This window comes from Thermobia domestica, chromosome 9 (assembly GCF_964235325.1).
Source record: "Thermobia domestica chromosome 9, izTheDome1.hap1.1, whole genome shotgun sequence".
NCBI lineage: Eukaryota > Metazoa > Arthropoda > Insecta > Zygentoma > Lepismatidae > Thermobia > Thermobia domestica.
Window position 1 is genome coordinate 94255618 of NC_137462.1, and position 122948 is coordinate 94378565.

Consider the following 122948-nt stretch of genomic DNA (forward strand, 5'->3'; position numbering starts at 1 on the left):
ATCAGACGTGCAGATGCTCGGTTGCTTTTTGGCTTTACCGATTTAATAGGATGAAGATTCATATGGGCAGATCCTCTATTTATAACATCCTTGATAATTTTCTTATTGCTTATTAATTATTATCTACAGAGAAAATGTTAATTAAATTAAAGAATGCACATTCTCGCAGTAATTAAATTTTAAAAGGTTCAGCTTTTTCCCGTTAGATGACTATTCAAAAAAATGCAACTGAAGAAAGCAGGCTCTCGTTCGTCTTCCGTGACCGGGTAACCTCAGGCCTTCATCTACCCCTTGATTCTTCAGCCCCGCCCCGCTATCAGCAAAGAAACAAGGTTTAATAATTCATATCGTCCAGTCTGTTTCCGAATTTGCTCGTGTAAATGTTGTGGATGGAGAGCTCACTGAAGAGAGCTAATATTGTTTTATTTCGGGATAGAATGCCATCGGAAAGAGACAGACAACCCAGACATAGGAAAGATAAATTGTCGAATAATTTCAGATTATGAACAGAAAGGAAGAAAAGAAGACTACCGACAGGATTGAAAAAAATCAGGAGCGGAAAAGACTTATTATTATTATTATTATTATTATTATTATTATTATTATTATCCTTTTGGAGAAAGTAACAACAACATTGATCTGAGGTAAATAATCCACAAGAGTTACACTGCTGGGCTTAATTCCCCCTAAGGTTTTTCGTTCAGGTAGAACAAAATCCCCCTAAAGAAAATTTGCATAGGACAAATCCCCTCTAAAGAAAATTATTCTGCGACTTAATCCCTCTAACAGCATTTGGTTATAGAAAAAGTCAGACACACTACATTTATTACATATAATTACAGCCGCAAAATGCTTTCCAGCAAGGCTTACTTTTTTTATATTGGAGCGAATAACCCTAGTATTAAAGAATATTTCATCATGTTCAAAAAGACATCCACAGAAAGAATGAATTAATTTTCTGTAATACATTTCTAAAGGTTTGCTAATGTGTTACGATTTTATAGATCATTTTTGATAATTTTAGGTCATAAAAATCAGAACCCTGGTTATAAAATCGATGATCAGAAATAGAAATTGTTTTAAATAATTCATTTCTGGTTGAGATAGACCTATTTATCAGTTCAGAAATTAAGACATCAAAAACTTATAATGTATTTCGACTTTCCGCAATGTTTTCTCACCGGGGTGATTTGATCCGCGGAGTGGTAACTTTGGCCGCATAAGTAATTTTGACCCGCTAATTCTCGAACCAAAAAGAAAGTAAATAAAAAAATTGACTCCATTGAAATTGAAGGACAGAAATAAAGAAAAATATAGTTTGAATGTAACAGTCATATAAGTTCATATGTAATAATCTAAGCTGAAGCTGTTCCTTGCTAAGAATCAAAGTCGTGGCGGTTTAAAAACACTTGAACTTAATAGATGTTTTAATTCATACTAATGACAAAATGCTGTCAATAATAATAACGTATACTTCTCACTTCTACTCGTGTTATTGCATTTTAAATTATCTTCAGGAAGTCGTAAATACCCTTCCCAAAACTTTTATTTTTTTAAATCTAGATTGCGGATCGGACTTTGAAAAAATATCAAACAAATAATATAATAATAATTATTATTAAACCTATATATACAGGGTGAGCACAGAAATAGTCCCAGGTTTCAAATTAGTGTAAATTTAATATGCGAAGGAATATTTTGCTGAAATTTTGAACAGTGATACATAAACTCAAAAAGTTTTTGTAGCAATAATTGAAATCACAAACACTCGATGCGCGCGAAACCTGTAACGCGGGAAATATCAAGGCGGTAATCTAGCTCCAACCACACATTGTGAAGCATATCCGGTGTGATGAAGTTAACAGCATCACTGATGCGTTCTTGGAGATCGTTCAGAGTTGCGGGTAGTGGAGGTGCGTACACTTTATCCTTTACAAATCCCCACAGAAAGAAGTCCCAAAGTGAGGTCAGGTGATCTTGGAGGCCATTTGCAAAGAACTTGATCATTGACTCCAGAGCGCCCTATCCATCGGTTTGGGAGGTTCTCGTTTAGAAACCTGCGTACAGCACGATGCCAGTGTGGCGGCGCTCAATCTTGTTGTAGAACGTAGTCGTCTATCTCTGTATTACTAAATTGCGGAATCAACCAGTTACGTAGGAATGCTAAGTAACTTTCATCTGTAATTGTTTGTTCCTGAAAGAAGAACGGAACGTGCACCCGAAGCTCTGATACTGCGCAAAAACATTGATTTTCGGTGAGTCACGTTCCACATTTACAGTTGCATGAGGATTCTGGGTTCCCCATATCCTTACATTGTGTCTATTCACCTTTCCACTTAAGTGAAATGTCGCCTCATCGCTGAAAATGATCTTCGTCAGAAAGTTTTCGTCTTGTTTTTGCAAATTGTAAAACGCACCAGGTTCGTTGCTGTGGAATGAACGCCATTTTCGATGTTACTTCCCTCTAGCTGCCGTGGTCAGAACTATTATTCTGAAAAGATAGATGGGAAAATACTTAGAGTTTACTGAGCTCTGTACAAAATTTCATGTAAATATTCAATTAAATGTTAATTATATGGCACTTTAAAATCAGGTACTGTTTCTGTGCTCACCCTGCATATATGAGAAAGAGTTACACTTACTTTGGTTCATAAACCATACATTTATTGGGGCAATCCATACGAAGTGGTCCAGAGCAAGTTGTTCGACCATCTACGAAAATTATAAAATTTTGAGTGTGATGAACCTGGTGTTTGAGAAAGTCAATAACACTATTCACTAGGGATGGTATCGAGACGAGATTTAGTAAGTCTCGGTCTCGTCTCAGTTGATAAGTTGTGGTCTCGATCTCGTTTCGAGTCAAAAATCACCGCCTCAGTCAACAGATGCTTGTCTCAATCTCGAGGGCCAAGTCTTGGTCTCGTCTCGAAAGTAACAAAATAAATAGTGTGAAACTAAAATTGTGAAAATATTGTTATCGTACAGTCTGTCGTTTCAGCTTCTTACTTCTTGCCTTCATTCTTGACTAGTGTTAGAATTATGGTATGGTGCATCTCTTCGTAGCTAATTTGCTAGCGCTACCTATACAATTAAACTCTATTAAATTACCTTCAGTACGGTGCAGTAGTTTATTTCCTTCCCTTGAAGCAAAATTGTTCAATATCTCCAAAGGGATAACGCAACACATAGCAGCACGAATGTATTTAATCGTACCGAAACTGAAATTTTACAATTTCTCATTTATTATCCAATATATTCTGCTTTGACTATTATTTTTAAAACATAACATTTATTATCTTTAAAAAAAGTAGGGCGAATTATTCCTACAATATATTTGTTTCAAATTGTTCAAATGCTTTATTACGTTTCACATCTCCGTGTGTAGTTGACACTTTATAACACGAACTTCCTGAACCTTGTGGTGGGAGCTACTGCACTCATCTTTGCTATGTGTGGTCTCGGGTTGGATCACCAAAAAAGTTAGAATCAAATTCCGATGTTTCGCATAGTTCGCGTCTCACTTTAAGTACATTCTGTTTCTTACACATTTTCATAAGGTCGTAATACATTACATAAGCATATATCCAGTGCAGTAACATTGATTAAGCTTATTCCTGAGCTCTAAGCGGTGCATGTTATCTTGTAAGAAACTTATAAGAGACATTTGTGTTGTACGTGCCATGCGAAAAAATGATCAAAAATTTTTTTTCCTGAGGGGATTGAGCCCATAGCCACCCCCTAAATACGCTATTGTACCTCAGTCAACCGTTTCCATATTATCTAACACAGCAACAGAACAAATTTTGAGTAAAAGGCAATTTTAATAGCTATCAATATCAATATTCGAGACGAGACAAAGACTTTTGAGACTGACATAAGTCTCGTCTCATTCTCGTCTTGATTTATAGAGGTCTATCTCGCTCTCGGTAATAAAAAGTCAGTCTCGGTCTCGTGTCGGTATTTAAAAGTCCGTCTCGGTCTCGATACGATCCCTACTATTCACGTTGCCGTATGTACAAGCGTGTACAAAAACTACAGTGGCTCAGTACGTACGAATCAGATGAACACCAAACAAAAACGAATGTTTAGAGGAGAGACTGAGGTACCCGAAGAATATATACTCTTGCTTCGAAATAAATATGCAGGATTGCATACCAATACATGAAGTCATCAGAGAAGGTACAGAAAATTACACTTTTAAAGGGGCTGTATAGTGGAACAGCTAAGTTCATAAGTTTTATACTGGATACTATTGCATATGAAGAGTCTGCAGAAATATCCACAGTTATGATATTACTGGCATCCTAGATTTATAGGGGTCCGAAAGTTGGAGTTTGTGATTTTGATGCCATTTTTAGGACGCAATATCTCAGTAAGGCAAAGTGCTAAATATTACTGCTTAGACCACAAAGTAAGTCTGTATATGAATAAACTATTACAAAGAAAAACCATGACTGATATTACATGGAGAAACAAGTGAGGTTATGGTAAAAACGCGAAGAAAGCACGTGCGTGACGATGATCGTGACTCGGAAAATTTCATGGTTCTGATATTTTTCATGCTAGATCTCAAAAACTACGCATGGTTCAGCAATTAGGCCCGCATTCGTTTGCGTTCAGTAGTGAAAAAAAGTGGTGTGGTGTTTGTTCCATCTTTCTAGCTTCATGGTCATTGCAACATCTACATGAGAGAGGGGGTTAGCTCCCCCTTGCACCCACGACACCCATCGCCTAACTGGACCACGGTATTAAGGCACTCAATGTATCAGCAAAGTGTCATTGAAATAAAATCAATAAAGATCTCGATCGATTCTTTATAGTGTACGACCATATTGAAAACCATCATTCATATTCGTCCGCTGAAGAGGAAGTACTTCAGATATATCTACAGGATAGGCTTGGATCTTGTACTCTAGCTCAAGAATCAAAAGCAGTGTAATACACTAATTTATGAAAATTTAAAAGGAAAATTAATTCCGTTAAGCAGTTCCAAGGTAACTTCCTACAAAGGGGCGCAAAAACTTTTTTTTGGTTCAGCAGCGTCCTGAGAACCAATTGGCTCCTATTATATTAGAAAGTTAAGCGCCATATGGCAGCTTGCACCGAATTCATCATATCCTAGAACCAACTAATTACAGAAAACGTTACTTTTCAATTTATCACTTACATAATCATGCCTGAAATACTGTAACATCTAATTTTTCTCAGAGTCCCGTGGCATCCATAATGTGAAGGAATTACAAATATTAACACTGGAGTTAGCTTATCACATTTTTTTAGAGTGCCTGTGATATATAAGTAGAATTATTGATTGAAATGACTCGAGCCTAGCATCTCCTTACAGTTTAGTATAAATTTTTTGATCGCAAATGTAGACTGCACCATTTACAACTTTAACAATGTTAAATACGTGTTCATCTTTGCTTTTCACTTCCTTTATTACGGATTATGAATTACTTTTCTGTTTTCTTTTTGACGAATTAGAATTTTAAGAGGCCTAATCACTGCGAAATTTAAATACGGCTAAATTTACAGTAATTATATGATATGTTCAAATTGATAGAAAATAATAGAAATGTGGAACATGAGCGCGCTTCACAATATTATTTTGCATGAGGTACCGTCATCACGAGTCACCTAATATCTTTCTGTTTGGAACCATTTAGAAACACGAAAATAAAAGCCGGTTTTCTAAATGGCTGGAAATCGAAAACGCATAAGTGACTCGTGATAACGGTATCTCATGTAAAAAATATTCTTTAGCGAGATCTTGTTTCACGTTTCGATTATTTTTTTATCCATTTGAAGATATCACGTAATTACTGTAAAATTAGGGCAATTTTAATTTTGTTGTGATGGGGCCCCTTTATGTTCGATTCTATACATTAAATCTTTAAAAATGCCTCTTACATCATGATAGTTAAATTTTCTTATATATACGTAATTTTAATATGTTATAATCAAGTTTAATTTCAACCATTGGGGCATTTACTTAGAGGTAAAGAAGAAATAAGTTAAAGCACACAATAAAATAATTCAGTTTATTTCATGGAAAACGACAAAAGTAATTCCCCCCATATACACCATTGGTATAGAAAGTAACGTTTAAAACGAGAATATTTTTAATTCCCATTTTAGCCCTAGATCGTTAATATATAATAACTTTAGATCAGAGATCGATAAGCTATGATATTAAATGTACTAACTAATAATTACTGACCATAATTATTCCTTTTTCCCTTTTTATTATAAGGATCATGCCTAGATACACTTGTTTATTCTTCTGTCCATACATACATTATATTATCAACAATTTCTTCCATGACAACCTATTAATTACCTCTTTTCTCTTTTAAATGTATATATGTTCAGTTATTGCGCCTCTGATCATGTCGACAAAAACTGGTACAGATTGATAATACCGTTACAATAATAATATATCGTTGTATAAAATGTCGTCCAGAACGGGAATTCCGTAACAGTATTACAGTGAAGGAAAGAACCTGGATGGAATATTTTTGAACATTCACCTTCTGAATAGCCCTCGTATTAAATTATTATTACATTAATATAAATATTTTTCTTCTCTTTTCCTTCTCCATATATATATATATATATTAATTCATTCATAATATTTTATTTTATTACTAATCACATATCAGAAAATCGTCGATTCATTAAAAAAAATTGTTTATGGGTCTATTCAAAATTATAACTAACTGATGACTTACGCAGAGTTACTAGTTAATTGTTCCTTTTTACGTTGAGCGATAACATCCATATACAAATTATATTATTTACAATTAAGATCGTCATCATATCAAATGTCAACAAGATCAGAAGGTAATAATTACATTTAGAAACTTCAATTTAAGATCAATGTAATGGATTTCAATTTAACACAATCAGATCTCCTTTGAACACGTAATATAAAATAAAGACAAACATAACACTCAAAGTTAGTACAAAGATAAAATAAATTAACAACACAAAATATTTAAAACAACAGGTATATCATACTCATATCATAACATGTTGCACACATATGAAGTTCAAATGAAGCATTCATAACAAACTCGTAACATCCAAAAGGATAGATTAAGAATTGCTATCCAAGCTTAGTTTAGTTAACACATCAGGGTTGACCAAAGTTTTAACTAGCATTAGCCATTTGTTTCTCGTGATTTCTGAAGGTTGCCATACTTTCCGTTCATCAATATTGCGAAATCGTGTAGATTTGCCTGTTTTAGTGTCAATCAATTCAAACACTAGGATTAAATTCCTTAATACATAGGTAAGGGCCAGCATAGACGTCACAAAACTTATAAATTCGCTTTACGTTAGCGTTGCTTTGCAGATGGAGCTTCAGAAATACCATATCACCAATTTTGATCTGATATTTATTTTCCTGTTCTTGCTCTACCTTTTCATTACGTCGCTGAAAATTTTGAGATCGACGAGTTCGAACCATACTTATAAAATGTGAGGGTTCCAAATCCTCTGAGTCCCTTAATTTTATATCAAATTGATGTTCAATAGGGTACAATGTATTAGTTACATTATGTATATTGGCCGGAGCCACAAGCATACCAAAATGACGATGAACGTTCTCCACCATATCATCATACGCAGCAGCAGCTACAGGAGGAGTCAGCAATTCTGCTTTGAAAGCCATAGTACAAACAAGCTCATCATGAAAAGAAAACCTATTCAATACTGAATAGTGGGAAATACACGCTCTTCCAATTGGAAGCCAGTCTGGAGGAGCGAAATTTACTGCTTCTGCAAAGTTGAATCCCTTATTAAAATCACAATAGTACGCTCTTGGTAAAGTTATGACAAATTCTCCTGCTTTTTAATCAGTTCTATACACTGGAATTCCTGATTCCATAAAAATATTTGGATGCAGATCTGCGTCATATTTCACGATAACATTTTCTTCAATTCAAGACACTATTCTCCAAAACTCGTTTTCAACAAGTGACTTGGGCACGAGATTAATAGGCATGTTGAAATAGTTGCATTTAAATTGATCGGCCATTTCCCCAAACTCATGTAATGTGTCTTCCTTCTTTGCTTGATCAAACCTGGATGTCTCAATATATTTGTCCATCTCTCGTACTACGCATTTCGGATACAATCAATTACCTTTCGGAACTTCATCAAGTAGTGGGAGCAAACAGAAAGTATGGTAACTATCATCACAACTATCACACAACAGCATTAATGCTTTTCCATCTCCACGTCCATAATTGAGACACATGTATTCATCTTCAGAATCATATACACATCTGTGCGGTTTATTTTTACCGTCAGTTGTTTTTGTTTCTGTGTGCTCGTAACTTTTAGGTTCAGTTTTAGCAATTATTTTCCGTTTTTCGCCAGGATGTTCCAATATACAAGTATCAATGTCTCGCGTCATATCATTTGTTGTTTTAATGGTAACCTCATCAGCTAATACTTGCAAATTATCTTTCAAATTGTGTTCCAAGCGATCAAAATTTTCTTGTATACCTTGTACTTTATCTGCAAGAGATTTATGTTGCGTCAGTATCTGTCCTAGCTTTTCATCGTTCGAGTTTTGTTGTTGATCGAATTTAGCAGTTAGTATTTCTAGCTTTTCATCGTTCAATTTTTGTTATTGATGGAATTTAGCAGTTAGTATTTCATCGTTCAATTTTCGTTGTTGATCAAATTTAACAGTTAGTAGTTATAATTATAACAGTTATAATTATAATTATAACGACTAATTATATCAACAAGACTAGAATGGGAACATTCGGACACGGTTTCGATATTTTTGGACATGGTTTCATCTAAAGTACTTGGTACCTCCTTAATCTTCGAATTCTGCATATTGCTAATTCTTTGGATTTTCTTACCACTTCTGAAAATGGTGAAACTCATAAAAGATATATATGTATATACATATACCTCGTTCTTACTTTCATTCAGAACTTAAGGGCTTGAGGTCCCGGGTTTCGGCAGCAGATAAAACCATAATATTTTAATTCCCGTTTTAGCCCTAGATCGTTAATATATAATAACTTTAGATCAGAGATCGATAAGCTATGATATTAAATGTACTAACTAATAATTACTGAGCATAATTATTCCTTTTTGCTTTTTTATTATAAGGATCGTGCCTAGATACACTTGTTTATTCTTCTGTTCATACATACATTATATTATCAACAACAATTTCTTCCATGACAACCTATTATTTACCTCTTTTCTCTTTTAAATGTATATATGTTCAGTTGTTGGCCTCTGATCATGTCGACAAAAATAGGTACAAATTTATAATACCGTTATAATAATAATATATCGTTGTATGTTGCGTACATATTCAACACTTTTGATATTGTGAATAGCTTTAACTACACAGTACTATGTTTAATTCTTTTAATGTTTCGTAAAGTAATGCGTAACACATTGTCACAAGTCCAGTTAAAAATATCCACATTATGAATTAGATGTTTTAAAATAATGTAGTTGTTCAAAATGTTTTATGGGCTATCATTATAACTAGAATTTAAATATATACTACTTTATTTCCTGGGAAGTGATAAGAGCAAATGAAAGTCAAGGCTTTTTCCATAATTATTTGGTATTACCTTCTTAGTACTTGATTCTGGAGTAAAAATATTTTCTCTTTCATATTATAATGAGAGATTATTTTGTAAACCATATTAGCAATAAAACTATACAATAGGAAAACTTCAACTATTAATAAAGCGTTTTTAGTGTTTCTTAGTAGTTATTATCATTTTTAAATTGAGTGCGAATTTGTTTTCAGAATGTAGTAATTATATGTGAAATTAATATACTGTATAAATACTGCCTATAAAAACATAAGATTAAAATTTTAGAATGGAACTAATTCTCGTAAGATTTTTAACAATAATTATAATGTACCCATCCATTAATTTTTCTTTATAGCAGTCAAAAGTATAAAATTCATACAGTATGTCATTCTAGTTATACCAAAGTAATATGACAATAAATATTTTTAGATTATTGTTGAAATCATAGTTAATAATTTTGCAACGGTAAATAACTGTTAAATTTTTTCAGAATATATATTTAGAGAGAATCAATGTTCAAACTCTGTCATTACAGACTTTAGTTAATGAATAACTTATTTATATATTTACTTTATCCGCTTGTCTATCCGGTTACATAAAATCTCAACAACCACGTGATACATCACCATCACTTTTGACCAAGTTGAAACCACGTTCGTTGATGGTGATCCATGCCACGACAGTGGAGAAACAAACCATTTTAAATATTAACGTTGCTAATACACTTCACATTAAGTCTTTTTCCCTCTTACTTACCAGTATCTCTTAGAGTAGTTACTTAAGCTTCAGTTTCACTAGTTGGGGCCCTGGGTTCAATTTCTGTTGAGTTAATTAAGTAACTTTTTATCATTTGCAATATTGATACTTTCGATGTGTGATGATGAATAACATGGAGAGTATTCAATTTCTGTAGGTCTTAGAGTTGAGACTATTTTCATTACTTCATGCGTTATAAAAAGGAGAAATACCAACAACACGTCTACAAAATGACATCAGCCGTATGAACCTTGGTTCACACTGGGAACGTAACATGTTTAGCAAGCAATTCATTAATACACAAGGCACATAATTAGTATAGTCAAATTATATATGTCTGATCAGGAACAAAAATTGTTTCGTAGCCATTGTGGAATTGTTCCTAATTGTATGTTTCTTCTCTAACCACTACCACTGTTAGAAATAATAATAATAATAATAATAATAATAATAATAATAATAATAATAATAATAATGTTTTAATCATTTCTTCATATCCAATACCTTCCATATATCCTTTCAACCACAGTAATCACCTCCACTTTACTTATCAGTCTCGCGAAATACACAACAATGATAGAATCATAATGTAATATCTAAACTTTCCGGTAGTTTTTCCTAGGATGTTAGACACTGAACGACGACATATGTTTAAAAAATCGTTCTTCAAAGGCACGCTATAAAATTTAACATTTTGTAGAGTGAGCTCTAAAGATGATTTAAAACAAAGAACAAGAACAAGAAAGTAGAATTATTTCCAATACTTACAAATCTATTTTAAATAAACTTGACTATAAACTCTGTAATAGAAAGAAAGAACGCTGAAGTCTTAATTGAGAAATTCTACAAAACGAATGTTCGGCCTTCATTTCTCGTGCAACTGGTACTCCAACGCTTCTATAGCTTGATACAAGAAATAAAGATCCAAAACAAAGATAATGTTCAAGGTTCAACTAGACGCTTGGTGATCTGTCTACTCACATGGAAGCAGGTTAAAATCGGGAAACCAACTACAGTAAATTTTAAATTTGAAAAAGAATTAAACTTATTGCATATACAATTCTAAAGGGTAAACGCTGTCTACCTTGTCTCCTCTAAAGCCTTGCTACTGAACAGATGTATGTATCCACTTTCTTTTTATTTATTTTATCTATAAAATTGAAACTGCTTTGTATAACTTCAGTCACTGGGGGAGAGAACTCATACATTCCTTACACTTTCATTTATCTTACATTTCATTGCAATTGTTCCACCTAGGTACTATGATATGGCTAGATATAACTTGGGTACTGTTTACAAGAATCCCTGGTTCTCTGTGTAAGCAACTCGTGCCAGCGTCATCCGCTTCCTTACGAGGCTATTCCCCAAAGCCACTTTATCGCACGGTCAAACTGGTGAAGCGTCGGACTAGGCTATATGTTTTAATTCTTAGGTAAGTCTACCGTTATTGGCTGCCAAGTTCTCGGGATCCAAATGTGTTGGTAGTTGTAGAAAAGAGTGAGTTACTTATTAGCAGCAAGCAAATTTTTTATAAATACAGCGAAAGGTATCTATAAAAAAAATTGTAGACACATTTATCGAATGGTACACACACATGTATCGTAAGTGGAATAAATTTAATTAAACAGCACACCGCACATCTTTAGACTTGAGACGCAAGGGAAAAGTCTTCGTTTGATTCTTGAAATACGGAGTACTATACCTGTATTTCACAATATCAGTTTTATTGCAAATTACAAGAAAGATTACACCATCTTCAATTCGTATATTGATATACAGTGTTAGCAACTGGTGTTCTAAAAATGCATGATCATGAAACACCTGTATCATGAACAGTCAGCTGAATCTCAAAGCTAAAACTGTGACAACATTGAACTCTTAATCTATATGAATTAGTGGAAGGCATAACTGCGATTCAACTCTGTTGAACGAGCTTACTCCGCACTCTTGTATTGGGACTATGCCCACTGAAAGTTATGTCTACTTTCACAGTTGAAGTTATTATGCATGAGTCCCAGATTAACACCTGTAGCAGAGAAATCCGAGTGGTAACTTGTTGGAGTCATGTATACTCTCACTCGATAGAGTCTGGTTATCAGTTACAAGAGAATCACAATCCTACCTTCCGATTGACGTTGAAGAATCAAGTCTGCAATGCAAAGACTAAGCTCAAAAGTGTCTCTGGAGTCGGTTTTTATTCTCCTGGACCTTGATGTAAATTGTTATATCTGCATGTTACCTTATTCAGCAGTATGTATACTTACAAGAGGCAGCGAAGTAGCAACAATCCGAGGTGTTTTCTTCGTACTATTCCCGTAGGGACTGACAACTAATGGTCAATTTCCTTCCTATTTATACCGTTTTGCATTCGTTATTGAGAATAATGAAAGGGATAAGGGAAGTCGTCACCTCTGGAGGTAGAGAGGAAGCTGGAGAGAGTTATCGATTTTCTTCTTCATTTTTCTCTCGTTAAACTTGTTAAACTACCGCTGCACTGTCCGCGTAGTCACGAGACCCTCAACAAAGGCCTGGCATATCTTCCGCCCTGCTGCTGCGACGTTTGACCCCAGTTTGAACTCGTACAGGATACACCCCCTTATGACGCTCTGTGGAGGTCCCATATTCACTCTGTCCTTACACAAGTTCACGGCGTAACTGAACTGCCACAACGAGGTAGTATGTTGGATATACCCACATCAACAACTGACCTTCGTCTTAACTCCATTTGCATTCAACTCACGGTGTGAGGGCCAATTGAACACAGACCTCCACAAAAAGCGACAAAACTTTCTTTGTTACCTTTATAAATATATTTAAATTGCGGCAATAAAGAGCTACAACGAAATCTCCAATTTTTTGACTACTCTTCGTACGATAAATGCTCGAGAAGGCGTATGCTTTGTACTATCTAGTTTCAACCTTTAAGGTTTCTGTGATAACATGGACCGGAATTTATGGTGTTCACTTATTAATATAATTGCTCTCAAATGACAAATTATATTGACGTTTTAGGTAACCAGTTACATCTTTTGATTCATTTATTATTTCATATGTTCAACATAGCCTTAAAGATGGCAATTCTACAATACATATATCCAAACATGCTGATGTTATGTTGAAGAAACATGACCGATGAACTTCAACACATTCGATGCACTTGGCACACTCAACCCCTTCATTAAGATTTCTTCCTAATAATCGAGTACGCAACTAAATGCTGCCCTGCATGAAGCCCTGTCCACATTTCTCTCGGTAACTAAAATGTGATATATGTGCAGAAAAGATCAAATACTATTGTGGAGTTTGTATCTGTTGTGAAAAGTTTAAAAACATTTGACTGTAATGATACGTAGTAGATCTGCAAAAGCTAGAGAAAAGGTGGAAGTCATTGTGTACCGGCAACATTTGTAATTTTTGAAGACATTCAGTCAATTTGTATGGTTTTGGTCTTGTTTGTAGAACGATATAGTAATGTGAGGCGTTTAATGGAAAATAGACAAAAAAAAAAAAAAAAAAAAAGTTGGATTTTGATTCTTAAACACATATAGCTTTTATAGACTGTAAAACTATATTAATATGTTAAGTTTCATTATGTTAAGATGTGTTCATTAATTTAGGAACTACATGTATATGTGTTTATGTAGAATGTAAACAAAATTAATTGAAGAACACGTTTCTTGAAAATTAATATATATCTTGTTCATGTAATCCTTGCTATACTATAGAATATTAACTTCACAAAAGAAAAAGATCTGAATAAAGCAAGTTTTAAATAAAAAAAATTTATTAAAATAATTATTATTTTTATTTTTAATTAAAACTTGCCTTTTCGCAGGCATTTGTTTCTTTTGTGATGAAAATTTATATGAAAATATTTTCGCACATGAAGTTATTTGCATGCAGGTCAAAATTAAAATTATTACATGTATTAACATTATATACGGTATTTATTATTCATGTTCGGATTTACTCTTTTTTTTGTTATGACAATCATAACCATCTAATTTTAAATCATAACATCGTAAAAACACTTTACATATAAAAAATAATTTATAAATTTAGTACTATGTGACTAAACAATTCCTAACATTAATGTGATTTAGGAGTGAAATATTTGTTATCTTCTAGAAGAACTTCATTTTATGTTTTTAAGGTACGGTTTTTAAGTTGCATGCCCATAGTCTGTTTATGTTTAATATAAGAAAGTTTATTATCTTACGCTATACATGCACTATATGTATAAAATTTTCTTCTAAGCTATTTTAAAATATAATAATTTATTTTTGAATCAATACATTTTTACATTGTTTTTGCTTATAGAAATAGTAATCATTGGATCTCAAGCACAATTTAACAACCTTAATTTTTATTGCATTAGTGGCATTGTATACAATCTTTTTACGTCCCACGGTTATGCTGGGTAGGCTAAAAGAGACGGTGATAATGAGAAATGAGTGAAATGTGGAATGAATTGGGAAGAAACGGGAAGACCAACGAGAAACCCCTCCCACACGATGTTTGTCCACCACAAGGTTCTTTTGGCGCGAGCTAGTATCGAACCACGGACCCAATGACCAAAGTTAAACGTTCTACCACTTTTTTTTTCTTAAAAGTTAACTGATTCATCGAGTGTGCCTCATTAACTTGTTTATCTATTTATTACTAGTTTTCAACACTTTTACTCTCTTTTTACTCATTTAACTTGCTTTTCTAGTAACTTAGAATGACAGGGACACGAGCACAGAGACATTGAGGACAGTTAAAATTCCAAAGGCCCTCCCATCGGGAATCGAAACCGGGACTCTGTACAACAAAGGCGCACGTGCTAGCCACTTGACCAGCAGGGAGGACTCACTGAGCCATCCAGCCCCTGTTTACAATCTTTCTTTGGGGTAATGTACACTCATGTCCAAAATGATTGTCGCATATTTACAACTGTCTTCGTGGAAGAATATAGTTTGCTAATGATTTTGCAGGGTACTTTTCATACTGATACTATGTGTATAATCGGGAAATGTATAGGTATATTTGTGATAAGTTTCATGGAAAAAGAATTATAAATACAGTACAAAAATTAGAATGAGAAAACAAAATATTGGTAAATGAACAAGAAAGTATTATTTTCGTTTTATTGTTCTTATTTACTGCTCTTTTGACATGAAATTTGTCACATACATATATTTGCCGATTATACACATACTAACATTATAAGAAATACCGGGCGAATTCGTTATCTAATTATATTCCTACAACAACATATGTATAGACATGGGACAATAATTTTGGACATGAGTGAACATACTCATCAAGTAGGTATTCACGATTCTCACGTTGATTAACACTGATTATTTCTTAAAATACTAAATAATAATTTTAATTTATTTTGTGAAATCAAAATATTTAACTGGCCTAATTTATTACTTGAATTATTAAATTTGTCTATTGCACATATTTATACCCTTGAATCAATTCGGAACTCAAAATTGTTGATACGTAATTCTAGTAAAAAAAAAAATGCGTTTTTCGTTTACAGTTACTGAAGCCATCAAGTTTAGATTTGGGGATTAAAAGATACTGTCGGTAGTACTTTGTCTAGTATCATATTGTAGAATAATAAAATCATTTGGGGTTCCTTGAGCATATAAATTGGGTTCCTTGGCAGGTTATATATATAATCTGCTTGAGCATATAAATTTCGTATAGCACTACTGTAATATTTAATGGTTTTCGATTCTTACTTGACGGACTGACTATTGGGAGTTCGATGAGGACGTCAACAACAAGCCTGTTTGTTCACACCACGATAAGACCAGTGACCGTCAAATTTTCTTGATCAAAAATACAAATAAAGCTCCTAAAATGAGAAGTAGTTCATGTATAAATTCGTCAAAACAGTATACTAAACTACTACGGAAAAAGTATAAAAATGGAAATAGGTACCTGAAAAACCTAACACATCAAATAACAAAACATAAAATATATGATAAGAAAAGAAAACAATAATTCTAACATGGAAGGTGAAAAATAACAATAAAAAAGTAAACCACAGAGCACGTTAACTGTTGGGAATCTAGAATCATTAATTTCCTTCACAACCTGGTATAGATTTTAAGGAATTCCTGAATATTTTTTGAGGTCTCAATATTCTGGACGTCCTATAAAGATATGTCGGATACTCTGTGGGACGATTGAGTCTTCATAATAGAGACGAATAATACTAACCAACAAGTAGGAATGAGCGAATGAGACTGTGGTATTTTTGGCATCAATGCGTTGATGAGTAAGACAAATTGAAGATAACATTGAAAAAGAAGGAGGAACGCTACACAAATAGTTTATTCATGTTAAAATTAGAATAAATTTCACAGGCTTATATATATATATATATATATATATATATATATATATATATATATATATATATATATATATATATATATATATATATATATATTACGTTTGAAACCGATGTACAGTATTTAAGGAATTGTTTTAGAAGTTATTTTTAAATAAGATTTACACTATTTTGTGGGTAATTATGGGTAGGTGTTTAAGCCTAAGTAAATAAGAAAGTATGCCAATTATTTGATACAGATGGTAAACAAGAAGTCAGTAAACAGTAAAGTCACAAGTTTAAGAACAGAGATGTACTAAGTACTTTCAGGCCGCACCACAAGTGTAAGGTCAGCAAACCATAAATAATGGGTACTCACCTCAGCTTTTGAGACCAATAACAGTTAAGTACGTGACATAATGGAAGAAGTACTCAATTACTGCGAGAGTCAATTCACCATGATTAGATTGTAGAATCATTAAAAAGAATAACGATGCGTTCCACGAGAGCTGGCTAGATCTCTGAAAGCGTTATAAGTTATGGTGCATATTTCTGTGTTGCTTGTCAGGAGAAATATTTAGTTTTTAGGAAGAGTTCTCGTATCTGAAACTGATTATGTACGACACTTCACTGCGGCGCAATCATCGATTTAAACCACACGAATTCACTTCCAAACAATCAAAATAACCGTCGTATGAACAGAACTTCAAACCCCATCTTTGACAGCATATTATAGGTATTGAGTACCATAAAATGATGCCAGTCAGCTGGTCACTGCAACTCGATTAGCAGTTAGTGAGAAAAAAAAAAAACAGTGGAGCTTTTGAATCTAAGGTCAGAGATGTTATTCTATGTTATAGCAACGTGAAACAATATTTTTCTAAGACAACCTGTAACACTGCTATCTTATTTGTTTGGGAATATCTAATACTTTCCCACATTCCCGAAAGAAAGTGTCCTGAAATGACCACATGCTCTTTTCGTTAGATCTGCATAACATGGATTCCAAACCCGACTACGTGACCTACCAACTGGACTTCTTTGGTTCACACTCCTATGAACTCTAGCATCGTGGAAGCCATAGTCTTCCAGAGCTTTTAATGAAAAATAGATGCTGTTAACGGGTAATTTTACTGACTTTCTAGGAACAACTAAACTTATGGTATCGCCTTTATGCCCAAAGGGAGAAAACCCAACAGAATACTCGGTACCAAATATTTTAAAGAAGAATTAACTGGAATGAAATCGAGAACTTAAAAGATACTTAAACATACAGATTTTTAATTGCATTTATTTTAAACGTAGGGAACTTACTAATTACTGGTGTGTCATTAATGTGAACTACTATACTACTTTAGGTGAACATAAGATAAATTATAGTCATTATTATCAACATACCGGTAGTTTTTTTTAAAAGTCATTTGTACACCTATACCTTCTATAGTTTTAAAGTGACCTTCTAAAGAGCAATATTCCATTGATTGTCGATCAGGATCTAATCATTATGATGAAAAGAATGACCTAGATGCAAGACAATATCGTAAAACAGATCTAATTTGTAATTTCTAAAAGGAATACAAAATAAATCAGAAAAGAGTAAAAAGGAAATAAAGATACGCGATTATTCTAAATTTAATTTTACATTGCATAGAAACGATTTCTTTTCGCGTCTCATGCAATTAGCTTTCAATCATTCAACATTAGCCGGAAGCAAACATGTAGATAGAGCAGAATAGAAAAAGCAAACACACAACGAAACTGCAGACATAGGATGGAAACACACTGAAGAGAACGTTCTCATCACAAGCAATTGATTTGCTGAGATAGGGACGCCAGATCCTTCGAACAACGCCGAGCGAACTTACAAATAGAAGCAAGGATTTGTAACATTAAGCTTTCTACCTCGGTATTTCAAACTCGCAACACCTCTGTGCGCGAGCTACTCCGATTTGTGTTATTTTGTTATCCAAGTATATATGAATCTGAAGAGGAAAATACCTAAAATGAGAAAAGGACTATCATAGACTTTTAGGGTATTTCAGATCCTTAGAAGACACCCTCATGGTCCGCCCAAACGAGGGAACATCACCGAAAACTTCGCCCATAAAGGAAAGAAGGAAGAGATGATTGCCTAGCTGTCTACGATGCTGGAGCCCAGACTCATAATTGGTCGTCGCCCAGAGCTAATCTCCAATCAATTTAGATGCTTGATGGACTAAAAACCTTCCCACCTCAGTTTTCGGACTAGTGTCACTTAACAACATTCAAGAACTGTGTATTAGTGATGTGCTAGTGTGAGTGTTCATACAGACTACTACGAACTGGAATGGTTGGAACCAAAGCCGTAAGTAGTATTCATTTATTGGCAGATCCGAGTCAATTGCAGTTTCTATACATACATTCTCCATCCTGCTCTCGTATCTGAATGTTTCCTTTTAGGCTGTGTTGTTTCCAATCTAACACCAACCCAAAATTTTGTCGGGAAATTAAATTTCAAATTAGATTCGTTTTAAGAAACAAAGGTACTCGCATTAAAGCCTCACACATTGCCTTTACTGTGAATGAATATTTCCTTTCTACTCGCTCTTTTCCTCCTCGAAAACTGTGTACCTTCATTCACCCCAAAATGCTATGCAAAATATGAATGCAGCAGAAGAGGATGTTTCTGCAAATCGGGCTAATTTCGGCTAAATGATGTACACATACTAGAAAGAGAATGTGAAAGGCAGATAAGTAAAAATGTAAAAAAAAAAAAATGTCTTATTATAATGGAAATATTGTTGGAAAATATTTCTTTATTATTTGTCTTTCTTTATATGCGTAGGCTTATTAGTTTGTTAGAAAGCCTTATACACAATCGAGTGATCGGCTTTGTTCAAGAAATGATTTGAATACTACAGGGTGGCCGGGAAATAAGGACGATTTTGAATTTCGCACCATTTTGTCATATGACGGTTGGCAGCCGTGGTTTTACCATGCTTTTTATCCTCTATCCTTCCGATTAGTAGCCTGCGTGGTGAGCTTTGTTGATTGGTGTTTATTTCGGCATGGAGCGTTTGACAACAAAGCAACGCATCCAAGTGATTAAAAGTTATTACAAAAACAAGGAAAGGCCTACGGCAACCGTTCGAGATTTGCGTGTGACCCTTGGACGCAATGTTGCTCCTACTGAATCATCAGTTCGGACGTTAGTCCTGAAGTTTGAGACCACGGGGTCAGTGTTAAATGATAAGCAAACTGGAAGACCGCGTTCTGTTCGAACAATATAAAACATTGCTTTCGGGCGTGACAGTGTGACCGTAAATCCCATGAAATCAGTTCGCCGACGAGCTCAACAATTGAATTTATAACCAAGTTCACTGCATGAAATCTTGTCGAAAGATCTGAGAATGCAAGCATACAAGATTCAACTTACACAAGAGTTGAAGCCTACAGATCATGGAAAGAGACATCGATTTGCTCAATGTGTATTGGCTCGACAAGCGGAGTACGAGAACTTCACGACAAGAATAATTTTCTCAGATGAGGCACACTTCCATCTCAGTGGGTACGTCAATAAGCAGAACTGCAGAATTTGGGGTACAGAAAATCCGCAAGTGACTGTGGAAGAACAGATGTATCCTCAACGCACGACTGTGTGGCGTGGGTTCTGGGCAGGAGTGATTGGCTTGTACTTTTTTGAAGACGATGAGGGAGCTGGCGTCACTGTGAACGGCGACCGTTACAGACACATGCTTTCAGATTGATTTTTCCCAGTTTTGGATGAAATGGAAATTGAAAATGACGATTTTTGGTTTCAGCAAGATCGTGCGACCTGTCACACATCCCGTGAAACAATTGGTCTGCTGAACGAATAGTTTCCTCAAAAATTATCTCTTTGCGATGAAATCAGGAATGGCATGCCAGATCATGCGATTTTTCCATTTTGCGAATTTTTTTTTGTGTGTGTGGATATTTCTGAAATCTAAAGTGTACGTGAGCAAACCACAGACAAATGCAACAACTGAAGGATGAAATTAAGAGTGTTATTAACGGCATCACACCAGATGTTAATGCGTCATCGCAAATTTCAATGAACGCATTGCTCATTGCCGTGCAGCCTTGGGTGGTCATGCGGGATACAATTTTTCATACATAAATGCAAGAAAATTACCTAATGTGTATGTATACATAAATGGGAGAAGTTACTCATGTGTTTATAATTTTTCAATATATTTTATATTAGTTTTATAGCACTTTAATATTCGTCCCTATTTCTCGGACACCCTCTACATACATTTCTTTCTAAACCGACATTATTTTATTTTTCCTATAGGAATATAGAGTTTTGATAAGAATTGTTAATGGAATATCTGTTAATGGAACATCTTATAAGAGATTTTACAGTTACTAGTGAAACCAAATGCCTGGTACAAGTACATTAAATGTTCATTTTTCAATACTTCCCAAGATAATTGGCCAATTGTAATAAGACTAAATTGTATAGCTTTTTTTTTAAAAAAAATCTTCGCAAATCAACTTGTTTTAGAAGGCAATATTCTTGTAGTCGTATACAGGAAATTTTAATGTTTTAGCTCTAATTGAAAATCACAATTGGGTTTAAAAAGATCCGGTTTTGTTTGATTTAATTCCTTCTACAGAGATTCCCAAACAAATGCTGGTGCCAAGTTTGTTTTAAACAATACTCTATATATAATTATACAAAAAAACAATTATAATTAATGACTATTTCCAGCATCATTATCAAAAGCTCACGTAAGAGTTTATTCCTATTTTTCTAATTTCTGCCAATATGTGTTATTTAATTTCAGTTGCTAGTTTAATGAAACTGAAAATTTTTTAACGCACTTTTTTCCATAGTGTGTGGATAAGATGAAGTATTAAAATTATATAGTCTAGAGTTTCAAGCTGATTACTACTTCGGGGGATACAGTTTTGATATGAGATGCCACAAAGTTTGCTAGTGTAAAGATGGTTTTGTTTACGATAAGGATACCGACAAATGTATTCCGAGATTTCAATGTAAAGTTACATTACATATTTGATCAAAATTATTTCACTTAAACTTTCACAAACATTTTGGAAAGACATTTACTGCAAAAAAGGAATCTCTCAAGTAATCTGTTTAAATACTAATGAATATCATTTCAGTACACATCTTAGTCAGTAGTTCTGTAACAGTATTGGGACCTGCTTTGATTCGATCCCCAGGCCATCGTCTACACAAGCCCTTGTCGTTTTATCCCGATCAGTAGAGGACAGTAACTATCTGTTTATGGATGTCAGTCCATCATTGGAGGAAGCAAATCAATTTATTTTCTTGTGTACAAACAAACTGCATTAAATGTCAGAAACACATTTTCTTCTACTACTGCTTGGCTTAACTTTTCTATCATCCTAAACCCTCTTAGCTAATCACCTGGCATCGATAGCTATGACCAGAACCAGGAAGAACTATAACTACAAAGCGTATGGCCGCGTTATAAAAACTTAGGTCAACGAGATCACATATCGGCCAGGGCTAGTGCTGACTTTTCATTCGTATCTTAGATAGGAACCAGAAATAGATCCTCCCATCGATACCAGAAATTTGGAGCTCATTTACTTTGGCGGAAATCTGCTAGCCAGAACTGTAATATGAATTCCAGGCTACTACTGGGACTTAACTAATTTCCATATAATTTGTCAGAGCATTCCTTGACTCACGCATAGTCTAACCTATTTGTTTATTTATTTATGTATTTTAGTTTCTGGAACGTTTGTATCGAAGTGCTTGATTTTATGTAACTAACTTACTATGTAACATCCCTACTTTTAAGTTAAGAGTGAATGGATATTTCTTGTTACAGTAAATAAATACTTCTCAATCTCTGTAACATGCCTACCTACTTACCTACGATAACATACTCTTACAGTGAGTTGTAATTTGAATCTGATCCCAGTATCCAGTACTAAAATATAGAATCAAATATTAATTCTTAGTATTGGAAGTATTTTATTACTATCTTCGGTGTTTCAAATTTTACTTTTACATCACAGTTGTAGTTCTTACTGTGGGAGAATTTGTATTCAAATCTCTCTTACCAAACACATACATTAACCGCACCTCACTAGAAGGGTAAACCTTAGAAACTATTTCATTACATATATCTGGTAATTTGATTTAGTTGTTGCTTTTTTAAATTAAAATGCCTATGTTTCTGGTCACCGAAGGGAAGTATCCGATAGTTTCAGTTTTTCTCACATGATTAACTCACACATGCGATTGCATTTTGAAAATATTTTATCGTTTAATATTGTTATGACTAACATACTAAAATGGTTTCTTAGCTACATTTGAAGCTTAAATAAACAAATACATATATGTGCAGTATCCATGGACAAAAAGAGGTAATGATTTGCTAAACGTAACCAGTTACAAAGCATATTTAAGACACCTTCTTGATATCAAAAATATAAATTTTTGTGAATTTTTTTCTTCTATAGATTGTCTTGAAATAAATATCTCGTTCATTTAGACGTATTAATATTTTTTTATTATTATTATTACGTTCATAAACTACAATGTAAAAGTGTTAACATTCTTAAAAAATACAGACTAGTATATCATAAAGGTAGTCTTTAATCTACGCGTATCAAAATATTAAGTTTTATAGTTCATTTTAAAATCAAGTTTACTAAAAAATACTTTTATTATTCTTTCCTCGCAGGCACCGAGATCACAGAAAAGTAATTGTTTAAAATTTCTTAGCAAAATAAACAAAAACAATTAATCACATATACATATTGCAGAGAGTAAATGCATTAAATATGTTGGTTTAATGATAGATCGCCTTTACATTTCTCTAAATCATTGTTAAGGAATTTCTAGTTTAATGTTCCATAATTATGGTCCGAAATGAAGGGAAGCAATAATTATAATAATGCATGAAATATTGGAATAAAGTTGGAGGCAACTGCTCAATCCCAAAGAAAACCATGCACATGGTGGTTATATACAATAAAAAACACTTGACACGAACTGAAATCGAACGAGAAACGCCAGCGCCACTGAGCCACCACGGTGCCTTCTTTACCTCTCTCCAACACTAGAATAATTGAAGATAAATAAATTTCGATTGTATAGACAAAATATTCCAATTAGTGTAGATTCATCATTTGGTCTAAAACCAAATAATTCGGTTGCAACGTTGAAACGTATCTGCGCAAAACATATTAACACATTTTATGTATTTCAAACTACGTATTTTCCGTAATTCTTTATTGGTTTTTATTGGAAATGAGTGTTCTTTTTAATGTAATGTCGTATAATTACCAGAAAAAATAGAGAATGATCTCGTCCACGATTTTTCTGTTAATAAGTTCAGGAGTGGATAATCATACGAGGGGCATACTGAAAGTCCTGAGCAACATGTTTTCACAACCGTAATCTGAAGTTCTAAGTGAAACCAAGTATATCATCTCAATCTACATATCTTTCTTTTTTCTTTCCAGATATTGACGCTATTTAATGCTATGATGTGATCAAGGCAGGATTTCTGAAATGGCAGGCAGCGATGTTTCGTTTTGACAGCGTGTTGTGATTGAATTTCTTGTTAAAGAGGACCAATCTTCTTCTAAAAATTTATTGCAGACTGCACCATACCTATGGAGATGTGTGCATGGGTGTCAGCAGTGTTACGAGGTGGGTGAAACATTTTAAGGATCGAAACAAGGATATCGAAGATGAGCCTCACAGCGGGCGCCCTCGAACTGCCTCCACGGAACTCATATTAGGGGTTAATGAGCTGATTAGAGGAGCTAGGTGTATCACTGTGAGTGAAATCGCTGCAAAACTTGGTGTTGGACAGTGCGATGCAAGACATGATTCATAGCTTAGGTTATCGGAAGGTTTATGCCCGTTGTCTCTCGCGTCCATAACCGAGGACCATAAACGTCAGAGATTTATCATTGTCCAAACCCTTCTTCAGAGATTTCGACATGAAGGTGATGACATTTTGACGAGTATTATGACTGGAGATGAAAGCTGGTTCCATCATTATGAGCCTGAAACAAAACGACAGAGTATGGAATGGTACTGTCCCATGCCGTACCACCAGTGGACCACCGATGGGCAACAACGACATCCGCATTGACCACACTTCGGTTTTGAAAACTATATCACTAACAGCCCACCAGTGGCAGAGATGCAACGAAACGCCAGTAAACCACAAAATTACTACCCCTAAATATGTAAAATCGCCTATATGAGTAATTTGTTTACATTAAGGTGAGTCTAAAAAACACTTCAAAAAATATAAAAAATGTACTCCGGGGTGGGCGCAAAACACCAACCTTATGATTACTAAGCTGAGGTTCTTCAGACTTTTTTATTATTTATTTTTTTATTTTTATTTTTTATTTATATTTTTACCGACTCGGCCACAGAGACGATAAATAAAATATCAATTGTAGGAGGATAAATCATTGAGTATTTTAGAATTGGCTGATCAGATTGCTCCTTTAACCGTTCGGGATCGATGATAACCGTTTGGGATCAGATAAAATGTGTGCTCCACGTAATTTTATAACAAAATACGTGCGTCTATTTACTGTATTTCATAGTTCTCCCATATTCACTTTCTAATGATCGGCGAGAGTTGCCATCTAAATTCATATAATTACACGCACTCATCTCAAGATTTTTCACTTCATAATGTAGAGGCAGGGGTATTTTGACCTCACTTTAGGAACAATTTGTCGAAAAATTAATATATAATAATAACGGAATGCACATGACTGGTGGTAGTTCGTGATGGTCCTTTAGCCATTCTCCGCGACGAATCGAAGAAGCGCGGACTAAAATGAAGTTCTCGCTGCTACGCGGTGGTATCTTCAACATCCCGACTCTAGATATCTCATTCGACTTGACGAAACTCTGCCGCCAGTGACACACTAGCAGCAATCCTTTGACGCGTCGCTATACCGACGATCGACATTTATCGGCAAGTGGGCCACTAGGTGTTGGTGACGTTTACGGCATGCGGTACTTGAATGCGCTACCGAAGAAGAAAGCGAAGACTGCAATCGGTAGAGAAAGTTATGGGGAGCGTCTTCTGGGATACACAAGGTTGCATTCTGGTTGACTATCATGAGCCTGGAAAAAACATAAATTCTGCCTGCTACATGCAGACACTTTTGAAGCTCCGTCGTGCCTTGCGTGATAAACGTCCTGGAAAGATCATCGTTCAACAGGAAAATGCGCGTTCCCATACTGCACGTGCCACTATGGGGCAAATCAGGAGATTAGGGTGGAAAACACGTCCGCATCCTCCCTACAATCCGGACGTGGCAACCTCCGACTACCATCTTTTCGGTTTTGTGAAGGAACATATGCGAGGCCATCGCTACGAGACACTGGTGTGTGTTCGCAAAGCAGTGCGTCAGTGTCAACAGACAGCTAGAACGGAATTCTATCGCAAGGGTATTTTCAAACTTGCATAACGATGAGGAAGATGTGTTAAGAAAAAAAGATACATGTGTAAAAGTGAAAGAAAGGTCTGTAGATTGATATGATATATTTGCTTTTCACTTACAAATAAAGTTTACGGTTGTGAAAGAATATTGCTCACAACTATAAGTATGCCCGCCGTAATTAATTGAAGTTTGTTTGACATAGGAAAAGCGCAATTTATAATACGGTATGGAATCTGTATTCAAATTAGTCCGGTGGGCTTTGGTAATATAATATGTTGAGTGATCATAACTCATTTTGCTGGATACTGTACCATATATATATAACGAATATACAAGGTGTTTCAAAACAACACTGACAACGTTTGGGAGTTGATTCCTGACACCAAGATAAGACAAAAAGTATAGACCAACCTGGGTGCACAAATGCTTCCTTTCGGAGTTATACGCTGCCGAAAACGTGAAAAAAGGAACTTTAAAGGTCAATGGCTCCAAAACTATGGGGCCTAACTTAGTAGGGTCAAAATTTTACAAAGGAACTAATATGTGGTCTATCCAAAAATACATGCTTCAGAATCCCGCAGTACTTCCGCAATAATTTTTATAGAGGTAGTTAGTGAGTACTTCAGATTATATGCCCGTAACCAAACTGCCTGTAAAAAATTGTTGCCTGAGTACCTTAGGATTCTGAAACATGTATTTTTGGATAGAGCAAATATTAGTTCGTAAGAAAAGTCTTGAGTCGACTACGGTAGATAGGATAGTTTTGGAGGATCATTTTTTCATGGTTTCGGCAGCTTATAACTCTGAAAGGAAGCATTTGTTCACCCAGGTTGGTCTATACTTTACGTCTTATTTTGGTGTCAGGAATCACCTCCCAAACGTTGTCGTTTTGAAACACCCTGTATATAATTATATATATATATATATATATATATATATATATATATATATATATATATATATATATATAACTAATGAAAGTAGATCAGTTTTTTGTTTCGGGTTTCATGAATATTTGTGAAGAATGTACTAAATAATTTAATTAATAAGCACTACTTAGGATATCATAATTCAGGGCATGTTGGAGCTCCCATATATTCATAATCAATGTTCGCCGCAAAATGAGTAAAATGAGTACATGCTGATCTAGATAATTAAAAACCAGAATAGGATAAAGGAAATTTCATCGGAGAAAATTTGCAAGTTACAACACATAAACGAATATTTTAGAAACGTGTTCTCATCCCAATACAAGTTATAGACACTAGTTGTTAACATAATAAATTATTCTGCTAAATTCCCATTAAAAAGTGGGCAAAAGTATCAAACATATAGCAACGTAAGAATGTTGACTAAGATAACAGTTTCGTTTAAATAGTGCTTTCGTTGAAATACAGCTGATTGAAACATCGCTTTCAGAAATAATATTAGAAATAATCCGTTAGTTATAGATCCATTTTCTAGCCATTGGAAAACAAACATTTTTTTACAAGAAATTAATATGTAAAGTGTAGTGTAGCAAAATGCATATGTACTTCCAAGGTGTGAGGTCAATTTTTTGTTAAATACCGTCTATAATATGTACCATAACATTATTTTTTATGTTTAAATACTTATACAATTACGAGAGTATGTACTTTCCCATATATTCCGTTGATAGACCTAAGCAAGAACTTCTCAACCTAATAGTCAATACGTATATTAGTGTGATATGTTGTGGAAGTTATATTAGAAGTAATTAATAAATATGCATGTCTCAATTTATTTTATAAGTTACTCCAGGCATTACTCGCATATTTCCTACAAGTTACATTTCCGTTTGGAATATTTGCTTTTAAAAAGTGGCTTAGTGATTAAATATATTTAAAAATAACTTTATACGCTACATTAATTATAACGATCTTTGCTGTCGTGTATATATTTTTTTAAAAGTGTACGTACCAAGTTCTTTTATTCTTTAGTCTCTACCTATTAACACTATCCAGAATCGCAATATTTATAAGATGAAAATGAGTATCTCCAACTTTGACATATTCCTTGCTGTTTTATTCGTGTTACTTCTCAATTTTTCGTCATTAGCGCAGTTAGATAATTGGTGTCTTCCTGGTCTTTACTTTGATCCTATGACAGGGACGTGTGTTCCAGAAATAGCTAATTGGAATAGCGGTAACCCAGGTAATAAAGATAACCTAAAGTTCAAGTAAATTTTATAAATTTAAATAGTGAATAGTTTGAACTTCCTGCCTGTTCACCGACTTTATTTTTTTTTTACAATTATAGCGTATTTATACAATTATAGTGCGATGTATGGAATGTATATCTGTAAAAGTTTAAAAAATAAGTAGAATAATTTGACGAGAAAGATCTAAGTTTATGACGTAAGGTGTGAGAGGTATGTGAGAAGTTAAGGTTCATTGTAAAATTTTAATATGTTTTGTTAAGTTCTTGTTTAGAAGCAAAAGTTGTATTGTTCAGCACTCATGGTGGACAAGATACAGCTGAAAATTGTGCAATCACAAGTAGATCGTTCATAGGTGTGCAGTATTTCTAACTTGCAAAAAATATAGTTAACTGCAGCATATACATTCTGAATACTTTCGACACTCACATTTGGAGCACGTTAGACAGATGCTTCCCCCCTTTTTGTTGTGATTTTTAATAACCATATATCAAAAATACTACATTAGTATTAACACATAGAAAATAAAATGTCTGCATGCTTTTTCCATTGTATGAGATGCTCCTGGAATTTGGACAAAATATCAGTAGCCATAGAGGCCGTTAAGAATGCAATGCTACTTTCTACTGCTTCAAGAGCTTTTCAGGTTCCTCGGATACATTAAGTGATAGGTTATTCAAAGTTAACTGCAAGAAAAATTTTGTTGAACATGCAACATTTACTGAAGAAGACAAACACGCACTAGAAGAAAAGTTAATTATATTAGAGGGGTATGGATTCATCCAAGAAAATGAGATGTGATACTGTAAAGCGAAAGACAATAGTGCCAAACTGCAAAGAAATATAAAAAAATCCAAAGGTAGTGACACACAAAAGAATATACAGATATAAAAATGTTGCAAAACACAGTAACAAAAATGGGAAAACTCAAAAAGAAAACTATTGTGCTATCTGTCGAGGTTAGTTTACGGGAAAAACAATTCACTGATTTAGTTCAATGTACATTTTCAGCGGTTTAATGAGGGCTGTGTTCTTCATGAGGACGATCCCTTTTTCTTTGTGTGCCAACAATGTGAAATCTCAGACAAATATGAGTACAATGTTTGCTCTTACATGTATATGAAGCTAACACTATATTTTAATCTATAACCAAACGTTTGATAACATACTTTTGATAACACTAATATTTTAAACTACAATCATACTTTTGATATTACTGTTGCGTAACCTTACAACATTTGTTGCATTTCGATGTTCGTAATGCTACAGGGTCTTCAGTTTGCAACTATAACAAGAGTGGTGTTGTAAGTTTTTATTTTATATGTAGATTTGAAACCCGTGTCATGTTAGACCAACCACCAACACGAAAACAACCGGAACATATCTCAAAATAATGGGCTATTTATGGGCTAATTAGTTGTTCTAATCCTAATTTTTGCGCTCATACCGTTTAGCGGGAAATCAGAATGAAAATGGGCGAGTCTAGCTTGATGTCAAGCTAGAACTCACGATACGGTTACAATGGTCCGATCGAAAAAAATCAAACGCCAGAAATATGGGCTAATTAGTTGCTTTAATTCCAATTTTTAGGCTCATACCATTTAGCGGGAAATCGGAATGGAAATCTGCAAGTCTAGCTTGACGTCAGGCTAGAACCCCTAATACGGTTACAATGGTCTGATCGAAAATATTCAAACGCCAGTATTATGGACTATTTATGGGCTAATTAGTTGTCTTAATCCGAATTTTTGGGCTCCAGTTGTTTAGCGGGAAATCGGAATGAAAATCTGCAAGTCTAGCTTGACGTCAGGCTAGAAACCCTAATACGGTTACAATGGTCCGATCGAAAATATTCAAAAGCCAGTATAAGGGCTATTTATGGGCTAATTAGTTGTCTTAATCCCAATTTTTGGGCTCCTGTTGTTTAGCGGGAAATCGGAATCAAAATTGGCGAGTCTAGCTTGACGTCAAGCTAGAAGCCGTAATACGGTTACAATGGTCCGATCGAAAATATTCAAACGCCAGAATTATGGGCTATTTATGGGCTAATTAGTTGTTTAAATCCCAATTTTTAGGCTCCTGTTGTTTAGCGGGAAATCGAAATCAAAATTGGCGAGTCTAGCTTGACATCAAGCTAGAACCCCTAATACGGTTACAATGGTCCGATCGAAAATATTCAAACGCCAGAATTATGGGCTATTTATGGGCTAATTAGAACTATCTTCTTTGTATCTGATTACGTAATTCTCAACTTCTATTGTGGCAATGAAAAGCTACAATAAAATTCGAAGAACCTTTGCTTCTTGTATATTCTCTTCACTAGTTTGATAAAAGAAGTATACAAAATAATTATAAAACATCCATTCAACATATATTAGAAAAATTATCAACGTTATATAGAAAATTTATAAAGGTTCTTATCATATTCAGCATTTGTGTGACATTTGGCTGTTATAAAGCTTACATTTTGTCTTTTATAACTTGTTTTTATCTCCTTTTTAATACATGTATTGTATAATTTTTGTACATACAAAAGAGCTTTGATTGTGCATATTTTCATTATTTGGAGGTGTGAACTGAAAACTTAGTATCTATTGTATTAAGAAGTAATTTGCATAGAAATGCATAGAAGTAGATCAGTAAATAATGTATATCAATAAATAATTGCATATAATATATAACGAGATAAATGGAATTAGAGCAACTAATTAGCACACAATTCTGGCGTTTGAACTTTTTCAGTTGGACCTGTGTAACCGTAAGGGGGTTCTAGCTTGACGTTAAGCTAGACTCGCCCATTTTAATATCAATTTCACGCTAAACAGTATGAGCCGAAAAATTTGAATTAGAGCAACTAATTAGCCCATAATTCTGGCGTTTTTTCGATCTGACCACTGTAACCATATGGGGAGTTCTAGCTTGACGTCAAGCGAAACTCGCCCATTTCGATAACAATTTCCCGCTAAACAGTATGAGCCGAAAAATATGAATTAGAGCAACTAATTAGCCCATAATTCTGGCGTTTGATTTTTTTCGATCCAACCATTGTAACCGCATGAGGTTTCCTACCTTGGCATCAAGCTAGGCTCGCCCATTTTTATACCAATTTCCCGCTAAACAGTAGGAGCCATAAAATATGAATTAGAACAACTAATAAGCCCATAATTCTGGCGTTTGATTTTTCGAACCAAACATTGTAACCGCATGGGGCTTTCTAGCTTGACGTCAAGTTAGACTCGCCCATTTTTATACCAGTTTCCCGCTAACCAGTAGGAGCCGAAAAATATGAATTGGAGCAAGTAACTAATCCATAATTCTGGCGTTTGATTTTTCGATCTGACCATTGTAACCACATGGGGTTTCCTAGCTTGGCATCAAGCTAGGCTCACCCATTTTGATTCTGATTTCCCGTTAAACAGTAGCAGTCCAAAAATTGGATTAGAGCAACTAATAAGCCCATAAATAGGTCATAAATCTGGCGTTTTAATTTTTTCGATGGGACCATTGAAACCATGTGGTGGGTTCTAGATTGATATCAAACTAGACTCGCCCATTTTGATTCCGATTTCCCGCTAATCAGCAGGAGCCGAAAAATTGGAATTAGAACTGCTAATTAGCCCATGAATAGCCCACAATTTTGGCGTTTGAAGTTTTTCGATCCGACCATTGTAACTACATTTGGTTTCTTAGCTTGACATCAAGCTAGATTCTCCAATTTTGATTCCGATTTCCCGCTAAACAGTAGCAGTCCAAGCATTGGATTAGAGCAACTAATAACCCCATAAATAGCCCATAATTCTGGCATTTGAATTTTCCGATGGGACCATTGAAACCATATAAGATTTTTTTAGCTTTATATCAAGCTAGACTCGCACATTTTGATTTCGATTTCCCGCTAAACATTAGGAACCCAAAATTTGGGATTAAAGCATCAAATTAGCCCACAAATGGTCCACAATTCTGGCGTTACAATTTTTTCGATCGGGTTATTGTAAGCCCATGGGGGTTCTAGCTTAACCTCAAGCTAGACTCGCCCATTTTGATTTCGATTTCCCGCTAATCAGTAGGAGCCGAAAAATTTGGATTAGAACCACTAATTAGCCCATATTTATCCCATAATTCTGGTGATTGAATTTTTTCGATCGGACCATTGTGACCATATGGGTGTTCTAACTTGACGTTAAGCTCAACTTGCCTATTTTGATTCTGATTTCCCGCTAAACGTTGGAGCTTAAAGATTGTGATTACAGCATATAATTAGCCCATAAATAGTCCACAATTCTGGCGTTACAATATTTTCGATCGGGCCACTGTATGGGGGGTTCTAGCTAAACCTCAAGCTAGACATGCCCATTTTGATTTCGATTTCCCGCTAAACAGTAGGAGCCCAAAAATTGGGATTAAAGCAACTAGTTAACCCACAAATAGACCTTAATTCTGGCATTTGAATTTTTTTGATCGGACCATTGTAAGTGTATGGGTTTTGTTAGCTTGACATCAAGCTATTCTTGCCCATTTTGATTCCAAATTCCCGCTAAACAGTATGTTCCGAGAAATGGGGATTAGAACAACTAATTAGCCCATAAATAACCCATTAATTTGAGATATGTTCCGGTTGTTTTAATGTTTGTGGTTCGTCTAACATGACACGTGTAGATTTGAAATATGTAATAACATGATTTAGTACCATTTGAAAAAAATAATACGACTCTATGTTGGGTTCTTAATACTGTGCTACTAATCTGATGGAGTGACGAACGACTTTTCCATGTAAACATTTGTATCGAACAAAATTGCAGTGATTGTGGCCTATAGTTTAAAAGTGAAAAGCTCATTTCAATATAAATAGTTCACCTTGTACGTATATGTATGTGTGTGTGTCTGTTTTTAATATAACAGTTTCACAAGTTACATAATTGGTTAATTATAAATGTTAATTGTAATCATACCTTAAAAGTTGTTCATGTTATCTATCAATTTGTTGCTCGTAGGTCCCGTAAATTTCCAAGGTCCTGTATGTGGAGAAAACGAAGTATTTAATCACCATGGTATTTGTGAAGGAACCTGTGTACTTGCAGTTAATACGGATTGTAAAGACCAACTTCCTCCAAAATGTATCTGTAAAGATGGATTTACACGTCTTAAACTAACAGCTGGTCCCCATAATGCTGAAAATGTAGGACCTTGTATTCCCACATCAGAATGCGCTATACGTCAAGGTGAGTTTGTTTAAATTTACTATAACCGAAAGAGTAGACTACTCTCTAAATGTAAGTATTATAAATATGACCCTTTATACCAGAAATACAGGGTGTCCTAAAAGTAATAGTAAAAAATGAAACCACAGATTCCTGGCACCAAATGAAGAAAAAATGTTTATATGGCCTATACTTCGGAAATGGACAGAGGCTGAGCTAGAGAGTTTCAAACGTGGGGGAAAGGAACTTTCTACCTACCAGCGGAATAATGATATGAGCTAGGAAGGAGATTTATAAATACATAAGTATCATCTTGAGTTGACATGTTAAACGCATGTTATATAACTGCTCCAGAGATTCTCTGTACGTCCTTTAGAGATTCACCGAACGTCTGTACGGCAGGGGTATTGAAACAGTGCAGTAAAAATAGAAACCATACAGAAAAATGTTGTTATGCGTGGCACGATGGCACGCACATGTAGAAGGGGAGTCAAAGCATAGACCACTTAGCATGGTTTTATAATATCAAATGGCAATGGAAAGTGGTATACCAGAAAGAAACTTGCAAAGAGAAGGTAGAAATAAGAACAAGTGTAACTAGTTGTGTAATGTATGAAATAACAGGCAGAATACACAACGATGTAGTTTATTTATATCGTAGTATCTTACACAGAGTTGCATTACAAACTACTAGGTCATACATGCTAATAATAAAGGTAACTACAGATGTTCAAAGTGTTGTCCTCCCACGTGTATGCAACGTGCTAATCGTGAGATTCAAATGCATGCCGTCAATCCCAGTGTGATCCGTAACTGTTCACACGCATCTTCAATGCGGTATTATAAGTCGGCAAGTTCTTTTCCTCTCTACATTCGAAGCTGTCTAGTTCCGCCCCTGTCCACTTCCGGACTACAGATCATATAACTTTTTTTATTATTGTGGTGCCAGGAATCTATGGTTTTATTTTTTACCATTACTTTTGAGACAACTTATATATTATGGACAGCTCCTCAATAGCCAATACTGTGGGACTGCGGTGGTACCCCATAGGCGCCGAAAAATGGAATTAGAGCAACTAATTAGCCCATAATTGCGGCGTTTGAACTTTTTCAATCGGACCAGTGTAACCGTATGTGGGTTCTAGCTTGACGTTAAGCAAGACTCGCTCATTTTGATTCTGATTTCCCACTAAAGAGTAGGAGCCCAAAAATTGTGATAAGAACATGTACTTAACCCATAAATAGTCCCCAATTCTGGCGTTTGAATTTATTCGATCGATCCATTGTAAGTCCATGGGTGGTTCTAGCTTAATCTCAAGCTAGACTCGCCCATTTTGATTTCGATTTCCCGGTAAACAGTAAGAGCCCAAACATTGGGATTAGATCAACTAATTATCCCATAAATAGCCCATAATTCTGACGTTTCGATTCTTTCGAACTGACCATTGCTAACAAAAACCGACGTTATAGAAACTAATTAGCACACAAGTAACCCATAGTTATGACATTTGAATTCTTTCGATCGGTGTATTATAGCCCTAGGTTTATAGCTAAAAGTTAAGCATAAACCCACAATTTAAAAAAGAGTTGAGTTGATTTCAGTTTAGCGTCCCTTTCAGCAGCGAGGCTATATGAGACGTGGACCTACTGATTAACGTGGAATCCGAACCACATAATTTAAAAAAGAATTCTTGCTAAACGGCAACAGCCAAAAAATCCTAATTAGAGCACATATTAGCTCATAAATTGCCCATAATTCTGGCTTTTGAATTTTTTCGATCACACCATTGTAACCGCATGAATGGTTCTACCTTGAACTCAAGCCAGACTCGCCCATTTTGATACCAATTTCCCGCTAAACAGTAGGAGCCGAAAAATTTGACTTAGAGCACTAATTAGCCCATAAGTCTGGCGTTCGATTTTTTTCGATCCTACCATTGTAAGCGCATGGGGTTTCCTAGCTTGACATCAAGCTAGACTCGCTCACTTTGATTCCGATTTCCCGCTATACACTAGCAGTCCAAAAATTGGATTAGAGCAACTAATAAGCCCATAAATAAACCATAATTCTGGTATTTGAATATTTTCGATCGGACCATTGTAACTGTATGGGGGTTCTAAATTGACGTTAAGCTGAACTCGCCCATTTTGATTCTGATATCCCGCTAAGCAGTAGGAGCCCAAAAATTAGGATTAAAACAACTAATTAACCCACTAACAGACTTTAATTCTGGCATTTGATTTTTTTTGATCGGACCATTGTAAGTGTATGGGTTTTGTTAGCTTGACATCAAGCTATTCTCGCCCATTTTCATTCCAAATTCCCGCTAAACAGTATGTTCCGAGAAATGGGGATTAGAACAACTAACTAGCTCATAAATAACCAATTATTTTGAGATATGTTCCAGTCGTTTTAATGTTTGTGGTTCGTCTAACTTGACACGTGTAGATTTGAAATATGTAATAACATGATTTAGTACCATTTGAAAAAAATAATACGACTCTATGTTGGGCTCTTAATACTGTGCTACTAATCTGATAGAGTGACGAACGACTTTTCCATGTAAACATTTGTATCGAACAAAATTGCAGTGATTGTGGCCTATAGTTTAAAAGTGAAAAGCTCATTTCAATATAAATAGTTCACCTTGTACGTATATGTATGTGTGTGTGTCTGTTTTTAATATAACAGTTTCACAAGTTACATAATTGGTTAATTATAAATGTTAATTGTAATCATACCTTAAAAGTTGTTCATGTTATCTATCAATTTGTTGCTCGTAGGTCCCGTAGATTTCCAAGGTTCTGTATGTGGAGAAAACGAAGTATTTAATCACCATGGTATTTGTGAAGGAACCTGTGTACTTGCAGTTAATACGGATTGTAAAGACCAACTTCCTCCAAAATGTATCTGTAAGGATGGATTTACACGTCTTAAACTAACAGATGGTCCCCGTAATGCTGAAAATGTAGGACCTTGCATTCCCACATCAGAATGCGCTATACGTCAAAGTGAGTTTGTTTAAATTTACTATAACCGAAAGAGTAGACTACTCTCTAAATTTGAAAGTATTATAAATATGACCCTTTATACCAGAAATACAGGGTGTCCTAAAAGTAATAGTAAAAAATGAAACCACAGATTCCTGGCACCAAATGAAGAAAAAAATGTTTATATGGCCTATACTCCGGAAATGGACAGGGGCTGAGCTAGAGAGCTTCAAACGTGGGGGAAAGGAACTTTCTACCTACCAGCGGAATAATGATAGGAGCTAGGAAGGAGATTCATAAATACATAAATATCATCTTGAGTTGACATGTTAAACGCATGTTATATAACTACTCCAGAGATTCTCAGTACGTCCTTTAGAAATTAACCGAATGTCTGTACGGCAGGGGTATTGAAACGGTGCAGTAAAAATAGAAACCATACAGAAAAATGTTGTTATGCGTGGCACGATGGCACGCACAAGTAGAAGGGGAGTCAAAGCATAGACCACTTAGCATGGTTTTATAATATCAAATGGCAATGGAAAGTGGTATACCAGAAAGAAACTTGCAAAGAGAAGGTAGAAATAAGAACAAGTGTAACTAGTTGTGTAATGTATGAAATAACAGGCAGAATACACAACGATGTAGTTTATTTATATCGTAGTATCTTACACAGAGTTGCATTACAAACTACTAGGTCATACATGCTAATAATAAAGGTAACTACAGATGTTCAAAGTGTTGTCCTCCCACGTGTATGCAACGTGCTAATCGTGAGATTCAAATGCATGCCGTCAATCCCAGTGTGATCCGTAACTGTTCACACGCATCTTCAATGCGGTATTATAAGTCGGCAAGTTCTTTTCCTCTCTACATTCGAAGCTGTCTAGTTCCGCCCCTGTCCACTTCCGGACTACAGATCATATAACTTTTTTTATTATTGTGGTGCCAGGAATCTATGGTTTTATTTTTTACCATTACTTTTGAGACAACTTTTATATTATGGACAGCTCCTCAATAGCCAATACTGTGGGACTGCGGTGGTACCCCATAGGCGCCGAAAAATGGAATTAGAGCAACTAATTAGCCCATAATTGCGGCGTTTGAACTTTTTCAATCGGACCAGTGTAACCGTATGTGGGTTCTAGCTTGACGTTAAGCAAGACTCGCTCATTTTGATTCTGATTTCCCACTAAAGAGTAGGAGCCCAAAAATTGTGATAAGAACATGTACTTAACCCATAAATAGTCCCCAATTCTGGCGTTTGAATTTATTCGATCGATCCATTGTAAGTCCATGGGTGGTTCTAGCTTAATCTCAAGCTAGACTCGCCCATTTTGATTTCGATTTCCCGGTAAACAGTAAGAGCCCAAACATTGGGATTAGATCAACTAATTATCCCATAAATAGCCCATAATTCTGACGTTTCGATTCTTTCGAACTGACCATTGCTAACAAAAGCCGACGTTATGGAATCTAATTGGCACAGAATTAACCCATAGTTATGACATTTGAATTCTTTCGATCGGTGTATTATAGCCCTAGGTTTATAGCTAGAAGTTAAGCATAAACCCACAATTTGAAAAAGAATTCTTGCTAAACGACAACAGCCAAAAAATCCTAATTAGAGCACATATCAGCTCATAAATTGACCATAACTCTGGCTTTTGAATTTTTTCGATCACACCATTGTAACCGCATGAATGGTTCTACCTTGAACTCAAGCCAGACTCGCCCTTTTTGATACCAATTTCCCGCTAAACAGTAGGAGCCGAAAAATATGAATTAAAACAACTAATTAGCCCATAATTCTGGCGTTTGATCTTTTCGATCACATCATTGTAACCGAATGGGGTTTTCTAGCTTGACATCAAGCCAGACTCGCGCATTTTTATACCAATTTCCTGCTAAATAGTACTAGCCGAAAAATTTGACTTGGAGCAACTAATTAGCCAATAAGTCTGGTGCTCGATTTTTTTTCGATCCTACCATTCTAAGCGCATGGGGTTTCCTAGCTTGACATCAAGCTAGACTCGCCCACTTTGATTCCGATTTCCTGCTAAACAGTAGCAGTCCAAAAATTGGATTAGAGCAACTAATAAGCCCATAAAGAGACCATAATTCTGGTATTTGAATTTTTTCGATCAGACCGTTGTAACCGTATGGGGGTTCTAAATTGACGTTAAGCTGAACTCGCCCATTTTGATTCTGATTTCCCGCTAAGCAGTAGAAGCCCAAAAATTGGGATTAAAACAAATAATTAACCCACAAATAGACCTTAATTCTGGTATTTGATTTTTTTCGATCGGACCAATATAACTGTATGTTTTTCTTTAGCTTGACATCAAGCTATTCTCGCCCATTTTCATTCCAATTTTCCGCTAAGCAGTAGGATCCCAGAAATGGGGATTAGAACAACTAATTAGCCCATAAATAACCCATTATTTTGAGATATGTTCCGGTCGTTTTAATGTTTGTGGTTCGTCTAACTTGACACGTGTAGATTTGAAATATGTAATAACATGATTTAGTACCATTTGAAGAAAATAATACGACTCTATGTTGGGCTCTTAATACTGTGCTACTAATCTGATAGAGTGACGAACGACTTTTCCATGTAAACATTTGTATCGAACAAAATTGCAGTGATTGTGGCCTATAGTTTAAAAGTGAAAAGATCATTTAAATATAAATAGTTCACCTTGTACGTATATGTATGTGTGTGTGTCTGTTTTTAATATAACAGTTTCACAAGTTACATAATTGGTTAATTATAAATGTTAATTGTAATCATACCTTAAAAGTTGTTCATGTTATCTATCAATTTGTTGCTCGTAGGTCCCGTAGATTTCCAAGGTCCTGTATGTGGAGAAAACGAAGTATTTAATCACCATGGTATTTGTGAAGGAACCTGTGTACTTGCAGTTAATACGGATTGTAAAGACCAACTTCCTCCAAAATGTATCTGTAAGGATGGATTTACACGTCTTAAACTAACAGATGGTCCCCGTAATGCTGAAAATGTAGGACCTTGTATTCCCACATCAGAATGCGCTATACGCCAAGGTGAGTTTGTTTAAATTTACTATAACCGAAAGAGTAGACTACTCTCTAAATTTGTAAGTATTATAAATTTGACCCTTTATACCAGAATAACAGGGTGTCCCAAAAGTAATGGTAAAAAATGAAACCACAGATTCTTGGCACCGACTCAGGAAACAAATGTCTATATGACCTATACTCCGGAAATGGACAGGAGCGGAGCTAGAGAGCTTCAAATGTGGGGGAAAGGAGCTTCACACCTACCAGCGGAATAATGATAGGAGCTAAGAAGGAGATTCATAAATACATAAATATCATCTTGAATTGACATGCTAAACGTATATTACCTAACTGCTCCAGAGATTCTCTGTACGTCCTTTAGAGATTCATCGAATGTCTGTACGGCAGAAGTATTGAAACGGTGCAGCAAAAATGGAAATCATAAAGAAAAAAGTTCTTATCCATGGCACGATTACACGCATATGTAGAATGAGAGTCAAAGCATAGACCACTTAGCATGGTTGCATATTATCAGAGGGCAATGGAAAGTGAGATACCAGAAAGAAACTTGCAAAGAGAAGGTAGAAATAAGAACAAGTGTAACTAGTTGTGTAATGTATGAAATAACAGGCAGAATACACAATGATGTAGTTTATTTGTAACGTAGTATCTTACACAGAGTTGTATTACAAACTACTAGGTCATACGTGCTAATAATAAAGGTAACTACAGATGTTCAAAGTGTTGTCCTCCCACGTGTATGCAATGTGCTAATCGTGAGATTCAAATGCATTTCGGCACTCCCAGTGTGTTCCGTAACTGTTCACACGCATCTTCAATGCGGTATTGTAAGTCGGCAAGTACTTTTGCCCTCCACATTGGAAGATGTCTACCTCCGCTCCTGTCCACTTCCGGGCTACAGGTCATATAACTTTTTTTATTGTGTGGTGCCAGGAGTCTATGGTTTTATTTTTTACCATTACTTTTGGGACACCTTGTATATTATGGGCAGGTCCTCAATAGCCAATACTGTTGGACTGCGGTGGCTGAGTGGCAAAGCGTTCACCTGTGGTGCGTGGGGTCCCGGGTTGAAAACCTGCTCCCGTCAAGTGAACTTTGTGTTGGACAAACACCGTGTACATGGGTTTCTTCGGTGTTCTCCCGTTTCCTCCCACCTTCTTCTTTCCTCCATGCTATTCATTTCTTATCTTCACCGTCTCCTTTAGCTTAGCTGGTATAACTGTGGGACGTAAAAGATTTCGTTTCATTTTTTTTCAATGGGTAATACTGTTTACATAATGAACTATGTTGCATATGTCATTTCAGAAATAAGGTAAAATATTAGGAATTCAAGAAAGGGTATATTGATTTGTTGCCCTCATATGTTGTGATTGGGCTAATATTTTATTTTTGTTATACTATAAAGGTAACCAAGAAAGTTCTGTCGCTTTTTGTGGAGTTGGCCCTAACACCGTAAGTTGAATGCGAATGGAGATAAGGCGAAGGTAAGCTGTTGCTGTGCGTATATCCAACATACTACCTGGTTGTGGCAGTTACACTGTGAACTTGCGTAAGGACAGAGTGAACATAGGATCTCCATAGAGCATCATAAGAGGGTGTATGCTGTATGAGTTACCGCGGTCAAACGCCGCAGCAGCGGAGCGGAAGATATGCCAGGCCTTTGCTGAGGATGTAGTGACTACGCGGACAGTGCAGCGGTGGTTTAATAAGTTTAAGGATGGTGAAGAAATACTCGAAGACGCACCACGTGCCCCAAGAACAACACATGTATAAAATGAAGATCGTCAGACAGCAGGCGAACAGTGACCAGAAATGTGAGGAACTGGGACTATAATTCAGTGTGAGTGAAGAAACCATTCGGCAGCTCCTCTATCAACTTGTGAAGCAGTACAAGTTGGGTCGAATGAGTCCCACATGATTTGACTCCGGGCCAGTAGGCATTGTGTGTTTCTTTGCTGTATCACCTGAGGAAGGAGCCATTTCTGTATAGTGTGTTGACATTTGATGAGAAGTGGGTCCTGTACGAAGCTACACGAAGCCGTCATCATTGGTTAGCATACCATTAACCGATTCGAAAACAGCCGAAACCGACACTGCACCAACAGCAAACAAGGTCCTCCTATGTGTTTGGTGGACTGCTCGCGGCATTGAGCATCGAGAACTGATACCATCTGGTCAGAACATCAATACAACTGTGAACTGTTAGCAGTTTAGCCGTGTTCAAGAAAAACTCATAACTCTGGAGCCAGCACTTTTGAATCGCAAAGGGGACCCCCTGTTGCTGCGCAACGCTAAGTCCCATCTGGCTAGGATGACCCGGGACACCATTTTACGCCTTGGATGGGGAACACTATTGCATCCGCCATACTCCTCGGACATTGTACCGTCCGATTATCACCCGTTCCATTCCTTGGACGATCACCTTAGAGTACGCCGTTCAAATCCCTAGTAGAGGTACAAAATGCACTTGAGACCTTCGCTTCACGATCCACCAAGTTCTACCGCGATGGAATCCATGGCCTTCCAGAACGTTGGCAGAAGGTCTAGTCGTCGATGCTGATGAGGACTATCTTTGATGTTCCAGGTATGTCTTAGGCGACATATCGATGTTTGAAGGTGGTGGGCGGAAAAGCGACATAACTTTCTTGGTTATCTTTATTAATGTAATCATTCCACGGAATTAGTATTCATTTCCAAAAATAAGCACGTCTCCTGTAATATCTTGCCTACAGTATGCTATAGCATATGGGTTTTTGTAACATATTTCGAAATCACTGATTACATATCTGAACTTATAAACTTTTAAAGGTTATACGAAAATATAGACATCAATAACAAAAATACATCTAATTAATAAATCGGAAATAATTGGAGAAGAGGAGTGTACTGTAGAAATTTTCAATAAGCAGAGATAAGATAATTTTACACACTACCAAATATGAAAAAGTCCATCAGTTATTGAAGGAATCACGAAACACAATATAGTTAGAGAAAGGGCGCAATTCAAGTTCGATTCCATGTGGTAGGTCATGTGGTTCGGATTCCTCTTTAAACTGTAGATCAACATCTCATACAGCCTAGCTGCTTATAGTTGAGCTAAGGTCAAATCAAACGAAAACAGACTGATATACAGATCAAATAATACAAGGTGTAGTGAAGATAAAACACCTAAAAGTGTAAACTCTGGCTCCAAATAGAGAAGAGTGGAGGACTGCTTCAAAGCCATCGAAAGATTGATTACCCGAGAAGAAGATACACTCACATACTATTTTGAAGTACTTGGAAACCAATATATAAATATTCATTATATGTGACTTCTAAACTATGCTAAGCATAAGTATTGGAAGTCATATAAAACGGCACGTCCGTCTGTCAATTGTTCTCAGAGCAAGAACGGTAAGATATATCGAGAAGCGTTTTCTTGAATTGATTCAGTGCCCAAAGAATAGCTTTCATCTGAACCTATAACCAAACCGGAGAGCTCCCTCGTGGGTAAGCGGTTAGCGTACGTGCCTTTGGCGTTTGAGACCGGCGGGAGCTCATGTAGTTCGGATTCCACGTTAGTCAGTAGGTCCACGTATCACATAGCCTCGCTGCTGAAAGGGACGCTAATCTAAAATCAACTCAACTCAACCAAACCGGAAGTGGAAGGAATTAGTAAGTTCCTCTTTCAATGTTAATCATCACAGAACAAACATGGTAGCAGATAGCGAGAAACGATTTGTTTGAATCGATTTAAGATCTGAAAGAAAGTTTCATTTTCATCTGCATCTTCCTACTAAACACACAACTTACTACTAATTCTGGATTGATTATTCAATTCCAGGGGGAAGAAATGGCATAACATAGAGAGAAACAGTTTTCTGCAATCGATTAATCATTCGAAGAAAGTCTTCCATTTCTGATTTTATTCTTCTAGTTCTAGTGCAACAGGAAGTTGTATACATCTATTGCCACTTTCGAATTGAATATGAATCCTGCAATACGTGCGCGGACTACTAGATATTGTAGCCAAGTGTTTTTGTTTTCCTTGCCACAAAGTAGTTCAAGGGGTGTCTGTGCACCTTTCTATCAACTATCATTCTGTGCATTTAGTGTGTGGTCGAACGTAAAAGCGAAAGGAGCTCATTGTTATTCTGCTTGAAAGTTTCATGGGCTACATCTGTAGCCCGCGCGACTATTGCTGTCATAAGTGTCCCAACACGTCGAAAGTTTTTTCATCATACTTTGAATGCTAATCAGATAGTCAATGAGTTTGCAAAATGCCAGTTATGACGAGGAATGTTTTCTAGATGACCATAGTGATGGTGAAGAACATTTGGAGACCGAAGAAGTGCATTTTTCCGACACAGAAATAGTTTGTGCAAATTGAGATGTGATTGAGAATTCCAAACAACAGGGATCATTGACACCTATTGATGATAGTTGTAGTAAATAAAGTTGTGAAGTAAATTATTATATAGGAAATGACAATTCCACCTGGTGAAAAGACCCTCCTACTCATATTAATCGCACTCGTGCTCATAATATTGTGCTTCATTTTTCAGAACCTACAGGTGAGGCTAGGTCTGCGTTGTTGCAACTTGCATGTCTAGAAATACATTTAGATGTAAACAGTTTGAGATTTATAGTTCGTTGTGCCAATATTTACATTGACAATGTTAGAAAGAGATTTGTACGTGACTATGATGCAAACCTTACAGACGAGGCTGAAATACGTGCCTTTATTGGCATCCTTCAGATGAGTGGTCAATACTTGAAGGAAAGTGTGCATTGACCACTCATTATTTGTGTGCAGAACATGATTAGAGTGATATGAATAGGAAAACAGAAAAATAAAAATACATGAATGTAAATAGCATATGTATAATTATGCAAAATTGTAATCAAACTTCGATAGAAAGAAATCATAAAAAAAATATTTCGCTGAAACAGTACATGTTTTGTGAATAATACGTTTATTTGTAATATTTTTTCGTCCAATTTTTCTAAAATTATTTTTTTTTGAGAATTCTGACATATATGTTTACGATAAAGGAAAGTTTAAAATACGACTGATTGGTACATTTATTGCTAAATAAAAATAACTTTTACATTCTTATTCGTGTATTACTTTTGAAAAATGAATGCTGTTGGTCTTCTTTGTATATAAATTTGTTTCAAAATAATCATATTTATCAAATTGTGTATAAAAGCCTTAAACAGTTTATAAATACAAATCTATACGTAAAAGATAGAAATATTAACAAAGCTAGGCAATATAATAAAATAAAAACCAATGGGCTACAGTGGTAGCCCGCGAGACTATCCACGACACCAAAATCCCCGCTCTCATTGCAGGGTTAATCTTCATAAAGCTAGAATGGTAGGAGACAGAAAGAAATGGCTGTTTGATATAACTTTAGTTTTAGTTTCCCAAGAATGAGTTCTATTTCTGACCATAATCCTGTATTACAAATGCAACTCATGTATGCTCATTGTGCAATTAAAAATGTGCCACTGCATGAGAAATTTATTGACATTCACATATGATTATTGAGTTGAGTTGGTTTTGAGTTTAATGTCCCTTTCAGCAGTGAGGCTATAGGAGACAAAATCTACTAATTAACGCGGAATCCGAACCACATGAATATATGATTATTATCTGTAGAACAGAATACTGATATTTAACTGGGTTTATATACAAATTTCATGTAATGTAATAGTTTAAACAGAAAAATGTATACACAACTTCATGTCATCTGATGCCATCACTTTATAATATTATTTGCTATTATTTTGAGCATGTAAATAATTGTTTATAGAGTTTAACTATTAGTAAAACCACTAGCTACTACTTCATGTGCTATTATTAGATTAAATTGTATTTTGGAATTATATCATTCTATCCACAGCATGCCCAGATCCTAATATGGTATACAGCTATTGTGGATCAAGATGCAGAATGTCGTGTGTAGCACACTTTAATCCTGTACTGTGTGGATCTGAATGCGAACAAGGATGTTTTTGCAAGCAAGGATTTCGCGGGGAAAATGATGGCGATAGAGGAATATGTGTGCCTGACTTCATGTGCAAAGGTAGGCATCAGTATTTTGATATTGTACCTGACTGGACGAGTTGTTGTTCTTTCGTTCCCCGAAAGATTAGAGTAATTTTATACCTCACAAGTAATGCACGATGTAAATCTTCTATGTACATTTCGTTTATTTCAAATTTTGAGAGAGATTTTAGTAACGTATTATTTCGAATCTTTCAAGATCGAAGTATTTATATTTTTCCAGTTTGAGATTCCACATTTTGAGCTTCACGTCTATGCACTTTGAGTTGAATTGATTTTGACTTCAACGTCCCTTTCAGCAGCGAGGCTATAAGAGACGGGACGTACTGATTAACGTGGAATCTGAACCACATGAGCTCCCGCCGGGAATCGAACCCGGATATCGCAAGCCAAACGCACTTATGCTAACCATTTATCCACGAAGAAGCTCCTCTATGCATTTTTAATGTAATATTAAACTCAAAACTTGTTTAAACACCCTTCAAAGATTTGTAGGTTTAAGTAACAATCTGAGCTTGCTTATATTAATAAGATTATTTTGTAATTTTGTTGAAACACGAGCGGAGTTTGTATTTTCGAGTGATTCTGGTCAGATAACTACAAAATGTATTTGATGTCTATGAGAAGATACGAAACAAAATGCATTTGAATATATATTTTAGTTATTACTTTAGCAGTATTTGAAGTTCTTTATATAATGATGTAGCCGTACTTAATTTACTAACACTGTTAAGTGATATTTGATCGGGATATTAATTCTTTAGATTTCACAATAACTCTTAAAAGAAAAATATTCATGCTCTAATTACGCTACTGATTCTACACTATTTATTTCCCATAGTATGCGATACTCATCCTTATCATTGGCGGCGATAAGGGGGCAAGAGGGGGCAGTTGCCCCACCCACTTTTTTGAAGTGACGCCCTAATTTATATAATTTCATTTAGAAATGTAAACAGGGTGTCCATACAATTTGGAGAGAAGATCTCTGACTTTACCCTGACATTCCATGACGAAAGTTCCAGATTTCCCTGACCCCCGAATAACTTAAAAATATAGAAAAAAGAAAGAAACCCCAGCCTCCACACTCCCCATAGTTGGCCTTGTTCTATTCCACTTCTGTTTCTTTCTTTTTTAATTTTCTTTCCAAAGGAATGCAAATTTACAAACATGTGCATTAGGCCGATATTAATTAGGCCTACATATTACACAAAATGTAAAGTTACAAATGAAAGTGTGCAGTATACAGAGTACTTAAGATATGAAAAAAATAAACATTATATGCTTACACATTATAATACCAGTTACACAGTATTTTAATATTGCCTATAGTAATAAACAGTTCATACATGATTTTACTGATTATTAAAAGAACACACACACACATTATGTAACACATATTTTTGCTGGTGCAGTTGTTAAATGCAACAAATTTAGAAATTTGTTTTCATACTTTCTCGCATAGTTTTCTTCTCGCATAGTTGATCTGAATATCCTTGTCTTCGCAGGTTAATTTTCTTTTCTTCCTCCAGCTCCTTTATTTGTTGCTGAATCTTCCGTTTCTCTCTCCTCTTCTCGTCTCCAGCATTTATTTCTCTTTTTTTTTCCAAATACACCTGATATTGTCTCATTGAACTTCTCACTGAATTTATCATACTTCTTGTAATTATTAATCCTGATGATCCACTTATTTTCATCACAGAATCATATATGATCTGTTGAGCCACCAGAGATTCTTCTTGTAAGTTGTCAACAATGAGAATTTTATTTATTGTGAAACCACTTTCAAAAAATGCGTTTCCGTGAAAGAAGATAAAACATATTTCATAACTGGCCATAAGTCAACGAAGTTCTTCCCATTTCCTAAGACTAAGTGAAAAACTCATCAAGTCCAATACCATCTCTATCATTGGCTATGAATTCATTCGAGTGTGCCTTAAATTCTTCAGTTTAAACTTTCACTGTGAGCTGGAGATACTATTTCTTCGCGTTCTCAGCCACTTGTCCAGATATCCTCTTGGAATTCTTCTAGAACAGCGTCTACCCTTTTGAGCAAATATGCCAGGATGCAGTTAGATGTGGTTTTCGCAGAAAATTGGTTTCAACGACTATATCAGAGAAATCATCATTGAGAACACCACATTTTGCATCCAGTAACAGCAAAGAAATCAACCTTATTTCATAAATTCAGAATTGAACAATGGACCTAAATCAATTTTCCCCTGACTTTGACCTGACCAATCTGCCATTTCCTAGACTTTACCTGATACATTTTTACTTCCCTGACCTTTCCCTGACTTTCACTTATTTTCCAGAATGTGGACACTCTGATAAAGGTTTTGTATGTATTACTGTTTCATAGAAAAAAAAAAATGGTGCCATATGATATTTGCCGTTGCGTGAGTACGTATTGGTTATTTGTCTTCCGATGGAGTTAAGAAAGCTACAGAAATTGCGTTTTAATTGCAATTCAAAGCAATTAATATTGCAATTGCATATTTCTTTAAATGTCATAGCATATGCCTATAGTACTTACTATATTTCATTTTCTAAGACTAAAAACATTCATTTAATGGCATGTGTTGAATTAAAAGTATAAATTGTTCATTAATTCCCAGTTTCAATATAACTTGTGCAAAACAAGCGTCATTATTCATTACTATGATTAATATTATCAGTTCTATTTATTTGTTTTGCAAATTTATTAAATAATCTGATCACACAACTTTCCAGACAGAATTTTAAGATGTTCATAAGCAAGAACTCAAATCTCTTCTTATACTTTCGTTGTTTAAGAGTATAAAGGGCTAGTACCTACCTGTATTGATCTTATGAATTTACTTAATAAAATAGAAATACGATATACGGCATTTTAAGTGAAAAAAGATAGTACCCTATTAGTTATACAACCTTTCATCAAACAGTGTTAGAAACAACCAGGAAATATAACATTGATATACAATTGTTCAGATCATGTCTTGCCCCCCCCACTTCTAACGTCTAACCGCCGCCACTGATCCTTATGACTTAATATTTCACTATTTGTTAGCCTACACAAGGTAAAAATTAGCTAAATTAAATATTTAAATTTATATTATTACGAAAAACATTTTAGTATAGTTGTATACATAAATTGAAAACCTTTTTCATTTAACATTTCATTATTATCATATTTTAGCAGACTATCTTTGATTATTGTGTTGTTGTATATGGCCCACTTCTCACAAAACGCAATGGTATTCTGATTGAAATGGTACAAAATTCATACATCCTCTTCTGTTAAAATGTACGAAACTTCGATCATATTTTGCTTATTCTGAACAACAATAGCATGCAGACAATGACCTAAAGGCGACATTTGCATTATTAGACTAGGAATGTTAGCTCAAAAAATGGCTGAACCGGGAACAAATTGCAATACTATTTCTGTTAACGGGTTCTTATGAAAAAAAAAGTATCTGAAGAAAACGATTGCGAAATGTCTACCACTCTCCAAGGTGGGGTAAGGTCGTTATGGAGAACTTTCAAACATGGCCGCCACGCGCTACTACTATTCGCAAAGTTTCACTTATGCGCGTCCTGTGCCCCTCCTAATTAACAAGAACAATGAGTAATACATTTTTGTAATGCTTATAGAATGTAGATTCCAACAATGTAACGTTATTTCTAATTTTGCCCGCCGACTAGAAGACTGAGGAGAAATAAAAAAAAAAAACTCGATTCCTTCAGAAAATACTTCATTTCTGGCCACGCTGTGAGTACAGCAGCGCAACTAAAAATTCATTAGTACATATTTTTCATATTTGTGTGTAAGATGTACAACACACTGAGATCTAGGCCGAAGAAGGTGCCCCAATACGGGATACCCTTTATAGGCTGTATCATCGATTTCAATGTAGGAAATAGAAAATTATATGAGAACATCCTGCGACCTACGACCATCCTAACTACTACAGTGTCATAATGTACAACGTTGTAAAGCTTGTAGAACGCAGATTGCAGCGATGTGACATTGTTTCCGATTTTGCGCACCAACTAGAAGAAGATGATTTTTTTTTAAAATCACAAAAAAATCGATTTTCCGAAAATATTTCATCTCTGGCAACAATGTGTGTTCAGCGGCACAACAAAAATTCGTTATTACATACCTTACAATTTGTATGTAAGAAGTACATCAGCCACTGAGATCTAGACCGAGGAAGGTGTCTCGATATGGGATACCTATTATGGGCTGTATCACCAATTTTATGATGAAATAGACCATTATATAAGAACGTATTGCGACCGCGACCATCCTAACTATCACAGTGTCATGACGTACATCATTGTAAAGCTTATAGAACGCACATTTCAACTATGTAGGATTGATTCCTATTTGACCTACCGGATAGAAGGAGAAGAAGAAAGTTAAAAAATTACAAAGAAGTTATTTATTTATCGATTTATTTATTGAAAAATTATAATTGCTATATACGCATGCTGTATCACGGATTTTACTGGAGGAAATATACCATTATATGAGAAAACCATGCAATGTAATTGTTGTCCTCATTTGTTCCAACTGGAAAATTGACTAATAGAAGTGCAATATAGGCATTAACAACCTAATAAATCAAGGTAGAAAAAGCACTGAACCGCAAAGGTATTGTAATGTATAATTTAGTGTTGACTTTATAATGAACAAAATACCTGAGAGAAACGGTATTGAGAAGTCTACCAATCTCCGAGAGTGCATAGGTCAACTATGGTGAATTTGCCAATATGGGCGCCACATTTCCTAATACTTGATATCATTATATTTTGAAGATTATTCAATATTTGGAACCTATTTCTTCGCATCAATTGAAAGCGAACTCTTAAAGAAGTTTTTAAAAATATTTTTATTACAACAATGTTTTCCATGGTATACACTTCACTTTCATATCCAGTACAGTATTCAATAGTTTTCATGTGTTAGAGCTTATTTACATTAAAATGAATATATGCTACACAACTTAACCTATATACATTATGTTGAATATAAGAATTACATATACGAGTATAATGTGTATACAACTATGTTAAGTTCCGCGACATGCTACTGTAAATGAACTAAGTAACGTTTAACACTAATAAATTTGAATTTTCAAAGTTAATTAACATATTTGGGAATGTGTTTTAAGCAGCTATAGCTGATAAATATTTTCGCTTATGATATCACTTTTATCTCAGTCATCAGCTGTCATCTTCTTCCTCAGAATTACAACAACTTGTACCTCTACAATGAGTACAAGCATTAGTACATATCATTCCTTGCCTTCTGCATATGCAATGTAGAGTAGCTCATTGTGTTATGCTGCATCCGCATTTCACAAATTTTAATTAATAATTGGGAGCTGGTGATTGAGCCACCTTCACTGGTGTCAGATGTCGTTACGCAATTCCCATCCCCAGCTACATTTCATTACACATTCACTGTTGAACCTGATGACATACTCGTCGACTATTAAATGTACATGCATCTATTGAGGGAGGCAGTCCTTCCTGTTTCACCTGAACTGTTGGTTTGGTCGCCCTTAATGTGAACTTTCGAAGCCACATTTCGTTTAGTGTATCTCCTGAATTTCTAACATAAAGAAGTACCATACTTTCGTGACCAGCAATGTTAACTTCTTTCGATTTCCCAGCTGTCTTGAAATCAGCAGCATGTTTCATAAACATCTCATTCGTCTTTAACTTTTTGATAGAGTCACCTTTCCCTAGGCCGTATGGCTTTGATGTTGTATCATGTCGTCATTGAGCCTGAACTACTATTTCAACACCTGTTACTCTGTACTCAAACAACTGTTTTTGATTTGAAAGAAATGTTTTCTTACGAGCTCTGCACGTACCCTCTTCATTATTTGATAGAAACGGGTATGTGAGAGATTCTGGAAAGTCTCAACTTGCTAAATTCATACGTGAGCAAGTAAAAATCGAAGTGAGTTTGCCTGAAGATGTCCAGTATATAATTCATGATGGGTCATGATCGTCATGGAAGGTGTTCCATTAGAGCGCAAATATCCTACAGCCATTATACGTGATGCCACTGATCTTTTGGTCCTGCTAATACATCGCTTCAGTAATTAGGGTCATGATATTATTACTCTGCCCGGAGACAAAGCGAACTGCCAAAACAAAGACTGTCTATGACATTAAGAAAATTAAGCAAAAACTAGATGAAGAAGTTTGCCCTCACATTGTTTTCACGCATGCTATATTAGGGTGCAATCCAACATCAAAACCGTACGGCCTAGGTTCTACGGTGACTCTATCACATGTGACTCTTATCAAAATATTAAAGACGAATGAGATGTTTACGAAACATGCTACTGATTTCAAGACAGCTGAGAAATCTAAAGAAGAAATTAACATTGCTGGTCACGAAACTATGGTCTTTTTTTGTTAGAAATTCAGGAAATATACTAAACGAACTGTGGCTTCGAATGTTCACATCAAAGGCGACAAAATCAAAAGATCAGGAGAAACACGAAGGACTGCCTCTCTCAATAGATGCATGTAAATTTCATAGTCAACGAGTGAAACATCAGGTTCAACAGCGGATGTGTAATGAAATGTAGCTGGAGATGGGAATTGCGTAACGAACATCTGACACCAGTGTAGATGGCTCAATCACCAGCATCCAATTATTTATTAAAATTTTTTGAAATGCAGATGCTGCATAACACAATGTGCTACCCTACATTGCATATGCAGAACGCGAGGAATTATATGTACAAATGCTTGTACTCATTGTAGAGGTACAAGTTGTTGTAATTCTGAGGAAGAAGATGACAGCTGATGACTGAGATAAAAGTGATATTATAAGCGAAAATATGTATCAGCTAAAGCTGCTTAAAACACATTCCCAAATATGTTAATTAACTTTGAAAATTCAAATTTATTAGTGTTAAACGTTACTTAGTTCATTTACAGTAGCATGTCGCGGAACTTAACATAGTTGTATACACATCATACTCGTATATGTAATTCTTATATTCAACATAATGCATATAGGTTAAGTTGTGTAGCATATATTCATTTTAATGTAAGTAAGCTCTAAAACATGGAAACTATTGAACACTGTACTGGATATAAAACTGTAGTTTGTACCATGTAAAAGAATATTATAATAAAAATAAAAAAAAGAACTTGTTTAAGAGTTCGCTTTCAATTGATATAAAGAATTAGATTCCAAACATTGAAGAATTGCCAACGTATAAAGATATCAAATATTAAGAAACTTGGCGCCCATATTGGCAAATTCACCATAGTGGATCTATGCATTCTCGGGGAGTGGTAGACTTTTCAACACCGTTTTTCTAAGGTATTTTTTGATTATAAAGTCAACACTAAATTATACATTACAATACCTTCGTTGGGGGCCGCGGTGGCTCAGTGGTAGAGCGTTCACCTCTGGTGCTAGGGGTCTCGGGTTCAAACCCTGCTCCCGCCAAGTGAACTTTGTGGTGGACAAACACGGTGTGCGTGGGTTTTCTCGGGGTTCTCCCGTTTCCTCCCACTTTCTTCATTCCACCATTTCATTCATTTACTCATTATTCATTTCATTCCACCATTTACTCATTATCACCGTCTCCTTTAGCCTAACCGGCATAACCGTGGGACGTAAAACTCAAAATTTCATTTCATTTTTTTACAATACCTTCACAGTTCAGTGTTTTTCTCTACCTAAATTTGTTAGGTTAAGGCCCATACTCCACCTCTATTGTCAATTTTTCAATTGGAACTAATGAGAACAACTATTACATTGCATGGTGTTCTCAATCAATGGAATAATTCCTCCAGTAAAATTCATGATACAGCATGCGTATATAGCAATTACAATTTTTCAACAATAAATAAATCTATAAATAAACAACTTCTTTGTAATTTTTCAACTTTTTTCTTCTTCTTCTATCCAATAGGTCAAATAGGGACCTGTTCTACATAGTTGTAATCTGCGTTCTATAAGCTTTACAATGATGTACGTCATGACATTTTAGTAGTGAGGATGGTCGTAGATCACAGGATGTTCTCATATAATGGTCTATTTCCTCCATTGAAATCGGTGATACAGCCTATAAAGATATCTTATATTGAGACAGCTTCTTTGGCCTAGGCCTCAGTGGCTGCTGTACATCATACACACAAATATGTAAGGTATGTAATAATGAATTTTTAGTTGCGCTGCTATATTCACAGTGTTGCCAGAGATGAAGTGGTTTCTGAAAGAGTCGAGTTTTTTGCGATATTTTAAGTTTCTTCTTCTTCTTCTTCTTATAGTTGGTGGGCAAAATGGGAAACAATGTTACATTGTCAGAATCTACATTCTATAAGATTTAGAAAAATGTATTACGCATTGCTCTATGTTAATTAGGAGATGTACAGGAGGCGCATAAATGAAACTTTGGGAATAGTAGTAGCTAGTGGTGGCCATGGTTGAAATTTCTCCATAGTGGGTACAAAATACTTTACCTAGGTAGACTATAATTCAATGAACTCTGAAATACAAAGTAACAAAATATCCCATAGCCTATAAGATTCAGTCTACAGAGCAACTGTTACTTAAAGAATAGACATACACTATTTCGAGAATCGAGACAAGACGAGGAATGTTTACGATACTTTTCGTCTAGTCTCGAATTTCATTTCCAAAGCGAGACGATTTACTTGAGTTAGCCTTGTCCCGTCTCAAATGTAAAATCTTAATTCTCATGTTATTTACTTTGTTGTAGAAACGAAATGAGAAAACCCTCTTCTCGTTGCCAACATTACGCAAAACCGAAATAATGTTGCCAAATGTCACCTTTCTGCTTATAGTGGTATAACCTGAGCGATAATTAGCTCCTAGCTTGATCTTCTACGAAATAATTACAATTATTAGTAGTTAATTATCAGTACTATTATTATTCCGGAAGTTTTGATAGCTTACGTATTGAAACATCCGAGTATTCAAATATCTGAAGATAATAAAAGATGTGTCACACCACCAAAATTTCTGAAGTAAGAAAGAAAAATACTTCCTAGATGAAAATTCGATCAAAAAAAAAAAAAAAAACATATTATTCATCGAGCGCATTGATCAGTGAACCACGATCAGTATGCGGTAAATGATTCGTCTTTAGTGTGGTTACCTTAAGTTTTTTGCCTCCGCTTGCAAAATTGTATTTTACTTTTCTTCATTTCAGAACGTCTTTCGTATTTCTTTTCTTATGGAACAAGTCAATTATCTTCGGCATAGTTTATATTAACAACTTGAGTTGTTCTTAAACCTTTGGTTTAGAAGTTCGTTTCTTCTCCACACCAAACTACAGTTATGACAGATTTAATTCTCATCCTCTGCATTTGTTTCAAAGCAGTCGTCATTACCTGATCAATGATTTTTGTCCGCCACGATACATGCAATAAGAAATGACGAATCTCTTTGCACGAATTCGAGTCCACGTCATCATTGTATCCTCGTCGCCAAAAGTGCCTTTACATCGCCGTGACGGGTATGTGACGGCGCAGTACACCAAGGAAGGGATGGTTGCATAAGAAATTGTGATTAATTTTGAAGAGTTTTTATTTTGACTAGGGAAATAACGTAGGTATAGGGAGTAAAGACACAGATTTGAACCGTCAGTACACTGCCATCTCTGAAAAGATTCGTATTCTCAGTTTTTCAATTTATTGTCTTATATGTTAAATTAATAACTGCTAACAATTGCTACTAGCGCTTTTTACTCTTCAGAAATTTCCTACGACATGTTCGCAGGACACTTTTCTAAGTCCTAAATTTGTGCGTGAATTATTTCATTCGCTTCACTGACCTTATTTGAGAATGGAATCTAATTACACTGAGCGTGAATATATTTCGCTGTTGTCAAGCAAGGGCCGTAATAAACATAAATAAGGTTCTTATTATTAAATAAAACACAGAAGTATTTATTGTGTGTATAGCACAATATAATACAGTAACTAAGCAACATGATAATCACTAACACCAGCAGAATTTTTTCCAACGGGAGGGGGGGGGCAAAAGGCCCATATAGAGTTTTTCGATTTATTGCCCTATATATATTGTTTAAATTCATAACATTTATAATTGGTAGCATATATCTTCTTACTTTTTAAAATCGTCGCTGTAGCCTATTAGTCAGAACATTCATCTCCAGACACGATGTAGAGGGAAGAGAAACAAAGAGATATGACCAGTAGCGTAACTAATTTTAATGCGCCAGGGATCGATTAATAATCAATTTACTCATACCCGCCGCCTGCCCCAGGAATTTCAGCTGCTGCGTTATATATATGGTTCTATGTCAAAAGGGCCAGACAAAATGGCGAGGAAAGGGCTCAAGGCAAAACAGGCCCACGTCAAAAGGGCCCTGCGTCAAATGGACCCGTGTCAAAAGGGTCCTGCGACAAAAAAGGCCCGAGTCACAAGGGACCTGGTCGAAAGATCTCCGCAACAAAAGTGAACGAGTCAAAACGGCCCCGCGTCAAATGGATCCGGCTCAAAAGGGTCCTGCGAGAAAAAGACCCGCGTCAAATGGATCCGGCTCAAAAGGGTCCTGCGACAAAAAAGACCCGAGTCAAAAGGGTCCTGCGTCAAACTTTCCCGAGTAAAAACGGCCCCGCGTGAAAAGAGCCCAGGTCAAAAGGTATCCGGTCAAAAGAACCCGGGTAAATGGCCACCCGCGACTAAAGGCCCCGACTAAAAACGGCCCCGGGTCATGAGATCTTCACGACAAAAGGGCCCGAGTCCAAACTGCCCCGCGTCAAAAGGAGCCGGGTCAAAAGGGCCCGCGACAAAATGGCCCTGGTTCAAAAGAGGCCCGGTCAAGAGGGCCCGCTCAAAACGGCCCCGAGTAATAACGGCTCCGCGTCAAAAAGGCATGGGTCAAAATGTCTCCGCGACAAAAGGCACGAGTCAAAACAACCCCTGGTCAAAATGATCCGGCTCAAAAGGTCTCGAGTTTAAAGGGCACTGCGTCAAAAGAGCCCGGGTCAAATGGACCCCGCCTCAAAAGGTCCCGTTTCAAAACAATCCAAGGTGAAAAAGGCCTTGGTCCAATGTTCTCCGCGACAAAATAACCAGATTCAAAAGGGCCCCGTGTTAAGAGGGGTAGAGTCAAAAAGGCCCTACGTCAAATGGACCGTACCAAAAGGGCTACGCTACAAAAAGGCCCGAGTCAAAAAGGCTCGGGTCAGAAGGTCCCGCGACAAAAAGACCCGAGTCGAAACGGCCCTGCGTCAAACGGGCCCGAGTAAAAACGGCTCTGCGTGAAAAGAGCTCTGGTCAAAAGGGCCCGGGTAAAAGGACTCCACGACAAAAGTGCCTGAGTCTAAACGGCCCGGGGTTAAAAGATCTCGACGACCAAAGGGCTCGAGTCTAAAGGGCCCGAATGAAAGGGTCTTCGCGAAAAAAGGGACCCCGTTTAAACGGCCCCATCAAAAGGGCCCGGGTCAAAAGGACTCTAGTTAAAAGGGCCCTGCGTCAAAAGATCCCGAGTCAAAAGGACCCCGACTCAAAAGGGCCTTATGTCAAATGGACCCATATCAAAACGGGCCCCGCTACAAGAAGGCCTTAGCCAAAAGGTCCGGGTCAAAAGTCTCCGCAACAAAAGTGTCCGAGTCAAACCGGCCCTGCGTCAAAGGGTCCCGGGTGAAAAGGGTCCTGCGAGAGAAAAGACAAGAGTCAAAAGGGCCCTGCGTCAAACGGGCCCGAGTAGAAACGGCCCCGAGTTACAAGAGCGCAGGTCAAAAGGGCTCGGGTAAAAGGGCCTCGTGACAAAAGGCCCTGAGTAGAAACGGCCCCGCGTCAAAATTGCCGGGTCAAAAGGGCTCGAGTTAAAAGGGCCCTGCGTCAAAAGAGCCAGGGTCAAAAGGGCCCTGCCTCAAAAGGGCCTGAGTCAAAACGGCCCAGCGTGGAAAAGGTCCGGACGAAAGGGCCCCGCGACAAAAAGACACGAGTCAAAAGGGCCCAGCGTCAAAATTGCCCGGTAAATACGATCCACGTGTAAAAAGCCTGAGATGAAAGCAACACTGGAAATCAGGCATGCACAAGGGGAAAGTATCCCCTTAGTAAGTTAAAGTGTTTGTGCAAAAGAAGGAAAAATATCTGTAGTTATTAGTAACAAATAGGAAATTTGAATGGTGAAATTAGTTTTGTTTGGCTGTTGATTGTTCTGCAACAATCGCTATTGCTTAAGTCGTTCTCCATTAAAGTTTGTTTGCACTTCCGACTGTCTGAGTTTGTATTCTTGATACATATCCTAATCAAACTCTATCTATTATTGACTTTCCCCTTAGTTCTAAAATTTCATTTCCACCCCTGGATCAAAGTATAGAATGAAAAATATTCTGTGGAAAAGATTAGTATAATGTTGCTGTGAGAAGACATATGTGAATCTGTATACAGGTCATTGGGACAGAACAATAATAACGACATGCGTAGACGCACTGATTTGGAGTGGATGTTTCCTTCTGAGTACTCATATCTTTATAGGGAATATATACTTGACACAGCGTACCATTTAAATCTGCGCAGTACGTGAATTCCGCCATATTGCATATCACACAATATTGTTTTAAATGTAAAAGGTTATGATTTTACTCTTCAACCTAGGCTTGAATATTCTCCCAAATGAGAATATGAACTCATTTTTTACACATCATCTGTTTGGGACAGGGAATGCTATGTTTGACATATGTATCTAATAGAAAAAATGTATTGTGACAGAGCAGTAACAAAGAGACGCATGAACGGAGTAAACGAAAATGTTACAATTTGGCATTGGTGTAGAAACAGCGTTAAATGATTTAGTGTACATCATGCCAGCCATCTTGAATTCCGTATATTGTATACCACACAGTGGGTGATATCAATAAAACGGAGAAGTTACTCATTATTCCCTAATTTGTAGTAGTTACTCGCATTGGTATCAATAAAAAGAGAACTGAGCACTACTCGTCTCGGCTGACCTCGAAGAACCCCAGCCCTTCTAGAGAAACCACACCTCTATTCTCGAGCCGAGTAACTATTTCACGTTTGATATCAATAAAAATCAAAGACTCCTCTGTGATGCTAGTAACTTCTCCAAATTTGTGGAGCAAGCTAAATAGGTGACTCCGTGGGAAATATGGCAGAGAATATGATTGTTTTACTACGTAGAAAAACTTATAAACTGCATAGAAACGTTAGAAATGGAGATTACAAAAAGCATTATAAGTTTATGAAAGAAAATGTAGAGTGGTTAGCACATTTTTTAAGGAGAATGAACCAAAATTCGGGGTGGTGCACTACGTAATGATGAAAAGATGCGGGTTTTCTTCAAGGGCGCCGATCCTGTGGGGACCAGGGGGCCCGGGCCCCCAAAGCTCATGTGGGTCCCCCTATTGTATTTATGAATATACAATATTTGGCATAATTAGAGTGCAATTTGTCTTAAAATCCTGATATATATACCTTCTGCATCTGAATGCCCCCTCCCCCCAAATTTACAGAGAAATCGGTGCCCTTGGTTTTCTTGCGTTACGTGAGTGATCCGGGATTCCAGGTCGGAATGTCAGGGGATTCTGGTGTGGCTCAAAGTACTGTGTCTATGACTACCTGAAAATGGATTGTTTCCGGAAGTGTGCGTAATATGCAAACAGCAAAGGCAGAGTAGCAAGAACAATATACATTTCCTGGTGCTATCGGAGCACTTGACTATACACAAGTGGCATTAAAGAAACCTAGTATTTTGGAGAGTAATACGTTAATAGGAAGAGCTATTTCGTGGCTAAGCGGTTAGCGTACATGCCTTTGGCATAGGAGACCCGCGTTCGATTCCCGGGAGGAGCTCATGTGGTTCGGATTCCACGTTAATCAGTGGGTTCCGTCTCATATAGGCACGCTACTGAAAAGGACGTTAAACTAATAATCAACTCAACTCAACGTTGATAGAAAGGGTGTATACATGAGAATGTATTTGTTTATGTCAAGGCGAAAGGGGACAAGTATGGTGTGGAAAACGCAATCAGATGGACGTGCTTTATGACGTGAAAACAAAGGAGTCAAGTATCTGATTTCGTTCTTAAAGCCAAACAATCTACAAAGACCTTGGACAACACGTGATATGTGCTTGTCGTGTTAATCTTGATATTGCTGTATTCGAATCAACATCCATCACCTCAAATAGGTTCATTCCCATGGTTTCAGTATTACTTTCTTCTATCCCGTTTTTTATTTTTTCTTCTTTTTTATTTTTGTTTTATTCTCGCTCGAATATTAAAGATTCTCTTTTGAATTTGTATCTCAGTCGTAGATGTATTTGGTATTTCGTTGCATTTCACTGTAATTACCTTCAAAGTTTCGGCTTTTCTTCGTTTACTTTCTGGTAGCTGTGACTTTGAATGTACCATTGGAAACTATTTTATAATACAAATGCACTTTGACTGAATCTGTTGTTGCTACCTGCCCGTTCCATGGCGTTTAGGATACTACGCCATAGGTTAAAAACAACGAAATTACCGCGCGACGGATGGGAGAAATGAGTAATCACTTCTTTTATTGATACGACTCACTACTACTCGCAGAAGAAACGCGAGTGAACGTTCATAAATCTGGAGCAGTCTAGACCTGAGTAGTGGCTAGTTTTATTGATACGAAATTGAGGGAGGAGATTACTCCAGCTGTAGTTACTCCGATTCACGAGCAGGACTTCTCAGGAGTAGTTACTTATTTTTATTGATATCACCCAGTATTTCGAAATAGATAGAGGTAGATGCGTGTCACATAAATTGATGCTAGAATCTTCCTACAAATTACCTTCATTGTCCGTTTCAAAAGCATCGGAGTCTACATTACTTATTATTTCCGTAATCCTTCGGGCGCGAAAATACGCCACTATCATAACCACGAGTTGTCCCGGTGTTATTCATACCCAAAGGTTAACTAAAAAGACGAAGTGAATCCTAACTAATTACAAGAAGGGTGTTCAAACAGCCATACACACTTCCACTGGCTAATAGAAAAAGGAGAACAAAAATAGCTACATGTTTTTTTTTCCTTCTCAGTACTCATATCTTTATAGGGAATATATTCTTGACAAACATATAATTTAAATCTACGCAGTACGTGACCCGTACCCACGAAGGTGACAAATATTCGTGAAAAGTAAACAGAAGGGAGTAGTTTTATGTTGCTGTTGTTTCCTTCCGTCGCAGGAACTGACCTTGGTAGGTGCGAGGCAACCAAGACCAAAGTTGTCTCCCTGACTGAACGCCTTGTAACAAGAGAGCAACTATAGTTGTCCATGGGTCTCACGTCTCATAGTTCTAAGTATTTGCAGCTATACAGCGAGCTGTGTGCGTTCTGTGCCACTCTATGTACCCCAGCTGTGGCTGTTTGCGAAAATATTGTTTGATTTTCATTGGGGTAAGGCAAGACAATCTCAAGAGAAGCCCTTCACCGTAGCGAGTGACGTCACACAAAGTAGTGATAGGCAGGCGCACAATGTGCTGGGTGGAGACACCTAACTCAACACAAGAGTTTTTTTAAAGAAACAAGCCGTTTTACAGACATTTTTGTAAATCATGATATATATACAGGATGTTTCAAAACAACACCGACAACGTTTGGAAGGTGATTCCTGACACCAAGATAAGACAAAAAGTATAGACCAACCTAGATGCACAAATGCTTCCTTTCGGAGTTATAGGCTGTCGAAAACATGAAAAAATGAACTTTAATGGTCCATAGCCCCAAACCTATGGGACCTAGTCGGGTCAAGACTTCACTTAGGAACTAGCGTGTACTCTATCCAAAAATACATGTTTCAGAATCCTAAGTTAAGTCTTGACCCGACTACGGTAGGTCCCATAGTTTTGGACCTTTACATTTCATTTTTTTCGCGTTTTCGGCAGTCTATAACTCAAAGGAAGCATTTGTGCACAGAGGTTGGTCTATATTTTTGTCTTATCTTAGTGTCAGGAATCAGCTCCCGAACGTTCTCGGTGTTGTTTTGAAACACCATGTATATAGTAATTTTGAATGATACGCACTAAGTGCTAAGAAGATATATATATATATATATATATATATATATATATATATATATATATATATATATATATATATATATATATATATAACTTAAATCCTATCACATTAAAATTGTTATTGTCCGCAGAATAATGGTAATAGAAAACATACGTATTATATAAAAAAATTCTAAAAAATTACATTTCTGACAAAAATTTCAAGAGGATAATAGGTTAGTAGGATTTATAACTACGGGTTCTTCTAAAATCTTTGCATCATGCTAGATCGCATAGAGAATTTTTCGTTTAAATAAAACATATCTGATTAGAAAGAGATTATACTTCAAAGATAAATATTTAAATTCAGTTTAACGTTTAAATACTTGATGAATCAAGCAAATGGAAACAAGTGGCATGAAAGGTAACAGAAATTTAGTATTTGGAGAAGCAAAAAAGTAATGTGCAGGATACAGAAATTTCTAGCGTCGTCTCGGAAACGAGACGAGAAATGTATGTTCTAATAAGAGTTAAGACAAGAAGTGTATGCCCAAGTTAGAGACGAGACGAGAAACGACAATTCTTGTCTCATTTTTGAGACAAGATATTTATCAAGTCTCATGAGCTACAATTCACTGAAGTCTTAGATACCAGTGTTTTAGTATTACATCATTCATAGTAAAAGATCATAATTTATAACAGTGGTTGTACGAACACAATGAAGAGTAAAATGAAATCTTTCAGTTTTACGTCCCACGCTTATGCCGGTTAGGCTAGAGGAGACGATGATGATGAGAAATGAGTGAAATGCTAGAATGAAGAAAGGTAGGAAACGGGAGAATCCCGAGAAAACCCAAGAGCCTGGACAATGAAGAGTAATTATCAACATTTTAAGATACGCAAGTTATTACATAATATACTTCAATAATAAATATCATTTAAATATTGATATATTACACTCTTAGTGGAACTCTCGTAACTCGGAAGCATTCTCATAATTTCTAGATAAAATTAAGAAGAAAGCCAAGGCATACATTTATAAAACGAGAAGAGAAATAACTCTTCGAGAATCAAAACGAGACGAGAATCCAACACTTAATTTAAGAGACGACAGGAGAAAACTTTATTTCTCGTCTCGTCTCGTGCGGAACAGTACACAAACGTTCAAATCAAGTCTTCCGTGTCACTAAGGAGGAAGAAGATTGATGGCTCAGTAGTACAGCCTTTAAATTTGATGTGAGGACCATAATTCAGTCCCAAATATAGTATGTTCCTCACGAGAAAGACGAGAAATAAGATTTTCTCGTCTCGTCAATTTTTATAGAATTCTGGTCTCGTCTCGATTTTCGAAGACAATTATTTCTCTTTTGTCTCGATAATCTAAAAAGTTTTTCCCCTCTCCTCTTGTCTCGTAAAGTAGTTTCTGGTCTCGATTCAGAAGAAATACTCTGCTAATTTTTATGTCGCTTGATAGCAATTGAAGAGAGTACTACAAATCTGTTTTGAGATCAGCCCTATGTAATTGGGAGAGAGACGAAACCAAATCAAACAAAACGTGAATTTTAGCTTTCTTCTTGAGAACCGAGATATATGAGACGTAGATGGTAGATCTACAGTTTAAAGTGGAACTCGAACTCGAGCTCTCATACAGAAAAGGCTCATGCGCTAGTCGTTAGAGCAACAGTTAGGGCTACGATAACAACATCTCTGATCTCTAATTAACGCGGACTTTAGTAAGATTGTGGTTTAAGTCAATAAAAATTACATGATGTAACCAACACTTTTAACAATTAGCGCGAACAGCGCCAAATCATCATAATGGATTTGAGTGTAGAACTGAAAAGAAAGAGAGAAAAAAAAAACATTCTCATTGGAATACTTTGACAGAATCCACATATTTGGATGTTCGTAATTATTACATAATGTGGAATTATATATAGAAAGTTGTCACATTATAATCACACTTTTTTTGTCTTTACACTGTGGAGTATGCAACGGAAGTTTTGGGATTTAACTTCTCGTAAGATATTATGTAAAAATAAATATGTATTATGTTAGGATATATATTCAAAACTCACACTTTGTATTTCATTATTGAACTTACTGTAATATGAACTTCTAACTTTATTATATACAGTATGTTACCTGTCTTTCTTTCCCGTTACACAAGATTCATTCGCGATGTCCTTCCACTTTTCATGCCCTAACACGTTTGTGATACCCCCAATGAAATGAAATGAAATCTTTGAGTTTTACGTCCCACGGTTATGCCGGTTAGGCTAAAGGAGACTGTGGTGATGAATAATGAATGAAATGGTGGAATGAAGAAAGTGGAAGGAAACGGGAGAACCCCCGAGAAAACCCACGCACACGGTGTTTGTCCACCACAAAGTTCACTTGGCGGGGTCTGGGATCGAACCCGGACACCAAGCACCAGAGGTGAACGCTCTACCACTGAGCCACCACGGCCCCCTCGTGATATATATACTACTGCGTTATATTCAGCTGCTGCGTGATATATATATATATATACAAACAGTATACAAAGTTATTTTTATTAAGAAATCTAAGTTTTTACTTATCTTTTTCCTAAGTTATCACTACATACTTAACTCGTAACTACTATCGTGGGGTCAAATTTGGCCTAGCACATTTCTAGCTGTGGACAAAATATATATATTTTGTTTCACTGAGATTCCAGTCGTCTATTCTCAGTTGACCTTGCTAGGGGGCCGCGGTGGATCAGTCGTAGAGCGTTCACCTCTGGTGCATGGGGTCCTGGGTTCGATCCGAGCCCACGCAAAGTGAACCTTGTGCTGGATAAGCACCGTGTGCATGGGTTTTCTCGGTGTCCTCCCATTTCTTTCCACTTTCTTCATTTCACCATTTCATTTATTGCTCATAATCACTGTCTCCTTTATCCTAGCCGGCATAATCGTGGGACGTAAAACTTAATGGAGGCAATTTTCAGTTGATCTTGAGATCTCGTAGCGACTAGGTGTTCGTGTCCATGCGCTTTGTTGTTTCGATGTTTTCGGACCTCTGGGGTCGAAATTTTCTCCAGGATAGTACTTGCGCTATCTGTTTTCTGCATTTCATTTTTTCTGTGGTATTCTTGGGGAGTGTTACGGAGGTATGTGCAGAACTCCGAACTAGCAGATCGTGCAGAAGGTGGTTTCTTGCAATTTTCTACAGAATATTGGACGTTGCATGCTTAAATATTCTTGTTTTTTACCGGGAGTCACTGGGGGTGGGGATTGCGAGACATGTAAAAAAATAATGGAAAATTACCGATATTAGTGTCAAATCCATAGTTTTCGCTGTCGCTGAGATGAATGGTGATACTTCCACAGGCGTTGACTTCCAAATACAGCCCCCATCGGCTGCGGACCAGAGGCGTTGTTTTTTCAAAATTGGAACCATATGATCATAGGGGCTTTTACCGGGATATGTAAAAAGTAGTAGAAAATGGCAGATGTTAGTGTCACATTCATAGTTTTCGCGGTATTGGTTGGGGGCCAGAGATTTGTTTCACTACTCGAACCAAGGGGGTCTGAGGGGGCGTTCACCGGGACATGTAAAAGTAGCAGTAAATGACCAATATTTGTGTCGAATCCATATTTATCGGGGTTGCTCAGATGTATAGTGGCACCGCCGATAGTGTTTACGTTCAAATTCAGCCCCCATCGGTCTTCCCAATGAAAACACATGTACGTTGTTGGATACACAAAATATGTCCAATTTTAGAAATGTTTCTTAATTCTTCTCCCGTTGTTCAGTTTGTTTACATTGATATTTTATCTGATCCGTGCGAAGAACGGGCATAACAGCTAGTACGAAATGGTAAAGTGCTTTTTATGAACCAAATTACAATGAATTCAATTATATAGATAATTATTATAATTATAATACATAATTATTTCCTTGTTGAATTATAGATACTTTTCAGTGGAAAAACGAATAAAATTTGGAAGTCCCAAATCAACGTAAAGAAGACCAACATAAAGGAAAAATGTATAACATTTTCCATATAATTAAGCTTACAAACTTAAAATTTCCATGTAATTAAGCTAAATTTCCATTTTTGTGTCGCTTTGTGCGCCTATTTCCTCGTTTTCTGCGTCACCGGAAATGGCTCAATGTTATCCTACAAATATGGCGGAACAAGTTAATGCTGTTCCGTCAGGAACGATTTCGAGGTCATTTCCTTCACATCGTCTTGTGCGTGTTTTCTACCGTTTTGTAAGCCTATGTCCATATTTTGTAAATCAATGGTAGTGTGTCAAAATGGGCATTCAATGTGGGAAGAAAAATGACCCACTCTCCCACCAAGATCGAATTTCGAGGTCGCTTTTTTCGCATTGTTTAGTGCATGTATTTACCGTTTCTGAGCATATTTTCACGTTTTGTGCGCCAACGAAAGTGGGTCAAAGACGACCTACAAATATGGCAGAAAAAGACATATTCATTCCACTTTCAAGGTCCATTTTGACCCACTTGCACTGATGCACAAAGCGACACAAATCATGCATAAAAATGTGAAGGAAACGACCATGACATTCGATGGTAACGGAACAGCATTAAGTTATTCCGCTATACTTGTAGACCAATTTGACCCATTTTCGTTGTCGCACTAAAGTGGAAACGGGAGCACAAAACGGTACAAAGCAGGCACTATACGATGCGAAAGAAACGACCTCCAAATTCGATAGTGGCGTAACAATGGCTCTATTTCCTCACACCTTGATGGACCATTTTGACGCATTTCTGGTGATGCTCAAAACGTAGAAGTAGGCGAACAGAACGGTACAGAATACACATTAAACGATGTGAAGGGAACGTCCTCCAAATTCGTTTGTAGCGGAACAACATTAACTTATTTCATTATATTCGTAGGTCCATTTTGATCTACTTCCCGCGACGCACAAAACGTACAAAACAGGCACTAAAAGATGCGAAAGAACCAACCCCGAAATTCGATAGTGGCGAAACAATGAGCCATTTAACTCCCACTTTAAAGGCCCGTTTAACTCACCTCGGGTGATGCACAAGACGAGAAATAGGCCCATAAAGCTTTCAAAAAAGGCACTAAACGATGCGAAAGTAACGATCTAGAAATTCTATAGTGTCGGAACAGTGGGTCATTTTTGTCACACTTTGGAGGCCCATTTTGACACACTTCTGGTGACGCGCAAAACGTGGAAATAAGGGCACAAAACGGCACGAAACATTCACTAGTCGATGTGAAAGGAAGGACCACGAAATTCGGTAGTGGCGGAGCAGTTGGTCATTTTATCCCACCTTCGAGGCCCATTTTGACCGTCTTCCAGTGACGCACAAAACGTCGAAATAGGCGCACAAAAGGGTACGCGATGTGAAATTAACCACCTCGAAATTCGATAGTGGCGGAACTCTTGATCATTTTCGTCCCATCTTGGAAGCCCATTTTGACCCACTTCCCATGATGCACAAAACGTGGAAGTAGACGCACAAAACGGCACAAAACGATGTGAAGGAAACGAACTCGAAATTCATTGGTGGCAGAACAGCAATAACTTGTTCCGCCATATTTGTAGACCCATTTTTTCCCACTTCCGGTGATGCACAAAATGTGGGAATAAGCGCATAAAGCGACACAAAACTCGCACTAAAGATGCAAAACAAAGTAGTACCTCGAAATTCGTTGGTCGCGGAACAAGTTAATGACGCGGTGAGCACCAATATAGACCTAAGTATATACTGTAGTTCTTACCAGGGGGCGCGGTGGCTCAGCGTTCACCTCCGGTGCTTGAGGTCCCTGGTTCGATCCCATCTCGCGCCATGTGGACTTTGTGGAGGACAAACACCGTGCTCGCGGGTTTTCTCGGGGTTCTCCCCTTTCCTACCACTTTCTTCATTGCATTATTTCATTCATTTCCCACCGTCACCGTCTCCTTTAGCCTAACCGGCATGACCATGGGACGTAAAACTAAAGATTTCATTTAATTTTTTTGTAGTTCTTACCATCAAGGCTGAGAACTGCACGGTCAATTTTTTAGCCAAAGTAGAAGCCCAACCGGGATAGTGATGTCAACCGGCTCGGCTCGGTTCAACTGAGCGTACAGCTTGAGCTGGCTTGGTTGGGATGACCCATCGACTGGGCTCAATTGAGCCAATGGCTTGAACCGGCTCTGTAGAAACGAGTCATCGACTCGGCTCGGTTGAAACGAGTCCATAGGCTGGGTTCGAGTCAGCTTAAATGAGCTGATGGTTCGAACAGGCTCGGTTGGGGTAAGCAATCAGCTCGGTTCGGTTCGGCTTGTGTGAGCCATCGGCTCGAGCTGGCTCGGTTGGATGATCTGTTGGCTCGGCTCACTTCTCGATTCGGCTCGATAAGTGAATGAGCTGTGAGCGAGCCGCTTGAGTCGTTGACAACTATAAACCCGGGTCGAGCAATTTTGAACATTTTTGACTGGAGTCCTATAACTTTTAACAATTTTCGGCTCGAGTCCGAATACTTGCTCCTCCTGAACTCAAACCTAGAACCTTGTGACCGATGTCCTTGCCTCCTGAAGATTTCTTGACGACCGAGATCGACAGTCAACTAATTTTTAGTATTGAGATAAAAGCCGCCTATATTCCATGTTTATACAGGTACACGGTGTTATAATAATAATGAGTTATAGTAGTACTAGTAGTATCATTGATAGTTATATTGTCTATGTAGGATACTTGAAGATAGTAGTACTTGGAACTACACAAAGGATTTAGCTCGAATTGGCTCGACTCGACTGGAAACTCGATCCGAATTCGAGTCAAGTTGGGGGAAATGTTTCGAGCCGAGTTCTCGAGTCGAGCTCAAAGATGTCTGCTTCGAGTCAAGTCGAGTTTTAAAGAAAACTGATCGCTCGTGCCCATTCCTATTGTATGCATGACGGGCATATAGAGTTCTTTCGAGGGGGATAGAACCATAAACATAATATATTTTAAAAAATTCTTAGTTTCACGGCTTTCTTTCCAGGGGGGCGAAGGGATGGTAGTTATCCAGCATTTCTTATAAGTACCTTATTTGAAATATGTAAAACAGAACAAGTGGACAACACAATATACACACATCTTCTTATCTTCAGTTTTAATTGCTGAGTTCAATTGCAATTAACAATTACAATTAACAAAACACGTTTCAATTGTCAATTGCAATTAACAATTAAATGTTTCAATTGCACCCTTTGCAATTGGCAATTAACAATTAAAAAGTTTCAATTGCCTGGTGACCATTTAACAATTAACAATTGACGAAAATTTAATTGCAAATTTTATGATTGAATTCAATTGCAATTGAAATTAATTGTCAATTACAAATTGAAATCATTAGCAATTGAAATCAATTGCAATTAATTTTCAGAGCAATTACTTTAAATTGATTGATCAATTGCAATTGATTTCAATTGATTTTGCCCAACACTGGTCTGTGATTCCTTTTCCTGATTGGGGGCGCGGTGGCTCAGTGGTAGAGCGTTCACCTCCGGTGCTTGGGATCCCTGGTTCGATTCCAGCTCGCGCCGTGTGGACTTTGTGGTGGACAAACACCGTGCTCGTAGGTTTTCTCGGGATTCTCCCGTTTCCTCCCACTTTCTTCATTCCACCATTTTCTCTCATTTCTCATTATCACCGTCTCCTTTAGCCTAACCGGCATAAACGTGGGACGTAAAACTCAAAGATTTCATTTCATTTTTTAAAGATTTCATTTCCTTTTTTTCCTTTTCCTGATCGCACCAAATATTAGGCGTCACTTGGCAACGTCGCATAGCAGATACGTAGACTACAACTTTCGTGCCACAACATGTACTGTGGTTGTCCTTATTCATCAAAGTAAAGCCCGGCATGTAAGTCTTGCAGGCCGAGTATACCTTTTTAATGTTTTTATATACAGTTGTCTTTGGTTCCTTCCAAAACTATTTTCCTTGCCAACGATATATCTCAGTATCATACGGAAACACACAGTGCAATTGTTGTGGCATACTCACTCCCTAAGGGTGTCACGCGACAGTGTACTTATCAAAATGCGACGGTGGCCTTGGTCTTGAAAACATTCAACTTCAGAGCTGCTCGCTGTTCTACATAGCGTATGCCAAACCAAGGCGCTTTAACTTATTAATTTAAAGCGCTCTGGCGAAACACTGCTCATAGTTGGAGTCCCTTTCCAGCACAGTAAAAGAGCGCAAGGACGAAAAAAATGAAAAGAAAAGAAAAAAGAAAGAAAGAATACGGAGAACTGTTCCTTATGCAAAGAGCGTTTGAAAACATTTCAAAAGGTACGCTATGACTATTATCAGTTAATTGTCAAGAACCGATATCGGGGACAGATCCAGGAATTTTTGAGCGGGAGGGGCGCAGGTCTGAAAAACAAATTTGAGACATTTTTCTATATGTGGTTCGCTAACCAAAAATGTGAGCTGGAGTGCTTTCTAATACGTATTTATTGCCCTTCTGGAGGCAGCATTGAGGAAAGCCATGTTGTTCAACACGAGAGAATCCAGGATTACCGTAAAAAAATAAAACTTTTTTTATTACTATCTATTTATCATTGCATTATTTTATTTTATTATTATCATTATTTTTCTTAAATTAGATTATGTAGAGTAAACTATTTTTAATTTAATTTCCTATTAACATAATTCATATTAACTCATCACTAATATCGTTATTTTTATACTGCATAAGTACTATCGTGGGGTCAGATTTAACCCCATTATTTGTTTTGAAATTAAACTATGTTAAAACGTATTACCATTAGCAGTTGATTGTGGACCTTTTACTAGTCCTATACTTTAATGGATTTAACTAGTTTTGGGGACAAAAAATATTTTCAAAATATTTTTTGACTAATTGTCTTTTAGTAATAGATTATTACAAAGCGAAACAACATACTTAAATGAAATAAAGTTTTTTGTTATCCGAAAATAAAGTATGAAAATAAACTTATTTTCATATAAGGAAAGCATTCAATTATTAGTGCTGAGAAAATGTAACTTGTCATTTAAAAAAACTGACAATTGATGCTTTTTTGTTTCATCAGTTGCTTGGCTATAGGCCCGTACCCACATGGGGACTAGGGGGCCGGGCTCCTCTAAAGTTTTGCTGTCCCCCTAAAATATTCACGGTAGGCTTGCAAATGAACTACTATAATATAGTGATGAACTATAATATGGTTGGATCACCCCCCTAACTTCTACCGCCCCCCTCATATTTTTGGGCTGGCTACGGGCCTGCTTGGCTACCTATCAATACACACAATGTTTAGTCTTAAGGGACCGTCCACATATTACATAACGCTATTTTTGACCAATTTTTACCCCCTCCCTTCCCCTTGTCACACTTCGTAACGCAAGGCTGAACCCCTCCCCCGTTCGTTACATAACACCTTTGTATTTTTGTTTTTCACCAATCTTGCTTATTTTGGTAGTTATTATAATAAAACACTATTTTTAATGGGAGAACTTTTATTACAAAATGCTTTTATTCTGAATATATTTGTAGTGTTTTTCGCCAATAAATCAAATACCGGTACGTATTAGAAAATGGTAGGATGGTAATCATATTTTAACCCCATAAGATTGCTTAATTAACAGTCCTAATTCTTCAAAACTGCATACTGTCGTTTTCCCAAGGAGATCACACCTATCCTTTTCGGTCAGATGATGACCATGAGGAAATACTGACAAGGAAGATGAAGGTGGAACAGGATCTAAAGAACTAACATTGACCTCTTTTTCAGGGATCCAGGATGCTTCGTGCATTTGAAGTTCGCCAGTGTCGACGGTGCAAAGTTCTCTTCCTCGTCGACCACAGATTCGAAGTGGCTGTGAATGTGGAGGAGGAGGGACATCTCGTTTGTGAACAAGCTTTCGAGCATCTTTTTTGGACTTCGGACTTAAGTTTACCTCTTTTCATATTCTTCTTGTCCTAAATCAGTGCGAGAATGCGAATAAACTCAATTTCTTCAGAAATATTCAAATTCAAAAATTTAAAAAAAAAATAGTACGAATTAGGTTTTTAATATCTTATTTTGATCTACAAATCCTGGATCGTTCCATCGCGGAAAATATAATTTCACGAAAAATAATTGCTTGTTTCCTATACAAAACCCCTCATAAGAATAGAGTGAGTAATGATTCAAATCAAAGGTTTCAGATAACATTCTTAAAAATAGCAATACGAGTGGGAACATGAGGGCATTTTGAGGCGGTGGTTACAATCACTAACAACTAACTCCGAAAAAGCATGTTCCCTAAATCCAATGCTGCGATAGCCACAAAACGGAGTTTTATTGTATTGTAATACATGCAGGTTTCGCCACCATTTATGCTGGTGTCTAGTGCGTCTTCGAATCTCTTCTGTATGATTCCATGGTGTTTGGGGTCGCTGAGATGAACAGTAACACTTTCGATGCCGTTTAAATTAAAATTTAGCCATGCAACTTGGGGAAGGGGGGATGTATATAAAAATGATCAAAAATGACCGATATTTGTGTCGAATCCATAGTTTGGGGAGTCAGTAAGTTGACGGTGACAGTTTTGGTTCTATTTATATCCAAAATGAAACGTATTCTCCCCGTATGAAGACGAGTATTCCAGCTAATTTATAAAAAAAGAAAAGACTGAATAAAATTATTTGTTTAAAAGATTGCATATAAATCTGAGAATAAAAATAAAAATTACAGCAGAAAAAAGGGTAACGTAACAAAGACCTAAATCCCCTCCTTCCCCCTTGTCAGGCTTCGTAACGCAAGGCCGAACCCACTTCCCCTTTGCCGCGTTACGTAATATGTGGACGACCCCTAAATGTGTCTTAATCACATATGCGTCAGATACAGAACAAATAAAGACATTTTAGTTGTTCTACTGACAGTCAGTACATATAGTGCTTTTTCTTGAATGACCCTTGTGCACATTTCGGTTGCACACAGAATAAATCCAAGGACGTTTTTTTTTGTCATCAATTCGAGGACAAATAGCACATCTCCTCCTTTTAGCTGGAGAATCTGTCTGTGGACGGTCTTCATTGATGTCCCCACCAGTTAGTCGTAACAATGACTGCCGAAGCCTACGAGAAAGTGTCCCGCATTCGCCCCTTAATTTTAGGTGATCTGAATGAGAGTCATCCGAATATTCCTCATGAAGTCTCGCCTCTGAAGCCTTCTTGGTTCTTTGGAAAGATCCCCGATAAATATGGATTCGACACAAATATTGGTCATTTACTGCTACTTTTACATGTCCCGGTGAACGCCCCCTCAGACCCCCTTGGTTCGAGTAGTGAAACAAATCTCTGGCCCCCAACCAATACCGCGAAAACTATGAATGTGACACTAACATCTGCCATTTTCTACTACTTTTTACATATCCCGGTAAAAGCCCCTATGATCATATGGTTCCAATTTTGAAAAAACAACGCCTCTGGTCCGCAGCCGATGGGGGCTGTATTTGGAAGTCAACGCCTGTGGAAGTATCACCATTCATCTCAGCGACAGCGAAAACTATGGATTTGACACTAATATCGGTAATTTTCCATTATTTTTTTACATGTCTCGCAATCCCCACCCCCAGTGACTCCCGGCCCGCATACAATGGTGGCTAAATTTGAAAAAAAATCGCTAATGAAGGTATCACCATTGATCTCAGCGACCGCGAAAACTACGGATTTGACATCGGTCATTGTGGATTATTTTTACTTGTATCGTGATCCCCTTTATAATGCCCCCGTTCCTTAGCTGATGGGGGCTAAATGTGAAAGTAAACGCGGTTTTAAGTTTCACCATTGAGCCCAGCGACCCCGAAAACTATGGATTTGACATAAACTATTTGGATTTGATTTCGGTCATTTTCGATTATTTTTAGATGTCTCAGAATTCCCGCCTCTGGTGACCCAAGGCCCGCATACAACGGTGGATGAATTTGACTCATCGCTAATGGTAGTGTCACCATTGATATCAGCAACCGCGAAAACTATGGATTTGACACTAATATCGGTCATTTTGGATTACTTTTACGTTTCGGTATCCCCCCTCCCGTTGACTCACGGCCCGCAGCTGAATAGGGAGAATTTGGAAGTTAATCGGAGTTTCACCATTGATCTCAGCGACCGCGAAAACTATGAAATCGACACTGATATCGGTCATTTTCTAGTACTTTTACATGTCCCGGTAGACGTTCCCCTGAGACTCCCTGGTTCGAATTTTGTCAGAAACGCCTTGCCTTGGTGTGGGACCTGGACCAAGGTATCTTTGATCAAAATTTGGTAACTGTCGGCCGTCAACTTGTCTGGTCCCCAGGCCGGTCCCGGTAAACGTCCCCCTGAGATCCCCTAGTTCGAAATTAGAATAAAAGCTCTTCGTCTTGATCTGGGGCCTTAGACCAAGCTACCCGTGACCAAATTTTGAAAAGTTTCGGTCCACTCGTCTGGTTCCTTTTGACGTGGATACTTTTTCACTCGGACCTATTTTACGTGGAGCACATTCGACTCGAACCCTATTGACGCGGGGCCATTTTGACTCCGGCCCTTTTGACCAGGGCTTCTTTGACGTGGGCTTTCTTGTCACCGAGTACGGGTTCTTTTGACCAGGAACCATTTTAATTTGGACCCTTTTGACTCAGGTCCTTTGGTCGCCGAGCCCTTTTGACACGAGCCCTTTAGACGCGGGGCCGTTTTTGACTCGGGCAGTTTTGTCGTGGGGCACTTTTGACTCGGGCATTTCGGTCCTCGCCCTTTTGTCCGTACTCTTCTGACATAGAATATTCAGCAGCTGAAATGCGTGGGGGAATGGGGAAGGTATGAGTAAATAGATGATCAACGATACAGAGCGCAGTAAAATTTGTTACGCAACTGGTCATATCTCTCTCCTTCTCGTGATTTGCACTCCTGATCTCAGGCTTTTGTGCCGTGGAATTGTATTTACCGGGACTTTTGTTGCTGGGACTTTTTGACAGGGACCTTTTTGACGCAGGACTTCTTTGATTCGGCCTCTTTTAACGCGGGGCCTTTTTGACTCTGGGCTTTTTGTCGCGGGGCCCTTTTGACACGGAACCGTCTTAAGCCGTGCCCTTTTGAGGTGTCATTTTTTACCCGGGCATTTTTGAGATAGGGCCTTTTTGTCGCGTCGAACTTTTGATTCGAGCACTTTTGAAATTGGGTCTCTTTTGACTCGAACCCTTTTGTCGCCGGTCCCTTTTTACTCTGGCATTTCTGTCTTCGCCCTTTTGTCCGTGCCCTTCGACAGAGCTATATATATTCACCAGCTAAAATGTGGGGGGCAGGGATGAGTAAATAGATGATGAACAATCAGGCGCGGAATTGTATTTACCGGGCCCTTTTGACGCGGGGCTCTTTTGACTCGGCTCCTCTTAACGATGGGCCTTTTAACTTGGGACTTTTTTACGCAGGGCCGTTTTGACCAGTGCCCTTTTAAGGAGGGGTCCTTTTTGACCTGGGCTTTTTTACATAGGGCCCTTTTGACCTGTGCTTTTTCGAGGCGGGGTCCTCTTTGACTCGGGTTTTTGACATATGTCCCTTTTGACTCGGGCTCTCTTCCTGCGACGATCTTTTGACCCGTTCCCTTTTGACGAGGGAAACCTTTTGACGAGTTTCGACTCGGCACTTTTGTTGCGGGGTCTTTCTGACGGGCCATTTTGACTTCATCCTTTCTATCCTCACCCTTTTGTCGGGCCCTTTTGACATGGAATCATATATATATATATATATATATATATATATATATATATATATATATATATATATATATATATATAGCGCAGCAGCTGAAATGCGCGGGACAGGGACGGGTATGAGTAAATCGATGATCCAGGGCGCAGTAAAATTACTTACGCCACTTTTCATATCTCCTTCCTTCTCTCTACATTATATCTGGAGATGAATGTTCTGACTAATAGGCTACAGTGGCGATTTTAAAAAGTAAGAGGATATTCGCTATCAATGATAAATCTTATGACTTTTAATATATATATAGGGCAATAAATCGAAAAACTCTATATCGGTCTTTTACCTCCCCCCTTCCCGTTGGAAAAAATCCTGCAGGCGTTAGAGATTATCATGTTGCTTAATTACTTTATTATATTGTGCTATACATAGAATAAATACTGTTGTGTTTTATTTAATAATAAGAATCTTATTTACATTTATTGCGGCCCTTGCTTGACGACAGCGAAACATATTCACGTTCAAGTTAATCAGTTTCCATTCTCAAATGAGAACAGTGAGGCGAATCAAGTAATTCACTAACTCATTTAGGACTTAGAAAAGTGTCCTGGGAAAATGCCACAGTAAATTCCTGAAGAGTGAAAAGCGCTAGTAGCAGTTGTTAGCAGTTATTAACTTCACATATAGGACAATAAATTGAAAAACTGAAAATACGAATCTTTTCAGAGATGACAGTTCGCTGATGCTTCAAATGTATGCCTTTTCTCCCTATACTACGTTATTTCCCTAGTCAAAAGAAAAACTCTTCAAAATCAATCACAATTTCTTATGCAACCATCCCTTTCTCGGAGTACTGCGGTGTCACATACCCGTCACGGCGATGTAAAGGCACTTTTGACGACGAGGATACTTTAGAATAAAATCACTGATGGCTTGTGTTATATTCTCGTCATTCATGGAGTTAAATTTGGTAAAAACCCGAAAGTCTCGTGAAAATTTTCGGACTGAACTGTTCTTCGCTGTAGCTCTGAAGTGAGTTTAACTATGATCGGGAAGAACGTTTCCACACGAAATTTGTCATTCTAATAACATCGCTTATTCTGTGCCACTTTTGTCAAATTGTTCCTTTTTACAGATTTTTCTTTTCATTTCATCAGTGTACTTCACTCTCTGATTTCTCAGATGTTTCCATTTTGACAAACATTTCTCTAAGAGAAGAAACGTGACTGATCAAAGACTCGCAGAACAAGGTCGTCTTCCCAGGTGTACGATAATTTATTAGCCAAAGTCTTTCGGCGAAATAGGAAGACACGATATGCATATATTATCCACACACACATCTATCTATCTATCTATCTATCTATCTATCTATCTATCTATCTATCTATCTATCTATCTATCTATCTATCTATCTATCTATCTATCTATCTATCTATCTATACGTATATTATCCATTATGAATTATTACAACCTATTTTGTATATTAAATGATACCAACCACTATTTAGTTTAGTAAGATATCTATTTCGCTCAAAGGGAGCCCCACTTGTATATAATATAATTTCTAATTCCTATAATACTTTGTATGTTATGATCTAGGTACTTTTCACAGTATAAGGATGTATCTCTTCACCGTGATTCCTATACAGTTATGTTTGTTCATTCCAGAATGCAAGCCGTATGGGTTTGAGGAACCAAGATTCTTTGGTAATCCTAACGAAACTTGTGCAAGAGACAACCTACCACATTTAGTCCATGATCATCCGCAGTGCTTCTGTACTCGTGGACTAGTGAGAAATCCAAGCCTTAATGGTAGGTGCGTACCAGTTACAGAATGCAACTACGGTGAGTCTTATTCCAATTCTCAAAATCTTTACATTAGATTTTAACATATTACAAATGTTGCTATACATTGTAGAAGCGATCAAATTTTTATTTATTGAGGTTATTAAATATTTTTTTTACCTATTCTACTTTGCTTTATAAACTAGAAGAAATTTTTATAAAATTTGTGAGGAAACACGTGTTCTGAACGTTTTGAATAGGGGACAGTTCACTCCCTCATTATTGACTTTCCCATAGTGGCGGATATCGTGTAGGAAGGTTCCACAGAACATTTACATCATATTCTATCAAAATCATATACATTTTATGAAAGCTATAGTGGAAAGTTTTTCATAAATAGTGAGGCGAGTGGCGGTTGCACAATCAAACAAGTATTTTAAGTTTCTTTAGGAAATAAGTGTCTAAATACTTAAAATGAGTACATTTGGATCCATACTAAAGATGATCAACTCTTCTACATATTTACCTTGTCCGTTTGATCCTTCGTTCAGAAGACAAAAATATCTCAAGAATTACTTGATCAAACATGGTCAAATTTGGACAGGGTATACAGGGCCAAACGTTAGGAACAGATATCGTTTCTTGAGTGGATATTTAACCCCCCATAGCACGCGTGGTCAATTGTAATATCAAGACACGCGCACGAAATCTCACTCCGCAATATTTATTTATAGGCCTATATCTTAATTTTAATGTGTATTTTGTTTTGAAGCGATATTAAACTGTTTCATATTTTCTTTGCAACGTTTTTGACAATTGTGCATGTATATTTTACAGCACAAACTCTTTTAACATTTCTAAGAAAACTAAAATTTTTGTAATCGTGGAGTGTGACTCCAGGGAGCGTGCGACGGCGGGTTAAATAGAAAGTAATAGAAAATAACCATTTCCGTTTTTAACGTTTATTGCAGTTGTCTAGGAGGTAACGGCCCCCCCAAAAGGGAAGCCCACATGTAGATAGATACCTATTTCTGCAATAGTGTCCTACTTTCTCTGTTGCCCAGTTGGCAGTTTTCTCTTTTGAATGTGTTGAAGGGTGAATTACCTTTTATTCTTAATGGTACGTATGTATCATGACATACTATTATTAGAATCACAGTGGTGCTATTCTGAAAACATAGCTTTCTATTTTTATTATTAATTCGTTCGACCAATATACCCGAAATATAAAAATAGCGGGAAAATCTTTATTATCTATATATTAATAGCGATGTCAGTGATCAAAAAAAACTTTGACCCAAAGTGACTAGGTTTGTAATTCTTACACTATTGAACCATTAGACTGATCTTGACCACATTTTTGACGTAGAGGTAGATCTGGCCTCAGAGTGCTTTTAGCTATTCACTTTGTCGAAACAACGTAGGAGATGGGAGGAGAGGGAGAAATACAAAAACCAATAAATATAAAAGTAGAAGTGACCATGTTCGTGAGTTAATAACTCTTGAACCACCCGGTCGATCTCAAGTTTTCAACATAGATGAAGTTCGAACCTGGGAAGCTTTTTATTATTTCATTTTGATGGTAAAACTTAGGGGAGAGAAGGGGAGGAGGGTAAATATAGTGGAAACCAGGGCATTCACGAACACTGAAGTAATGTCGAACACCCAAGTTTAAGCCCAAGGAAGCTTGCTAGAAAACAGACGACTTTGTTGCATGCTAGCGGAAAGACTTGGAAAAGTGTAACATAAATTTGATAACAGTCAGTTGAGCGGATTGCCAGGAAGAAGACGTTTTGTTGTTTTTGTCGATTCACTTATAACGTTGATTCAACAATCTGGGTAGCGTTAATTGGCTTTTATCTTATCTATATTGTTACAGATAAGGCTATACATTCCCCTATACTTGAGGATTAGTTCTTTGTAATCTTATTAGCCTGTATGCAGTCAACAATTTTATTTCAAATGTTTCAACTGTTCCTTTTTACGTGATTTTAAACCGTTAACTCAATGCAATGGTGAAGCTATAAAATTTTCTGGCATCAAAATTAATATCTTTAAAACAGTAAACAGTAAAAATTAAACATAATTGTGCTACTATATACACCGACAATTGTAAAAACGAAGTGTAACACATAACACTGTTCAACAAGAAATCGTTTATCTTAATCTTTTTATATTTACCGAATGATTTTGACGTGCTAATTACGAATCTGGTATTAGTTTTCCTCAAATGTCGATTGTTTGGAAGGGATTTTACAAAATCGTCTTTGTTCAAGAACGCCATTTAAGAAGAAGAATGTCAGCCTTTACTTCCGCTGTCCATAGATGACAACACGGAACAAACTCTTGTGGATTAATTAGCAAGTTCCGTTTCGAAACATATGCGTTCTATGATTACAAATTTTGAATACAGCATTTATTTTGAATGAAAATAACTGTATAGAAAAATATAATTTCTTATTTTTCCCGTTACTTTTGCAAAAAATATTAACTTTTACTTAAGTAAAGTAAGTAAATTTCTATATGACTCCACTTGGATAGCCAGTTCATACAGTATTGAGTAACTGTAGTGATATTAGTGGCATTTGATTTAATTTCACTAGGTGTTGTGTGGAAAATAAAATGTCTACAAGTATGCGTTGTGAAATGTCAGCATACTCATTTTGTTATATTTGTGGATATTACATAAACCCCAAACAGCTTAAACATAAGATTGTGCTTGGAACAAAATTCTGTATTTCATATGAAGCTTACTTTCGAGTGCCCGTAAGTGATCAAGACAAACATTGTGCTCCGCATGTGTGTTCCGGTAGTTGCCGCTCTACATTAGAAGGTTGGTTACGGGGAACCAGAAAGTGTATGCCATTTGCTATTCCTTGAATTTGGAGAAAATCTACTAATCACCATAATGACTGCTACTTCTGATCAGTTGACGTGACACACTATAAAAACAGAAAGAATAGGAGAAAAATAGAATACCCCAGTTTACCTTCATGCATTGCTCCAGTTCCACACAGTAACGAACTTCCTGTACCCTAACCACCAGAGATATTGTCATCGGAAGGAGAGCCAGAGGAATCTGCCGATCTTGATATTAGTTTTTCGCATGAAACCACAAAAGAACCACATTTGCTTAATCAGCAGGAATTTGATTACTTGATAGGAAATTTAGATCTTTCCAAATCAAAGGCAGAACTTATTGCTTCACGTTTAAATGAGTGGTATTTTCTCCTTCCAGCATGTCAAATATCAAAATATAGGAAAAAGCATAAGACTTTTTCACAATTCTTCAAAATGGAAGGAAGTTTGTGTTATTCTCATGACGTTAGTGGTCTATTTGAAGCTATCGGTTTCCCACATCAACCAGGGGAGTAGCGTCTTTTCATAGACAGTTCATCTAGAAGTTTGAAGGCAGTTCTGCACAATTGAAATGTGGATTCTCTGTACCAGTTGCACACTCAGTTCACAAGAAGGAAGACTGCTAAAACGTGAAATTATTGTTGGAAAAGATTGAGTACCAAAAGTATAATTGGTATATTTGTGGAGATTTTAAGATGATCGGTTTTCTTCTAGATTTGTAGAAAGGCTATATTAAATATTCGTCTTTTCTTTGCCTTTGGGATAGCAGAGCTACTGACCGTCATTATACACTCAAGGTGTGGCCAGAAAGGAAACATTTACTTCCTGGCACTCACAATGTCATACATGTACCTTTAGTCGAAAGAGAAAAAATCTTATTGCCACCACTCCACATAAAAATAGGACTTGTAAAACAGTTTGTTAGAGCTTTAGATCCACATTCTGCAGCTCTTTCTTAAATAAGACAAATGTTTCCACAGTTAACCTACGCGAAAATCACAGCGGCGTATTTATTGACCCTCAGATACGTGTGATGCTTTAGTCCGAAAAAATTCAGAATAGAATGACTCGAAGGGAAAGAAGTGCTTGGGAAGCTTTTAGAGCAGTAGTGCAACGTTTTCTTGGTAAAAATAGGAGTGAAAATTATAGAGAGTTAATAGATTCTTTGATTGACCTATATCGCAATTTAGGTTGTAGAATGTTGTTGAAATTGCATTTTTTGTTTTCCCATCTTGATTTTTTCCGTCCAAATTTAGCAAATGTGAGTGAAGAACATGGTGAACGCTTTCATCAAGAAAATGAACAAATTGAAAGAAGATACCAAGGGCGCTGGGAAACCGCGATCATGGTAGATTACATTTGGACATCAATTTCTGATGACAAATCAACTTCGCACAAGCGAAAAAGCAAGCATACTCATTTTTAAAATGTTCTGTATTATGTGCTTGTAGTGAAAGTGGATATATTTTTGCTGTTTTTTTATTTTGTGCGCTGTGTTCATACTCCATAGTGATAAGTTAATTCTGCATAATTTCTTCAGTGAAGCATATTGTAAGATAGCAATTAGCTCTAAATTTCTCGATAAAAATTGAAACCGGGCCAAAACTGCTGCTTATATAGACTAGCCATTTAATATTCACTTCTACGTACGAAAAGTGTTAGAAGTGTTATATATTTTAGTTGAAAATAGAGGTTAGGAACTATTATATTACACGGAAATGGAAAATGATTTTTTCATTTTTCTTTGTCAAGTTCCAGTTGTTTTCATAGCCAAACATTTTGTGTCGTCTCGTGAATACCAATTTAAAACTTACAGAATCAATTTCTGATCAAAAAATATCTGATGTAATTTGACTAACTGTACAAACAGGGTTAGCAATTCCAGAAATAAAAAAATACTTAATTTTGAGGAAAAATTAAGAAGTTTCTTAAAATTTGTTGAATAAATGTTCTTTCGCATGTAATGTTGCAAATAAAGTTACACAGTTTAAAAGCCTGTTCCTTTGCTTAAAAAGCAAGGCATAACTGGTTGCGTTAGGGCAAATGGTTTCTTAGTTATTACACTTTAACGAAAAATGGAGGAAAAGTTCGACAAATTACCCGATTTCTAAGGGTTAAAGACAAATGTTAAAGCGATTTTTGACATTTCGGAAAAACTAATGTTATGCACGTTATTAGTACGACCCAAGGATATTTAAAAAAGAAATGAAATCAGATAAACATGAAGTTAGTCAAAATTTGTTACCCAGTGTAATGAATTATAATTGTTTCAGTCCTCTATACTGAAACGTGACTGGAATTCTGACTTTTCCAGTAACGGAATGAATGTCGGGAAGGTACATTAAGAGTAAACCAATGAGATCTAATAAGATTAATATTCGTTCCAACTAAAATGCATTTTCTAACTTTACACTGCTCATATGGCATACGGCCAAGTTTTATACTGACATGCATCTATCGATAAGATTTGAAATAATACTCAAACTCTTTTTAGAAAATAGCATGGCAAACTTAAGGAAAAGGTAGAGCAAAGGTGATGAATTTCTAGGGGCGAGCTTATACAGCCTGGTGTTCGAATACTGCTTGGCAAAAAAGGTACTTTACCTTAATCTGATGAAAACAATCCATGATTGCGTATCTAGCCAACGCGAGAGAATTACGGAGAAGCTCCTTTGTCAACAATCCAACCACTTCTTCCTTGAGACTCCTCTGTCCGATGGTTTTGTTCCAGTTCCGTTTTTCCGGGTCCCTCCTTCCTGTCATGTGGTCTTCCAAATATGGTCAAGGCGTCTCTCTAGACGCCACCCACGTCAACCTCATCATTTCGACGTCACTCCGAAGTTCGTTGTCCAGGCCGACCTCATCAGAGGCGATGTCCTCCAAGCCCAGACTCATCAGGATCGAACCCGGCAAAAACTTGAAGACAAAGCGGAAGGCAGGAATCTCTGACTCTAGGTGTAAATACAGAAAACACAAACCTCAGGAGAACGTTTTCCTCAATGCTGACTGCGGAAGCTAGACACGGAAAACAAGATTCAGCGTCTCGTTTGTTTGTCAATCGGCTGCATAAGCGGAAGAGGAAGAGGTAAGGGACTTCTAGGACATTTGCCTTTCATGCTGGGTTTAATAACACAGAAAAGAAAAGTAATACAAAATGCTCTTCGAGCCTTTAGACTACATAAATCAAAAATTAAAAAAAAAATAATAATGTTTTCTTCTGTAATGAATCCTCCGGGGATCGAACCAAGAGACCGGATCCTCAACATTCCCCCCTTCCAGAAAAAGGTGCAGAGCCATCATAGAAAAGACTTTTTCCAATGAATGGGTCGAACCTTGGAACCTGAAAAGGACTAAGAAAATGATTTAAAAAGGGAAACAAACTCAATTTCTCTTAAAAGGGGAAAGAAAAACAAAAACAAAGGCAATGATTGCTGAAGAATGAATCCGGCGACTTGACTTCCTCGTTTGTGTGCAGGTGGCAGCAAGTAATTAGCAAGATAAGACGCAAGCAAGCCTGTTCTGCCCCTCGTGACGAGAATGTGAAGCATGTTGGCGTTGAGCGCATCGTTGAAGGTCACAATATGCCACGCTACTAACCTAATTTCGTGGCAAAGAAGAAAAAGAAAAAGAAAAAAAAAGACGTAAGTAACTTGCATTTAGCACATAAAATATGTAATTGAATTAGTAAACTGCTATTGCAATAATGTAGATTTGTGAATCTTACAGTTATAAGAGTATGATAGTGCATATAAAGACAAAAAATAAGTGAAATGAACAAAATATAAGCTAAAAATTTCATAGCGTCAGTGCATGCGTAATTCGAGTCACATAAAACTATAACACTAAAAATGAAATATAAATAAAATAAAAGTGAATTAAAATACGTAAAATAACATATAATATATATGTGGTAAAAATGAACTAAATTACTATAGCAAGGGAATCACACAAATCCATAAAATAATGCAAGTACGTTCAGAAGGTAGGCGTGTCTATAATGGTACGGGATGCAAGGAAGAAAAATAACAAAGTTTTTCGCTCTTAAAAGGAATATAAGGTATAAATTTTGTAAAAGGAATAAGGTGCTGGAATGTTTGGATAAAAGGCGAGATAGGAATAGAAAAAGAAAAGAAAAAAAAGGGGGAAAATATGAAAGGAAAATTGACCCTTGCACTTACGAATACAGAAGTGGGAGTAGGAGTCGCTCCCCATTGTTCAAGGTTTAATTGATGTCAGTAGGTTATAACAAAATTTGAAGTCCAAATAATTAAAAAAAAAATCTCTAAAGGGAAGAATAAATAAAACACAATTCATAAACGAGTAGCTAAGCTAACCAAAAGAGATAGCAGATGTTGGAGGGAAAACGCGTTGGGAGAAGAGTTTCTCAAACTGCGCTCTGGAAAAAGAAAGTCACAAGATTATTTAGATCTGTGACGTCCGAAGAAGCCTAAAAATAGGCATACTAGCTTAAGGCGGCCAGAACTCGCCACTTGCTGAGAGCTTAGATTGAGAAACGATAGGCCCAAAACCAAAACTGATACTACCTAAAACGCGGCCTAACGTCGGAAATGTAGAGAGATCGGCTGAAGTTGACGATTATCAGTTGAGCTTGAGAGAAGATACAGAGATGCGTGAACTAACAGAAATCGAAGTAACAAGCGTCAAAGTTGAAATTATAAAAATCTACTAAGTAGCAGTGTCCAAGCTTTACTCTGGGTGAAGAACGTAGTAATCCACAAAGCAAATGAACGGGTTCGGAATAACGTGAAGTAAGAATAAACACAGTACGGATGAAATTTTCAAACAAGATATATATATATATATATATTTACTATAACTTCCACCGAAAATATAGGTAATATGAATAAATGTATAACTAACGAGTACTACATAATTAGTATATAACGTATAGAAAAAATTCCAATATCCGATATATGTAGAACATAGTTCATAAGCACAGGCATGTGTGCAAATTTTTCTAGTAAATATCGTACACATTGAGAATAACGTTAAGTAATTCTTTATAATTCTTTCTTCACAGGTGCTAAAATTATCGTCGAGACGGAACTACATGGCCTTAATTCCTTTACATGTCCCAATTTACAATGCATGTTGCATGAATATCTAACAATATGTTCAGAGCTCAAATAAATTGCTACTTAATGCATGTGTCTGTACACAATGCTAACTTGTAATCTCACTAACTGTACGAAGAAGTTAAATCGTCAAATCAAATAAATTAATTCGCAAATAGAATTAATTCGCAAGAAATACTCTTAACAAAAGTAGTCATGAATAAGTAACATAATATCTTACTAATTGGACAAAAGTCCCACGGATTATTGTTGCTCTACTTCGAGTAGCAGTACTAATAATGTTACTTCTTAACTCACAATGTCTTTCTTCTGCAACTAACAACAAAGGCCATCGTCGAAAAGTTTCAAAAACTGGAGTGCGCAGAAAACGAAGAAAGAAGCACATCTGAGCGGTACCATGTGCGCACTGGAATTTAAGGTAAATGCTTCATAGCTTGAATTGAAATCCTCTTCTATAACTCCATAAATAACTAAGAGAAGACTTAAAAAGTAGTGCATGTACATTATAATTATTAAATCAAAATACTATAATATATATGTATATGTATAGGTCTAATGGTATAATAAATAAACAAAAGGCTCACTGAGCACACACAATCATTGAACACAAAGGCGAAACAAAAAAACCTTAGTTTAAAAGTAGGGCACGTAATCGTTAAGGTATGAGACAGGATTCGAAGTAGATACTGCAGGTCGTTGGCTATCAGAAGTTACAGGCGGCGGTAAGGGTAGACTATTACTGCGTTGGGCTTTAATTTTACGTTTAAGGACAGAACGACGTTTATATAGTTTAAAAAGTATAAATAAGATTAACAGCAGTAGAAGAATTTCGATAGCATGTACCAAAATCCACAGCACATCCTGGTCTAAGGCAAAGGACTCTGCATTAGCCTTGCGAATGCACAAAGCACACAAGAAAAAATCATGCCTGTATAGTAGATAGCCAATCGCTAAAGTTAAAATAATGTTCCAGCATATTAGAAATATTGGCACAAAGTTTTGTCTATAATAGATAGGCGTATAAGGCTTAATGGGCGTGACAGTATATGACGACAAATTTAAATGAGGTACAGTATATCTCCAGTCAAGATTAATTAGTTTGGAATTATTAAAAATCTCGTGTGACTTAAATTTTTGATTTAAATGAACAAAATTATTGGCTGTCAAAAAGGCAGGAAATAAATGTACTACTGTAGGCGATGAAATCTGATTGTGAAAACAAGGGAATATCGGTTTAGCGAATAAATGCTCAGAAACTTTTAGTGTAATATCACACGGTAATGAAATAAGTAATGACCCAAATTTACTTTTGCTAGAGACGTCCAAAAGTGAGGTATTTGTGGCAGACACTAATTGTAACGTAGGGGGAGGGTGGGTCAAAACAAAAGTATGGGGCTGCAATTCCAAAAGTTGGCTATGCACATTATCGTGACAAACATATGAACAAGACGACACAATATCGTGGACCGTAGAACCAAAAAAACCTTTATATAAGCATCTAGCCAATTGAGACGAAACGGTAATGTGAGACGGGATTTTACACAAGTTCGAGACTTGTAAGTTACAGGAGAGCAAATCAGAGCCAACAATAGGAAATGCAAACAGCTGGGATTGAAAAATAACATAGCTGGGAGATATACTGATCGAACAAGTCTGATTATGATAGCCAAAAGGAATGGCCTTAACAGAATACAATTTAAATAAAGCGTCCTTCTCTCTCAATGGTACTTTTACATGTGCAAAAATATATGAATCAAAAATATCGCATGACAGCAATTTTAATGTGTAATAAACATCAACGTTAGATATCGGAATAGCCAATAACATATTCTTAAGGTTTACTGATTCTTCTAAAATACGTAATTGATCCTCCAATACTTTGTAAGGGATAAGAACCGGGTCTAGCTTACCCACTCTACAACTCTGCAGGGACGTCTGATATTTTTGAATTTCCACTAATTTTAAAATGTGCATCGAAAGTTGGTAAATTTCTCCGAGTAATGAGAAAATTTCTAGTTGACTCCTATCAGCCAAATTTTGTACTGAATTTGCTAAAACTTTCGTCTGATCCAATAATGTTTTTGAGAAGGTCTCCATTTTCTGAAAGTTTTTCCCAATCTGAGATTGAAACTCGGTCAGGGTTACAGATGCATTGTGAATAAAAATAGAATTATGAAGTAATTGTTCACGAAGTTGAACAACGAGTGACTGAATTTTGTCTTGTTTTTGTTGGTATGCAGATAACTGACTATGGGTAGCTAGTCCGCAGCACCAGCTGAATAGGGTTCCAATTCCATTAAAAATGGAACGGGTATTTCGAGAGTGGACGTTGGTTCTATAAGGTTCGTTAACCGTTAAAAGATTATTGGCTAAGTGTGTATGTAACGCATCCAAACTGGAAGCTAAACTGCATGTCTGAACAGAATAAGAGTTACTGCCATTACAATGTAAAGAGTTAAACAACGAAGAAGCCTGAATAGGTCTAGGAAACTGAAAACTCACATTGAACAGCAGAGGAACCGCATGCTGATACAAAATGTGTCCATGGAGTTCGTTAAAATAAAATCCGCTAGATATAGATACATCTAGGGAAGATGATACAACTGAAATTAATAGGAGAACCTGCAGCGTCTGGAACAAATTAAAATAAAAAAATAACATAGACCAAATGCACAATAATAAAATAAGTCACGTATAACATACCATAGTATGTACAACAATTAAGTGATGTATATAATTATCATATATCTGTATTCGAATATATATATAGTATTACTATTAGAAAAAAAACACTGTATTAATACCATAAGTACATTGAAAAAACATATGTACAACCATCTTAAGATAATGAACGACTTAAACTTTACTAAATAATAAGTTCGCCTTGTACTGGCAACAGATATCTCTATATCTCACTTAAACCAGTAAATTGCTTTATATGTCAAGTCAGAGGAAATATTATCATTTCGAAGTACTAGTCAAGTAAAGTTATCGTCTATTCTTGGAAGAAAACAGTCTAAATCGGTAACATTCAACATGTTGAAAAATAGGTTTCAAAAATCGACTATATCGGTAAGATTGCATGCATGCGTATATGTCATAAAATAGTACTTAAAAATTGTCACATTCAGGATTCCTCAGGAAGGTAGCTAATCTTCCTTACAGAAAATAAAATTCATAGTTAAATATAGGTCAAATCAGTAGGTTTATCATTAAAAAAAATGCACGTGCTAAATAATTATAACTTAAATATATAGAGATAAGATGGAATGTATCTCTCAGGGGAGAAAAAAAAAAGGTCAAAATCATAATAATCTTTTCTTTCTTTGCAGGTAAGAATGGAGAAAGAAAAAAAAATCCAACATCGAGCGCACAACGTCGCAAGCAAAGTAGCCACACTGAAGTTTTACGTAACTATAGCTAAAATATTTCGAAATATGGTTTCTTAGAGAAAGAAAGAAAAAAAAAAACAAATTTCTCTCAGGAATCATAGAAATCCAAAATACTAACATAGAATAAGAGATTTTTTTTTTTGTTCTAACCACACCTTACACTATTTAGGGAAGTATAAGGGAACGTACTCATCATAAATTTGCTTGTTTTCCTTATCAAAAAGACAAAAGATAATTTTTTCGAAGTCGGACAAATTTGTCTCAAGCATATTACGGACAGTTGATAATGCTATCTTTGCTGCTTGCAGTTTGTCAAAACCGAACGCTCCAGTGCCTAAACAGCAGAAGGCGAGCGTTCGACAATTGTTGTCAATAGCCTGTTTCATGCAGTTTGAGTAACACTGCCTCAAAATGCGTTTGTTATTGTCTCTAGGAGCACAAGTAAATAATACATTCGCTGCAGGAAGATTGAAACCAGGCGACATTTTTACTTGTCCTGGTCGAAGTGAACCAAGCTTTTTACATACCTCAAGGAGTTGTTCTCCGGCGGCTCTATGGATTGCTCCATCAACACCAGATCCAGGCGTTAGGGTTTCATTGGCAGCATTAACCACCGCATCGCATTTAAGTTTGGCTATATCTCCATAAAAAATGCTAACTTTCTTGTTAATGTCTTCATTGATATTATAAAGTGGTTTTCTAGTAGGCTTTGGGAATTGCAAAGACGAAACCGTAGGTAATTCCTCCGCGTCAGTAACGTGTATATACTCGATCGGCTCCTTTAAAGTCGACACAAGAGTAAGATGTTCAATGTCTTCTATTTGATTGCTATTGTGAAGATCTTCCTGACGAATACAAGCAACATCAACAGACAGGTCGGTGTCTTCGGGTGGAGGGTCGTCTGGATAGTATGGTTTCAATCTGGTCACGGCAATCGATTCAATTTTCTCCCTTCCTTTTGCTGTTTTATACTTCACAAAGTAAGCGTTAGCATGGTCTTCTCTAACCACAAGACCTGGGCCGAAATAGTGACCTGAAAAAGCTTTGGCATGACCTCGTTTCCTAGTAGGATCATAGATCCATACACGCTGTCCAATATTATATTTGACAGCTACATGGCGATGATTGTATGACTTAGCTGTCGTACAGAAACGATCATACAGTTTGTCCTGGGCTCTTTCCCTAATTTCTTGCAGTGTTGCCAGACGGTCTTCGTTGGAAACGTACAGACATGGTCCATTAATCAAGGCTTGATGTTCGAGATAAGGGTCAAAGCCATGGAGCAAAGAAAAGGGCGAGAATGACGTAGATAAATTAGCGGTAACATTATGGGAAAAGGTAACCGCAGGAACATGGTCGACCCAACTTCCATGGTCTAAAGGGTTAATCTTACGCTTTAACAAAGCCTCTAGATGTTTAATCTGGACCTCTACGAGACCAGAAGTTTCATGCTGCCAGGGATTTACAAACTTGATTTCAACTCCAAGGATGTTACATAATTCTTGGAAAAGCATTCCCGTAAAAGCCGTAGACCGGTCAACCAAAATTTCTTTACAAAGACCAAATCTTAGAAAAACATGATTGTACAAAAAGCTTGCGAGCGTGGCTGCAGTTTGATCGGGAACTGTAGCCGTTACCACATATCTAGTATTATAATCGACAGCAACCACTAAATACTTGTGCCGAAGGGCGTTTGCATCGCTGTAGGGACCCGCGCAATCCAGGGCTATTCTATAGAAAGGTGGGACAGAAGGCATAGTTTGAAGAACTCCGGGCGGTTTCCCAGGCGTCTTCTTGAAGCGCTGGCATACCTGACATCGGCGGCAACGGTCAGCTACAAATCTCTTCATGAAAGGGAAGTAAACAGATCGTAACAGTAATTGGTACGTTTTCCCATAACCAGCGTGAGATGCACCCAACGTGCTTTCGTGTGCAGATCGGAAAACTTTATCCCTTAAAGTCGATGGAATGACTGGCAATAGCTGAATTCCTGACGGATGGCGATGTTTCCGAAATAAAATGCCATCTTTAATTTCAAAACACAGAGCCTGGCGTTCTAGGTTGTAGTCTTGATCCTTACTTCCCTCTAAAAAGGAGATAATATCCTTGAAGTAGGAGTCCTTGCGTTGCTCATCTCTCAGCGTGTCATCGAGTTGGATCGTGAAAACTCTCGGGTCCTCAAGGTTCTTTTCTTCATCTTCTAAGTCTCTTTGACAGTCTACATTTCTTGACAAGGTGTCACATAAAGAGTTCATTTTTCCGGGCACATGCGAAATAGTGAATTGGTACTGTTCCAACTCAGCCATGATGCGTGCGAACTTTGCCACATTCTTAGTTTGACGAAGAAAGGTCAACGAAAGGCAGTCAGTCTTCAAATAAAAATGTCTTCCTAAAAGAAAATACTTGAAGCGACGCAGCGTAAAGATGATTGCTGCTAGTTCCAGATGGTAAGGGTGGTACTTACGTTCTTGAGGACTCAACGCTCGACTGCAAAAGGCAATGGGCACCAACGGCGCATCTTCTTTATCAGTTTCCGGTTGTAGGATCGCTCCGCTCAACGCGTGCAAACTGGCGTCACAGTACACATGTACATCCTTGTTGGGGTGGTACCTCATCAATGTTGGGGCGGAGATGATGGCTTCTTTCATCTTCTCAAATGCCTGTTGTTGCGCAGCAGTCCATTTATAGGGAACCTCTTTCTTAAGTAATCTTAACAGGGGTTCCGCGATGGTCGAAAAGTCCTTCACGTAAGATCGAACGAAGGAACACAATCCTAAAAAACTCTTGAGCTGCTTCTGTGTCTTAGGTCGTTTGTAATTTCTAATAGAGTCAGTAATCCGGTCGGAGATTGATATCCCCTGCTGGGAAACTACGTGTCCCAAAAGCTCTAATGAAAAATGCGCTAGTTTAGTTTTCTCTGGGGAGAGTTTCAATCCACGCTCTCGGAGTCTTTGAAATAACTTCCTTGTTGTAGCAAGAACCTGTTCAAATGAGTCTGCCCCCCAGACTACATCATCTAAATAGTAATAAACTGAATCTTCTTCTAGACCTTCAAGTGTAAGTTTCATTACGTCATTAAGAGCACTCGGACTCGTCACTAAACCCATAGGGAGGACCTTGAAACAGTATTGCCTTTCGCCCGGGACTGAAAAGGCTGTAATAAGTTGACTCCTTTCTGTCAATTTAATCTGATAAAAACCTGATGTGAGATCTGAAAGACAGATGAATCTATGGCCACTGGAACGTTCTAAAATGTCCTGCATAGAAGGTACAGGATAGCTGGATGGAATCACGTGACTGTTGACAGCTCTCAGATCCACAATCAGCCTATAAGAACCACTTTTCTTGCGTACTAGAGTGATCGGAGAGTTCCACGGCGAGTGACACGGTTTAATAGCATCTTGCTTCAAAAGTAATTTGATCTGGTCGCTGACGGCATCGCGAAGATGGTAGGGAATCGTATAAGGCTTTACTGAAACAGGATTAGGATCCTTGAGTTGGATATCGTGCTCGTACCCACGAGCCTGCGAAAAGTCATCGGGAGACCAACTAAAAACATCCTTGAATTCAGCGATAAGGTCATACAATTGCCGTTTCTGATCATTATTCAATTCTGGGTTTACATTAACACGGGTTACGTCAAAGCCAGGTATGTCATGAGATTGAGAGTCAATCTCTTCGGTTACATTTGTACACAAATGCTCACTATTTTTGTCTACAGCAAGTCCCACAACCTTATTTTTCCACAACAAAAATGTCTTGTCTGTAGGGTTAGTTACCCAAATAAACGAGTTAACGTTGTCCACAAAAGATTCTTGAAAAAGAAGGCTGACCACCCCAGGTACAAACTTAAGGGGCTGTAACCACTCCCTAGATCCCACTAAATCATAACATTTCCGGAGGGGAACTCGGACCTTCGAACGAGGCGGTAGCCACGTGGACGACACAACTTTAAACACTGGTTTAATCATGGTTGCAAATTCAGCAGACACATTGCAAATATGTGAAGACTGAGGCAAGGTGGCAGAAGGAATTTTACCAAACCTAGAAATGACTAACGAGCGATCTTTCTGATTCAGATCAGCCTCGTGAGCTAGCAAAAAATCTTGTCCCAATAAAGGGGGGTGCGGGTAGCTAGGGATAATCCTAAAAGGATGACAGAAATATTTCGACCCCACTTGGAATCGAACCAAGGCTATCTTACTAACTGGTAAAGTCTTACCCGTAACTCCCTTCAAAACACTAGACGTTGGAAAAATTTTAGCCTTACTAGGTACCATCTGTGCCGAAATACAAGATATCTGCGAGCCACTATCTAGAAGGATAGGGCTATCCTTACCATTCAATCTAATCACAATATGTGGAAGAGTTCGTTCAAGAAGGAGGGGGACTTTTATACGCTTAGGAGTTGATGGCCCACCATCATCAACCCTGTGAACTAGTTTAAATTACTCAGGCAGTGGGCTGCAATATGGTTTTCCTTCCCACATTTAAAACAAATGATAGGCTTCTTATTCCTACCCTGACTATTGTTATTTTGACTGGTATAACGTGTTTGTTGTTCAGCCTGCTGCTGACTAGGCTGTTGCGAAGAAAAATTACGTCTTCCTCTGTTGTTATTATTATTACGGCGAGGATTATTTCTCGTACCTGCATTCTTTTGCGTATGCTGACCCTGCAACGACAACTGAGTTAGTTGCTTTTGAATATTCGCTAACTGGTCTTTAAACTCGTCCGCTGACAGCTTCGGAGCGGAAGCTTCAGAGGTTAAAGTCCGCGTAGAGTGATCAATCTGCTGACTAGGAAGAACAACATTCCCACGACCTTCATAATTTTCTGGCGGATTCAGCTGAACTGGCGCTTGCGAGAGAAAAGGATTCTGTTTAACAAGTTTTTCGATCGTTTTCCTTTCCAATAAAACTCTTGCCTTTTCCTCGTCTAATAAATCTTGCACCAATTCTTCGACCGTGGTGTAAGTCTTTTTGATCGCAATGCGCATATATTCTGGGATCAACCCATCAATTATGAGCTGAATCTGCTTCTGTACTGGAGCCTCTTTATCGTTACGAAGAATCAGGTTCCTCTTTGCGTAAACATAGGACAATACAGACTCGTTGGATGCCTGTTCCCGGGAGCGCATCTCATGTTCAGTTAATTGAGGCAACAAAGCGTTTTTAAAGGCATCCTTAAATTTATTTTTAAATTGGTCATACGACATGGCTGGGAAATCTGGTTGTTTTGAGATGGTATCAAACCAGTACGCGGCTGGACCCTTCAATAAAGAACCAAGTATCCACTTTTTCTTAAGATCCGGCCAATTGTTAACCTGGGCCAAAACCTCGAACTGGTCAACATAATGGACCGCATCATCCCCCATGCGTCCATAAAACGGTTCAGGTCGTAAGATGTGACTAAGCATACTTAGGTTGTCTTGTTGACCACCAACTGCCATGTCGGATGACAAAGAGGAAGAAGAACTAGAAGGTGCCTCAATATCAGAGATGGAATGTGAAAACCGCAAATTACGCCGAATGCGATCAAAACACTGCCTAGTATAATGAACGCGTCCAGGGGAGGAAGTAACAATAGGCTCAAAATATTCTGTTAAATCTAAATCGTTATATACATCATCACTAATATCACACTCTTGAGCAAATTGACGTAACATAAAAAAACGTAAATACACACACTTGCAAAATCACAAATAATATCACTAAAATTAAAGACAAGTCAGATTCTAACACCAGACATTGTTACCAAATCAAGGGTGGTTGGGTGGGGGAAATTCCAAATTAGTGCTAAACAAATAGGTGGGAGGCAAAATTTCTAAAAATAACGAGAGAACTCACAGAGACCAAACCGTAGGCGCTTCCACCATGAAACGTGACTGGAATTCTGACTTTTCCAGTAACGGAATGAATGTCGGGAAGGTACATTAAGAGTAAACCAATGAGATCTAATAAGATTAATATTCGTTCCAACTAAAATGCATTTTCTAACTTTACACTGCTCATATGGCATACGGCCAAGTTTTATACTGACATGCATCTATCGATAAGATTTGAAATAATACTCAAACTCTTTTTAGAAAATAGCATGGCAAACTTAAGGAAAAGGTAGAGCAAAGGTGATGAATTTCTAGGGGCGAGCTTATACAGCCTGGTGTTCGAATACTGCTTGGCAAAAAAGGTACTTTACCTTAATCTGATGAAAACAATCCATGATTGCGTATCTAGCCAACGCGAGAGAATTACGGAGAAGCTCCTTTGTCAACAATCCAACCACTTCTTCCTTGAGACTCCTCTGTCCGATGGTTTTGTTCCAGTTCCGTTTTTCCGGGTCCCTCCTTCCTGTCATGTGGTCTTCCAAATATGGTCAAGGCGTCTCTCTAGACGCCACCCACGTCAACCTCATCATTTCGACGTCACTCCGAAGTTCGTTGTCCAGGCCGACCTCATCAGAGGCGATGTCCTCCAAGCCCAGACTCATCAGGATCGAACCCGGCAAAAACTTGAAGACAAAGCGGAAGGCAGGAATCTCTGACTCTAGGTGTAAATACAGAAAACACAAACCTCAGGAGAACGTTTTCCTCAATGCTGACTGCGGAAGCTAGACACGGAAAACAAGATTCAGCGTCTCGTTTGTTTGTCAATCGGCTGCATAAGCGGAAGAGGAAGAGGTAAGGGACTTCTAGGACATTTGCCTTTCATGCTGGGTTTAATAACACAGAAAAGAAAAGTAATACAAAATGCTCTTCGAGCCTTTAGACTACATAAATCAAAAATTAAAAAAAAAAATAATAATGTTTTCTTCTGTAATGAATCCTCCGGGGATCGAACCAAGAGACCGGATCCTCAACAATACTTATATTTTCCCATAATCCCAATCACACACTAATGAACAAAAATATCATTTTATACTCTATCTGTTTTTCAAGTAATAACTTGTAACATTCAAAACAGGTTTATATTTATTTTAGATGAAAAAAATCATCCAGATTGGGTGAAGATGGGAAGGAGTTTAATATGCTAATGGCATTGCCTCTTTGTATGGCTAGGCTTATCCTTTGTGTCAAAAAATAACCACTTCTAGGATCTCCTGATTTGTTAATTAAATTTGATCCTAATTCCTTGAAAAACATTCTGGCTTCTTTGCTAAAAACACTCATTGTTTCCGCGGCAAACGCAATAAAAATGTGATCTTCTTTAAGTTTTGAATATTTAGAATGTTTCCGCATACACGCTGTCTCTGCTGTACTTCCCGCTTCTTTACTTGTTGACGTTAAGTAAGATTGGGCAAAAGTATCTACACATATTACATCCCATACTAGACACTGGCCCCTTTTCCAAGGTGTCAAAGTAATTCCATCTGGCCGCTTATTATCATTCCGATACGTTCCTTGTGGCTCTAAATTGTTAAGACAGTCTATACTGGTGAGCGTTCGTTTTATTATTTGATTTAATTCAGTGACGTAAAATTCTCCCTCCACTTTTGATGCAATTTAATGCTTGTAAGCCTTTCCCATCCATCCGACTTTGACACGCACATGTAAATTCAAGGCAAATACTAAGTCCTAGGCGTAAAGCTACACATATTTGACAACAATTAATTTCAACTTTAACAATAAAATGTCGTCTTATGGGGAAATGCCAGACAGAATGTTTGCCATTATCCCGGAGTGTTCGGGATTGTCCCATGGTGTGAAATAAATTATCAAAAAAAGTTTTTTTTTATTGAAAAGTTAATGAAATTATTTTGGGAAATAGATCATTCCTTGGTAATAAGCGTTATTAGCTTTATTAATTAGAATAGTTTGCTATATTTATTATTTTAGGTCATTTATTCTATACTCAGTAATCCTATTTTAGATATCTGATCCTTCATCATAGACTGCAATTTTTTCCGTGTATGATTCCAAGAGTGTTTTACAAATTTATTTAGCCTAGTAGCGTCTATTAGCAGTTAACCAATTTAGTTCAGCCTATTAACCTCATTTTAATATTGGGCTAATAAAGAATACTGTTTTTGGGAGCAAAACATTAATGCGTATTTCTGTAATTTATACTATTACAAATAATGTTTTCATTTTAATGAATATTTTACTTAATGCACTGTTATTTCTAAATTTGTTTCATAAGATTACATTTTGTTTAGCCTATTACTTATTAACTTTCGTTTGTAATAGTTTCAAAGATGATGAGGTCTGATTATGTTTCTCATCAACTTGAGTTATATTTGTAACTATAACTCTTACTAAAGATTTAAATACTAAATAACGGTATAATTTTAATGCATTCCACTTCTTTAGTAAAGGAAAATTTAAAACAAACAGTATGTTCAGTATTAGCCCGACCACTGGGGCAATCCCAAACACAGGTACGTTTTTAATACATTTCACTGATTTGTTGAAAAATATTACTTTTGACTTTCCTCTGCACTTTAATAAACAGGAAAAGCTCCAAGCCTTCTATACACAAGAAATCTTAATTTTATCTCCAAAAACAAAATCGTTATTTATAATCGAAGCTTAAGTGTTCATGAATACCCCGGTCTCCCCTATGAAAATGAATAAAATTTCATAATTCTTGAACCACCCGACCGATCTTGATCAAATTTTCAACATTGATAAGATTCGGACCCGGGATGTTTTCGTCATTTCACTTTGACGGCACAATGTAGGGGAGGGAAAGGGGACACATATGTAAAAAAAAATATGAAAATAAAAGTGACCGTCTTCGTGACTTAATCACGCTGAAACCACCAAACCGATCTTAATCAAATTACCAACACAGATGACATTCGGACCTGCGGTGGTTTTTATCATATCCCTTTGACGGTAGAACTTAGGGCAGGAGGAGGGGAAGGGAGAGATATATAAAAATAAATAAAACTTAATAACTCTTGAACCACCTGACCGATCTCGATCAAATTTTCAAAATAGATGGCATTCAAGGGTGGAAAGTTTTCTTTTATTATTTTCACTTTGACGGTAGAACCTAGAGGAGGGGGAGGGAAGGGAAGGTTAACATATAAAAATAAATGGAACTTTACTCTTGAACCACCCAACCGATCTACGGTAGATCAAATTTTCAACATACATGACAGCCATAAATATTTTTTTATTTTGTATCATATTCAATCATTCAGACAACAATAGCGTCCTGCGCTTGCGCAGGGCTTGCGGGTTTGCTAGTTGTAACTAGTATTAGTATCTAAACATTATTACTAGCGTTAAGTACACCTATTGTGTACTCAAGGCTAATATGACCACGTTCTATTTTTTAATTAACTCGTTCAACCAATATGGCAGCGTTCTATTTTTACTGGCAAGCACTTTTGCGTGGCTTGTTGAGCATGGCCTCAGTGTATAAATGTCGGGCAATATGTTTATTCATGCGGGACATTTCTAATTAGCTCGGCCAGCAAGTCCTCGTTGTATGTTTATTGGTAAGTACATATGTATAGTATACTTGGGGTGAACAATGAGGAGCATTGTGATGAACTCTGTGAACTTGACTGAGTTTTCACTAGCTTGGAACAGGCTAGGACGATGATACCCTTCGACGATAAAACTTGTTACAACATGCATAGGACAATCACCTTGACGGGCCGGAAAAATATGACGCTACTGCAATTGACCTTGCGGTGCTGAAACTTGTTATAACTTGCATAGAACAATAATATCGTTTGATGTTGGCATTGGTGAAAACTATGCATGTGAATACCTTGCGGATATGAAAGTTGTTTGAGGTTTAAAAATGTTTAAGTATAGCTCTTTATATACGTACATACGTGATGTGTATATCTCATATATATATACACATCATGGAGTCCTTTGAGAACGAACTGGTAATTGATACTAACGAAACTGATGCTAACAGTGAATCGAAATTCCATATAGAATGAGAAGTATACGCATTATCAGAAGATGAGTTGATATTATACGCACAAAAGCACCGTCAACTACTGTCTCAGCAACACCGACGGAATCCCTGACAATACTTCGTACGATAACTTGTAATGGAAGTTCATGTTATGTGGACTAGGAATATAAGAAGGACACTATTGAAAACCGAGATTTCGATGATCCATTAAGATGCGCTGATTGGAGACTTGGTGTGTATCAAGATTGGGCTCATGATTGTATACATGTAGATCCAAAGTCATGGAAAACCCGTGCTTGGAGCATAATTGCAAATCCTAGTGTTGAAGATGATATATTTTACGTATATGCATATATATATACACATATTATTGGATTATTAACAAGAGGTAAATTTTATGAAGCTTATTGGGAAATACTAAATGACGTTTAGTAGTTTTATTAGGAAAAGAGAAGGAAATCTGACATAGCATTTTAAAAATGTATTCCAATAGGGCTAGTGTTTCATGTGTTTTATGTATTGGTGACTTGTGTATTAATTACTGTAAATGTATAATTAGGTAATAATTCGATTCATTGTGATATGGGCAAGTTAAATATTCTCTGTGAGTGTTCTCATCTTCATGACACTAGAGCATTTGCAGTGAAGTATCTACCAACTGATAAAATTCTTGCTGAACTATTTGAAGTACTTGAACAAGAACATAGTGAAATCCCATTCATCAACTATATGCGTACAACATGTGATTTTTAAAAAGTACAGAATTTGATGGACAAATTACACCGTTTCCATACTACGTTTATCTGAAATTCCACCATATGCGAATCAGTACATTATCTATAATCGAAGATTTAAAGTGCCTGATAACGAATTTATAATTCGAGAATTTCGTGTAACTGCATGCGATGATACAATAAATTTTCACAGCTTTGTAAAATCATTAATTAAATATAATTTATTATCACTAGGTTGTCAATAACAAATTGATTGGCTTACATGTAATTTACACGGATTAAATTCTAATAATAAACCAGATATACTACACCACACATACGTAAACTTGTATGTCAATTATGTGTAAAGAATGCAAGCTCCTTCTGTAAGGGTATAAAGACGTCTCTTTCAATTAATTGGATAAATCTCTTAATATTTGCATTAGATAATGTTATTGATTTAGGAGGGAAGTATTGTCTTTCATTATTAATGACATGTTTAAATGGATTTAACAATTATTGTTCTTTTGATACTAATATTATTAAGGAATCAGGATGCGCCTATCGTAATGAACAACAGTTGAATTATTGGTGGAAATATGAACGATCAACAGTATTAACTAATGCATTCAACGATTCGTATTTTTATACAGTACATAAATTATTATTAATAATAATAAACTTTTGCAGCAGAATAGAAACAATCAAACGCACCATACTGGTTAGTAGCGACAGATATTTTAATGTCATATAAATTCATTTGTTTCTATTTTCTACGTTTTAACGCCACATAAATTCGTTCAGATTTTCTCGAAAATTACGCATGTGGAACCATTACAATTTGTTCACCTCGATTTGATGTTATGTTTTGGGGCAATATCAGTGTAAAAGGTCACAATTTTGGGTCGTGCCTCATTAACCATACTGTAAACAGTCGTCTTGCTAAGGTTACAATGAAAAACTTGATTAGTGCATATTTTACAATCAGCTTCATGTTAACAGATATGATTATCGTCCAGCATACATTTGTTTAGATTTACAGAAAAAAGTCACTTCACGTTGTCGATCTTTTTGAAAGCATTTTTTAAATGAGGATTTACATTCACTCCCATCATTTGTTAAGTTCAATGAAATTTATCCATTGTTATGTGTTTCATCTTGATTTTTTTTCCATTAGGCACTAATAATTGTAGACTTTACGTATGTAGGAAAGTATGTACACTGCGAACTAGCAGTGCATTGCTATCTGTAATAAGTAGAAAAATGCAACAAATTCAAAATAAGAGGGGAAAATTCTTATCTTATTATTTTAGAAGGATGCCACGATAATTATCGTTTTGATGTAACTGTTATTATTGCATTAATAATAAAGTTATAGTTTTGAATGAAGCAAAATTTGTAGACACCAACATGAAGTATAAATTTACTGTAAGAGAGAAATTGTTTATCTCTGTCTTCACAGATACGAAGAATAATATCGCTTCGAAATTGCTTGACTTCAATATTGAAACTGAATAGATGCTCAGAAAAAAGTACATGTTGTTTGCAGGCAGAACGGTATTATTTTAGACTCTAAATTCAGATGAAAGGACCTTATAGTAAGTGTATCGTAATTAATTTTTGGACTATAGTGGCACAAAATCTGCTTATCGATATATCCTCGAGTAAAAATATTAAAAAAAAACAACCGAAAGCCTATATTACTTTGAAAGGTTGACTACAATGCACCACGCAACTTTGCTCACAAGGATGTGTATTACTCACAACGCATATACCTATCCTATTTTTGTATAACATAGATACTGACTTGTGAAAATGTACGATTATTGTCAATATAATAGAGATAAATAATTGGTTAGCTTACTTTACTTACCTTTAATAAAGGAAACTGTAAGCGATGTTGCAGTGTATCTCTGTATCGACAAATAATTTTGCCATACTTATCGTGGGTTCTATTCGCTTCTTGGACAGAATTAGGTGTCATAAACCAACATTACCAATAGTATACAATAGGACAATAACATAGAGTTGATCTAGCCTTAGTTACATACCATAAAGTAAGAAATCTGACTCGGATAGGTTGATAGGTTCCGTTGCCACAGTTAGCTTTATTATCATAAGACGATACACATACTTAGTGTAAGTCTATCACCTGAGATGTTGCTATTAATATATATTAGTCTCACTTATTAGGCCCATTTACTAAGTGCCTACTACATTATTATCGTTATTACAATTTGTCTCTTATCTTTAATTGCTAGGGCATCGGCTTCAATACGAATTCGCTACATATGAAAAAACATTACTCCTTCTCCCCGAGCATGTTCTAAATCCTGTGGTCATTTCCGCCACACATCATGCTAATTTCTACAGAAAACAATTGATAATCTATGTAGTTGTCTGCAGATGGAAATTAGAAACGTTTATTAAAGATTCCGTAAATGTTTGATGGTGTGATTTAGAAACATTAATTAACTTTCGACAATACAATGTAACAAGATTATCATTCTGGTTAATTGAAGCGTAATCAATATATTGAAAATTGTTTAAAAGTAATTAAATCGAAGAGCCATTGTCTGTATATGTTTTAGTGTTTACAGAAGATGGATAAGTCACTAGTTAACTTACCTAAGAACAAATTACCTTATTTACTCTGAGGTTCAACAAGTATACCATAACACTGTTAGACTGATATTATATTAAGATTGACAGGTCTAATATGATCAAAAATTCCATCGTTCTTGAAGCGAAGTAGAGAAGAAAAAAAAATAGTGTTGAGTCATTTGAAGGACTTCCTCTTTACTTTCAGATTGCCTACCCAATGAAGAGTTCTCCTTCTGTAGGAAAGAGAACGATCAATGTAATGAACGTGTTGAACCTTACCCGTTGAACAGTGAGTGTAGGAAAGGTTGCTTCTGTAAAGAGGGCTTCCTACGTCTGGACGGTGTTTGCATACCAGCAACTGAATGTGAAAGACTTGTTTGTAAGTAATGAGTTTTGATTATATACAATTTGCAATATAAGTATAGCATACATTGTTTTACATTTCATGTGTTCCTCTTAAATTTCTATATTTAATTTCAATTTGGTTAGTTTAGAAACTCTATGGTTCTAACGGTATGAAACTAAGAACACCCATTACAGTCAAAATAAATGAGGCAAACATTTTACAGTCATGTTCGCCATTGTTTGTTTTTTATTTACTTCATCATTGCACATAAATTGTGTAAATCAAGCGGATATGACTGAAGAAATAAGAAAGTAACTGATAAACAAATGGTTATTGTTATAGTATGATTCTTCAGTATGGAAGACTTGAGGTCGATTCCCGGCGAAACTTGATGTGGTTCAGATCCATGTCTTATATAGCCTCAGTGCTGAAAAAAGTAGAACCCTCAATTAACGATAGCGAGTGAATACATTCAGGTAAGACAAAAGGAAAGGGAAGGGAAGGGAGTCGATGGTGCTTCTGTGAAGCTATATTTGATGTTACTGTAATTTAAAATGCTTTGGAAAATTGTGTATATGGATTTAGAAAATGTATATAATATAGAAGTGCTTCTTCAGGATTGGATTGCACGTCAACATTATTTATGCTTCTCTACTCTACACTCCGTACTTCAATTAGAAGTACATTGCTTACATAAAGAAGTTTCTTGGATGCTACTTTTAAATCTTAAAATAATATGTTTTACCTATAGATTCTTGTAAATGTTCACACTCGAATCTTCATTTACTCGATAATAATAATAATAATAATAATAATAATAATAATAATAATAATAATAATAATAATAATAATAATAATAAGTTTAACATTAATATTACATAGTTTTCTAACTTTATCGCAATTGTAATTTTGGCTAAACAAAAACGGAGACCTTTTGATATCTTCTAAAAGAAACTAAACTCTCGGTCATGCAAATGATACACAACATTCTTTACTGCAAACTAGTCAATGATTAACCCTTTTAGATCTAATTCTATGTATCCATATTGTATTAGTATTTTAATGTATGGAAATTTGTAGTGAAAAGTTTGATAAAACACCATGCAAACCAAATATAAAAAATGTCACTCACTTAGCAATGTTTCTTCATTGATTCTTTTTTCATACGGGTAATTCTATAGAACTAAATTAATTTTTTAGTTTAATATCCCACGATATGCTCTTAAGTTAGAGGGGACAGACGATTAATGTAAGTAAATAAATGACAAATTAATTTCTTGTGCTCTCACACCGGAAATCTATCTCGGGAGAACGTGTTCGATTCCCGGTCAGAGAGCACGAGAATTCAATTTCATAATCTTTCACTCACTTTAATCATCCGTCTCCTTTAGCCTAGAGGTCAAAATTCCATAGGTTTTGTGTATATTAAAGACCCTTTCCTATTTCTATCGTTACCGAAGGTTTACAATCTGAAATGACGGGGATTCCATACACTAGTAAGCATTCCACTACATTTATTTTTTAACTTATTTTATTCATTATTAATACACCCCTACTTTCTGTGATCTGAACATTTCGTTGTCAGAAATCCAAGTAAAGATGGGGAAACGAGATCCCCTTCAAGAGTCGGCGCGTGCGGTGACAGCTACAACTCAGATGATTCTGTCAGCAGAGATGACCGTATGCGTGTGGATATTAATCCAAAACTTATCATGAAGATATTCCGTTCATTAGTTTTGCTTGAAGAGAAACGTTGAAAGAAAATAGAATATCGTACCAAATATCGTTTCTAACCCAAAACTTACAAAAGAACCCTGAATCGTACACGTTCAATTTTTAATTTGAGGGAATTCTTGGTACAATAGAAGATGTAAAATATGACCGTGTTTAAGAAAGCTAAGCTAAATTCTAAGTTATAAACTGTAATAATATTCAAGTATACACAATCTAATTGCTAACGTATTTGAATGTTTAAAATGTGGACAATTTTTGTTTTCTTGCTTTCAAAATAAAAAGAAAGAATCTTATGATTATATGAAATTACAAAATAAAATAATAAACACTGGCAAAAAGAATAAAATGAAACAAAAAATACAAGCCAGTTTCTTCCTATCAAAGTATTAATTAATTTGTCAACTTTTAAAAATTGTTGTAAAGATTGAGACAGAAACGAGAAATCTAAATCTCCCTAAATTAATCGAAGTAATTACGTATGGTATATTCTTAAGCAAAATAACTTGTAGTAATCACTTAATCTTCCCAAGAAAATTTTCAAATGCATCCAACTAAAAAGATAATACACTTTTCAAACATCTCAACATATGATGGTTTTACATTTGAGAGAAGGGCTGCGACTCAGTCACCGAAATTATTTGCTAGTTATGCATTTGGACACGACCATTATATTATGCTCACGAAAATCATAATGTGGTTGGCATCACTGTTGACTAATTTGAGCAAAAGACCCAGCCTATAAAAAAAGAAGTAACTGGAAATGATGTATAAATTATATCACAATACTCGTATCTGGAATTATAGTCCAACTGATGTCAATCAAGCATCAGTTTCATTGTTTCTCTGCGTAGTTTTGAACTGTAGTTTGTATTTTCAATATTATTAGAGAAAATCATTACATTTTTGATGTAGAGTAGCCAAGCATTTTTACATTTTACAAAACATAATTTTCATTCTACCATAATATAACATGATTACAAGCAACTGATTGTTGTGGTAATAAAAGTATGTTGTGATGCTATAAGGTATTCTGAAACTGTAGAGTACGTTTCAGTACAGCTTTCATAACATGGCAAAATCTCAGTTTGGCTTGCACAGCTTGTGCAACATTTGGTGTCAGTACACTAAATATATGCAAAAATACGAAGCATTGAACAAGACAACAAGAAGGAAAATTAAAAAAGATGTGAAAAAAATATTGTGAGAACATGTTAGCAAAGCAATAGACAAAAACATTTGGAGAGAATCGAGTCAAAAGCGAACCATAAAAATTTAGAACCTGATGGATCGTAGAAGAAGTAAGAATGATATTAAATTATCAGAAGATTTATATAGATTGAAATAATTCTGAAGATTAGTTGGGGCTTTTAAGCAAAACAAAAATATTGTAATGTTTTCTATGGAAAGTTATAAGGAATTAACAAGGAAGCGAATACAGAAACAAAAGTGAAGAAAAACCCACAGCATACATATCTCTGTATAGGTTGTAAATTAGTCTGGAAAATGGTCAACAATAGAGAACTTACAAATCTATTTCCATTATTCTTCACAAAGCGAGAAATAGTTCACTACATAACGCCCTCCAAAATGATTTTGAATTGAATTAGACGAGACCAGAGAAAGATTTCCTGAGTGGATATAACATTTTGGCACATACAAAAGTTGTAAATTAATTTATTGAGGGAAGTATTAGCCCGAAATTCCAGTGTTTTTAGAACCCTTTAAAATATGAATTCACTGTGTAGAAACCTTATATTTGGTTTCCTCTGGAACAATACTTAAATCATTTAATTTCAAAGCGTTGAAATTGAACTTGTAAGCTAGTCACACACTATATCCTTGAATGCTGCGTTCTTTGTAACGCTGGAAGAGAGCTCCAGTTCTAACATTAGCTCTAGAAGAGAGCTTCAAATATTAGTGATGCAATTAGAAACAGCAAGTCAGTTTCTCGAAACCAATAATGTGCAATGTTTCAGGAAGTTTTAAGGTATTTCAATAGTCAAAATTCTAAAAAAATAATTGTGGTTTATAATATAATAGTTCTATACACAGGCTATATGGTTATATGCAAAATTAAATATTGGTGTAAAACATGATGGCTTGATAGAATTCGATGAACGATATCGCGGTAGGTTTATAGAGTGCCAAATATAACTGGATGTTTGGCACAACGTAAAGTATATAACGTATATACAGGGTGTTAATGAACTACACCAAGAAACTGTAAAAAGTAAATTCAAAATAAGAGAAAAAGTTCATATTAACCCTTTTGAAAGCCCATAGTTTCAGAGACAGGGCTATCGAAAGTCGTGGAAAAGATAAATATCAACAAATTCGAGAAATCGTGCAGCAGGAAGTCGTAAATACGCAATCAGAAAAAATGCATGTTTCATCTATGTGGAATGAGCGTGTAAGGGATTCTTTATAGGATATATTTCCCAGATAAAGCTGGATATAGCTCTCGTGTAAGCTTGGATATTAAGGTGGGCAAGGAATAAGCGTTAGCACCAGTGAACACAGAATGATTCTATGGGAAGTTGAAAGTGTTAGGGACTGCCAGCTTTACGGTCCCTCGAGACTTTAATTTTTTACATTTATACGTGAGATATAGCATGAGAAAATACATCACAACACGGTTTATACCGAAGAAAGGAAGTTTGAAGCTAGCAGTTTAAGAACGTCCGCTTTTCTGTTGAAGCGTTACGTATCCATTGTTGTAAAAGTTTACCTATTGCCTGTTTTGGACCTTTTCCCTACTTGAAATCAGAACATATCTGAGAATTCTGTTGAAAGCATATCTTCTAATCACACCCCGTAAGGAATCCATTGCACACACATTGCATGTCGATGAAATATGTATTTTTGAAGTGCACAAGTATGACGTTCTTTAGTCTGATATGGACTGTCACTGCACAGTTTCTCGAATTCGAAATAGTACGTGTTGGAATTTATATTTCCACCATTGCGGACAGCACTACCACTAAAACTATGAACGTTTTCACACACATTCATGTGTACCTTTATTTTGATATGAGGAATCACCTCTTACACGTTGTCATCATTGCTCGTTAACGTCCTACATATTAAACTCCATACTGTTAAATAAAACAAGTATGTTTAAAATACATTGCAAAGGATACCTGTATCAAATCTAAGATTTTATTGAAGGAATTTCAATAATAGTATGAACTTTATAAGGAGTGTCGTCTTATCTAGTAAAAATGTGTAAATAATTTAATTAAATTTTTTCTTGTACGTTTACCGTAGACTCGTTACAGGTAATGGCTATAATTGTGTAGTTTTTTGTTACAAATATAGGTTAAAAGTCATATTGAGTATTCGAATTTACTCATGCAGTTCATGCCTAGATTAACTTTAGGTGTAAATAATGAAATCCTTGTAAAATGAATTCCTTAATATATTGAAAATATTTTTCGAAAGGCAATTTCCGAATTTTCTTATAATAATAGCAGAGAGATATGATTATTTAATACTATCTGTCAAATAGTTTGAGCATGGACGTGCGAAAGAAAGTCACTGTAACTTAAAGTAGAGTGAACCAAAGATAAAAACTTAAAGTATTTAAGTAGGATAGCCAGCTTTCTTAAATCCTTAGGTTATGAAAGATTATATGATTATGATGCTTGAACTGTATATCCTATATCAAACTTCCTGATTTCCATAATTTGTTTATACAAGTTTGTCAGTTATTATTCTTTTTTGTAACAATGATGTCATTTTACACTTAAAACTTCGAAAAAGTGAATAGAATATTCTTGAAAAATGCTCTCCGAAATATCATTTGTACTATTTCTTTTGGTAAAATTAATCAACGTGTTTGCATTTTGACAGTATTAAGCCCTCAATATTATAAAACAACTACGTGAGTTTAAACTAAATAAAGCAACCAGAACTTTTGGTATTCTAGCCGGGTACATGACACATTCATTTGAATTATTAACTAGCACACATTTAATTCAGTTTTATTATTTTTTCAAATAGTATGTGGCCACAATGAAGTATATAAATTTTGTGGACCAATGACCGAAGAGCAGTGTGGCGTTTTACCATCAAATTCAGATAACAAGTGCCATAGAGGATGTTACTGCATAGACGGATTTGTCCGTGATGAGAAAACTGGGACATGTATTCACAGATCAGAATGTCAGAGACGTAAGTAGATTTCATAGTTTTAAATCACAATTTATCTGCTGCTGAAGAGTGAAGAGGAAAAAATGAAATGAAATCTTTCAATTTTATGTACCACGGTTATGCCGGCTAGGCTAAAGGAGACGGTGATGATGAGAAGTGAATGCAATGGTGGAATGAATAAAGTGGGAGGAAACGGAAGAATCTTGGGGAAGTCCAGGCACACAGTATGTCTCTACTACAATGTCCAATTGGTGTGGGCTGTGATCGAACCAGGGACCCCACGAAGCAGAGGTGAACACTGTACCACATTTTTCAAGTTTCCACGCAAGGCTTGAAAATATGTAAAACGAACCAATATTGTGAATTCAACTTCCATATTTATCTTTTATATAAGTGAAATCAAAAAGATTCCACTACAGAAACAATTTTTATCATCATTCACTTTTTAGGTTTTTGCCTACCACTGAGCCACCGCGTCACCGTAAAGAGGGAAAGAAAACAATTTCAATTTCCCCAAAAACAATTCAAGACAACACTTTGGGAAGTTTTTTAGCTCAAACTTCCTGCATGATGAATATCATGTATTATTGATTATAGAGAACATTAACCACATTTTTATCCATCTAAGTTAGTTATATGTGAGCTTATCTTGAATACTGAAATTTGGTCACGTTTTTATCCTAATGTTGTATCTAGTTTTAACAGCAGATTAAATAGATGGAATAAAGTATTGTAAAAACTTTTATATAATTTTTAATCCGTATTTAGGATAGGTTCTCTAATTCACACAACAACTGTTAGGTTAGATTCCCGCTAATTTATTATCTCCTGAGATAGTTTACAAACATATCTCTCATAACATACGATCGCCCAATGCCTTCCTATGTTTCTTGCCTTCAGCTATTTATTGTCACTTTTACACAAGTACAATTACAACTCTTACAAACTCCTTACTTCACTTCTATCAATCATTTCTCTTTTCTGCTAATTCTCTTTTATCTAATTCCTCTCTACATCTAACTTCCTTCAAGTTCCATTAACTATTCATCAAGTAACTAAACTTTAATGTGTCTCAACTCAAAATCAACAACTGTTTCTAACCACATCAAAAACTCTCGTCCTCCTTTTTTTTGGCTAGTGCTATTTTTTAAACATTTCTAACCTAACTTTCTACACTAATTTCCTACTACTGACAAGTATCTAAATAAAACAGAATACATATATTGATTTCATGCATTACAATTATCATCTGAAACTTATTGTGATACTTCCATCTGGAATCAAGATACAGTTTTATTGTATTTTTTTACACATATTACATTAAAAAGGCATGTCATTAAAAGTTGTCAATGAAACACTGTTTTCCCGATTGTAGATATTTTAAGATTTATTATTGTTTAGAAAGGTAACAGCTCTGAAAAGTTTTTTTTTTAATTTTGTGAAAGTATTTGTAAATGTTTGCTACCTCATATAATCTGAAATTAGGTATGAAAATAGATCAAATCTCCTAATATAGTGAAATAATTTAGATGATATAGAGTTTACATACAATAAAGCTTCCTATTATGATGAAACAATAATTTAAATTTTGGTCTGGAATTTTTATTTTATTTTCACCAGGGAATGGTTTCAGCGAACTCCATTTGTTTCTTCTTAAGCTATTATGATGTGCAGATTATTTTATATGCTTAACATATTTCAGTACAAAATCTCTTTTAACGCTACCGATAGCACATAAGTTTTTGTTCATGTGGTAATAACATTTGTCCTATAATCATCTTGTTTTGAAATACTTTTTTCTAAAAAAAAAAAATGGCCTACGTCATCTTGGTCCACATTTCGTCACCTTCAGAGCTTTATGCGTTATTAACTTCACTAGAAGACGTGTGCAAATACTAAGACTAACTTCCTCCCGAAATTGACAAAGTGAAATAAAAGGAAACATTAACAGTAATTTTGATCATTATCTCATAATAGACATACATGTGTATAAAATTAAACCTAAACATTCGTTTTATCAAGAATGAAAATTTGTTATAAAAAAGAAGTTAAAGAAAATTTAAAAATAAACTGATTAACTGAGTACCTCAATATATCACTTGGTGTTAAATGCAAGTTGATATCTGAACATTTTTCAACTTTAAATTTGTTCGTTTAAAATACTCTATCACATGAATGAAAACTAACTCTTTGATCAAGCACATTAAAAATTGAAATTTATCATACTATAAAAAAGAAACAAGAATGGAGATCAAAAAAGTAAAATATAGTATTAAAATTGGAATTATTTTTGAAAATTCAGAAAAGGTTAAATTTTTTGATACCTTGTAAAAATTTCAGATTCGAAAATTTAATTACTATAAGCAAGTAACATAAAATTATGTATGTCATACCTATAAATTTGAACTTTACATGATTAGAGCTATTGTTCATACATTTTGTAGTTCAAAATTACTAATAAATGTTATATATACAATGAGACATTACAGCGCAAAATAGGCTATCGCCGTCCCGATGACTTGCAACTGATAACTAGTAAACGCTATAGAGTGAAACATAAACATTTGCATAAATTTTGGGAACATGGTAAAAAGTGGAACATGAGAAAATGGGTTAAACTTTAAATTAAAGGAGGTGCTGAGGCTAAACATATATAACTTTCAACAATATTATTCAACTGTCCTGAGTCACTTCAAACTAAAAATATATAACTTTCAACAGATATGTATTCTACTGTCCTGAGTCAGAGGTAACAAATTAACCGGAATAGATGTGGTAAAATACTTCCGACAATAAAAATAAGAATCTACGTTTGTATAATGGGAGTAGGATATTTTTGACAAAAAGCGAAAAACTTCATGAAAAGATATATTATTCTACACTACTTGTGTTATCAGCTGATGGAAATTGAAACAAAAGTACACAAGTAAAAGACTCAAGCAATAAATAGCTGCGTCTGCATGATTAACAATGGTCCTGAAGAAAATTTGATTATGAATGGACAAAATACTTCAAATATGTGCATGAACTTCAATATATTCGCAGTAATGCTGGCTTAAATTAAACAATTTAAAATACAGAGTGAGACTCCTAGAAAAAAAATGTGCTTTTGATATCGACACTTTTTGTGAATGATTTATATGCAGGGTTGGTAAAAAGACACTGAAGGAAGATACTGTATACTTCTGCCTCTACATTTCTTTTATCAATAATCCTGAGTCAGAGGTGAAAGGACACATACGGTAAAATATATGTTTTTTCTGTGTAAGCAATCGACATTGAAGAAAAGACAAGTTCTATAATTAGGTGGACCACTTCAGAACCATAAAATGACACCCACAGTCTATAACATGTGACAGTGACCTTGCCAGTGATAAAAGATCTGACTGACAAATAATTTGGATTTTTAGGAATATAATTTCTAGAAAACTGGAAGAGATGTCTGTCGAAATAGGTGTAAATTAAATTTTGGAATAGGTACATGTGTACAGAATGAGTACTATTATAACTTTAAAGGTTGTGGAAAATAGACAAGAGAAAGAGTAAAGTTTGCCTACTGTACAATTGTCAGATATTTGGGAGAAAGGAAAAAATGGAAAAGTAATATAAGGTGGGTTATTTTCAAAATCTGGAATAACTCGAGAGCATTTGTATATAAAGATTCGTCCATACCACCATAAATAATAAGGTTTAATAAATTTTGAAAAATATTGGAAACGAGTGTTTTTCGAAAATTCAAAAATTAACCTAACAAGTAAGAGAAGAAGGAAAGAATTGTCGTGACGATTCTTGTTTCGCTGTTCCCTATATAGCTCTAATCAGAACAGTTTGCTTAGTCGTAACGCTAACAAGTTAACTGATTCTCATTGCATGCGTACTTACATCTAAAACACCAATTATCTTAAGAACAATCCAATTCGTTAGAATAAAGTTTTATATTTAATTTTTATGTGAATGAGTTGGTGATTTTTTAATATGCTTAATTACACTAAAAGACAAGTCTGTTCAGTTCATAAGTCAGACATACCTGCGGTAAACTGACCACAATTAATTGTCTGTTGTTAAAACATGTTTTAAGTTGCAACCGACTGTAATCATAAAATAGTTCTCAGAAATATAAAGTGACATGTTGCAATAATCTCAAACGTATTGGAATAATGACATACTTAGATGAATTTCCTCGTAATTTGGTGCAGATTCGTCATTTCACTTTGTAATATGTTGAATGTAAACAGATTTAGGAATGCACAGAACTAGCTTGTTAATGATTCATTCACTCTTCACACAATTAATAAGGAAAGTCAGGAACATTGGTGAAAAAGTTTGCTTTTGTCCTTCAACTGACAGACAGACGAACGAGAGTGTTTACTTGTATCATAATATTTTTTAAATTCTTCAATAGGATACTGTGAATTTCAATTAACGAATTCACCCTTTTGAGCACAAGCCTACTTTTCTGTACGATTCAAGGCAAAGTTAACAATTATGTAGAAGATAAATTATAAATGATTATCAAAACACTTAATAAGATTTAAAAGTTTTAGTTTCAGTTTTAGTGAAAGTTTTAGTTTCCTTTCCATTGTGTTGTTCATGTTATGCAGTAAATGCATTTAATGGTGATGGCTGTTAATAAGCCAATATTTTGTATCCTTATGACAAGTTGAATTTTTCTTTGGCTGGAAGTACGAAGAACGTTTTGGACGCAAAATTTTAATTATTTCTAAGTAAATTAAAGGTTATTGCTTAAATAGCCTGTTCGTTGAAATTATTTTAAGTTTCAGTAAAGAGCCCTGTATGCGTTTTATTCGACTATTTATAATACTAATTGAAATAGTTATGCAATGCAATTAATAAAGATCATACGTCACTTTACTATTTATGTTGCGCTCAAATAAAGGCAATTATTGGACTGCAACTTGGAATTCTTGTGTATATTTATTGCCTTTATTTCTTTTTTCAGGTCCAATGATCGTAGAGGATCCACTTGATTACTTGTTTTGAAATTGATTAAGATATTCACAATGGAAGAGTTAGGACTATTAAATTTGAAAATTCATATGTAGATAATAATAAAATATATAATTTAATGATTTATTTTATAAATACCATGTATATATTATATTACGTGATATGTAATTAAATAGCTATTATCTAAATATCAACTCACAATTAAATATTAACTAACAGAATATATGTAAAAACGTAAATTATACCATTACGTTCTTATTGACTCCTACAAATACAATTAGAAATAATTCGTTACGTTACGTTACAATTAATGCATATCAATATTCTTTTTACAATGAGAACCACAGCAATAATATTTCTTTAAAGTACTAAATGATTCTTAATATATGCAATGTTAGTTTCAACTCTTACTTTACCAGTTTACGGGATGTTTTGGTAGAATACAAGAAAGCATGTTCAATTGTACCTTCTTTCCCCTTTGGTGCATTTCTAATATTTTTGTATACAGTATGTAGCAACTCTATACACACTTGGATAAATGGATCTCGTTGAGACTTAGAAGAGTACTACAGTTATTTTAATTGTAATTTTAATTTATATTGTTTAGTTCTGCTCTTCTATGTGTTATGCAACTGATGTGGCATATAACATAAAGAAGCACACGAAAGGAAAACATATATTCATATAATAGTCTATGATGTAATTTGTTACCGTTCATCGAAATTTTTATAATAAGAATAATTTCGATGAACACGGCACATCTGAATATTTACTTAAGGAGACCAAATTCAACACGAAACACAGTGAATTTTTCTTTGATATTACAATTCAAATATCTCCAGTACCAATGAAGTTTAAAATATAAGGTGTTCCATTTTCCAAACAACAATAATTTTCATTTATCAGCGACTTTGGGTTGAATTGAATTATTTAATTTCGGAATATTTTGCTGACAAAACTAATTTGTGCATTGCCGTATACATGATCAAAAAGACTTCCCAATATACATTGTGATTTCAATAATTATTTCCTGACTTTACATCAAATCACGGTAGCTTGCATACTTCTATTACTACTGATTACTGCTATCACTACAAAGATTATTCGCACTTCGAAACTTTATCAAAATATAGTTAGCTCGAAACCTATAATCCAGTGATCTAAAATCAAATCAATGCCTCATACTGCATTAAAATTATTGCTATATGAAATTAAGGTAACTTATAAATTATATCAATATTGTAATTTTATTATATAAATAATGATATACACTTTTTTCAATGTTTTATTTTAACCTAGGATCATTATAAAAACATAAGCATAACGTGTCTTCCACCATGTGGTTACTCCTTCACTTCATCCCTAAATTCTTTTGTTTGCGTTGCGAGACGGTTTAGTAACCTTACCAACCTAGTAACATAACCAAACTCTCTACTATACTCCTGATAATAAAGTTTTATGACATGAGTTAAACGATAATTGTAGTCGTGAATAAAAGATACCAGCCTCAATGTGTAGTTAATTTAATAATTCCGATTGTTTGTTATTTTTCGATAGTTACAAAGCGTTTATGTGATGTGGCATGCATGCCAGTTGACAGATCTCAATTAAGCACATGCCTACTTATTTCCATTGAGGTGATTGCCAGATAACTTGGTCACTTGAACACAATATCAGCACAAATACTAGATCCGGTAGAATTCTACAGAGATCGCTGCTATTTGATATTAATTGCTACTCTTTTGAATTTTTACAAATATTGACGGAGATCTTCAGAGTTTGAAGTTAAGATATATTTCCAATTTCATGCAACATAGATATATCGTATGATATAAAATTCGACTACATATCATACCATCCCGGAATTATGTTAAGATTTCATAGTATTACTTTTGCTGAGGTTCTTCCCTAAAGTGCCCTGGTTATGACATAGAGCCATAAGAATGAAAGACTGACCCAGAAATCCGGTTTCATATACAAATCAGAATTTCGTTCAGACGATGAAATCTGTCAATTCATGATTTACATAATGAGGAAGTTCATTGTGTAAGTTAAGTTGTCTTCAGCACATGTAGTGAATTCACATATTATATTATATAATAATTCTTAACATTTTACAATGGATTTTCTAACATGAAATTATGTGTGGTGATATTTTGGTTATTTGTTCTTCTTCTTCTTGACAAACGATTGACATTAAATTTGAAATCAATGTATAACAATAATAAAAGTTTATAATTGTCCGGCTACAATAATGTCATTGTTGGGAAACTTCAAAATAGTTTACAGTTGCTAATGTTAAAAGGTGTGACGAGTGTTAAGTCATGATGCCACATATTTTACTTTCATGCTTATTTATCTCAAGAGTTTGTATTTGATTTCCGATAACAAGTTGCAAGTATTTTCTTTACTTGGGATATTTTAATTGTACAACATTTTGCTAAACAGACCAGACATGATGTCCTGCCTTTCTGCTTGCCACTACTAAGTTGAGGAAGATAAGAATTTGCTATCATTACCACCGTCACAGTCTATTTTAATTCTTGTATTAAGTAGTGCATAATTCTAAGTGTATTAAAACTTCAGGTTCTTTCTTCTCGATTAACAGTATATGAGATGTGGATCTGCAGTTTAATATTAGAACTGTGGAAGATGAGAAGATGCGTACACACTTACTTCCTCTCTTGAGGTTTTGTTGCAAGCTTATATATTTAGTACATTATGTTTTCCACAAAGGATGATTTATATCATACTCAAAATTCGCAGATTAGAAAATTCATCATAACAAATTAACGGTGTCAAGAGTAATGTTGAGTAATATATTAATTGATGGATTTAAAACATATATTTGAAATTGACCATTTTACTTTCATAAGCAATCGGCTCCTAATATACTGCAAAAATAGATAAACTTCTAAAAACGAGTCATTAACTATATCTATCACTCTGATTTCTCTCTAAGTTTATTCGTAAATTTTATTCCGGAATCGTTTCACACGTTTATGTTCTCAACATAAAAGCTTTCTATTATGAAACATTTTCTACATAATTCTGGAAGAATATTAATACTACGTCTTCATCTCAATGCATTATTTGTAGATACATATTAACTGAAATCCTACTGTTTATTCATAATTCCAAAAATTTCTCTAACGCTACATCTTATGTCAAAACATTTTATTTCAGAACATATCTATGAAAATCACATCAATACTTTCTGTCGTCCGAAAGTAAGAATCACATGAATATTAGATTTACACGTACATAAGTATTCATCGTATGCTTTCAGATGAGCATTCATTTAATTCGTATTCACCCCGTGAAATGAATGGAAGCCGTGCGAAACGTGTAACGACGCTTATATTGGCTTACAGCGGATTCTTTAAAGGCTCGATAAATGGCAGTACGGCGGTTATCGCGTGGACGGGAAGAGGAAGCTGGAGGTACAAAGAGGGACAGTTGTGAGTCAGTGCCAGTGATTTATCTACAGCCCCCGAACAACCGCTGGAAATAAATGACTTACACCCCGAACTAGGGGGGTGCAATATTAGAAAGTTTCATTCCCGTTTTGCCTAAAGCCCTCCAGGACTTTGTCGAAAATATTTTAAATAATCTTTAGGCAGAACAGGAATTTTCGTTCTGCCTAACCTTTGGAGACAGGGAATTCTATGCAAGGAGGAAATTTTTAGGGAAATGCAGTATCGAAAAGCTTGACTCCTAGCGTGTTTGTATGCAGATCGGAACTCATGTATAAAATAGCTGTAGTAACAAGCGCGGGAATTAAATCCAAGCGATCAAAATGTAAGGAAAATTCTGACGAAGACAAACCCCAAAGGACAAAATCATAGGAGTATATATTGTATGTACCAGTGCACACCTTATTTGATTATTTTTTCCCTTCAATTGTCATATATTCTAAAATATCTGTATTTTGTTCAACTGAAATAACTTTTTCTTTCTTTTAAAATGCTGAAAACTCGTAAAATGCGTAAAAATGTTATAATAAAAGGGTAGATTAGCTTTAATTACTTTCACCTATATGAAACGTTTTGGGTATTTCTATTTATTATACCTTTAATACATTTGAAATACGTATTGCACATTACAGATTACAGTAAGACAATTCATTGTAATTACGAAAAGTAACTGTGATGCCATTTGATTTAAAGAAAAGTCGTTTTTGTTTGGTAGCATATAGCAGTCTTATATTTTGAGTAATGTATAAATATTTACTTTAATTCTGAAATACTGATGAAGTTCAAAATGTAAAATATATACTTACTATAACAGTCTTACGTCTTTTATTGGGTTTTCAGCGTCAAAAATGTTATTTCCGTAAAGTGAAGAATTTCAGATAACATTTTAGATGCATAATAGTTGAAGAAAAAATAATCATTATTTTATCAATCTGCGCCTATGATTCTGTCCATTGTGTCGGAATTTTCCTTGGGGTTTGTCCTCTTGAATTTTGTCCTCTATTCGTAATAATCTGTTTGGTAATTCTAACGGACGCTGTAAGAAGAATAACTATTTCTTCAAGTTTCATCATAAATTTTTAGATGTTATTCTTCTTGTTCTTTTAAGAAAAAAAATACAAGGATACAGTTCTTTATCAGCAGTATTATTTATATTTACCTTGGTAAAGATGAATGTGATTTTTTATAAATATCTGCGGGCAAAAGGAAAATTGATTGACTCAGTTACATTAAGCCGTTTGACATTGTAACTGAAATGAACATAAAATAATTTAATTCGGTATAATATCAAATTATTTCACATCAAGATTTTATTCCCTTTTTCAGTAGTTCATCTCTAACATGCTAAGAGTTGCAGTAGGTAAAAGGTGCCGTAGTTCACATCCTCAAGACATGTTTGGCCATATATTACGTGAACTCCGTGAGAAATTGTCTGAAACACTGCCGAAGATCACCCATCGCTTCCCAATTGCTACAAAAACGGAGCAAATGCCTGAACTGAAGACGGAGTGACCGTCTACACGCTACAACTTGTCGGAACACGTTGCAAACGTTTGTGCTAAGTTGCTCAGTCATTTACTTCCGTGTTCAGTCTTCGTTCACTTCGGAAAACTGGACAAATTTCCTGTCTACACGCTACGTTTTGCTTGAAACGTCTTAAAACTGCGCAGGTAAATCGTTGCCAAGACGAAGGGTGTAGACCAGTCTTAAGTTTGTTTTATCTTCGTTTCACCTACAATGTCAAACGGCTTTCTTGCAACTGAGTCAATTAATTTTCCATTTCTCTGCAGGTAGCTCTTTTTTCTTAATCGCATTCATATTTACTGAAATAAACGTGAATAACGCTGTTAATAACACAACTGTATCTAGTCATTTTTCCGAGAAAAACAAGAAGAATAACATCTAAAATTTATGATAAAACTTAAAGAAATAGTTATTCTTCTTAGAGAATCTGTTACAGTTACTGAAGAAAAATTTTCTTGAAGAAATCCCTCTTTGGACATAATCCTCGTCTCGAAAGATTAGGCAGAATGGAAATTCCATTAAAAAAATCATTTAAAATATTCTCTACAAAATGCTGGAGGGCCTTTAGGAAGAACGGGAAGACAACGTTAAAAATCTTGCTATTTTGGTTTTGAAAGATTTTGAATTCTTGCTTTTAAGTGCCAATAGAATGAAACAACTTACTTTCGATAAGATAAATTTTCAAGCAAAGCACAAAACACAAGATTGAATGGAAATCAACCTTTACACGACTGTGATCATCACAACCACCTTTGATCAACCAATTGCCAACGATTTCATCTCGACGTCACATCAAGCATGAGAAAGTCGACGCTAATTGGCTCTGGCTGAGTAAGGAAATCCAATGCAATCGTTCGTTGCATAACGAATTTTAAAATTTATATTATATATATATATATATATATATATATATATATATATATATATATATATATATATATATATATATATATATATATATATATATATATATATATAAAGCAAGATTGTAATCCCCAGTATTTTTGAACACCCCCCTAAGTTCAAAATTCTGGATTAATCCCTGGTCAGTGTCGTCCATATGCACAGTAGTGTGTTCTCCGCGCTGGTTCACGGATAATGAAGGCCGATAAAATGGAGCAGCGTGACGTTGTACGGTTCCTTACCGCCGAAGATGTCGGTGCAAGGTCAATGCACAGGCGAATGGTGAGTGTTTACGGACAGCATGCATTGTCACTGTCAGCAGTCTTCAAATGGCGCAAATGGTTTGCAGAGGGTCGAAAGACGCCTAAAGACAACGTTCGTCCGTGGCAGCCCGTAGTGGCAAGCCCACAGAATACTGCGCGATTGAACGAGATATCTGGGAGAACAGGAGAACTACGGTGAAAGAGGTGGCATCAGTGTCGGATTGGCCCTTTCCATAATCACCTCTCACTTCATTTTCTCAAGGTTTGTGCCCAATGGGTGCCCCACAGCCTTACAGACTCTCATAAAAAACAATGGAGGCGTGCCAGTCGCACCTGGACAGATTTAAAGCTGAGGGTGAGACATTCCTGGAGGAAATCATCACAGGGGACGAAACGTAGTGCTATCACCGACCCGGGAAGCAAACGCCAAAGTTCGCAGTGGTGTCACCCTACCTTTTTCTCTCCAAAGAAGTCCAAATCAACGAATCTCAGCGGGAAAGGTCATGGCCTCCTTGTTCTTCGACATCCGAGAACTACTGCACACTGAATGTTTGGAGCAGGGACAGACAGTGAGCGCCCCCCGGTACGGAGAGACGTTGCACAATCTCCGCGAGTCCATCAAGTCCAAACACACAGGGAAACTGTCGGCGGGTGTGATTTTGCTTCATGACAATAGGCGGTCGCATACGACAACGTGACCAAGGGGACTTTGACGAATTGTAAGTGAGAGGTCCTCCGTTACTCACCCCACAGCTGCGACGTCTCCCCTTGCAATTTTTACCTGTTTGAGGAATTGAAAAAAGCTCTACGTGGTCACCGTTTCCATTCGAACGATGAGATCATACAGGAGGTGATGTCGTGCTTTGCCGCCAGAGGGGATTACTTTTAAGGTTGGTGAAGAATTTCCCATATTTGTACAGGGTGACTAGGAATTAAATGAATGCTCCTTATACAATGAAACATGGATAAATGTAAAAGTGTTAAAAACACAAATCTTCCTTTTTGACAAATATATATACAGCTATCGACCAGTGTTCAGTACGAATGGTTTGTGCGCAGTTTCTGCTTTTAATTAAAATAACTAAAAATAGAATTGAATATTATGTACTTGTAACCAGATTTATTCAGTGAAAATGTGGACCTTGTCTTAGCAGAGTGGGCAGAATATAAACTTTTGTTTTCTTCACTGATGCTGAATCAGACACTGAAATGATTTACAGTGAAAAATTAATTACAAGATTCCCAAATTTGCTTCCAATTGTCACATTGTATGCAGTTTCAAAGGTGAGTCACCTTCAGCAGTCTCAACAGAGTGAATACTGTCTATAGGAATTCACTGGAAACTGACACATTGGATGATTTCGTAAGCCTCACAGTATCTCTACCATGTGCTGGTTGTCACATGTAAAATATTTAGAGATTTGGGATCGTACAGCATCTACCACCATGTGCCGGTACTGTGCCATCAATTGTACCTCAGAATACTCATTAAATGAACGCAACAAAATGGGGATGAAACTGATGCACAACACGGCACTTAACTGTAAAATTATGTTTGGATTTAAATCAAATTCAAATATTTCTATTTTCAAAAAATGACTAGTAGTGGGAAAGGTGAGAGAAAGAGAAAAATTTTAACTAAGATAAAGGAATGAGCACTAGCCTGATAGATCTAACGAGGCTTGCGTCGTCCTTGTCATCTGGAACGATGAATGTCTTTCTCTGGAGAAGCCTGGATAAACTGGAGTCATTCAACATCTGGATCTCTATACTGTTGATCTGCAAGGGGCGTCGAGTTCTCTCTTGACAACGCGTCTTTACGATGATGTACTCCTACACCTTCATTCCACTAGTCTTAACTTAAGTTCGATGTATCTGCGGTGATAAACCAACAGAATGGCATTCTTGAGTTATGGAGGTGGTTGTTCTCCAATGGTGCGATCCGTTTCTCTCGTTGATCCTGCACCTATCCTAACCGTGTGTCGAATAACCCCTGTTGATGTGTCCTTCTTGGTTTTGTTTGGTTGCAAAATGATGAGTCTGGAGTTCAATGAATGGGGAAGTATCAGGCTGTGAGGAAAGGCAAGAAGGAAACTAGTCGTGTTTATTAACAAATATGTGAATACAGAAGTTGTCTGGAAATGTATAATCTTAATAAAAGTTTTGTATTCCTTTGGAGTTTAAAGTTCATGATTCTGTCGAAGATTATCGTAAAAATAGTGAAATAGAATTTAACAAATTAAGTTAATAGTTCGCAGGCACCTCACTGTTACATCACTATAATTACACAGATACTTCACATCTGACAGTTTCCGTCAATGAACCTTCACTTAAGGACTTTGATCCGAAAACTTCAATTTACAACTAGTAATTCAGTGCAGAGAGAGAGAGCAATGCACAAACGTGAAGTCTTAAGGTTAGATATTTTATTAACACTTATATGAATTTTCCACTTGAATCTAATTGCCTGGTGTTGAAATTTTATGCAATGATGTAATCTCTTCCTTTATCTTTTTTTTTTTGGGGGGGGGGGGCTCTATCAAAATTTGTGCGTGACATACTGGCGAGCATCATTTCTGGAATGGCGAGTGCGTCTGACTTTGAAATTTTGTGCCCTATATATATATATATATATATATATATATATATATATATATATATATATATATATATATATATATATATATATATATATATATATATATGGGTGATTCTGAAATTAAGGGGAATTTTCAGTCCCTCTGATTTTTCAGCCTCTAGATATACAATATTAAAGTAACAAAGTTATTATTAAATAAAAAATAATTAGTACTTTGTGTTCCCAGATTTTATTTTAACTTTATTTTATTTTTCTGCTTTTAAAAAAGCGAAATATGTGTGAAATGTAACCTCCGTGGAGTGTCCCCACCAGCATTTTTCAACATTAACAGAAGAGAAAAATATGTTTTCACTAGAACATTCGTGAAAAATCCGCATAAGTTACTACTGTAAGACATAAATAATGAAACTACTTAGCAAGAAATTACATTTTAAGGTCATTTTCATGGCCTATTTAATGCGAAAATATTGTCCCTGGGTTGTGAGGTAACCTCCATGGAGTACTTTTAAAATTACCAGAAACTCTACTAGGAAGCAACACTGTCCAGTCTCTAGATCTGAAAGTGAAGCTCAGAGCAGTCATTTTGTGAGTGATACGTTGATAAGTGTGTGTGCAGTATTGTGTTCGTAAAAAATCTTCACATCTTGTGGAAAATAGGTGCGTACTCTTTGATCTTGTAACCTCCATGTATTTGCTAGTTTTATTATTAAAAATGTTGAAAATGTTTTTTCAATAGATTATTTTGTTAAAATAGCAGTTTTCCTACTACAAATGAAGTCATTGCATATATAGTCTTTTAGTTTTGGGTATCAGGCTGTCCGAAGTGCAGTTTTGTAACCTCCATGGAAGTAACCTCCATGGCTTCTATCTAGCATGGAGGTTACACATGATCCACGGAGGTTACCGTAATGAGCATTTCATGATATTATTATAAAAAATAGTTATATATTTGAGTTACTATGAACTTCTTATTGAAATGCTACCTATTAGAGCTACAAGGAGGAAAAAATCCAAAAATTCCATCACATGTTTGCTAAACATGCTACTATAATATAAATTACATGTTGTCTTCAATAATATATGATTTGGTTGATGAATATTGAATTAAAATTTAGTTAAATGTTATACATGAATAAAATTTCGAAATAGAACATCAGTACCATTTGTTGGTGCTTATCTCTTTGAACAAAAGCACTAAATGTTTGAAGTTAGGTGTTAGGATGTGCACGTTGTTGAGTCCAAGCTAATAAAAACAGCTTTTTTATTTTATAGAGAGAATGCCACCAAGAAAAAAGAAATGGTAGTGAAAA

The 122948-nt window shown here is 36.0% G+C and overlaps 1 protein-coding gene across 1 annotated transcript; it reads left to right on the forward strand.

Annotated features, from left to right (window-relative positions):
* The first annotated feature begins 25710 nt into the window (after positions 1–25710).
* LOC145660938 (zonadhesin-like) lies at positions 25711–114039 on the forward strand. Its single transcript, XM_081726378.1, has 10 exons — positions 25711–26140; positions 28213–28308; positions 33304–33531; positions 36295–36522; positions 39340–39567; positions 45459–45641; positions 77009–77185; positions 101879–102052; positions 107756–107926; positions 112866–114039. The coding sequence occupies exons 1-10, from the start codon at positions 25711–25713 to the stop codon at positions 112904–112906; spliced, it is 1956 nt and encodes a 651-aa protein (XP_081582504.1). The 3' UTR covers positions 112907–114039.
* The last annotated feature ends 8909 nt before the right edge of the window (positions 114040–122948 follow it).

Excerpts from the sequence above, each read along its gene's own strand:
- LOC145660938 (XM_081726378.1), top strand. The coding sequence starts at position 25,711 with ATGCGCTACCGAAGAAGAAAGCGAAGACTGCAATCGGTAGAGAAAGTT. Across the intron at positions 26,141-28,212 it reads AACGGAATTCTATCGCAAGG|CGCAGTTAGATAATTGGTGT; the intron begins GTATTTTCAAAC and ends TTTCGTCATTAG. Across the intron at positions 77,186-101,878 it reads AGTTACAGAATGCAACTACG|ATTGCCTACCCAATGAAGAG; the intron begins GTGAGTCTTATT and ends CTTTACTTTCAG.